The sequence below is a fragment of the Centrocercus urophasianus genome, unplaced genomic scaffold (assembly GCF_019232065.1).
Source record: "Centrocercus urophasianus isolate 14NV4802_14NV808 unplaced genomic scaffold, USGS_Curo_1.0 seq_13, whole genome shotgun sequence".
NCBI lineage: Eukaryota > Metazoa > Chordata > Aves > Galliformes > Phasianidae > Centrocercus > Centrocercus urophasianus.
The window spans coordinates 45,828,116-45,949,705 of record NW_024884475.1 but is presented as its reverse complement, the minus strand read 5'-3'; the positions used below and the strand labels follow the sequence as shown (position 1 = coordinate 45,949,705).

Sequence of the window (121,590 nt, the reverse complement as noted above, 5' to 3'; positions counted from 1 at the left end):
AATGCTTCTTCAGTGGTTTCTTTAGAATATATACATTTTAAAAAGCCTCAATACTTGAACATGGAGATGAAAGTGTAAACTTCATCTAGCACAAATTGTCAAAATGAGTTATCCTTATAAGGTAGTATTTTATCCTTAAATTTGCATAAATGCACAAGGAAACTGCCTCACTTTTTTAAATTGTTGGAGATATCCTAGCTGATCAGCAGCAGTTTTTAAGATAGCTAAAGGCAGTGCCTGAGGTGTAACTCAATAGGTAAAATTAAATCAGGGAAAACTGTTCAGTCTCAGCTTCAGAGTTACTCTTTAAAAAGCTACACAGTTACACATGCCCCTGCCTCACACAGTAGTTGCAAGTGAGAGAATCATTCCTCCTTACCCGTTGGGCAGCCCTTGGAGGTTCTGTCCAAGTGTCAAAACACAAAGCTGCAAGGAACTGCAGCGATTAAGATTTGGAAAAAGAAACAGAAAATAAATTCTCTGTTTTGAACGCTGAATCAGATCATTTAAAAATATAGTAAATTCACAGATTCGGTAGTTTAGTGTTCTGTTCTGCCTGGAGGATTTTGAAATTGAGTCCTTTACCTCGGAGTACTCTGACTACATAGATACTGAATGGCTGTCTTAAGTAATCCTAACTACTTAACTGTCCAGCTTGTGGAAAATGCAGGGGAGAAAAAAAAAAAAAAAAAAAAAAAAAAAAAAGCTGACATCAAGACATGTTAAACGTGAAAGAAAAGGGTGCCTGTCTTTGGGCATTGGGCCATTCACTATTGAAATAGGATACATTGTCTCTCATTTCAGTGCAGCGTTTAGTTAATATGGGGTGCAAGTAATGGTTGTACTTTCCACTGCTAAAGATATTCACTTACAAGGTGGGAAATAAGAACAGCCTGTTAGTTGTGAAGTCATTTTCTGCAATTTTAATCTGAGGCAGCCTTTTCTACATGGGCTGGTTTGTAGACAAAACAAAAAATATTTCTTTTCGTGCTTATATGTATGTTATGGAAGCATTAAGAATTAAGTTCACTGTATTCAGTATTTTGATGCTCAACAAAAGCCCCACCAAATTTTACCAGAAGAAGTCTAGCCATTGTGAATATTTGTTTTTGTTTCTCTGCATTTGGATGCTGTGGAGTATTGTGGCTGTTTTTTTTTTTTTTTTTTTTTTTTTTTTTTTTTTTTTTCTTTTTTTTTTTTTTTTTTTTTTCCCCTGTCTCACTCTAAATTATTGCATGAACAAGCCTTACACTTAATCCTATTGTGGTTAAATGAGAAGATTTAGCAATTTCACTCCACGCTGTCATCATTAATCGCTCTACCCATGCATGCATGTCTCTTGCTACTGCTTGATCTATTCAAAGGAGATTTTGTTGAGAACATCATCAGTATGTAGCTTTATTTTTAGCAAGATATGATTTGGGGTCCAATAACAAAAATGGTTTGTAAATTTGCATCTTCTCAGTGGGAAATATTTAAAAAATACAAGGTATTATTGTACAATCACAGCATACCTATGAATTGCCATGGAATCTTGTGAAAATCAAATGTAGCTTTGAAAAATTCTTCACCAGAACAGTTTCAGGAGGACAGTTGAGGAGTAGGCGGATGGCGCTAGGCCTTGGTGTGGAGTCATCTGGAACAGTCACAGCTCTGGTCAAATACATGCAGAGAACCTGACAAATGAGATGTGGAAGGGTGTGACATGTTTAACTTTGTGAAAGGAAGGCTGAGAGGGGATAAGATTTCTCTCCTAAGGGAACAGAACTGTTTAAGTGAAAGAACAATGTTGGCACAAGAACAAATAGATATAGGTTGACCCTGAACAATCTTGTGTTGGATGTTAAAAGAAAATTTCTGACTATTAAAAAAGTTTTCTTCAAGTTGTCACAGCCACTCACCAAGGATGACCAGCATAGACCTGAAATAAAGAGGTTTGAAATGGACAAGGGAAGAACTACTGATGTCATCTATCCGGACTTTAGTAAGGCTTGTGAAAATGTCCCTCACAACTTCCTTCTCTCCAAATTGGAAAGATATGGATTTGATGGGTGGACTGTTTGATTGATAAAGAAATGTTTGTGAGACTGCACCCAGAGAGTGGTGATCAATGGCTCAATGTCTAGTTATGAGTGCTGTCCCTCAGGGATCAGTACCGGGACCAATGTTCTTCAGTATATCCATCAGTGACACTGGCAGTGGGATCAAGTTCATCCTCAACAAGTTTGTGGATGACACCATGCTCTGTGGTGTAGTTAATTCTTCTGAGGGAGAGATTAGACACTCTGAGCAGTGGGTCCAGAGGAACTTCATGAGGATCAACAAATCAAAGTGCAAGGTTTTGTACCTGTATCATGGCAACCACTGCTGTCAGTACAAGCTGGGGAAAAAACTGATTGAGCACAGCCCTGCAGAAACTAACCTGGGAGTACTGGTGGATGGTGAACTGGACATAAGCCATTTGTGTGCCTTTGCAGCACAGAAAGCCAACAAAATATGCATGGCCAGCAGGTTGAGGAAGGTGGTCCTACCCCTCTACTCTGTGCTGGTGAGACCTCACTTGGAGTACTGTGTCCAGATGTGGAATCCTCAGTCCGGGAGATTCATAGACCTGTTGGAGCACATCCAGAGGAGGCCCACCAAAAAATGATCCAAGAGATGGAACTCTTTTACAAGGACAGGCTGTGAAAGCTGAGACTGTTTAGCGTGGAGAAGATTTCAGGGGGACTTGATAGCAGCCTTCTGGCATCCAAAAGGATTTACAAGAAAGAAGGAGATGGACTCTTTAGCAGGGTCTGTTATGGTAGGACAAGAGGAAATGGTTTTGTAATAACAGGGAAGATTTAGACTGGACACACACAAAAAAGTTTTTTATAATAAGTGAAGTGAAGCACTGGCACAGGTTGCTCAGAGAAGTTGTCCTCAGAGACATTCAAAGTCAGGCTGGACCAGGCTCTGAGCAACCTGATCTAGCTGTAGATGTCTCTGTATATTGCTAGACTAAATGACTTTGAGTGTCATTTCCAACTGAAATGACTCTATGATTCTATGATGTCTGACTGAGAATGTATACCTCAAAAGTAGCAGAAAATTGAACCATGCACGTGTACTTCTCTAGCACCAGCTTTTTTTCTTTAAATGTGGTTTATGGAATCAGAGTAATGCTGTGTGATATTTATTAGCGAGCAGCAAGAGTCCAGACATAATGAGCCTCTTCCAAGCTCTCTTCCCAGAAGGAATTCCCATCAAATTTCCATTAAGCTCTTACAACATATCTAATAGAATGGTATCTGTATTGACATTAAGGTTTGTTTTTAACTGGCATAATCCAATTCAAGAGTAATTTGCTGACTTCAGGCAACATTTTCTTGCCAATCTGTTACTGCTCTAACATGTGTGTCAACTCATACCAAATGATTTTAATAATCCCTCCTAGTCTTAAAGTCCATTAAAATGTGAATGATCTGACCCGAAGTCCACTGGAACCCAAGGGGATCTTCCCATGGTTTCATCGGTACGTATAGATAGAAAGCACTATTTTAACACACAGTAAATTAATTTTTCCAACTGGGATTTTCTGAGGTGTCAGTCATGAAATCTGCCATCAAGCATTTCTGTGATATCCACAAAGACAAAGTAAAGCAGCCTTGAAAATTACATCATTTACAAAAGATTATTTACTTTTGGCAGTCACTGACTCTACGTTAGTTGTTTTGCAGAACATTAGGGGTTATGAACTTAAAACCTCTAGTTTTATCTAGAAGGCTAATAACAGATGTACTGTCATGTGCTGTACATTTTCCTTGATGGTACAGCCTCTGTGTTGCTGATAGCTTTATGCTGAGAAAAAATAAATCCAGCTTCTGAAGACTTTTTCTATGATATCTTTGCCTTTACAGGGAATACAGAGGAAAACACTAGGCATAAAAAACACAAAGTTCTATTGAGAACAGCATAGATATCCCTAGACAGAAGAAAATCAAACTTTATTCCAGAAGAAAATAAGTTAAAGATATTTAATTACAAGCACTTCCAAAATTAGATAAGTTGCTCCAAAAATAATGCTTTCTACTTATTTCCATGGCAACTACAACAGCTACAAAGAGAAAAATAACAGTTTGATAGAACAGATTCTCAGCAACAAAACACAATGTTTCAATGCAATTGCCACCATTAGCTATGCATTTTCACTGAGATGATTAAGAGCCTGCATGCTGCCATTGCTGAAACAGCACCTGCTGCCTCACTGTGCTCACATCTACTCTTAGATCTCCATAAATGTTCAGCAAGCATCACTGAATTTCAATGGGTGCATTTTTTTTCTGCATAGGGGAATTAAATTAAAAAAAAACCTGTCAGAAAAAAAAAAAAAAAAAAAAAAAAAAAAAGTGGTAGATATTTTAACTTCTACTTTCTTTAAAATATTTTGCAGTTTCTTGAGCCAGGTAGATTTCTGATCACAAGGACTAGACTATTTTGTTAGAAACGTGGGCCTCACTTGTTTTGGTTTCTAGAAATGACAACATTTCCTATGGCAGAAGTATTTGTAAGATGTCTCTGCCATAAAGATTTGTAAGTGTTTAATAATGTACAATCTTGCTCTGCATCTTTTCTCAAAGTTAAAAAAAAATGCAAGGTCATTATTTTCTGTCTGACTATTCTTCTAAGAAATTTCTTTAGTTTCTGCCAAGCTCTTCACAAGTTACTAGGAGAAACAAGACAGAAGAAAGGTACACTGACAACACATTCACAAAAATTTTGTTTCCATGGAAAATTGTATTAAAACTTAATGTGAACACATTGAAATTATGCTCTGTTGTCCTGCTTTCTTCTGGCAGCTCATCCTGATAGTGGTTTTATACCAATTTTTTTTCATCGTTAGCCAGCATCATTTAATGTAGAACTGAAGATAGTATTCACAGAACTTCTTTCCCTCTTCATTTAAGCCCTTGAAGACACAAATGTTTCTAAAAAGTTTATTTTATTATTTTTCTTTATCATTATGATTATAATTATTGTTATCATCATTATTATTTTAATGCAGATGTTTACTCGCGCATGTTCGTCCAGTTAGCTGTAGTACACTGAGCATTTATCAGACATCAGAAAGTAAGGAAGCATTCCCATGGGCCTCAATGGAGATATTATTTTAGAAAATTTGGAATTTTAACCATGACATTTTGACATTGTTCTTAGAGTGTGACCAGAAGGGATATTCAAGGCAGAAATGAAAGGAAGTGAAACTTGAGAGACACATAGTCTAAAACAGAAAACAAGACTAGTTCAGAATGACTCCTTTGCTGCATTGGTTGTATGGGAAATATTCAACAAATCTGTAGTGCTCGTTGTGTTATATTCCTGACTTACATATAAGCAGAGCATGAACTATGTTTCTGGTAATCATTTATGAGGCTCCAGAATTAATTTCTTATTGTATTGAAATGTTTTGTTGTACAATTATGAATCATAGAATGGCTTTGGTTGAAAGGGACATAAGGGATAATTGAGCTTCAAACCCTTGTCATGGGCAGAGTTGACATCCAAAAGATCAGGCTGCCCAGGACACCATTCATCCTGCCTTTGGGCACCACTAAGGAAGGGGTATCCAAATCTTCTCTGGGCAACCCATTCCCTTGTCTTGCTACCCTCCAAGTAAAAAATTTTCTCCTGAAATCTAACCTGAATTTGCCCTCTTTTAGTTTAAATTCATTCTCCCTTGTCCTATAACTATCAGACAGTCTAAGTAGTCAGTCCCCATGCTGCTTATAATCCATTTAACACTGAAAAAATATAATGAAACTGTTTTCCCCCTGCCCCCCCCTGCCCTTCTTCTTCTTCTTTTTTTTTTTTTTTTTCATGTGAGTATGTGTGTGTATGTGTGTGTCATTGAAAAGAAAAAGATTAGGAAGAGAACTTGTGATTTTGATGCAGTACATGGCAATGTTTTTGGGTGTGAGAACCTTAAAAAATAGAAAGAGACCAGAAGTCTTCTTAGCCTGAAGTTCCTCTTGCCTGTGCCTTTATACATCCTTGTGTGAGAAGTGAGAAGCTTTGTAGGGGAACTAAATTACAGAACTTAAGCTGGAAAGCATCAGGTCTGAATTTTGGCATGCAGATATTGCTCTGGGTTATGTTGACAATATGGGGTGAATATTATCTTCATGTGAGTCAGTGAAATGCATCCCAAGCACTTTGAATCAAAGGATGATTTGTCACTAGGAGTTGTGCTAAAAGATGTTTACTGACAGAGCCAAATACTAAACAGACACAGAACAAGCATGCTAGTATGGGAATATAAGAAAGAGAAACTTTCGGAACTTCCTGTGCTCTGAGATCTGGAAGAACAAGCTGTAACTCTGACACCTGCCTTGTGCTCTGTGTGTCATCTCAGCATACTTTCCCTCTGTTAGACCCTAAAGCAGAATAAATGTTTTCAGTCTTGCAACAACACTTACAGGGCTACATTGCAGTTTCATACTTCCAATATTTTTAGAAGGCACTTTAATTCTGATTGCACTGTTCAGATACGTATGCAAAATCTCTCAAACATTCCTCAGTACCTTAAACAAACATGCTTAGCCAAATAAATTAAATCAGCCTTAATATTACAAAGGTCTACAATAGTGCAAATGTTAAAGTAGGTAATTTTTATTTTTATTTATTTATTTCAGTTTCAGATAGGTTAGGAGGATTAATAGCTCTATTTGGAGTAGAAACACCCAACACAGTAAGTAGTCACCACCAAGTGAGCCAGCTGCTGTTAGAACTTATGATGAGACTGCCCAAAGCAGGTGTCCACACTGATATTATATCCCACTCACTGAATGCCATGGGAAGAAAAATAAATAAGCCTAAAAGGGAAAATCTCCTCTAAAAAACTGATTTGCTTTCAAGGCAGAAGCCATTTTTCATACCTACTTTGTTTTCATATACCTCTGGGATCTGTTGATTCTTTTCTGATGCTGTTTTTGTGTCAACAGACTGTGTTTTTAAGACCTCAAAGGCAGTGAAGAGCATCCTTTATGGCCCCAGGCAGTCACCTGCATGTGAAGGCAGCCACCCCAGCTCTCAGAGCTTTCCTTCCGAGGTCTGGTTGCAGGACCCAGACCTGATGTGTGACCTGCACCATTGAGATGATCTTGTATTGCTGGGGCCATAGAGGAGGGGAGACCTCAAAGATCTCTAGGGGAGGCCATGACAGGACTTGGTGCTTGGGAGTCACTGTGGGCCAGAGCCTCCCTCAGGAGCTGGTCTGAGTGACAACTGCTGCCAGATCAGACTCATCAATGGGCCTGGGATCCTGACCCTGGAAACATACAGGCACTGGATTTAAGTGGGTAAGCTGGAAGTTACAGATGGGCAAAAATATTAACTGCTTATGTGTGATTTAACCATCACTGAATAGTAGTAGATTCTTGGAATCACTTGGCAGCCTGGGGGTTAGGAAGCTGGAAAATGTTTGTTGTGAAAACAGAATCCTTTTTTTGAATTTCTTAAGGACTTTCAGATTTTTTGCATATTTTCTACGGATTTTCCTATAGCTCATCAAGATTTCTTGTGATTTCCTGTCGACTATTTGTTTGATTTCGTTTCAATGCTCCTGTTACCAAACATCTGTAGAGAATTCTACTCTATTAGCATACCCACTTAATTTTGCTGGGAACAGACTTGTTCACAGATAAAAACATCCAGGTTCCTCCCTCTACCACCCCCACTAAAAAATGTAACAGATATTGTCAAGGTAAAGAGTATTTCTTTCATTTGCAACCACACCCAGTATATCATAACTGTGACTCAGACTTGTGTTCGTCCAACGTGATGAAGTTATCAGCCTAATTTTGCAAAGTTAAGAATAAATGACCATTCTTTTCCCAGGTGACAGTGTGACAGCAGTCAGCCATAAATACTTGTTTCCAAAGGAAAATGATATGAAAATAAAGCAGAGAGTATTCTCTTCTGAAGAACTGTGACTAGTTTGCCTCAGAAAAAAAATCTTGGGGAACTTCTTAATATATTTTTGATATACGAAACTCTGAAATCTTCTAAAGATCAAACCTTCCAAACATGTAAGCATATGCTTTAAGTTTAGTAGATAAGCAGTTTCCAATTGGTTCAATGGAATATCTTCTGCATAATGTTTACTTGTAAGTCCTTTGGGAATATATTACTTCTCTTTTTGTCTCTTCATACCGTTATTTGCAAAGTGTCTGAATTAATACTGTTGTCATACGTGTGTTAGTCTGTAACTAACACAGCCTTATGAATAATGAAAATACAGCAGCATGATCTAAACATCTGAGGAATAAACAATAAGGAAAAATTAGTATGAAGTTACAACAATTCTCTGCAAGATTTTGTGTTATGCGGACAGAAAAGATGTGAGAGAGAGAAAGAAAATCTATGAACTGTAGTAGAACCGTCCTACGTTACTTAATATCAAGTAATTCTTTGTGTGTGCAGTTGTTCATTTATGAGGTAAATTTTCCTGAGTATGCTATATGTGACACTATTCTGTATGGACTTGCCATTTTGTTTATATTCTCTCTAGCTGTATCAGAAATAGTTTACAAGATCTTTTAATGATTCTGGTTCTTCCAAGAAGAGTGACACAATCATCACTGAGGAGGAAGGGAGAAAACTTGATATGTTTCCCCTTTTCTGTGAATTCAGGGTTATACAACTGCCAGAAATTTAAAAAGAAAAACTAACCAATGCACTTCATGTTTGGATCTACAGAGCAGATATTCTGACCCGTTGAGTATATAATTTACAAGAGTGGAATTTTATTCTCTTTACTTTTTTAGAACAACATATGGCATAAATTAACTATCTTCACTCATATAAAATAAAAATGCCAGAGCACTGTTCTTATTTGTATAAGAAGGAGACATGACACCTTTGTTGTGTCCCTCTTCAGACGTGTGGAAGATAAACAGATAATATCTTAAGATCTTTTTATACCAGAAGAAATGAGCTAGTATACATTTGTAATAATTCATAATGATTTGAGCTCTAGCCTAGATAGTCAGAATTCTGGATTCTAGTCTCCACTTCAAAGCATTTTCATTAGTTTAATCAGAAGATTTTTTAACATAAAAACTTTTTTTTTTTGCAAATGCCTCTGCCTCTGCCCTTTGTGCTGTGGTACATTTTCAACAACAGGTGTGGACAATTGCCTTACTTGAAAAAGAAGTGATAGGTAATGAGGGTTTGAAATCCATCAGAGTGAGAAAAAAGTAGATCATATCTGTGAGAGGGAGATATAGCAATGTACGCATTGTTAGCTGTGTCTTTGTATAAAGTGAAAACAGACTTTGGGATTTACAACAATCTTATTTCTTTTTAATATTTGCCTGCTTTGATCTAATTGCTGGTCTTTAAAATAAATCTTTTTTGACCCCTCTAGCTTTTATTTATCAGCTCATTTCCAGCAGATACAGGATGGAAATGAGCCTTTTCAGGGAACTAAAAAACAGGAAATTCAATATGCAGAGCTGTTTTCAAAACATGATGAACTCAACCATTTTCCTCTCTCAGTAGCAATATCATAAAGATTTCATATGTTTCTAGCACTATCTTAGAATTCATCTAAACGATATGTGCACACAAGACATGCTGTAGAAAGATGAATGATGTTCATATGAAACATCTAAACATCAACAAAAAATTTCAATTAATCACCTTTCACCATGGTCCATACTAGCTATCCTGAACCCGTTCCTTAAGTATTCACTAAAGCTAAGATGGAATTTAGGAATGGTACTTTCAAAGTGTGCTTTCTATTTACTTCAGTGGTTAAAAAGTATACTTATTTCTGATGTTATGATTTATAAAATTTGCGTCACAAAAGAGAATATATAGGTGTGTAAATAGTATGCACGTATTTCTTAAGAATAATATGTGGAAATAGAAATGAAATAAAACAATATGTAGGTCAGTAAAATAATAGAGATATTTATTATTTTAAATAGTTAAAATCTTTATCCTGTATGAGTGTGTAAATAAATATACAGCAAAACTATTCCTCTAACCTGTTTTTATTTAGATTATATATATTTATCTTCTATTACTTTTTTTTTTTTTTTTTTTTTTTTGTATTTTTAATTGGGTTCCTTGAAAGCAAATATTCTAACGGCTCTGTTAATTTTTAAAATAAATTTTCTAAGTCTCTTCAAAATAGATCAGTTTTATTTAAACAGAGTAATGACAATATGAAAAAAAACACATTGAAACAATAATCTCAATATTCTTATTGTCTTGCTTGTGTAAAGCTTTCAGAAAAGTGATTAGTATTTGTTAGGAGCATAGTCCTCTGATGTAAAAATGCATATATCTCAGGAGTGCTCTGACATGTGAATTACCATTGTCAAAATGGTCAATCAAAATATTTAATTCCCCATCACTTTGCAAATTCATCTATTTGAATGTGAGCTACAGGTTATTTTTCAGTGCACAGACTCATAGAATTGTAGAATCATTAAGTTTGGAAAACACCTCCAAGATAGTCTAATCCAACCATTTACCTACCAACAATATTGCCCAGTTGCTTACTACTACAACTCCAAGTTTCTAGAACATCTCCAGGATGGTAACTCAATCAGTTCCCTGGGCAGCCCACTTCAGCACCTGACCACCCTTATGGAGAATAAATTTTTCCTAATATCCAATCTGAACAAGCCTGGATACCATTGGCTTTCTTGGCCATCTGGGCACACTGTTGCTTTGTATTCAGCTGAGTGTTGACCAGCGTCCTCAGGTCTTTAGTCTGCGCAGTCATTCAGCCACTCTGCCCTAAGCCTGTAGAACTGCATGGGGTTGTTGTGACCAAAGCACAAGACCCAGCACGTCTTGTTGAGCTTCATCCCACTTGCCTCATCCCATCAAACTACAGTGTTTTACCATGGTTTTCCCTATCTGTGAAGGGTGTCTCAGTGTGAGCCTCTGCTATTCCTTGTCTTTTAAATACATTTTACAATAATGATAGGATATATTCAATTGTGCAAGATAAAATGAACTCAGAAAAACGTGGAATGGATTTTCAGGCTTCACAAAAGACAACCATATATGTTGTTATTGTTAGAAAAGTGTACTGCTTTATTTAGTTGCTAATTGTAAATTTCATCATTACATAATAGACTTTTGATAAAGTACCCTCTACTTTGTTGGATAATAAATTGATTTACTTGTTGAGTTATAATTAATACATTATCTACTCAGTATAAATTCCTGTGTTTTGAAAGCCTTATGTAAGAAAATTTAGCATTTGCTACCTACAACTGGTATTGTAAAAGAATAGCATTTTTCACAGGCCATTTGTAATTTCTGCATCTCTATAGTCTGGCCTCAGTTTTCTTTAAGGTTAACATTGCAGGATTTTTATATGCAGGCCTTTTTGCATATTCTGATGATTTGTACTTGCATGTAGAGAGGAAGTTAACAGAGTTCTTACCATTCTGTAAAGTACTCCATTAGATGCAGTTAATGATAATGCAACAGCAAAGCATTACGCCTGCCTTATTTCCTGCTATTGAAGTACTGAGTGTTATTGTTCCTATTGGCAAACATGACAACCAGTTTTCTTAGTTTCAAGAAAGATTTGTTGTATTTAATGAGGCTCATAATGTTTAGTTCTTATGTTCAAGAAGCTCTCAAGCTGTCTTCACATGTCCAATTGCATGATAACAGTGCCAGGGAGTTGTGTATAGAGCACACCATAATTTATATGATGACAGGAAAATCAGAAATTAAAAGTGTTAAAGTTATGGGCTTATGCCTATTTTTTTTTAGCAGGGAGTCCCTGGAGCAATCCCACTGTTTCTGGTAGCTGTAGAACTCTGTAATATTTCCATTACTACTGCTACTATCCTTTAATCAACTGTTGTCTTAGCAGAACATTCTTCCCTTGGGTAACCTCTGTAGCTAGTCTTTTTGTACTACAAAATCTTCTTATTTACTACTCCTAAAGTCTTCATCTGGTCTGTCATCTAGCTAGACTCATTTTTATTTGATATTTAAACCTTCATTTGAATTAAATTAATATTTTTTAATTGGATCTTTGCCTTATTTTTCCTCTGTTTCTGATCATGTGTATGAGAATTGCTGAGTCAAGGCCTGAACGAATAATTGAGCACCTGGTGAAGGGACACAGGCAGCCCTGGGAGCAGGTGAAAGCAATTCACCTCTGTGACTGGATGGATGGAACGTGGTTCCACCCCTCCCTAAGCCTCATTTAAGGGCTGGCTGTCACAAAGGAAGGTTCTCTACCTGAAGATTCTTTCTCTTGGGTTATCCCTTGCACAAGTAAGCAAATTTTTCTTTCTTTCACTGTGTTGTGAGTGTCACCTTTTGTGGGGTAATTTAGAAATGATTATTTGCATTGCCTTTCTCCAAGCACAGTAATAATGGTGTCCCCAGTTGGATATCTGTAGCAGCTCCACTGTTGCTTTTTTGAAACAATTTTCCCATTGCTCTTATTCCAAAAACTAGATATTATAGATCTTGTAGCTGCTTTGGGAGCTCCATAATCTAGGTAGTCCCTCATATAAACAGGCTTGCCACTGTAAATATTTCACTTTTTCTTTAATCTGAAAGAGTAAACATTTTCATCGAGTAGTCTGTGCTGAATATCTGCTAGCAAGCAAATGGAGTACTTCAAGCATTTTAAGACCTGTTACATAATCTGGGGTTAAGATAAATGACAACTTTTTTTTTTATTAGTTATGACTAAATAGTAAGACTTTGTGGATATGTTTATTCTGGCTTTGACCTTCGTTTACTAGATGTCTGGGTACAGACTGGAGTCTCCCTCCTGCAAATAGGCTATTCTTCTGATCAAGCTTGTTAAGAGTGGCTGAATGATATATGCGCTCTGCTAGCATATTTACAGGCTTTCAAAGGCCTTCTGAATCGTAAGATCAGATTTCTTGTGTATGTACTGGCTGCATTAATACTCAACACATCTATTAAATAGATTAGGTTTCAAGGCATTGTAGTTTTTTGTTCCGATAGTTGTAATGTTGATACACGAGAGATAAAGAGCTGACAACTTAAACCTAAACTAGTGTTGAAGGGACTTAGCTTGGAATTGCTGTCTGTTACATGTGAAACATCAAAGTAGATAGGATGCAGCATCTGATTCTGTAGGTGAACTGTGGAAAAAGTTTACTTTAGGCCCACTATCAGTCTTGATTCACAAAATATGAGAAACAGATTTGCTGGACATAACGAAAATATTTTTCTGCTGAGCATTACTCTAAGTATAGATTTAATCAAGTTTGATGTCATCCATGAGTTCTAAGTATTACCATATATATAATCCTAATTCTATGCTGGTAGAACTGTAAATATTCAATTTTATGATTTCTGTATGCTACTTTTAAGGCTGAGCCAAACTTGTCACTTAAACACAGTAACATATACATAAACTTTTATATGATATAGTAATAACTCCACTTAAGAAATCTATAATAAAAGGCCACTGAATTTGTCAGGCATGACTTGCCCTTGGTGCAGCAACAGTGGTTACCACCAATCACCTTGTCTTTACTTGTATTTGTCTTAGAGCCTTCAGGAGAAGCTTCTCCATGAACTTGTCAGGCACAGAAATGATATTGACTGACCTGTAGTTGCCTGGATGGTTACATTTTTTTCAGCTTCTTGAAACTGAGGGTTCTGCTTCCCCTTTTCTAGTCAGTGCGAACTTCACCAGACTGACATATCTTTCAAGTATGATGGATAGTGGCTTGGCAACTTCATTCACTAGCTCTTTCAGGACCTGTAGATTAATCATGTCCTGTGGACTTGTGCACCTTCAGTTGGTCTTGAACCTGATCTTCACTTACAGTAGGCTGATCTGCCTTCTGCTATTTGTTACTTTTGCTTTCTGCAGCTTGCATGGTCTGGCTAGTGAAAACTGAGGAAAAGAAGTAATTGAGTCATTTTTCCATATCCCTTGTGACCAGGTCTTCTCTTTCCTTCTGGAGAGGGTCTGTGTCTTCCCAGGCCGCCTTTTTATCACTGAAATGCCTGTAGAATTCCAGGGCTTTATCTCATGTTGCTCTGCCAAGCAGTTTCCTGAAGAGTTCAAGGTCTGTTCTCCTGAAGTGCAGAGGTATGCTTGCTGCATAACCTCTTTGATGCCCTAAGGTTCAAGAACCCCACCATTTTGTGGTCAGCGCAAAGCTGCCCTTTACTCCCCCATTACTCACCAGCTCCTCCTTGCTTGTCAGGACAAAGTTCAACATAGCATTTCTTGTGGGTTCCTGTACTACTTGGGAGAAGAAGTTATCATCAGTGCTTTCCAGGAACCTCTTTGATTTCTGGTGCCCTGCTGTACTGTTCCTCCAGCAGATGGCTGAGTGGTTGAAGTCCCTCATGAGGACCATGTTATGTGAATGTGAAGCTGCTACTATGTGTTTATAAGTGTTCATCCACTTGATCTTCCTGGTTGGTGGCCTTTGGCAGACTCTCACTATGCTGTCTCTTTCCCCTGCCTTCCCTTAACCCTCATCTGTAAGTGCTATCATCAGTCTTAGCTTATCATCAATCCCCAGATGGAGCTCTATGGTCTCCAACTGGTGGCTGATGTAGAGGACAACACTCCCTTCCCTTCTCCTACACTTGTCTTTCATAAAGAGCACATACATGTCTATTCCTACATTCCAGATGTGAGAGCCATCTCACCACGTATCAGTCATACCAATGATATCATAGCACAGTAGGTACACCTGCAACTCTCCTTGCTTGTTCCCCATGCTCCATGCAATAATGTACTGACGTTTGAGTTGGGCTCCTATTGAAGCTGATTACCAATTGGAGTTCCTTTACCCTCCACCTTAGGTAATGTCTTACAGGCCTGTGATCTAAATCCAGGCCCAGGGCATCTATTACCATCACCTGTCTCAAAGTGGGGTAGTTTGAGCATCACCTCCATGGCTGCTCTAGTTTAAATTATAAATTATGTAGAAGTGCATTAAATGTTGACCTGCACTGCAATTCAATTTCATTTAAAAAGAAAACCAGTGTATGCACTCCGAGAGATTCCTGCAATGCAAACCAGTGTGTAGTAACTGGATACACATGCAGCATTTGTTTCACAAGTTCAATTGTGAGCTGAAGTAGAAAGCTACTGTAGATTTAATCTCTGACTCTCAAATGCTGTGTTGGGATGCTTTGAACTAGTAAGAATTGTATGAATTGAATAAGATTTTTGTTCTTTTGCCTGTGGCTTGTAAGGTATAGCTAATGAGTATTGTTGCTTTTTTTTCTATTCCACACCAGCACTGTGATAGTATTCGTAAAGGCCCCTACATAGTTTTTGATATTTCCAAAAGTATTACATACACAAGTTACACAAATTTTCCTATATGTAAAAACTGATAGTTTGTAATTACGTTGAAGACTTCATACAAATCAAAGCGAATTTATGACCGTCACATGTAATGTTAGGCTGTTATGAGCACTGAGAAACTGCTTCTGTGGGCAGTAAAAAAGAACTTTTAAATCCTTTTCTACTGTATCATTTCCTGAAACATTAAACTGTTCCAATCACCTCACTTCTTTGTAAAACCAAGGAAAAATTAAGCTGGAAATGGCTTACAGTTCTCTTGTCGCGTGTGTTGTTTTTGGTGGTAGTTGTTTGCCTTTTTTTTTTTGACATTGTCTGTTTATTTGCATTAGGGTTTTTTTTTTTGTGCGTCTGTAGATGCAGACAAAAATAACGTTCTCTTGTTTAAGCCAGATGTCACTTCTGACACTTTTTTCCCTTCACATAAATCATTAATCCAGAGTGAAATAAAAGGATGCTGAGAACATCTCTTGCCAAATACTAGCTACTCTACCTGCAGCCCCAAGGCTGAGTATCTGTTTTGAATAAAAGTTCATCCAACTTCTTACTCTAACAAAAGTATGCTAATGATAAATGACTCACAATAAAGCATCAGTACAGTGTAGTACATTGTGTTATCAAATACGTAGTTAAGAATGATCTGGCTGGTAACTTACCTATGTTTATGCAAAGACTTATAAGGTAACTAAGAAGTCATGGACTAAGAGGGAAAGTCTTAAATTGATAAATATATATTACATTGATAAATATCTGTGTAAAAAATACATAAGTAAAAACAAGGTGGTTTCACTGTTTTCTCTCAGAAGAGAAAGAGGTTACAATTGTAGTTCCGTTGAAGCTGTACTCATACATTTATAAATGATGTAGAAAAGGATATTGTTAGTGGGTGAAACTGCTGTCAGATGGTATTTGCCATTATATTTGCAGAATTCTTTAAGGACATTAGAAAACTTCGTGACTATGTAATGAATGAGAAGTTAGTATTCATTGTAGATATATACAACATGAGGACAAAATTTCTAACTTTACAAGTGAAGTGACAGTCTTTTACTTTGCCATTACAAGTGATCTACTGGTGCTATGATGATTAGTTCTGTCAACACATTGACTCCACATTCAACAGTGGACAAATAGGAATGATAATTATTACAAATGGAAGAAATCATAAAAACTGAGTAAATATTCGTACCCCTGTGTAAATAAGTGGTTCATGTTCAAAAAGACTGTAAATGCTCTAATAGCAGAATATAGGCCTATAGTAGCAGTTGTAAATCAACAGAAACAAACAACAAAATTATCGAAGATATGGAATAGCCACAACATTAGTAGTGATTAAACTAAATGATTTTAGACTGTAAAAGCTAGGCTTGTGGTAAAGAAGTCTGACTATCTTGGAAAATCTGGGTGGGTAACCTATAAACTGTCCTTTGCAGGATAAGAACTAGGAAATAATGAATGAGGTCAGTATGAATCAAGTTCAAAAAACAGAAGGAGATGATCAATCATGCAGTGGGATTTTATTTCTACTGAACATTCTGCAAGGCATGTTTTATATGCGAAAATTAGTATGAGGTCAAGAAGACAGCTAAAAAGATATTTAGAAATGTGATGCAATTACTTGATGTAGTTTATTTAATAAATTTTCTCAAGCACGAGAAATTCCATAAACAGAAAATAGTTGAGGCCAGGAAAGTATTAAATTAAATCAAAGTACTTGTTTTCCCTGACACTCAGGATAAGGATTGCTCTGAACCCATGCTATTCAAGTTTTCTGCACTTCGGTCCTTGTTTGTTACTTACATACATTGTTTGTCGCTTAAATACATTAAATACAAAAAACAAATTTTGTTCTTAGGCACAAGCAGGCTACCAGCCTCTCCAATGAACTTTTGAAAGGCAAAAAGTGTCAAAGAACATTTATGTGACTACAGATGGAAAACAAAACAAAAAAAACCCCTGTGTTTACATGCTGGAGATTACTGCCATTACACTAGGCTGGTTAAATTTACTCACAAAAAAAGTCATGCATGAATTCCTATGTGTCGATTTTTTTTCTTGTAGGTTTGCCAACTCAGCTCAAGAGCTATGGTAGAAGTGGGGTTCTGTGGGATATAGTACAAAGTTGCTTTAAACTTTTAGGAAAAATGTACCTGAAGACATGATCTGAGAAGATTTTTTTGTTATCTGTAAGTCACATAGAAGTTAACATGGTTTCATGTCAAATCTTCTTGCAAAGGAAAAGAGGACTTAGAATTTACTAAACAGTGTAATTTCAGACTACCACTAGAACAGGCATCAGGATTTATCCTCTTAAAAATTTTGTGCAACCACCGCACCACAGAACATAATTATAAAAACATTAGGCTGGCTTTCATTAAGTAAGCTTTTACCTCAGGATAATTACTACAAGCAAAATGCATGCAGTAACAACTAACTTCAGCTTTTCAGAGAGAAACTGAAGACCTAATTTATTTTACCTAGAGGCAAAACTGAATAACCTTGCCTCCACTGAACCTTTTCATTTCAGACTAGGTCTGTATTGCTAGATGTAAAATAGAAGAAAAACAACAGAAAAACCTAAACCATCTGAAGTTTTTGTCTTATTAAAAAAAAAAAAAAAAAAAAAAAAAAAAAAAAACAAAATTATTTTTTTTTTTTTTTTAAAAAAAAAAAAAAAAAAAAAAAAAAAGGAATTAACCTAAAACAAAAGCAAGCCCATAAGAAACAACCATCAACAACAAATACCTACCCAAAACCACACAAAGTAAAAGAAACAAAACCTAAGAGCCACAGCAAACTAGGACAGGATTCTAGGAACATTACATGTACGTATTTCTTTTTGGGAAGTAGGCATATCATTAGCATTCTGGCTTAACTTTTTAAAAGAATATAAACTTGCAGACAACATTATTTTCCTTTAAAAAATCCTACAGAATTTAACCAAGAATAATCATGGGATCATAGAAGGATCTTGGTTGAAAAGGACCACAATAATCAGCTAGTTTCAACCCCCTTACTATGTGCAGGGTCGCAAGCCGTTAAACCAGACTGCACAGAGCCGAATCCAGCCTTGCTTTGAATCCCCCCCAGGGATGGGGTATCCACAGACTATGGGTGAAATCCTGACAAGTCATTGAGAAAGTACAGTTATCTACATACTTGCTTAACCAAACAACTCTCTAAGTGTCATCATAAATAATTTGTATCCTAACAGTTGGAAAAAATTCCTTATTTTGTGACAAAAATCACCTGGGTATTCTCAATATATTTATTAGTAGACTTCTTTCCTGATAAGTTTTTTATTTAGACTTTGGGTAAATAGATGTGCTATCTCATATATCATGTTTTTTCTGAAAAGCTAGTATATGATAACTGAAATCACCAGTAAAGTCCTAATGAAGGTAAGTTGATCTTCAAATTAATTTTTAAATTACAGACTAAGCTGAACCTTGCTCCAATGAAATCTATTATGTCCAATTACTAATGTGTGAAACTTGCAAATTGCCTGCCTTCATAAGGAAGTTACTAGGCACTTGTTACCACTGGTGAAAGCATACCTAGTTACCTGGAGAAGACATGTCTGCACTAAAAATGGCTTCTGTACTTAGGAAAGGTTTTGCTTGCTGCAGGAAGGATCAGGCACTCAGAGTTTACACAGTATTGCGAAGTACTGCACTGCAAAGAGTATTTGTACTCTTTGCTTCAAATTAAGCAGCTGCTAAATGCTTTTGACTCCCAGCCTGCACTTTCGAATTTGCGGGACTCTCCTTCCCCATTGGTTTGAAAGACCATGCCATCAAAACCTTTATGAATCTGCATGGTGTCACATCTGTTAAACTTTTGCTTAGAAATCTTAATAGGGTAAGGCTTTCTTGAACTTAGATAGATAATGCTTTTATTTTTTTGCTTCTTTGCTTTTTTGCTTGTTTCAGACTTGTATTTGTTCATTTACTTGAGAATATGTTCATGCTGTGCTGCCAAGTTTATGTGGAAACTTAAGCAAGTACTAATAATACTACAGGGCAGATAGCAGCCTCAGGTGTTTTTTAAGGAAAGTGAAAGAAACATCTAAACAACAAGCAGTGGATTTCTTATTTTCCAGGGGTGTAACTTGAAACAAATTTCATAAATGGCAAACTTCCAAATGCTGTAGCTAGAACATGTAATTAATTTTGTAGTTTTTGTCTGATGTTTGACAGACGATGTTACATTTTGCAATAACTATTTAATATAGTGAATGATTTCAATCTTTCTCTTTTGTTATGAAAAACAATAACTGAGGGAAACTTTGTCTTGCTATCCCTGTTATGAAACTGAGAAAGAACGGGATGCAGAAAATGGATAAGGTTGTGGAATACTTCTACTTTGTTTAGGGCAGAGAGAAAAGGTGTAGTTGAATTGACATCTTCTGTGATGACTGTGTCAATCATGTAGTGGTAACTTGCCCATAGCTCAACCACACCACATGTTTCCAGTCTCTAATAATACAAAGTTAAATTCTTGGCTTCTGACTAAATAAGTTTCCCACGGGCTCACTGGAATAACAAAGATTTCAAGTAGTTAACATATACATTACTGTTTATATGCATGCGTATATGCAATTAGCAATAAGGAGCTTTTTTTTATAGATGTGAAGTTATAAAGCTTTTTCCTTTACATACTCAAAGAAAGTTTGTTTCTTGAGTAGAAAGTGTTTTTGTCGTTGTGCATATAGTTTGACAACTGATATATAAACATTTTTCTTACACAGAAATGCCTGCTAATGTATGTGAGGAATATATGTTCTCATGTTTAACTGATCAACCTACTGATCCTAGCCAAAAGGAAATGAGAAACTTGGGTGTGAAATCTCCAACAGTAATTTTCAGAGGTGCAGTTTTGCTGATAACTGTACTAGTATCTACCATAATATGGTGACACAAATGTTTTGCAGGAGGATGATGAGTATATCCAAAGTTAGAATTAATTTGATGCTTTATCCAGCCTACACACTTCAGTTGTGTATCACGCCTTACTATATGACTACAGAATTTAAAATTAACCTCACTGAAAAGTGAGGTTAGGTAACTTTCTCACTCTTTCCCCTTTTTTGTATCTCTCTCTCTCCCCCACTTTGAGGGTTTAGAAAGGTTTTGTTTTTTTTTTTTTTTTTAAACAACAAACAAACAAAGGAAACAAAACAGAAAACAGCACACAAGTTCCTTCTAGCATAGAAGTTTCTTTACGGACAGTTCAGTACAGTTATGTAAGAGAAAGTTAAGGTAAACATAAATGAAATATTTTAAAATTATTTACCTATCCTCATCAAGAATCAGAGCACTTTATTGTTGCTGTTATTTCAGTTGCTGAGTTACAGGAAAATGAGGTTGCTCTCCCTATTTTGGGTTTAACTTCATGTTAAGGATTTAAAATTTATGCACAAATTTAAATTATTTTGAGTCTGAATTTCTCTTGAATTTCTTTTAAACTGCAAGACTGCTATTTTTATAGTTTGAGAATAGAAGTGTTTGTTTAAAATACCAAGCTTTTCTACAATTTTAGGTTAAATTTCTTTTTGAAAAATATCTGAACATACCTTTTTCCTGGGTCAAACTGTTCAGTAAACAGGGCTGTTCTGTGCAAGAGTCTGTTTGTGTTCATGTTGTCTTTCCAGGTTGAAAAATGCAGAATAATTTTCTTGCTAAGTGTTATTACATATGATTTCTGTAGTGGAGCCAATGTACTAAATTAAAGACAAACTTCAAAAATATAGGTCTCATGATTCTTAGTAATTTCATTTAGAGACATGATTCATGAAAAGCATGGAGTCTCTGGAAAGTGAAGGAGCTGAATTAAATAAAAACTTACATGCAGGGTGTAGCCTCATCCCTGCTAATCATCCAACAAGTTAAAAAGGTGAGTTTACAGGGTATGGGGTCTGATGTGGTTATGATTTGATTTCTTTGTTTGGTGTTCTGTAGATGCCTCTTTTTTTTGTTTGTTTGTTTGTTTGTTTTGTTTGTTTTACTTTCAGGAAAGACTCATGAGGCTTTTCTTAGTCGCTTTGTGATAATATAAGCCAATGTAAGAAAATATGTATGTGAAACTCAGATTTTTATTATGTTGTAGAGACAATATCTAAGACCTCATGCAACTTCCACCACATTCTGTGTAACAGCGACATTACTTAAGAAAATCTGAGGATTAATGGTGACGGAGCTATATAAGTTTTTGGAAGTTTCACAGAAAATAATTTTATGATCTGTAGCATGACTAGTTAATTCAGTCAGTAGTAACTGTCACAATGAAAGGGAAGGGTTTTTTTTGTGTTCTGTTCTTAAATGCTCTTTATTGATACACAGTGATAAAGAGTAGGTGTTGGTTTGAGAGGTTAAATTGGATTGAAGAACTGATCATAAAAGAATGAGGTGGTAGAACAAACAAGTGGTTTTCAATAGCACTGTTTTACTTAACTCTGCCTTACAGAATAAGAGAGATGCCCTAATGGCAAGGCAATCTTTAGAAATGCGAAGTCACAATAGGCAAATGGGCTCTATGTAGTACCTTTTATGATGACGAACAGCATCTCCCCATATTGTCTTTTTTAAATGCAGAAAAGCACACACACAAAATCAAGGTGTAACTTCAGTGGTAGCAAACTGCCATTATTGTTTTTTGAAGATAATAAATCACTGGTGTGAGCTGAAGATATTAGTAAGAATGTGCAGTCATGTAAGCTTTTTATATACCTATGTGCTTTTCATTGCTACAGGTATTTTTAGATAGAATCCTTTGATATTTTACACCATCTGAAGAGTGTGTTGTGTTTGCAGTTTGCTCATGCAGGACAGATCTGTTACAGGTATACAAAGAAATATGACAATTATGCTCAGAGTCAGATTTTAATGTAGTTTAGAACTCCTGACATTTAGGAGTGTTTATGAAATAAGTGACACTTAAAGAATGTATGCTAGATTTTTTGCATGTATGAATGCTGAGCAACAAAATCAAAAAAGAATCCACATTAGCTATGGATTGTTTTCATGGTACAAGAAATTCCTTGTCTCATAATCATTCATAATTCCTGAATCTAAATCACACAATGCTTAATTAAAATGAATCATACAATGCTAAATTAAATTATGTTGTACAGCTCTTGAAGATATTTTTTTTGTCCTGTTCAAGGGAAACTTGAAAAAGTTCACAGGTTAAAACCGTACTAGGGACTTCTAAACACCAAAAAAAATTCTCTACATCTTGTAGATAACTGCAGATAATTGGCAATCAAGAAAATTCAGAGAATGCATGTTGTATGTTTTCCTGTTCTTATATTTCAAGGAAGTATATACTATTAGCTCTTTTCGCAAGCAGATTGTTGGAGCTTGTATACATTTGGTCTAAGCTAGCATAACTCTAGCACATTTATATCCTTCTTCTCAGTATATATAAAATTTTAGTTCTGCATTTGTCAGTAATTATCTGCAACAAAACAAACATAATTTCAGCTCAATTATATATAATATTAAAAGTAGAGTACTTTCAAGCTACTGCAACAATTCTTTCATTCTTATTGTTGGAAACATAGTTATTATAATTTAGGCAAAAAGTTTAAAAAACTCTTGCTATGTCTGAAAGTTTAAATGAAGCAGGATATCATCCATGACTAACATCAGCCTGTTTTTTTTTTTTTTTTTAAAGGGGATGATACCCATTTTGGAGTTGTTATGATATGTTCAAATAAAACTGTTGAATATGAAAATAGCAAAAATTCCATTATTTTTCTACTTCAATTATTATTATCATTGAGGTTGTAAAGCCTGACTTAACCTTACCTTATGCAGTGCCCAAGCAGACAAGCCTGTAGAACGTGAAAATAAAAATCATACTAAGATTTTATAAAGCATTTTCAATAGAACTGATTAATTTCTTTATCTAGTAATGCAAAACACTTATGGAAAACAAGAATGCTGAACCCCAAAATGGCAAAAACAGAGCATAAAAAAAATCTTGGAGCTGATGACATGTTAAAGCAAGGAGTTAAAGCAAAGTTTATTTGTGGACTATCAGGCAAGATCTGCCCTTGGTGAAGCTGTGCTGGCTGTCTCGGTTCACTTCTTCATCTCATATGGGTCTTAACATCTCCTACAGGAAGATGTTCTTATACTTTTTATTTCACACTATACATTAAATTTTTTTTTTTTTTTTTTTTTTTTTTTTTTTTTTAGCAAACTCCTAAATTTAACTATAAGATCACTTTAGGCTTGAGATTTGCTTGATTTAACTGAGCAGAAGTCCACATGAAGCAAATCTGTTTTGTAAAGCATATTCTATACTATTTCTATTCTTCATCACAGGAATTCTCAGTGAGAAAGTGTCCCTGAGTCTTTTTTCTTAGACATTATGAAGTGAGTTATTTATCACAGGAAGGAAGGCTCTTAGGTGGCATTGAGAACTGCCTCTTACAAGCTTTTGAGGCTACAAGAGTAAGAAAGAATCAGTAGTGCATCTGATACAAAGCTGATAAGTACTTCAAATAAACAGACCAAGCTAATAAGAAAATGATAAAATAAAAACACTCAGGTCAAGACAGACCTGTCTCTAATTTATATGGGTTATATTTCATTTATCTAGAAAAAAATCTCTGAATAGATGAATTCAAATTCTTATATACAAATAGATCATTCATAGTTTTCCATGGTTAAATTTAGAAGACAACAAAGTCAAAAAGGGAAACTGCTGATAAATGAAAGCATTCTCATGCTCAAGTAAAAATTAGGCATTGCCCAAGGAGAATAGTTTGTCACTTCTCAAGATCTCCAAGTACCATGACTTACTCAGCTGTAAGTCTGGTCTCCAGTTTTTTTGCCTATCGCAGAAATCCCCTTTCTATCACTATATTCAGAAGACTAATTGCCAGAGGTGTGAGAAAGCAAGCTATAAAGAACTATACAATACTGAAAAATGCTTTTCAAAATCATACATATACCTGTATTCTGCCATTTAGAGAAATGAATTTTCTAGTTCCTTGCTGTTGTTATTTTTGCTGTAGAAACACTCCAAAACGTCATCTTTCATACAGATCTGAAAATAGGATTTGTTTTGAAATAATAAAACACAAGTTCATATTTGAGTGTTGGAAGTTCAGAGAGGCATCAGCAATCTCAGAACATTGCTAAAGATGCTAGGAAAGAGAACATAGGTCGCTGGCTTTGATTATATTGAGAGGGAAGCTGGTATCTATAGCTTACTTATTGTGCTTTGTTTACTGTGGTGTGAGATAAGGCTTCTTGATGTCATATGTAGTCAATAAGAGTACCTCTGACTATATATGAAAGAAGATCTAAATGAAGAAGCTGCTCTGATAGTAGACAGCATAATTTTACACAGAAATCTGTTTGTGGTTTTTTTTTTTTTTTTTTTTTTTTTTTTTTTTTTCTTGAATGCTGCCATAGGCTCCCTAGGGCAGTGGTCATAGCAGCAAGTCTGCTGGAGCTCAAGAAGCATTTAGACTGATCTGAGACACAAGGTGTTTTTTTTTGTGGAGCTGGGAGTTGGACTCAAAGATCCTTGTTGATTCCTTGTAACTTTGGATATTTTATGTTTATATGATAAAATTAATAAATTTAAAGCTTAGACTATATCCAAAACAAAGAATGATAGTGTATAATTATTTGTAATTGTATGATAGAAGGATGTCGCTCTAGATGTTATTAACTCTATAAAAGCTGATGTATTCTTGGGATTACCAATGTTGTTTTAGCCAGAATTTCCTAAGTTATGAATTTTGACTGCATCCAGTGTGACTCATGACAAACCACAAAAATATTTCCACAACACACCTTCAGAACTTGTACTTTTCGTGTAATTATCTTCACAGTGAGAAGTCATAGCACAAAAATAACTATGAAATTAGAAACTAAGGGATTTAACGGAAATGAAAGTGTGAAGGCTGATATGAAATTAATGCTTCCTATTTTACACTGGTGCACATTGTTGGAGACAGATGTTGGTGGTATGGCAGTAGAGGCTGAACCTTTCCAACCACATTCCATCTTAGTGCTGTGTGACAGTCTGATGAAATATCATCTGAGATGGAATTGTGTACAAAACAAAGGTGTATCATTGAATTCCACCATGAAGGAAAAAATAACACACACTGACATGCATCAATGCTTGCTGAACATTTCTGGAGATCAAGCAGTGTGTGTGAACACAGTGAAAGCTGTATGGGCAATGTTTTCCTAGCAGTGGTGTCTCATAGTAGCTGTAAAATGTGGGTCAACCTCTACTGGTGCAGATTCTTATGAGTGGGGCAAGTAGGCTCCTTTTCATTGCTGGTGAAAATGCATAGCTATTAGTGGTGATTATGCTGAAAAATTGTGTATTGTAGCTGTGCACTTGCTATGTATCTGTTGTAGTTTCCATGGTAATAAATTACTTTCAGCTCAATCTGTTTGCTGAGACACAAAGGACAGGTTAACTGGGAGACTCCTGGGTCTGATGACAACTAGTCAGTTTAAAATTCCAGAAAAAGAGAGCATTTCATTCTTTGGCAAGGAACACCCATCAGTACAAGTAACAAAAGACTAATAAATGGTGAACTACAGCAGAAAAACAGTGAATTTGCTTTTTAGTAAAGTCATGCAGTGTTACAACATGGTCTGCTGTGCTAAGATGTACTCAGTCAACTGACTGAGGTAGGACAAAAATGTAAATAAATCAACATGAAGATGCCTTTTGTTATTAAAAGATGTTATATAAATATGAGAATTGTCTTGACCAGTTATGAAAATAAGTTTTATCCAATTTCCTACTTTTTACTGGGTTTTGCACCAAATTAGCTATCGGAAGCGATTGAAAGTACACTGTTCTTGCTGATACTAATGACAAAAGCATGAGGTAAAACATCAAATAAAAACAGTGCTTCTAGTGTTATAACGTTACTTAAGAACTTTGGAATGCTAAGATTTTCCTAATCTTTAATTTTATATTGGTCTCTTTATACATTTCTCTGTCTTCAAATATGTACGTTTCTGAAGAGCATTTGGTATGCAGTTCACTTCCCATTGCAAGGTATGCTGCACTGTTGACTTGTACAACTGTCTTGTCTCCTTTCTGCCACTAAGATAGGGATCTCATGTTTTCATTCCTAACCTGCTGTTTTCTAATTCTTGTTAAGTCTGTCTTTTACCCATTATTTTTTTTTTTTTAGATATTTGTGGGAATTGTTTTACATATTTCTAAATTACTGTGTCTAAACAGCTGTGACGTTGTGAAACAGAATTTTAACCCACACTTTAATGGAAAAAGTTGCAGAAGTTGCTGTAATGGAACGTGTATACTGGTAATGCTGATCTGGCACTGTGCTCTGAACTTTAAAGTAGTCAAAAGATTGGCTGGGTTCTGGTAGTTAAATGAAATTTAATCAACTACGTGTACTTAGAACGAATTCTTCACTGAAAAATAAATACTTCACTGCAATCCCTCTCAATTTTAAAATCAATATCATTTTGCATACATATTTTGCACACATATTTTGCACAACAACTAAATTAGAGTTAAAGGCAATTAGAATCAGGTCTCTCTTCACTGATATAAGAGGAACCCTTTTTCAGATGTTTGAAATTATATCAAAATGTCGAAATTATCAAAAAATCAAATTATAAAAATTATATCAAAATTATATCAAAAAATATTATCTTTCTTTAAGACTAGGACCTGAATGTGTAAGTGCTTTTTATTTACCTCCAAAACAGTGTTGCAATTATGGCGCTGAAATACTTTGGGGAATTCCACCTTAAAATATTCCTTCTGATTCTATCACAAACATTTTCCATTCAGCAACAGAAAGTCCCATTCTCCAGGAAGCTGTGATATACTGAAGTATTCTAACAGCTCTTTTGCAAGGTCAAAATCCACTATATATTTTGTGCCAGTGAACATACATGAATGGATAGGAAAGGATGAAAAAATCTGTTCTGTATTTTCAGAAAGAAACACAGCATCAAATAAATATTTAGTCAAAATGTTTTCATCTTTATACTTTCTTCCTTAAAAGCCTTGTTTTTTATAGCATACAAATAATATGTAACTTGGCTGTGGCATGGATGTTTCATTACTATTGCGTGATGGGAGGAACTCTACCAACACAGTCATAGAGCATTTTGAAAAGTCTTTTGAAGCTGAGGAAAGAATTTTACAAGGGCCTCTCATTCCTTGGAATATATTCAAACTGCATTGCTTTCATGTCACTTCACAGTAGTAGAAGTAAACGTTTTGCTCAAGTAAGCAAAACAACTGTTTTAACTAGTGTTTGCAGAAAAGAGAATACGGATTAGTATGGCTTACAGGCTGAACAAGAATTAACAGAGGCATATTGCCATAAAAGGGGAAACATAAGAACTCCACATAAGCAGAAATCCAAAATATGTGAAGTAATCCCACTGCTCAGCTCAGAAATAATAAAGCTTCAGATAGTATGCTTTGCTCAGTTCTGTGTTTTGATCTTCAAGGTAGGTAGAGTACTGGCTGAAAAGCACGTAGAGGAGAATTGTGATAGTGGTTTGAAATCTGGAAACCTTTAACTGTGAGAAAAGAAGAAATACATTCCAAAATACTTCAACTTTTTGTCCTAAAGAGGAGAAACTAAAGGAAGATAGTGTGGAAAAGAAATGTGGTAAATAATATACTAGCAGAGAGGAAGAGGATAATGCAGATGGAATGAGAAATAATGTTCTTAAATTGCAAAAAGGAATTCTGTTAGATATTTGGAAAAACTTGCAGGAGCAGAAGGAAAAAAGAAATCCTGGAACAAGCTCCTAACAAACCGTGGAGTTGCAATTATTTAAGTTGTCTAAAAACAGGTTTAACAAGTATGTATTTAGTCTTACATGGCTGGTTCTATCTTAAAGTAGAGCCCCCTCTGATTCTGTATTCACTCAATGAAAATTTTTGACAGTGAATGTGTCAATTTGCTTCAGATATATTGAATTATAATTGAATATTAAATTGATTATTTAAACTCAAACTTTTAATTTAGGAACGTTTTAATGCACAAAGTTAAATTTTAATTAAGAATTTTACTCAATTTAATTGAAAAAAATATTTGAGAGAAAGCTATTCATTTGATATGAAAAATAAGTTTTAATTTGATTAAAAACAACCATCAGGATGATTTTTCCAACACGTTAGGCAGATCTGTTTCATATAGAGTAATAACCTTTCAAATATTCTGTAATTTAGCAGGTGACTAAACCATCTGGTCTCTGTATGTGTGCATATAGAGACTGCATGTGTGCATGGTATGTTACATGCATGCACTTAACGCATTGCGACCTCAAGACAATGGTCAGACGATTCGGGTGGGAGAAATGGAAGGATAATTTATTGCCTCCTCTTGGCAAACTGAAGGAGTGGAAAGACAGACTGGTTGCTATTCACTGTACTGACTGGAGCATTTTGATGAAAATCCATATATTTTTTAGATCCTGAGCAAAATGAATCATTATCAAATTTTAGCAATTTCAATCACTGTTGTACTTATGTCACAGTAGCATTCCACCTTTATATGTACTCATTATTTTTCTTCTACCTGTTCTGAAATCAACTGTCTTATGAAAGAAGAACAGCAGAAGTCTGACTTCTTCCCATAATCTGGCTATGTAGTGGTAAATCTACCAGATTCATCTTTTTGCCTGTCTAGATAACGTTTGGGATATTATAGTGATGCAGTTAAATGGCTTTCCTACGTTTCCAAGTAGAATCCACACATTTCACGAATTTCATACATTCCAAGCAGAAACAGAGCGGAAGAGTTAATTGAAGATCTCCTGGTTTGGCACTTTTTCCTAAAAAGCTCAACAACATTGGAGTGATTCTTCAGCCGATAGGATGCAGGTAAAACCTGTATAATTACTTCTGCAAATTTTAGGAGAAACTGTTTTTCCATGTGCTTGAGAAATCTGATCAAAGATGTTTCTACCAACACAGAAATTCTAGGGAGGCAGCTTATCTACTGATCTGAGAGCTCTCTTCCTTGGTATGTCTGTTTGCAGACAATATCCACATTCTGAAAGAGTCAACTTCCTTCCACATTTAGCGGAAATTACTCTCCAGGGATCTATTCCTGCAAGTATCCATGAAAAGAAATGAACTGCTATCCTCTTCCAGATAAAAAATGCCTGTGGAAAAAAATTCAGACTTTCAAACAGGAATGGAATAATAATCCTAAACTGTTCAGTGTAGTTACAGGACTTTTCTAAAAACAGGATGAACAAAAAGAAATTAAGCAATCTTTTTCTAGACCACTTAGGTAATGTCATAAGTTATCTAAAGCTAGGACACTTAACAACTATTTCTGTGTTCCAGCTCCTGTGATATTTATTTTCTGTCTGGATGAAAAAAATATAAACAAAAGTATACAGACTGTTTCCATGTTTACCCTCAGATTTTTTTTTTTTAAAAAGGAAATGGGGAGTAGAATAAGGATGTGAAGAGCTGTAGAATGGAAAGGAATTGTTTAATATTTCTGGATGTTGCATAACTATAATCTTACAATCTCTAGGAGTTATTTTATAGACTTGCTCTAATATATTAAGTATTATAGTATAATTAAAACTATTGAAATTACACATGTAGGAATCTTTAGATCTCTCCAGTCATTGCTAGGATCAGTAGAAATACTCAAACTTCGAACAGAGCAAGACTGGATTGCAGCAGAATTAAAAGATTCAAGATGGCAAGAATATTTTACAGATGTTCAAGTTGGGTTCAGATGTTCAAATTAGATTTAGATTTTGTTGCATATTATTTTTATGAACAGAATATTTTTTAAACATCTGACTAACTTGCAGGCGCACAGCATTTAAACACCACAGAAGACTCATAACTTGCTTAACACATTGAGTTCAAAATATTTGTTAAAGGTTTGAAGCAAACTGAAAACTTCGAATGAGGATGACAAAGGTTGTGATTCAATTTCCTTTAGTAAAGTAATAATTAAACTTCCACCTACAATGAGATGTACAACCACTGTCTATGACAAGCAGGTATGTCAGTCTAATTCAATTTCCTTAGACATTTTTCCATTTACTTCAGACCCATAGAACAGGGCTATTTGGAACTACCCAAACAGGCTTGACAGCATATTCTTATTCAAACCAGACTCATAGAAACTTCAGCTACTAAAACAGTATCAAGCATAGTATGTTTGGAATGTTGCAATATCAGTATTAATACTGTCACTCACTGACCTTAAGCTATTGACTAGACAATTAGGAAAATGATTTATATCTTTCTTTTCAGGCTTATGGAAGTTAAGATGGAATGCATATTCTGAAAAATTTTAGGGTTTTTATATTCTTTGTGACTTTTTTCCTTAGAGGTGATCTTAGGAAGATAGCTCAGAGTACTCCCATAGCCACGCTGTGCTGGGAAACGAGCAGGGTTCAGAAACATTACTGAGATTAAAAGAGTAAAATATGCCAAACTAAATGGCCTGAAATCTTGTTTTCTTCTCAGATACCTTGGAAGTGTTTCACACAGTAATAACTTATCTGTCTTTTCTGCTCTGGTAGGTTAAACATCAGGAGAAAATCTACTTTTTTAATGATACATTTTTGTACGTTTCAATGGGAGCTAAAAGCAAGCCTACCAGCATTTTCCTCTAGCAGAACTTATTTTAAAAACATTTGCGATTATTTGCTGCTTTTTGGAAAGAAAAATGGTAGAACCATGATTTGTGGCGCATTTTCACATATTTCTTTTAAAAATATTCAGTGGACAAATCAGTGGGAATCTTGTAGAAAATCTGTATTCTGGTGCGCTTATGAGCAGCCAAAGTACCAAATGAATGCTTTGCTGGGAATGTAAAAATAAGCAAACCATTTTCAGCACTTCAATAATGTTGACATCTTACAGCACATTTCTCAAAGTTTGTCCTCATTCCTGCTATAAGCTCATGGTACATCTGGGTGAGCATGTGCAAGGTACAAAGAGAGGTAAGAAAGATGCAAATAAATCTTCTGAGAATCATTTTCCTTTGGCTGAGTGAGAATATTACCACTTGCTTTCATAATAATTAGATCATACTGTGGTAAGAGATTCTTGCACGAAAATCAGTGATAGAATAGCATTGTACCCTATTTTGTTCAAGACAAGTATGTAAACACAGCTTGTGAATTTATGTGCTCAATTCAATTTTGTGAACAAGTCATCTACTTTATCTGGAGCTGCAAAACAAATGCATATGATAATTGTTACTAAAGTATGTAGAATCTCACAGGAGCAAACAAACTTACAGCAGGTTGGACTTACATGCTTAGTGGGCTTGAATTAGGCACTGAATCAAAAAACTACTATGAATGGAACAAATAATGGAAAACATTCTTTCTATTATAATGAAAAAAATATTTTTGTTTTGGATGGTTTTGTACATGCCAGAAGAAACAGACAGGAGAATGTTGCATTCATTGCTACATGTGAAATATTCTGCTTTAATTTTAAAGAAGGTTTAGTATAGCCACTATTTGTTAATTGTATGGCAGAGCCACTATCTGTTTAATCTATACTTGTCTTTTAAGCATTAGAATGTGATAGGATTCTATGAGAGCTAGTTCAAGTTCAGTAGAAATTGTGAGCAGCATCAGAAAAAGATAGCATATATGATTCTTTCTGTGCTTATCAAGTGCGTGCAGCAATTGTTTTGGCAGCAATGCAACTGTGCCCCTCAGAAGAAAATAGGACTGAGTAAATTCTGTAAATTATGATAGGATTTTGACAGAGCCTTGATACTTATCAAACGTTGTGAGGATGGTGCTTTTAAATAATTAGGTTTTCCAGTCATCTCAGATATGTTAAAATTAATAAGTTTGTATTTTTTCCAGAATTAGGTTGTAAAGGAAGGAAAGGAAATGAAGCACTGAAATTTTCTTGTAGCTCTTAGTGCAAGTGGTTGCTGGTCTCCTCACAGAAGAGATTTGAATTTCATGTCAAGCCATGTCCATAGTGTCCTCTACAGGGGGAGCCACAGTGTGAACTTGAACATGAGTACTTGTAGAAGCATTAGAGATTTTATAGTCTGAAAGATAATGTAACTGCACTGCAAGTGGCACAGCTGTGTAAGATGGTGATCTGATGGGATAAACAATTAGAAGGGGAACACACCACTTTAATACACTTAAATCTATGTCAGAAAGTGGTGTTGGAATGTACTATCACTCAAATCATGACATCTCAGGATGTCATTAAGAAATAAAGGTATCAGTGTAAAGGTGAAATTAACTTAGGTCATTAAATAAGAATAAATAACAATAAATAAGAAGCTCTCGGAGTCTGTTTTATATCAACAGGACTTTAACATGCATTAACATGTTAACATTTAAGCTATCCAAAGAGCTTTCAACTATGATGGTTTTGGGTGAATCACGTAAATTATGGCTATCCTCTTTAGTTTTTTAAAGACAGCTTTAAAAACAGATTAGCCATTCATTTCCTGTGTAACAAAATTATCTTTAGCAATAAACATTTGAAAATCAACAGGCAGTTTAAAAAAGCAGGCTATTTTCTGTTCTAAAGTACTATTTAAATATAATGTACAGGTACACAAAGAATTACATTTTTGTAGAAGTCTTTAGACATGAATACTTGGTTTCTGGACCTAAGAAATTAACATTAGCTATTTTTCATTCTAAGATAGCATCACCTCAAAAAAAATTTGTATTACTTTCAAACTGAAGTGTAATTTGCAACAGAAATGCTAATTACCTTGTATATTTTACTTTTTATAATGAATGTCAGTGGAGTCCTTGCATGAAGTATTAATTCTGCTAAAGTTCATCCCCTTGAAAAAAATGCACTCGTGTAATCCCTTAATTCGTATCAGAGGGAGCCATCTTGTGGTTTCACCGATTTTTCTGATGCTCTCCTTAAATAAGTTCAGCCTGGTTACAGACCTGTGTGGACTTACTCTGTTCTAATATACTTACATAAGTTATTTATTCTTACTTCTGTACCTACTGTACATGCCTAATGAGAGCTTTATATAGAGCTAAACATAAATGTAGTAACTCTGATTTTCAAATAGGTGAGGTATTCTATTTGGCCTGTTAATAAAAGAATTGCAGTGTGACATAAGCATGTTTTAGGATGAGCTCATTTTGTCAGTAGAGATTTTAAATGACTATTACCTAAATAGGGGCTGAGATTACAAGATTTTTTTGTTTGTTTCCCAGTATTATGAAGGGAATTTCAAAACCCCCCACCTGGGCAAGAACTACCCCATACATCAGCATGTGCTTGAGCCACCCAGAAGCTTTGCAGAAAAGGACTTAAAAATCCTGCTGGGCAACAAACTGAACATAAGCCAGCATTCCCCCAGCAGTTGTGGGAATGACAATTAATGCTACCATGTATTTAGGAAGAGTGCTGCCAGGAGGCTGAGAAAGGTGAATCTGCTTAGCAGTGATGAGGCTACACCTGTAGTTCTGGCTCCAGTTCTAAGCCCTTCAGTACGGGAGTTTCTAAAGTGAGTCCAGCAAAGGACCACTAAGATGACTAAGGGACTGGAACACCTCTTTTATAAGAAAAGATTGTGTCAGCCTGTTTACCCTAGAAAACAGAACACTCAAGGTCAATCTCAGCAATGTGTGCAAATATCTGATGGGAAGGTATAAAGTAGACAGACCATTTTCAGATGGTGCCCAGCGCCCAGATAAGAGGCAATATGCACAGTCTCACATACAAGGGGTTTCCTCTGAACATCAGGAAATGTGACTAAGTGCTAGCCCAGGCTGCCCAGAGACACAGACTGTGGAGTCTCCTCTTCGAAGATCTTCCAAAGCAAACTGGGCATGGGCCTAACACACTGCTCTGGGTGGCCCTGCTGGAGGAGAATTTGGAGCAGAGGGACCCAGAGGTCTCTTCAACCTCCATCAGTCTGTAATTCTGTGAAGTAAATATTGAAATGCTTGTTTTTTAAAAATGGCAATATATCTATGTATTGTGTATCTATACATGTATTTGTTTATACTTTGACCTTCCACTGCATTATCTGGCTAATATATTCTTGTTCAACTGCTTGTTTCTTACCTGATATTATGTTTTTGTAGTTTTCATGCTCTGAGAACTATGCATCTCAACATGAAAGCAGCTGCTTCTGTAGTTTTAGAAGATTGTGTGTGAACACATCCTAACAACAGTGTCAAGCTGATGTTGTGCTTTGTCATATAAGGGTGACATGACTAAGCATCTGCACTGAGGCTGCTAAGAACTTTTAGTCTAGGTGGCATCACAGTGACGTGTGGCTGTTACTGAGACATCGATTTCTATGCTATTTATATGTATATAAACACTGTTATAATCATAGATATATGTATAAACACTATTATAATAATAGATTAGCAGAACTCAAGCTGTTCTCAAAAGACCAATGTGTTAATTTTCCAGAAACCATTTTCTATGAAGAAATAGATAGCAGATCCCATAGATCTGTCTGTTAGCCCATCAGGCAGCAAAATACTTTCCATTTCTAAAAATGTCAGCAGGACTATTTTGATATGGCTGGACTTATCTCAGTAGGCATTTACCAATGTAACTTTCTTTAAGTTTTCACAATGGGCTTTTTTTTTCTCTTCATTCATTCCTGCCATGCCTTTTCTTTCATGTTTTCAATCCTGGAATACTTAAGTGGTAATGCAGCTTAACTACTGCCAAGGCCTTCAATTTATTTTTCAAATGGTATTGATAGTCTCTCCTGTGGTTTTAAACACATTGCCTAAAATGTCATAAAAATAATTGCAGTTTCTGAAAAAATGTTCTTTATTTTTGAACAAAATATCTACATTGACATGGGTAACGCCATAAATTTCACATATTTTAAGACTTCTGTCTGCAGAGAATGTCAGTTTAAGTGCAATATGATACTATAATACAATAAAAAGAACTTTAATCAAATCCATGCATAACACATTAATAGTTTTACCAAAAAGGAAGTATTTGAGATGAAATTGCCATTGGATATTACTAGGCAGAATTCACAGGAGAATATGTTTAAAACTCACAGACAAGTTATTAATACACTATGTATATTTTTCCCTTTATTTTTTTCTGTATCCTTTAAAATTTTGGGATCACTAGCACACAAAATATGTATATAATGTTAAAACTTTATGACAAAAGCTTATGGCACAATTTTTTTTTTTTTTTTTTTGAATACAGCTCACAATTACACATTTCTGGAACATCAGTAACTTTTTCAGTCCATTTTATCCATTAACTTCACTCTGTTATGCAATGAAATATAAACATAATAAATGTTTATTGCATATTTCACAAAGATAAAAGTGAAGAAGTGCAGTAATATTCAAGAATGTCAAGAATACAGTATGAGCCAACAATTTTCTGGCATTTAACCCACTGCTTCTAGCAATCTAACCTGCTTCCACAAGCCTTCCAAACTGATAATATTTCAGTAACTACTGTAGGTGATGCATGTTGCCTGAAGGCACGTTTTCCATAACCACTTACAAATAAAACACCCATTTTATTATTAACAAGTAGCTTAGTTTGTGATTTATATCTTTTTCTTATTAGTTTTCTCAAAAAGGAAAAAATTATGATGATTTGATAGTTCTGATTGTACAGTAAGATGTGGAAAAAGTTATTTCATAACCTTCCAGGGGGTACTTTGAAAATTAATAGCTCACTCAGCAGTTTCACAGTATAAGGCCAAATTCTGCTCTGTTGGATTGCATTAATTCCTATGAAAGCTCAAAGGAGAGCAGAAATTACACGTAAAATATATCAACTTTTTGCAACCAAACATCTCAGCTTGGGCTGGGTACTGTATAGATAAGTCCATTTCCATCTAATATAAAATTATTGCTAAAAATAATAAATGTAATCTTTTTTAAGGATAAAGGAAGACTTTCCCTCCTATCAAAAATATAAGTTTTTGTACAATTTATCTTATCTACATTAGCAACCTACAGTTCTCTAACGGGTTATAGTACAAAGTGGAAGAAATACCTAATTTCTTTAATGTAAAGTGCACAGCTAAATCACCTAAATATAATACTTTCTAGTGGTTAAAGAGAATCATCTCTCACAGATCACAGCAGATTTGTTATAGAGAAGTCTATAAAAAGTTTATGGAACCAACTCTAATAAAGAGAATGGAAAGAAAAGTAATATATTATTAAACTGAAAATGATCATTAAATCCTGTATTCTTCCTGCATTCCTCTAACCTAATTAAGTAGTAGTACTTGCTGTCAAAATTCTTTAAAAAGAATACGTACTTCATTTAAAAATTGCTAAATTCCAAATAGTATAACACTATTATTTCTTCTTTCCTTTCTCCCTCAATGCCCCTCTAATTTATCAACATTACTGAGAAAAAAAGACAACCCTCTAACTCTATTTCTCTGATATTTGCATATGGTCTTAAAAATAAGATGCATTTTCCTATGTGGAATTTAAGCAGGAATTTGGTAGTCGAATATATCCACTGCACCTCTGAGCGACATTTCTTATCCTTTTGAGGACCTGAAGCTTTTGGCTTTACTGAGACAAGCATGGTTTTGGTCACATATCTCTAGTCAGTGGTGAGTAACAGACATTCTTGCCTTGAATTGTCTTATAATCTCAACTGGTATTTCTGTCTTTCTCTACTAAGTGACTTCATCCTAAGTCATTTAGGAATAATCTAAATGAAGTTTAAATCTATTTTGGTATACCCAGTATTCAGTATATCACAGAGGCTTCCATTCTGTTGGCAAATGTTATGTTTTCTGTTAAAAAAATTAGAGGAGAGTTCTTGGTTACGTTACATCAAAATTGAAAATCTGTATTTAACTGAGGGCAGCAGATTACATGCCAAATGTATTTACATTTGAAAGCATCATTACGGAACCATTTTTCAGTTCTCCCCTATTTGAAATACTTTCTTACTAATATATTACTTAAAATAAAGTTCAGTAATGCTGTAGAGCTTTTATGCTATAAAAGTATTTAAATCTCTTTACTTTCGATATGCCTTCTTAGAAAACTGAACACTATGTGTAAGTTTTCTGCTTTGCTTCCCAATGTAATGGCTAGAAAGCAGAATAACTAGGAGCTAGAAAACAGAATTGCTAGCAGTTGTTCTGATCTGGTCTTATGCATTTACCACTTCAATTAAGAATTCTTTATTGAAGAGAAGCCAGCTGTTTTGCAGGGAAAGAACTGAGATCAGCCAATTTTTAATATGGTTGCTTATGGATTATGAGTCCAGTCCAGTACTTCAAACAGTCCTTAAAAAGATACTTTGACTTGACTGCTGACAAGGATAAATTAATATCCCTTTTCACGTGACACATTTTATGACAATTTTAAGGGAAAAAAGATATAATCCATCTAGTTATGTAAGCTCATGATACATGGATGAGCACCTGCGCTCATAAATGAATGGGATTTTTTATAAATAAATTTATAAATTTATAAATATGAAGAAGTAACATAAAAAATATTACTTGAAGTGAATTGAGTTTATGTCAGATCATAAAAGAAGAAAAACTATTAAAAATGCTGTTTTAGAATATTATTTTTAAAATAATAGCATTTAAAATGTTGGAGGATTATACATTTTCTGACACAGCTGAATAAAATCTGAGAGCAACTATTTTAACTCTCTAACTAATCCTTGGAGGAAAACAACAACAAATTCAACCAAACCCAAGGTTGCTATGTTATAATCCTCAGTGCAGAGTTACACTGCTTCCATTACTTCATATGCAACATGCCTTTGGCAGTGCACCAGATGTTTGCCTCCAGCTGTATTTTGCTTTTGTATACACATTCTGAGCAATAATGAAGCAAAAATTCAAAACATGTTCAAAACAAAAATATTTTGCAATGAGAAACAGCCTCGTTTACTGGACTTTTACGTAATGAATAATTCTAAATATTAGATTTATATCTTAGCATACTGTTGTTTTTCAGTGGACAAAAATGGAAAGACTAAACATCTGTCTACAAGCTAAGTCATAAATATGACCTGCTGTCTTATAACTTACAGAAGAAACCATTGACTGATTTAGTCCCAAAGAAGGAAAATGTCTCTAAGTATTAATAGGTTTTCTATTTATTATACAAAACATAAATAATGCAAAAAACCATTCAGATCCCTTTTCATGTTTTAGAAGAGCTACATGCTTTTTTTTCCAAAATTGTGAAGTGTTAACTAATCAATGCCTCAATCATATAAATACACTTAAAGAATACTACAGAAAGCTACTATATGATCTATTCCTACATTGATCTTCCTGTGATACATGTAACATGTAGGAAATGCATGTAAATAAACGCAGCTGTACTCATCCTCATAATATTTCAGTGAAGCAGTTGATTATTTGCCTTTAGTTTTGGTCCAATATCTCTATGCACTGAATTAAAATGAAGCATTGCAAAATTTTGATTAGTTTGTCTATCTCAAATACTGCATGAGTTTGTCAATTAAGAAAAAATTCTGAACTTTTTAAAAGGATTTATAAATATTTTAAGTTGCCAAAGCATAGGTAATTAAAAGAAAAAAAAAGTATTTTGCAGGAATCAATACTTTATAAATGTTGATGTATCTTCCAGGTGATACATAGACTATTTAGCTGTAAATATTTTGGGCTAGCTAAGATTATTTCAACTCATACCACCCAGGAGATTGATAAAAAGCATACTGAATAAATTACATTAATTAAATGTGTCAACTGTGCTCACTGCAAAACCACAGGTCCTGTCCTTAGGACAAGAAAGAGTCTTTAAAAATCTAAACTCAAGTAATTTATCGTTATCTTGTAAAACTGAAATAAAAGTAGCAAATACTAGTATATTCTCTAGTAATATGGGATTTACATAGACTATTCTGGATTTGGGATCGTTAAAATACATGAGAGTTTAAAAAAACATTAAGGAACATCAAATAATACTGTACAATTATACTACTATGTAACAGTATGTATAAACACTTGGCAGTAAAGCTTGAGTAGAGAGTGATTTACGATGAGTTGCTAACATTTGATCCAGAAAGTTTGCAGTTGCAGAGTGTCTTCCCTTGTGTCATTCTTCCATTGCACTGTAAATGGGCATTTCAAACTAGGCAGGATCTGTTTACCCTCCTTAGTGCTTTTTGCTTTCCCAGTCACTCCTCACTCACTTGTTTCCCTCAGAAAGCCTCCTGTTGATCATGGCAGACAGATCTCTAGGGCTGCAAGCCTCAATCTTGTTATTGGTGAATGTCTTCGTGCCTTATGATTTTGTAAATTACCCAGTAAAAAATGTTGAAAATTAGAAAGGCTAAAGGGAAACAAGCTCTGGAAATTGTGTCTATCTTCTTGGCTCGGTCAATGAATACTTTTCTCATCTCATCAGGGCTTTTAGGTGCAGCTTGAGCAGGATTATTTGGCCCCTTCTGTGCCACTCCATCTTTTGCTTGCAGACATGGCCCCACTCCATACGCTGTAAAACTGAACTGACTTTCCTGTGCATCGTCATCCTGTTGCATGAAAAAACAAACAAACAAACAAGATTTTACAGAAATTTTACCAGTTACTAAATATCATTTACTACATCTTTAGCTCAGTGAGATTTTTGAATCCACTGTTTAAGTGGTTGAAATTTCAGCCGAAAGTTCATGTCAAAATATTGTAGCAGCTCCAATGAGTTTTTCTACTTGTTTCACTTTGTAATCTATTTAGAGAAAAAAGAAAGATTAGTAAATGAATTTACTGGCTTAGGAAACTAGTGATAATCAGGCACACATCTGATTTATTTTCTACATTTATGGTAAATGCCTGCAATCTTCAACTGGGAAAACTTCAGGGTTCTTTCAGACAGCAGCCCTTAACTCTATGTTGCTTAAAAGGGTGGGATGGCTTCTTGTGATACCTATCACACAAGCAGTAACAGTGTTCATTAGTGAGAATTCTGCCTATTTTATATTTGTGTTTTGTTATTGCTGCTGTTCCCTGTATGTCAGATAAAGTGAATAGTATGTAAAGTATCTTAGTTTGACATAGAAATAATATAAAATATTTAAAATAAAGTTAGTATCTTAAAAATATATAAAAATAAATTTTAAAATAAAATAAATGAAAGCTGAAGGCCAGAATTTTGATTTGACAATTAAGGTGAAAACTGTCAAAAATATTCTGAATTCAGGAGCTGTGAGTGAAAGAGGTTTAAAATCACAAGATACAAACCAAATGTAAATGATCTTGAAGACATATATATTTTCACAGCATAAATATCTGGTATGTAGCTTCTGTCTGGAAACACATTTTGTACATCTCTTTACCCTGTTATAAATATTCTCTATGAAGCAGGCACAAATACGGACTGGCAAACAATACCTGGACTGCAAAGCTATTTCAAATCTATTTCAACATAGATTTCTAGTGTGTATGCTACTCAAAGATACTTCTATGATTTTGATGGCATTTCAATTAAAAAAAATATTTTCCTATTTTTTATGTCTAATTATCCTACTTGTTTTAACATTCTAGAATTCTGTAAATCATGACAAAATATAACACATCATTTCTTAAAAGAATTCTTTAAAAATATTTTTAACATTTTATTTCTTTTTTGGAAATCCACTTCTGTAACTATTCAAATAAGGGGCAGAAGCAGTCAGTTTTTTCTGATGAGAAAGAAATTTTGATATTTTGAAACTCTGCTTAAAAGAAAATGATATAAACTTTACGTTTACCACAGTAAATAAAGTAATTAGTGTTCTGGTTTAATAGTTCTGAAGCCTTTCTGTTTCATGTAAACCTCTTTGTTTTTTTTTTGAGCTAACTTCCCACTTATCATTGTTTAAATCTCAACTTCAGAATTCTCAATTTTGAAAATGTCAATGCATTTGAAAGTGTTTTTGAATCAATGATTGATTCTGAACATACTAAAGTTTTGATTATACAGTACTTGTTAAGGAAAAGATTTCTTCATTTAAGAAACTATCAATTAACTTTGTTAGCAATATTAGTTGAATCAGTTATCAGCAAGTGAATGTATATAAATTAGTATTATAAATTAGTAAATAGAAGTGAACTAGCTGGTCAACAGCATGAACATTCAGCATGGCTGAATCACCCAACTGTTGTAGTTGTAATCTAATTACATTACTTTTTCATATATGTAAACTGAATAAACTGATAGACTACTACAATTCACTGAAACTGCTATGCTTTGAATCTCTATCATATTTCTTATATAAAAACACTAACAACAAAAATAAAGGAAAATTAACATGAAAGCAAAGGATGAAGAAAAAAAATCGTTGATTTACTTTCATATGGAGATGAATAACAGAAATACAAAATGTTAGGATGAATTTTGATGACGTGATAAAACAAACTACATCAGTGTTCCTCTCCTGTCAGAAAAGGTGTCATGGTTTTGTTGTGTAGGGCTCCACACAGCAGACTTCTATCTGCAGTGCTTGCCCACAGTATGACATGATCCATCTGTGAACAGGGCAAATTTCATTTTCTGGTAGTTCACGATACTAGTGCTTCCAAAATTTTTACCTTCAGGCCACTTCGTCATCACTTTAGGATTCCTGGGCAGCTGAGATTCCCCTTTCAATCACCTGGCTTGTCTCTGTTGCAGGTGCCATCTCATCACAGTGTTAGAGTAAGGCCTTCGGCTTTCAGAAGCTCACTCTCATTTCATTTATTAGCTCCAATTCTAATTTTATTGTATTATAGTGCGTTATCTTGCATTCCAATATCTTATTTAGTAGGTAAGTTTGTTTCTGCTCAGATCATTAACCACTGTTTTGATTTTAGACCCATTTCCCATTTTTCCCCTTTTCCCTTTCCTGGGTTTGGATCCAGGGGTTCCCCTGCCTCGCTAGTTGCGGAATCGGGCAAAACCAGTCCCTAAACCACTGACAATAGGAAATAATATTTTAAGAGTAGTTGTATTCCAGAAGTGTTGTACTTATGTATTCCAGTTAACAGGAGTTACAAATATGGTAGATGTGAGAATTTATACTGTGCTTGCTATTTCAGCAACTTTGCACATACGAAAATCTGTAAATCGGGGTTTAAATCTTCTCATGGTTCTCCAGAAGATAACGTTTATGATTGCATCAGCTCAAAATGATTATAAAGTAATACTGCTGTGTAGCAGCTTTCAGTTGGTTGTGTTTTCTGGATGAGGGGCTCTGCTATGACTCTACTGTCTCTGTTCTATGTCTACCTGAGTTGAGCAATCTTCCCAAAATAGTTTTAAAGGCCAAGCTCCTGCTTATTTTTTACTTGCAGACATTCTTAATCTACAAGCAGGATGATCAGTAGCGCTCTTTTCTGTTGAGCAGTTGATGTGAATATCCTTCTAGAGGTCTAGTCCAGTGATGCTGGATGGATAGAGTCTCCACAATGGCAGGTGGAGTGGTTGGAGCCTGCCAAGTCAGACTCAAGTGCTAGGGATATAATGCATACACAGGAAAGGGCACTTTCCAGAACACTGGGTATCACCATAATTATTTTCTGGGGTACCAGATGCAATATTTGTAGTTCTGGAAGTTTTGTAGCAGGGTCATTGTGTATAAAAAGCATTAATTTGGCAACACATTCATATCTAAGGGTGCTCCTGTAAAGCAGGAAAGATGCAGTTGCTATTATTGTTGATAATAACATTTGAGTGCTTTTTTTGAGGGCATTAATATAAAATGACAGCAGAACTCCATGTGCTTTTATAAATTGACTTGGCTACAGTCCTTCTTTTTGACTAGAAATATTTCTGATAATCCATGTGTTGGTCACAGCTGTCACAGCTGTTAAAGTCGTCTAATGGATACCCTGTACATTTTAGTGGAATATCTGGACAGGGGATCTTCTTGGAGGAGTCCATTGCATACGGGGTGATTTTTTCTTTCAAAACGTATTAATGAAGCTCGTGTGTGTGTGTGCATGTATTCATTTTAGGGCATCACTGTTTAAAAAAAAAAAAAAGGTTTCCTTTCTTATTTTAGATAAAACTTCTAAATTTTTAATGCAAATGAACTTCATTAAAGCTTTGGTATGAATGTGCTTTTCACAAATACTCCTTTGGTACTATTAGTTCAAAAGTTATTCTGTGTATGGCTACATGTAAATATGTTATTAACTCTATTAAAATTGCTGTAATCAAAGAATGATAATTTCAGATAACATTTTTTATTTAAAAAGTAGAATTTTTTCAAGGCCCAAGGAAATCCTAATTATTATGCTCAGCTATAAAGTATTAGAAAGCTTTCTGTTTCTGTGGCCATGTGTGATTATGCTCTTTCTCTTCGTGTATTTAATAATACACATCTCTTGAGGAATATTATGTATAAATCCTAAAAATATCTGTGTGGCCTTTTGACTGTAAGTTTTGGTAAGAGTTTGAGGATTTATTTGAAGCTGTGGCTTTGGTTATTTGAACACTATTGTTTACCACTATACTGTTCTGAACTGCAAACAGCTTGATTTTAAACACTAATCTGGTACCAGTTGATTTCCTCTTGAACTGATGTCACTGTTTCTTTGAAATTGCAGAAAACAAAATTTTAATATCATGTTTTAATCCTGATTTAAACAGATCAAAATAGATTACAAAATTGATGAGATAGATACCTTTCTTAACATTTCACGTCATCACATACAGGTAGCAATGAATGGAATCCACATGGAAAGACATTATTTCAGACAAAAGGACAGGGCCTCTGTTAATGATTGGATATCACATTTTGACAAATGGGACATCTTCTTCATAGTTTACCCTTAAATTTGTACTGTAGATTTGAGGCAAAGTCCCGTCTATGGGTCCTGCACATCTCAAGCCATTGCTATGCTGTAATGATTCATTGATTTCATTTCCATCAAGAACTCCCTCAAAATACTTTCATCAAAATGGATGGGTTGACCAAAAAGAAAACAAAAGAAAAGAGGTGTGATTACCATTAAAGACAACCTAGTTTGCATGTCTATTTTCCTCACTAAAGATACTTGTGATCTTTAGATTTTGGAAAATAGAATTCAAAGATTGATTGCTCTTGAAAACTAAATACCTTTTTTTGAAAGCTAATCTAAAATCAGTGGTATTCAGCATAGGAACACAGTTCATGCTATTTTTCCCCATACAGAAAAACACAACTAAGAAAAAGTGCTGATCATAGGTATGTTTTGGTTGTCCTATATCATTCTTCTAATTCTGACATATTTCTTTTGTTTCTGAAGACCTAAAGGAGAGTATATTTAAATAAATAATTCATATTCATTCATTCTGAAGGTGTTTCCATCACATCAGCAATATAATATTTGTTAAACTTACATTCATTGACTAGATTTACTTCCCGAACAGAAATAAAGCACAGTAGATCAGATGCTAACAAATGAAGTTTTAAATTGGAAGCAAAAATTTACATATTCATAAGATTTTGCCATTTCAGTAATTATAAAGAAACAAGAAAATAATCTCTTATTGTGATGCTTACTGAGAAAAAAAGCAATGGATAGATTGCATATCATGCTCCAATAACCATTGGTTTTTTGTTTTGTTTTGTTTTTTGTTTTTTTTTTTTGTGAGTGTATTTATAACAAAATCCCAGATTTCTTTAAACTACCTACAAATTTTTGTCACTTCTGTAGGAATTGTATTGGGCTTCTAAAAAGCAATATGCCTTTCAGTTATTTGGAATCATTAAGTGAGGTCCATAGCTACAACAATGAAAGTGGTAGCCAGAGGGTGCAGTTATACCTAAGAATCATCTTTGATGTTGCAGCTACTGCTGCCCAGGAAGAGAGGCAGCAAATATTGTATGAAGATAGGTAAGAAGGAAGCAGTGACTTTCGGTAAGAAAAATAAAATATCATGATGGCAAAGACAGATGAACTTTAGATACAGCTCTGTACCTTGTACTTTGTACAATTTTATAATTTTTTTTAAAAAATTCAATTATTTTTCTCTGAGCTTGATCATTTAGTTTTTAGCAGTATTTATACGTCCTATGTTTTTAATCAGTATTGACAAAGAATAACCAATTATTTTGATTAGATTTATGAAAGATATCAAGCTTGGAGAATAAAGCAAATCTATTTGAGGATATGTTTGGAACAAAGATTTAATCCAACAATTTGAACAAAGAGTCCAAAAAATATGTAGGGGGATAATCAGTAGGAGAACGCACAAGGTACTACATTTAGCACAGAATAATCAACTTCATGAAAGAAAATGGTTCTGCAGTAGTTCTGGAAAAAGTCCTGAAGTTTATGAAAGATCACAATCTTGATATGGATGAATCTTATGCGGTTGTTAAAAATGCAAATAGCAAACTGTTTTAGATAATCATGTGTATATAACTTGCAGGATTTGGTCCTTTGGCTGTTGGCAGCTCTTACTGGCTTCTCCTAATGTTGAAAATATGATTTTTAGGAACTATGCGGCTTACAGAATTTCCAGGGAAGGAGAATGACAATAAGCAAAAGTGTGGGAAACGTGCCCTGAGGGAAAAGATTGTACAAACTAGTCCAGCAAAACACTTAATTCCATTAAAAACAGACTAAAAGTACAGTCACATTAAATATCACTCAACAAAGTTGTTTATATTTGACATGGGTCGCATTTGTCATGGCCCACCTGCCCCCTCTTGGGGGGCCTCCAAAAAACTTGGAAAGGAACCTCTTGCAATGTAAGGAGTAAATTGAGATTAGTCTGCAGAAATTAAAAATGCCTGAACTTGTCATGTTGCTACAGTCAGACTTTCATCCACACTACAGGTATTCACTGAACGCCAGTGAAAAGCTCTGCGTGACACCAGTGGTGGGTTCTCACTGAATGAGAAGTTGATAGAGGTATTTTCTCTTTGAAAAATCAGTAGGCATTTTTGCATGCTGTTGTAAAACACTTTGATTATCACAAATTTAAACTTGTAACATTAGCTGCTTGACTTTACACGTTACCAGTGACTTCCCTTAACAGCAGTTTAGATAGCTTCTGCCATCAAATAAATATAAGTAGCCACTACTCTATTAAAGCTCTTTGCTAACTGTACGAACAATTTACACTAAATTGACATATGTGAAAACACTCTTCTCAGCCCCTTAAAAAATGTATATCCCACAAATAAAATCAATTCAAAAATTAATGTTCATGTTTAAAATACATGAAATACAGCTGTTAAATCTGGAGTGAAATAAGGAACAATATTTTTTGAATCTTAATGCTGTACAAAGTGCTGCAAGTAACAGTCATGTTGATCCACTGAAGTATAATCTGACTCTTCTAACAGAGAGAAATTCATGTCTGTGCAGATGGCTCCCACATGGCCCATGCCTCATTTAAAGCCCTCTTAATCCTCCTTTTGAGAATTCAAGTTGGATTTATGCAGCACGTAGTCCTTGTAGTGACCCTCAGCCTAGAGTGGATTTTGTTCTGTGCTGCCATTTTATTTATATTGCCACTTTAAGCAGCAGTGTGTTTACCAAACTGAGCCCATCTTCCAGCATAATCAGTCCATTAGACTCCCTTCCAAGCTGTGAGTACTATTAGCTTTACCTTGTTCTTCTTCCTCTTCCGTCGGAATCGTAGGAGTTCTTTATGCTGCCTTGACACAAAATTTACAGCTGCATATTCCAAAAGTGCAGAAAATACAAAGAGCAGACACACAGCCATCCAGATGTCAATTGCTTTGACATATGACACCTAAGAAGAAAATAGAGCAGAAGACTGAATGTTTTCAAAGCACAGATGTAAAGTTTAGCATTTCATGTCAGGAAGAAGCTCGTTAATATCTCCAAACCTAGCACTCGTTTGTGAAACAAATTTTCACATGGAAATTCGATAATAAGAGAGAAAACAGTGGAATACTTATATTTTAACGATTATTTTTTAAGTGTCATCTTTCACAGATGTTTACTATTTTTCACCCTAACAATTTCTCTTAATGTACTGTATATTTTATCATAAACAAAATAATCCACAAGGATCACATGTTCTTCCTCCATTTCTCCCAATGAGATCTGTGAATGATGCTAAGAATTGCTCTGTTATACTTATTTAAAGTTCCCAGACTAGAAATTAGGTGAAGTGAGATGCAAAATTCTGATATGTTCATTTTATGTTAATTTTTTCTGCTAATTACAGGCAGAGTAAATTAAAGATATAGATTTAAATTCAGTATAAGTACTGAAAATGAGTTACAGAACTGATGAACTCACTGCAGTCCTTCATTGCCAAGCTCAGCTGCAGGACATAATCTGAACTGGGAATATGGAACACTCTGTGTAGAGATTTACAAGAGTTTTATCATTTAAGACAGCAGAGCTAGCATCAGGCCTCAAGAATGTGACAAATACATCTGCATCTCCCTTTGGTAACCCCTTACGTTCTTGCTTTTCAGGGTTTTTAATGTGTTTCAGTTTCTCATCTGTTAATGCTACACTCAGGCATATTGTGATCCATATACACAATGTACAAGGCACATTCACCTCTGTTAGGGTTTTTTACTTTACCTAGAAAAAATGTAATCAGCAAACTTAAAAAATCCATGTTAAAACTCATACAGAAGTGGAATTTGTTTTTACTGCATACATTTTTTCCCACTAACTGCAATGAAGACGGTCAAGGAATAACAACTGAAAGGAAAAACAGTCTTTAAAGCAATTTCCTTAAGAAATTCAGTCATATTTGATAGCACGTTATTAGATATTGGGATCCAGAAAAGGACGAGCTTTTGATATCAATTGATATAAAGCAGCACACATTTGGTACAGAAAAACATTGTTTTCATCGCTTGTTGGGATATGTTGTTTAGCATGCTGTGGGATTAATATTTCAAAGCTATTTATTTCCTTCAAAATAATAAGTGATGTTAATTAAAACATGTAAGATTGACTTAAGGACTTTATTTGCCACATAATGTTTTTATTTTGTATTAATGCAGTACACACAGAAGAAATTCCACCTACCTTTGGAAGTGATGCTCGTGAGCCTGAGCTTTGTGTCGTCATGGTCAGTACAGTTGTTATGCCTAAAGCCACTCTGGCTGGAGCTGCATCCATATTGATCCAAAATGACACCCAAGAGAGAATCACGATCAAGAGACTTGGTATGTACATCTGGATGAGATAGTAACCCATCTGTCTCTCGAGGTGAAATCGGACTTCAATACACGTAAACTTTCCTTTTTATAACAAAGAATAAATATTCAATAGAAATATATTGTTACCTAAAGAGTGTATACTGCATCAAATACATTTCTTCTTTAATGAATGGTGAGTGTTTTAATTTCCCTTCTGTGACTTTTAATATGTGCATTATGCCATTTCAAAAGGATTAACTGCTGGAAAGAAAGTGGTCTGAATAACTGCAATTTTAAAATTCAATAAGCTCTGGAACACTTATTTCCTTATATATGCAAAGAATTCCATTATGTTTTGGTCCAATTTTATGCTTAAACAATTTTTTCTTTATTCCAATGAATTGGAAGAAAATGTAGTGACAACAGTGAAGGTGCTAGGTCATCAACAAGAGATCCCGTAAAGTACTTCCCTTCACCTCCATTCAAATTGTTTTGACTTAAATCAGAAATAGAAGACTTGCAAATGGGCTACTCCAGGAAACTGATTGAGTGGCCTCATTTTTCTGAATACTGAGCATCAAGCAACTTCTACTGATGTAACTGAGCTAGAACAAAAAAATCTACTGTCTGCTCATAGCAGTGCCAAAACATGCATAAGCAGAGTTTTCTCTGATCAAGATATTTTACTCTGTAAATTGAATATTTTTTTCAGTGATCTTGACCTAATCTCATTATATTTTCTAATTCTACTCAATGTTTACATTAATCAGACATAAATACTGTTGAAGGCAATGCTCTTACAATAAATACTGTATATATGTCAGTTTATCATAGCAAGAAATATATATTTGACAGATTTCTTATCTATTTCAATAAGAGCATTTCGTAATTCCAAGTTTAACATGGAAAGACATTTAGTTATTTATTTCTTAATTGATAGGAGGATTTTCTTTTTTGCTATGCTTTCGACTAGTTTTTGATAGCACTTTCCTAATCCAGCTTTATCTGTTTTATAAGAAATGGTTCCATTAACAGTGCTTTAATATTTATCATACTAATGACATTTATGCATCAGATTTATGAATGATTCAGAGAATAAGCTTATTCTTTACTCGGTATACTATATGTTATGCTCTAACATTAGGCATTCGGAAATGAATACTTGATAAAGTCAAACTGAAATGTTTTAATTCCAAGCGTAATTAGTGCTTGGAATTATATCCTGAACTTTGTTGTTTTCACAGTACTTCTAACATGCCCTTAGTTATTTCTACAGTGCTATACTAAATTCCACTGGATGAAACCTTTATTCTGCCAAAGAAAGAAAAAAGAAAATTAACAACCCACCATATTTACAAAGGCAGTAGTTATAAAATGTTAAATGCACAAGTTGTAAATCTAACTCCACTGAATGTGTCGATTAATATTCCTGCCTTCCTCTGAGGCCCAGTGATTTTCTGCACCTGCCAGTCCATGTTAGGAGCTGATGGAATTACATTGACTATGGGATTTCCCCCTCAGCTGTAGTGTGCTTCCCAGCCAAGACTTCTGTGTTCCTCCTCTCCTCTGTTCCTATGTAGTGCTGAAGAATTAACTTAATAGGAGGCAACTTCCCAGGAAGATGGGTGACTACCCAAATAGAAACCCTTCTGTTTCTGCACAGATTACTGGGCTTTCTCATCCATGAGAGACATCAGAGGACAAATGCAGCAGACAGAAGTCAGCAGAGACCATCTCAGCAGAGACCATTTGCAGCAGTTCTTGGTCTAAGCTTGGAAAGGGTATTGTTAGTTTTTGCCCTTCTTGGCTGAGATCAGAACCACCTGCATAAACTTGGCTGATGAAGCAGAATGGAAATACAGCATTTGCACTAGCAGATGTGAGCTTCAGCTAGGAAGCAGCCAGCAGAGGCTGTGCTGTTTTTTATAGCTGAAGCCATCATCTAGCTGTGAGATCCTGTTCTTTTCTTGTCCCTCGTCCCTTTGCCTCCTGCACCTGAAATATTTACAGACATTGATCAGATCCCCTCTCAATTCAGGTTCTCACTAAAGCAACCTGTTCAGCATGCTGTCATTCTGCCAGTAAAGTATTAGTAATACTAATACTTGTATTAGTATGAAACTTCTTATGTTCCAGTTTCAACCCCAAAAGGTTGCAGATCCATGGGTTATAAATCACTACTACAATCTCAGAAACAGTGTCTTAGGTGATTCTCAAAGAACATGAGGGTTTGAGTTCTTGTTGACAGAGGAAAGCATCAAAGCTTGTTTCTCCTTCTTTAGGCACTGTCATGTTAGTAGCAAAACGGCCCAATGTAAGACATTGTCAGTAGTAGCTGGGACCTAGAAGAAGCACAGTTTGCAGGTTGTTAAGCGATTTATTTGGCTTTAAGAGGAAAGAAAGAAGACCATGGGAAAAATTGTGTATGGACTACATACATTAAGAAGTTGAATACGTTGAATGGGGAAGATGAAGTTAAAGAATTGGGCAGGTCACCAAGATTGCAGATTTACCAAATTACAGATACAGAGACATCGGAAATGGTCCCTTACAGAATCTATCAGTTCTGCTGGTGAGCAATAGCCATGTCTGCGCAGTTTCCAGGATTGCTACAAACAACACTTAGAGTGAAAAAAAACCCCAAACCATTCTATTGACAACACAGCTCTGAATATTTTTAATCAGGATTATGGTTAGTATAGTACCCGTGGTAATGGAATTATTCGAATTTCTTTTGTGCTTGCTAATCAATGTTTATTATGTATGAATCTGCCTATGTATGTTGGTCTGTGCAGCTACCAGTAGTTGCAGTTGAAAACTGGGTGTTCCATGAAAGCCCAGCATGCATGTGACACAGTCAGGGTAAAGCAGGACTATTCTCATAATGTGAGAAGTCACATATGACTTTTCTGGTTACTAGGATTTCACTTCATTTTCTAAATTTGTCACTGTAGACATGCCAGAGGATGTAAAAACAGATAAAAATGATCATAAATATCATTGCATCAATTTAAACACAAGACATCATGAGCCATTATGCTGTGCTGTTGCTGAAACACTTCCATCCCTATATTTGAAGAACTTTACATATGTTATTTTTAAGCTACAGTTACAGCAATCCATTCTCAATTGGACATGAAACTCTAATGAGTGCATGCACTGATTAGCTCTTACATACTGTCCTGAAACTTCAAGTTAATTTGTTTCACAGGAAGATTTTTAAAAATTTATTTCTGTTCTACAGAATGTCTCTCAAAAGCTTTCCATCCTGTGATGCACCTAAACTTAATCAAGAAACTGATATTTGGTCACTTGAAATGAATTATATGGGAGTTTCTTCTGGAGTATTCTGAAAGGGTATCTGTCTACAGGATATGTGTTCAGCCTTCTAACTTTTTGTTGTTGTTGCTATCTTTCACTTATGTGTTAGTAAACAACAGTAAAAAAAAATAAAAGATGTTTTGCTACATATACACATTAATTATATCATATATTTTATCCGTGGCTCAAGCCACAAGGTTAGAGACTCATGGTCATGGCTCATAGGTTATGAAGAAAAAGGTGTAAGCTCAAAAATGCTGAAAAAATAAAGTTTCTGTCAAAGTCAAAGGTTTAAACTATGACAATTTTAATGAGAGTTCTCAGGCAAACTATTTAAAATATGATTCTACTTTGGATGAGAAATTTAGAGAGAAATCACTGGAAAATCTAGCATTTTAAAATAAGTTTCCATTCAATATCAGATTAAGTCTGACAGTAATGTTATAATTCCTGAGTTAGAGATTTTTTCATGAAATGTTCTAATGAATTTTGGAGAAATGTGGAAAATACTTTCCACCATAGATTCTTCTTTGATAATGTCATCATATGGTTTATGGAAGCACAGATATTGGCACATGTAAAAAGCACAAGATCAAGAGGGCTCTAAAAATGAAGCAGTGGTTGCCTTTATCTCTAGAAGACAGAGATGAATCACATAAGTTGTGTTGTCCGTCTTAAGGATCATACTAAAAGGAATAAAGGAATAATGTTAATTTAAGCATCATTAACAAACATATGTTTGAGTGAAAGAATTACCTTCCTGTAGGACATGTATCTCCACTTTCGGAAGCTCATCAAGGATCAGACAGACATTACTATTTGTACAGTAAAGGTGCACGTTACTTTGTTTCAGAGAACACGTTGAATGTTGGTATTTCTATCCATTCTAAATAGAAACCATTAGAGAACCTTCAGTTCTCTATCCCTAGGGTATCAACGCAGCTGTGATACATTCAGTGTTGAAAATCACTTTTATTTTATTTTCACTGCAACAGGACATTCTTTATGAATGCTGCCCGTTGAATTTTCCCTCCTCTGTCAATTCAGCAGAATCCAAATAAAGTAGTTTGAAACTTAAATTTCAAGTTATGTTTAACGTATCGATAATCACACCGGAGAGCAGACTTTAAGAGAGAATGGATAAATGAAAGAATCTTAATTGCGTGCTTTGTTTGTTTTTAACTTGAGAAGATGGAAGCTGTGCACTCTTAGCATTTGCTATACATATTTTTGGAGGATTATTATGCTTGTGATTATTCAATTTTCAAGGCAGTTTTGTTTACAATTAGAAACAAAATGACTGAATTAGTATTGATAAAACTTTGTTTTTCCCAGTACCCTAGAGACATAAGTTAAACATAACATCACGGTTCTACAAAGACCTCAACTCAGGAAGGCCGTATCTAGTTTGGACACTCATCTATTGTACAATAAGTATACTTTCAGCTGGTCTGCATTTTTCCATTGCTATTAAGAAATAGGGCAGGGATAGCTGGCTTGGAAGAAGTAACAGGCTTTTCCTGATGTAGCCAGGCAGAGCTTAGTGCACAGCATATGGACTTCTTGGTCTTGGCAGTGCTTCATATCCTGAAGTGTATATGTAGTCATGGCATTCACTAAAAAAAAGAAACTCCTGACTAAATTGCTTCTTTATTATTTCAAATGAGTATTTTCTTAAGCTTACTGAAATAGAAGTTTTCTCAGCTGCGAGGTGCTTTTCATTGTGTCAATTATTTAAGACAATCTTGTCCTGAAAAATGCATCTGTATGTTTCAATCATCTTGTGAGTTCACTGAGAATATTAAACAAATAAATAAATCTCTCCAAAATAACAATAAATGTAAAATGATGGCTTTTTGGTTTTAATCACTAATATGCTTTCCTACCTGTATTGTAATGCTTGGTGCAGTAACACAAATCCTTTTCTTCTTTCAACAGAAACTGTGGCAGAGTGAGTCCTTCTGCTACTTGAACTGCTCCTTTTTCTTGCCATTCAAAAATGAGATCATTCATTGTGTATCCAACTAAAAAAATATATAAAGTTTAAGTCAGTGGTAAACTTTGAAAAGCGGGGACATACCAAATAGTGATGACTTCAGCAAATGCCATTAAAGTAGAAAATTCACCAGATCTCTTTGGGCTAGTTAACAAAAAAAAAACATTATTTACCATTCTAAGCCACACTGAGGTAGGAAAAAAAGAAAGATTTCTTTTTTGAAATCTTAATAGTTATGTAGCATCAAAATCAGCTATGTTTGGCTCATTTTTATGAATTTATCCTCTCTTGCACCATCATATCTCCCTCTCATTCTATATGGAGTGAAATGTTAGATGTCAAAGTTATATTTATGTGCTTATGTCAATTTATATCAATTTAGATACAAATTCTTGAAAGGAAGTAAGAAAATTTATCCAGCAGTGAGGTATTAGTTGAACCGAAAAAAATACTTTTCTCTGAATCTGGTGGAAAACGTGGAAAAGCAATTGATCATAATCTCATGTGAGCTGACTGTGAAGAACGAACTGGCACTCCATATTCAGACTCCGGTATTTACTCTTACCTCATTGTGTATGATTAAATAAAACCTTAACATTTGTAGCTGAAGTGCTAATCAAGGGGAAGACGTTGTAAAGAGCAAATAGTTTTTCCTTGTATTTCTATCTCTCAGCTGAACATGTGCGTGAACTCTCAATGGGGAAAAGCTGTTCTATATCCTCTGTATATATGTCAGAAAATATATCTTTGGAATTCTATTCCAAAGTTTTTCTGGATAAATTGTCTGTTTGAACAACAGAAAAAAAAAAAAAAAATTGCTTCCTATTCACATTAAGGTTTCATTTAGACTTTCTCAGGACATAAATAATTCAGGCAATGTGAGATTTTAAGACTGAAATCTAAAACTATTGTTGAAATAGTTTGACCCACAAGGGTACACTTGACTCATATATAATAGATTGAAGCATGAGGAAAAGAATGGAGTAATTTTTACATCTAAATTATAAAGTTTTCATCCATTTAGCTTCTTCGCAATGTTTCTTTTCTGCTTTACTCCAAAGCCAATTAGCTGTTAAGAATAATCTGCAAATAACTGGAAATATCTTTTAACATTTCAGTAACAATTTAGTGTTTAAATATCGTGTTCAGAAAATACGGAAATTTTGAGTTCTAGTGAGGGAAATAAACTCTGTTATGCAGACGTCAGTCTTTCCCCCGTTATGTTCAGTGACTTCATTACTCTTTGAATACATCTACAAATACTATTCAGACATACTGTTTTGATATACTGGCCTCAAACCTGAAACATACTTCATCCTTTCTAATCTGTCTTTGTTGAATGTATCTGCACATTAAGAATCAGTGACCTTCAGATTTGTTCTGTTTCTTTTGGAGAGTACCCTTAATATTAAGGTTTTTGCAAGCACTTAGGATGATACTGGTTTATCTTTCTTGGTATTTTGTTGGGACTAGATGAAAATAATAAAAACAAACCCATATCCTTTTAAATAAATGCTTCAGTAAGATCAGATATTACGCAAGACATTACATGCTTGTATTAAATGTACTTTTTTTCATCTATACTTGCATGCACAACAGTATAAACACAGATTTAAAGTTTCATATCAAATGTCATAAAGTAGAAAAATTCAAAAATATAGCTCTTACCAAACTTTGCATGTATTCAGACAAAAAGTAGTTGTGTGTAAAGATTAGCATTTGAACCATGTAGATTATGGCCAGAAGTGATATCCCCTGAGTAAAACTCATTGAACTGACAAGAAACAACTGCTGCATCAAAATCTATTTCACTAAATCAAATTCATTCATCTCTAATGCATTTTTAACTTTGAATATCTACTCTGTCCACTAATTCTTCAATAGTGTAATATATGAACAACAGTAACTATATACAAAGTACTGATATAACAGTTTATTTTTACTGTCTACATTTTAAATACCCAAATAGAGCTTTAACATTCAATACAGTAATTCTAGTTTTCTAAGACCATACTGGTGCAGTAAATGCGTCCTAAAACACAGAAGAGCTTAATGGAGAAACAGTTTTATGTTATTCCAAATAAAATAAAATAAAGTGTATAATGTATACCTTACTTCTATTAGATATATCAACTTAGTCTCTATTAAATTTGTGTCCCTTTATTCAATGTGAAATACAGATAAACCAAACAAATGTGCCCAATGAATTAGTGAAATCTACAGTCAAATTAATTTTGAATATTGAACTACTTGATAACACCAATTTGTCTCCGGATTTTCTTTACCGAGCAGTGTTATCTATCCTTGATTTTCTAAATGAAAATACATTATTGTTTGATGCAGTTCCAAACAATTTGATGAATACATTCTCTTTTCCACCTACCACATCATTCTTTCATCTCTGCATGAAAGAAAGCAAGAAAAACTACAGTGGAAAATATCTTGTTATTTGTAGATATGAAACAAAATCAGAGAATTTTTAAGAAAGAAGTGCAAGAACAAACTGCAACTCCCCGAAATTCCGTGCAAAAAAGAGTTAATTCCCATGTTATTCTGCATTAGAGTATTTTTTTTCAAGAGTAACCGGAATGCTCATAGAGCTAAATGAGCTTCTTTGGTATCTCAAAACAGAAAAATATTTTTGTTTCTTAACTGCTTTCATGAAGAAGATCAGCTGCATAGCACAGTAGTTAACACTTAGTGCTGGTGGGTATAGCTGTGCGCATGGGGCATGATGGGGAATAGAAGAACATCTATAAAAGTGTTTTTTAAAATGCAGACTAGTAGTTTTTATACTGTGCTTAAAATACAATAAGAATTTAAGTGCATGACATTATATAAATAAGAAGCCCAAAGATCAGATATGGAGCATGTTAGTTTTGGGAACTCTTTTGAATATGTAATTTATGTTTCTTATTGAAGTGGCGCAGCACCATGAAGACATCATGGCATATTTTGAAGTTACCATGAGGTTCAATCTCAGCAACAATGCCAAGTAGAGACTTACGGTCTTGATATGAATAAGGCACTAAAGTATTTAGTAACATCAAATGCAGTGGGTTGTGTGCACAGCAAGTCACAGAAACATAGGGAGCTTTGGTAAAGAAAATTTTGGAGTCTCAAGGTCAAAATGTTATTTTTTTTAGATACAGGATCCTAGAATTGCCAGTCATAAATGTTTACAATATTGAAATTATGTGGATAAATTTAAAATCCTGAAGCCACCATTTGAGTTCAGTGGGGCTATATATATCATTCATGCATATGTATGTGGCAAACTGAGGCCTACATTTGCAAAATGGAAATTTGATTAGATACTGTAACAAAGCAGGTCTGCATTTACTTTACTCAGCTGCGGAATAAAATGTACACTCAGCCATCTGCTGCTGAAATAACTCATACAGGAATAAAAATGAAGGTGAATAAAGTAGTTCACTGCCTGTATAAGATCAGCTACTCCTAGTTGAGCAAAAGTGCATGGCTGAAGTGAGTAATGAGCTCTCCTTGTGCTAGGTTTATACAGCACCATCTACACTGATCAAGCTTGTAATTAGAGCTGAGTGTTTCTGAAGCACAACTGCAATTAAAAATAATTGATCTGAATGCAGCTGTATTCAATAGTATAATTCAACAAGACAGATATCTTCTCTGTGTGGTTTTACATTCTGGCTGATACTCTTGCTAGGAGAGGAAAGGGTCCATTAGTTATGCTTTTTGTCTGTGTCTTTTACATGTTCTAAGAGCGAAAAAGTAGGGCACTGTTAGAAGAAGCTCTGTTAGTTTCTACACTTGACATCACTGATGTACAGCTTGTTTCACTTCCTCTCAGTGAGTCTTCTTTCTAGTCTGTAGGATTCTTTTACAAATAGAAGAAAGAGCATGTTCAAAAAGTAGGAAACTGCTATAGTGACTGACCTACAATGTTGATTGAGGCTCTGAATAAGCAGAGTGCATTCATTTGGCAGAATGAAAGTTTGTGAAAGAGAATCAGGTGCTGTGAGCGTAGGTAAGATTTTATTTTCAGGTGCGCCAGTTTGGATACAAGGGAAAGGAGGAGAAAATAGACAAGGAAGCCTCTAATGGCAAGTTAATCATAGAATGAACCAGAAATCAACAAACCTATAGAAGTACCTTATTAGTTTCCATGTAAAAAGGCTATGATGTAGCCTTCTATAATTAGAAGCAGTCTGATATAACTGGCACCAGTTTCTTCCTAGATTAACTGCATGTTATCTCCCTTCCCCCTGAAATTAGAATAAACTACTTTGTTTTAATTTGGTAATGCAATCTTCTGTGATGCTAGATGACATAGAACGGCAATAAGGACTATCATACGAGATTAAGGAGGATCATTATGATTTTTAGTCTCCTACTGACATAAGACTTCACTGGCATGTTAGTAGCATTGCAAATACTGTAACCTCCTCACCCAGCAAATGGAAAGAGGGGCTTTAGAGTTTTTGTTGTTTATGAACATAGCTTGGCAGAAAAAAATCAAAGGTAGTTGTTGATATATATATCAGACACTAACTTTGAAGATATCACTTATAGGTTAGGAAGTCTCAAGTTGCTAAAAGTTTATCAGTGTTGGAAAAGGAAGAAAAAAACCGCATTTCTTTGTTGAATAGCAATTCAACAGGACTGGTTAGATTGCGTTAATACTGACTATGTTAACCCAAAGTCTGAAGTCTTGCACATCTGTAATGAAAAAGCAGATGGTAAATTGTTGGTAATTATATGATGTATGCGAACTGCTGAATCACAGCCTGAACCTCTGATTGACCACCTGAGCTGAGCAATGAGTCAGCCCTGGGAGCACAGGTGAAGACAATTCTGTGCTATCGGAAGGGTTGGAGCCTGGCTCCGCTTCTCCTAGACCCCATTTAAAAGCTGACTATTAGTAGAGAAGAATCTCTTTTGGACATTGCTCCTCTTGAATTTTTTTCAGCAAGCCTATGATAAGGGTAAGCTTTCTGTCTATTCTTCCATAGTGGATAACCTATTTAGCCTAACTTTCCTGTATATTTCTTAATTATAGTATCTGTGTGTTCCTTGATTGTACTTATGACAAGACTATAATCCTAGAAGGAGGGGCTGCTAGATGGAGAAGTTCTCAGGAGCAGTCAAGAGCTTTGTGTATGTGTAGCACTGTGGCCTTTCAGAAAAACAGCTTTTTAAAGAGGTAACTCATTTTATGAATCCCTATGTGGTTTTAGTAGCTATTAAAGAGTGTACTGGCAGACTGAGACTTCTGTCTGAGATGAGTATTAAGAACTGGCAAACTGAGTAAAATTAGTTTTTGGTGTAAAGGCTCTGAAACAATTAGTAAAGTTGGATTTGGTCTGCAGAAGTTTTTCTTTAAATCTTGAGATCTATTAGAGACCTTGTGGAAAACGTGCAGAAATGAAACCAAAACTCTGTATGGTGGGAGGAAGGGGAGAATATAAGAAAATACAAGACAGGAGATGAAAAGTGGTTATCAGGACTTCTGCTTGCTACATTTGGTGTAGCTATTTGAATAACCTAGGTATCAAATAAAATAAACTGTAGTGACAGTTTATTTAATTTATCTACATAATCTACATAGAACTCTTCAGCAGAAGATAGACAAGACTAATAAAATCTGATCTTTAGCCCACAGTGAAAATTTTCTAGTTAAATTGGAAACTTTCAGTGTGTGCAGTTATGTGCTTCAAGAAAGATCCGTGGGAAGAAGATTGTAATCTTACTGAAATATTTCAAAGTAGCAAGGGCAATCACAGTGCCTACAAGAGAGAAAACTAGACTGTTCTCTTGGGCTTGGTCATCTTTCCCAGAAAACTTTATTTTTTGAAAAACGTATTGACAAATTATTACCAACACTTATAAAGACAAATGAAATCCTTGGAGGAAAGTATCATTTGAATCTGTTTTCTTCCTTTCTTCTTCACTGTTATCATTTTTAGTAATACATATAACTTCTGCATTCATCCAATTCTGAAAGAGGATCCAAACCAACCTTAAGTAAGATTCAATTCAATCTTCGTGAATGGATCTATAGAGTTACACAGAATGCGTTATAATAGAGTTAAGCAATTTATGACAGCTGCAAAGAGTTTGAGAGTTTGAAGATTTTAATTTTGTTAATTCAATATTATCTTTGGGTAATAAAAGCCTATCGTTTCATAAGCAAAACAGCAGACACCCAACAAGTTTGTCTTGAAGAATTATAAATAAAGTGTCTTCAAAGTATGGACTTCTCTTCTCCAAGCTGTTTAAGGACTACTCCAGAGAAAAACAAAGCTTGGTATTCAAGAGAAGTAATTCCCACAAGTCTTCTGTAGTCCACACATACTTTGAATGAAATCTCTTGACAAATTTTAATACCAGACAACTGTCTTACTTGTGAATTTCTTTCTTTCTAACCATTTTTAAAGTACCATTCCAAATCATGAAGATAATATTTTTGAGCTAACTTCTGATCTACCTATATATCAGTATATCTTGTAAATTTTCTGCTAATTCTGTTCTATTCTTGAAAGTATTTGCTTCTCATACATCTTTTTAAAATACATATATACACATTAAAACCTCTTCTTCAATAAGCAATCATGTGAATAACATTAAAAAAAAACAACCAACCCTAAATATCTAGCATTTCTGTGCTAGAGAGTTTGTTTTGACTAGAGGTTTTATTTTGTTTCTTTTAAACCCAGTGATTAGCCTAAAATCCATACTTTTTTTTTTTTTTTTTTTTCCTAAGTGTTTTGAAAAATAGAAGTGCAAGAGTAACATTGGACTCATTCAGCAAACTGAGCTGTTCTGTAGGCATCCAGCTGAGGAAAGAACAGCAGTCATGTTGACTAATTTCACTGCTTTTCCATTAGGTATCCCAGCAGAATAGGACAGGCTGCCTACAGATTACTGCTGCAAAGAACATGGGAGAGTTTTGGACTGCACCCTAAATTTCAAGCAACTAGGCAACAGAGAGGACTTCGCAGATCTAACTGATCTGTCTTCAGCTTGGGGTAAGTATAAATTCTTATATTATAAGTTACCCACTTAAAATATTAGCTCTGAAAATCAACTGTATTGTGACTGTAGGTTAAACTTATTCTGGATTACCAAGAAAGCACTAAGCCACATTTCAAGGGGATTGTCCTCTGATGGAATCTCACTGTTACAGTTTTATCCTTATTAGATTTTTAGAAAAGAGCAGCATTTCAGGCACAGACCTCTCCCACCTCCCTCAAATCTAACATGTGCTGAAGACTAAGTTTTCAGGTGTCACTTTTACATTAGTTCTTGTAGGTTCAGCAGCAATTGCAAAGTTGCTCCTGCCCTTTCATCCTGTGTTAGCTGGGAACTGAAGAGTGTGGATATCTATTTTTTGGTAGCTGTGTATGAGGGCATACTTTAGGTACACGGAGTGGGTTGAGTCACCCTGCTACAGAATAGAAGCCGTGTACTCATTCAAGTGCATATCCTAGGATCACTGGTAGGTAAGAAATCTAGCCCTGGTCTTTCCCATGTCATCTGTGTTTTTATGAGAGAGGAATAATATGCACATAATTTCCCATGATGCTGACTATCTATTTGCCTGCCTAAAGATCTTTCTATTTCAACAATCTCTATCCCTCCAATTTTGAGGCTGGGAAGAAAGAAATTGTACTGCTCAGGTAATAGCATTTTGCAATATAGAGTCAATTTTCTCTGAAATCTGCCAAAATGGGAGATGATGGGAAGGTGATTTTTTTTTTTTAAGGGAGCCAAAACATCAAAATAAAATGATTTTTATCCCTTACATATAGTGCTTTTCATGGCATGTTTCTTCTTTTGTGACTGGTGTAGTGTTTTAATGGTACTACTGATTGAAGATTTAAGAATATTGAATTTCAGACAAAGTTATAATACAACGTGTATATATAATTGTAATATATGAATAAAGGAATGCTGTGAGATAAATACAATCTAAGACAAAGACAAGGAGATCTAGTATATGAAAGAAAGAAAAAAATCTTTCCTGTGAAATAAGCCTTGGAAATAAATACCTTGCTGACATTTCTTTGTGTCTTATTCAAGCAGAATAAAACTAAAATAATCTAACATGCCTGTAGGCTGCCCCAGCGTGAACCGTAGAAATGTGGAAGGGATTATGTCCTAACTGTGTTTTCTTTTGCTTCTTTTCAAAGATACAAAAGCAGCTCATTCTAGTTTTTGATAAGTCTTTTGGTAAAATAAATACTTTTGAAGTAGAATGCACTTTCTCTTAAATACTTTTTATGTGATTCAAGATATGAGTGAAGGGGCAAACACAGCTGCAAATACTGACCTTGGAAAAACCATTTGATGAGCCACGTAAAAATACAACTATCATTTGTGGGGAAAAAAGCTATACATGAGTTTCCCTCTTAGGGCATTCTGTGCTGGAGCAATGGTATCAATATTGATGGAAAATATCTATTACTGAATAAAATTAGTTTTTTTTCATAGCAGAGGAAAAATTTACTATTTGTCCTTTATAAGTAAATGTCAGTCTTTCTTTGTGAATGGTGGCAAGATGAGAAAATGAGCAACTCATTACAAATTGTCCAGTTTGCTTAGTGTTATATGGAGGTTTGCAAGGTCAGGAAGTTTAAAGAAATTCTGGAATTACTGAACATTGCAAATTCATAGTTGTACCAAATCCTAACTAACTTGACACTGGAAATTGTGTTGCTATGCCTGCATTCTGTGAAATGTCCCACAGACGTTTCTCTCAGTTTCAGGGAGTTGTTGATCATGAAAACCTAACATGTTGATCTTCTAGCAGATAGCTAAGTATAGCCAAAGCTGACATACTGCAAGATTTTGTGCTCCAGACCAGGTAATTTGGCCATAGTCCCTATTTTTCAATGTCTGAAGTTAGAGGTAACATAGAGGTAGACGAACTCTTCCTTGTAAAAACAGGTTTGATCTTTCTTTGTAATTAAAAGATTTTGAACATCTCAAAATGAAGCAGCCATCTGTATTCTGTTCAGCAGTTCTTTTATGAGCATTATACTATTCTTTGTACTACCTGGTATACAGCAGGGAATTCATACTTGCTGCTAAACAATTAAAAACGAGACATTAGTGAAAAATGTTCTGCTGGAAAACACAGCAAGACATCCAAAGTGGTATTCAACTAACAAGTGTTCCTTATAGTACAGTCTATGGAAACTCAGGGCTCCTGCAAGGTATCTGTAGAGTAAAACAAATGCCCGTTTTCTCAAGAATGCTCAGTTATTGTACAGCCTCTCCTCACATGGGCTGGAAGAGACAAGTACAGATGAGTTTCATGAAGTTGTTAAAGCAACAGTTTTTAAAATAGTGTGTGTGTATCTATATAAATATATATATGTATCTCTTTCTTCAGTACTTAAATACTATGATACCTTCTGTCTGAAGCATAGTGATACATACTGAATATATCCCCAAACAGTATGTATTCTGATACATCTGCCTCATCTTAATCTCTTATTCAGTGGTATTGATCATAAAGATTATGTAAGTTATTAGTAGAATTATTCACTCAAGTGAATGTGGAATTTTGCTTGAATGCTGAATATGTAATATTGCCCTAAGTTCTTTGACATTTGCAGTGAATAACCATCTCTCGTTTTTTGTCACAGCAATTTCTGCTGTCAGATTTAGCCATTGTCCTCATATGAAAGCCTCATTTGGCTGTTATGGCTGTTAGTAATGCTCTGCTCAAATTTTGCTTCCTTGCTGGATGATACTTTGTGTGGTCTTCCTCTTTGTACCCTAGAAGGTTCACAGCCCTTTCCAAGATTTTTCTAAGGGATATTTCAGTGATTTAAGGTCCTGCACCAGTAGAGAGGCTGAGGACTGTGTAGGTGGCATACCCTATACAGGATCATGAACATACATATATATACATACACACACACAATATATGTAGTGTAACCTTTTACATTTCCTCCTTACAGTAAGCCTTTTCTCTAGTCATTTCTGGGATAATTAAGTAAAAACTACAGATACATAGCTCTAACATGTAGGTAAGTTGAAGAGCTAATGCAGGAATCTGAAGAGCATGGATTCAGTACAAATTATCTTGTTCCCATTGTTTTAGTATGCCAAATTACTTTTAATTTCAAGATCTGCACATAAATCACTTAATTTATTCTCGTATTTTCCTTATGTTCTCCCATATAACTGTGTTTCTGTGTGTGTGAACACAGAAGACTTCACAGTGAACCACAATACACTTAAGCATCATGTAAAGGCAAACTCTGTACTGAATGGGTCAGTTTAGCAATAAATTTTGATTTACATGAAACTTTTTTTGTCTCCAAAAGAATGAAAAAATCTTTTCCCTTGAAAATTAGCAATGTTTTACAAATTAAAATAGGTAATTCATTTCTGAAAGGTTGTTCTCCTTATGTCGTTAGAAAGGAGTATTTCTACTCCATGCTGAATTGCTGTAATCTCTTGTAAAGTATTTATAAGATGATACATTGCACAAACTTACAGCTTTCCAACTGCATTATACATGTTTGCACATCCATTGGAAAATTTTTGAGATCCATTGGGCAGGACAGTATTAAAGTCAATCTGAAAGAACACAAAAATATATTAAAAATATATCACAAAAACACTGTATAATTGTACAGGTGGAGTGCATAAAAGCAGAGGGAATCATTAGAAAAAGAAAATGTAGTTTTTCATTAGAAAGCTCTTAGAAGGGAGAGTCCCAGTAGAGATGTTTAACTTACATCTAAAAGAATGCAACAACAGCCTGCTTTTTCATGCTACAGTAGAATTATTACTATTATATTGTTACAGTGTTTCAAATCATTGACATTGACCCATAAAATTTACTCAGAATTGCAGGAATTTCATTTCAGATGTCAGTTGCAAATTGTGCTGCCAAAATAATTTGTGTTATTGCTCTAAAATAAGGTGCTTAAATTGTCAACACGAAGATTTAAAATAACATTTCATGATATTAGTGGTAGACTACATATTCCCATAAATTTGAAAGGTGGTTGTGTTTTGCATTAGCCATTATATCTCCTCTGAAATGCTTTGCAACCTATAGGAAAAAAGTATTTTTACATATCAACACAATAACTGAGGTGTTAACTGAATAATTTTAAATGTTTCAGAAGTTGTAATAGTTCTTAATGAAATCATGGGAGTTTAAGCATTCTAGTATCACAAGAATATGGTATCCACAAGCATCATGGTCAACATTTGCTCTTACACCTTTAGTGTGGTGTTTTTTTTCACCCCCATTTCATGAGACTGTGAACTTGGTCAGAAGTCTATTAAAGTTGGTATCTGAGTTTGCTTCAGCAGAGTGCTTGTGTTTATAGTCTGTGTTGTATGTATTTGGAGAGAGTAGGGCAAGGAGGAAGGGTTATTCATTCAATCTGCCTGTGTCTCTCAGATTGACTGAATCTGGAGATAATTGATTTAGCTTTATATTTTGCTTTGGTTGAGGGAAGGAAAACTTTTTGCTTTCTTTCAATATTTCTAGTGACAGAATACATGTTGTGACACTGAAGAATGGTTATGTACTTGGACTGGCATACTAAGCTCCTTTTGGATATGAAATGTGTAAGAGCTTTAACCAAACTCTTTGTTCCAACGTAAGCTTGACAGTGTGATGCTCACTTGCACTGGTATATTCATACAAGTCACAAACACTGTATTTTTTTTGTCCTGGTATACAGAGTATTCTTTAGAGTCCTGATGTCTCTTCAAAATGTTTCAATTACCCTTTGACGCAGTATGATGTAAAACCAAATGCTAAGTGGAAAAGAGATGTTATATTTTTCAAAATGAATATTTTTTTTTCAAGTAGGCCAAATCTATACCATGACTATAACATTAGTATACTTATATAAAATTAATTTCCCATTTGATTACATTTTTGAAGGTAACTGTAAGAATGATTTTACTGCTGTTATAGTCTAATGATGTCTGTATTAATAGAAGTGGGGAGAAAAGAACTGGAACAATTGCATCTTGTCAATGCTTAGGTGTGATTGCTGCTTACAGCTTCTTAGAACTTTTCAAAAATTTACTTTCCACTTTTCTTCCCACCTCCTGCAGTAAATGAGCTATTCTTAAAACCTCACACTTCAAGTGGCTCATGTTTACGTGTTGGACTGTGACTGCAATATCCAAAAACAGTGAAAGAGAAATTACATTGGATTGTTATGACATTGGAGGCTACAGTATGTAAAGCTCATACATAGATCTGTTCAGACTGTAGCATTCCAAGCATATATATATATACCATGTACCAGTCTGAGTTCTTCTAGGGCTCAGTATCTGTGATTTAAATTGGGAATGATGCTTTTCTTATTATTTTTACTAAAACTACTTCAAATTAGAGATCTCTTTCTATTTTTGCATTAAAAATGAACAGTAATTATGATAAAATTCAATATTCAGAGTTCATGTTTACTTTAGTAATTGAACTGCATGACTAGAAACTGAAAATAGCTGTTAACTTAGATATACTTATGAACTTCTCTATGAAAAAAAATCATGTGATTAGAGACTCACCTGATGGAATAAAGTACATTTCCATTTTTGAAAATTCTTAACAACTTATTATCCGTTGTAACTTCATGAAAGTTGGCACCTTTTTCATTAGCAAAGAACAAATCTGGTTTCCAAATTGAATCCAGCATGGATGGATCTAAGTCTAAAGAGTCATCTGGATATTCACTGTATGCAAGACGTGGATCATTCCAATTCTGACGGAGAAAGATGTTCACTCGGTAATCCTGAATGAAAGAGAAAACAAGCAAATTTTATCAAGCATAGGGATTTAGCTTTTATTTCATTTCTTAGCCATGTAATCCCCTGTCCATCTGTGGATGACAAAAGAATTACTTAGCTGATTGTCAGAATGATACCTATTTGTATCAGTGAGGTCACAGTGGATAAGCATAATTTCAAGATAATTGAAAAAATCCAAAGATAAGGAAATCTGACTTCTATGTAGTCTGTATCATTCCACATAACTTTAAGCCTTCCACAGCGTTTTCTTGAAATGGAAATGACAGAAGCATGCAGAAAGTTTAATGGCATAATCTTTTCCTGTTCAACTTCCCTCTCCTAGATAGTGAGTCAGTCTGTTCAGCTGTAAGGGAACCTCAGTTCACACCTTCTCGCTCTCATCCTTACATATTTTAGACATACCACTTAAGTGTTTCTGTGCCTCAGCTCCCTTCTGAACAATTCTGTGAGAGCAGTACGTTTCTTTGTCTGAGGAGGATGTATTTGTTTCTCTTCTGTTCAGATGTGGTAGAGAGTTTACAAAGGCTACTCCAAAAGCTATACTTCCTATTTCTTCAAGTTGGCCCATCACATCAGAGGCAGATGTTGTTAGAGGGTGGCAGTAGGGATTGAACCTTCCCACCAGTATTCCATGACTTGTTGCTGTGTGACAGATGGCAGCAGAGCAGCTCTCTGACAGAACGGCAACTGAATGGAAGTGTGCATGAAGCAAAGGTGTGTCACTGAATTCCTCCATGTAGAAAAAATGGCACCACAGACATTCACTGCTTGCTGAATGTTTATGGAGACCAAACAGTGAATGTGAGAACAGTGAGGTGCTGGGTGGTGCATTTCAGCAGTTGTGATAGCAACAGTGGAATGAATGGATTTCTTATACAACTAGGGGCTGCTTATTAGGTGTGAAACAGAATAAATGAATATATAGCAAGAAAAGGAAAATAGAGGAAGATAAATGGAGGAATCTATTCCATGTTATGTAACATTGTCAATTTGCCCAAACTGAGTCAAAGTAAATTGTTTTAAATTGTTTCCAGACATTAAGGTGAAAAAAATCCAATTTAAGTTGTACCGAAGCGATTTTTCTTTCCTTCTTCCCTGAAAAGTCTGTCTTAAATTGCCTCTCATTACCAAAAAAAAAAAAAAAAAAAAAGGAAAACCAAGAAAAACCCTTAATCTATTAAAAAGATATACACTTGAATACTACCACATGAAAAAAAAGCATTCATTGATTTAACTTGTAATTATACCTTGTGAACACAGTAGTAACTTGCTTTAAACAAGTAGGGTTGTTTGATGCCAACACAGTGAACAGAATTAAACTGCCCAAATTGATTTGCTTTCCTGCAAGAGGATTACTACATCTGTGTGCTACTTGTACAGAGGGGTAACTCCTAACTCAAATTATTCTGTTCTGAGAAGGTTCTTTTGTGGGGGGAGAGAAGCCATCATTTAAGCTGTGTGATTTCCTTATGACCTCAAGGCTGCCATTATCAAACAGCTGCTGTGACCTGGTTGTGCAGAATGAGGCTGATTTCTGGGTCTGCGCTTGCTCCACTGTCTGTCAAAACTCACATTCACAGAATGAACTTTCTTATATGGTAGGATATTGGTCATCTGCTTCACAGGCACAATAAAATTTACACATGGACATCAAGTAGCTGCTCTTTGCTATTTATACTGAGACCAAGACTGTTATTGGCTCCAGTACAAGTGTTTGATTAGCAATTTACAGCACACAGTGAAATCTAAAATATTTACAGAATATTTTTATTTCTTCTTCTTTATACTGATACACGTAGACTTACATTTCCCTAGTACATGGAATGTGGGATACTTCTAGATTCCAGAGACAGATATATTTAAAAAAATTTCCAAAATATGCACTTTATCTGAGTAATTCAGATTACCTGCTCTTGTAATTTTTGAATACTGTCATTTGGTCCAGCACATTTTCACGTTGTGTAAAATCTAAATTTGTCTTTTGCATAATGAAGTCAATTGATACTTGCTTTATTTGTTCTAGGTCACTATGGAATTTTAACATGAAAATCTGTACTTTCCAAGAAAGTTGCTAGGAGTAAATACAGTGCCCTTATGAGAAATGCCATTCTTTTGAAGAATATTTAAATTTCGACTCATTATGAATTTCAGTTCTTGTTGGTGAAAGTTCTGCCTTGAAAAATACATAAGCTTCTTGTGAAATCATAAAAATCACATACAAAACTGATGTATTTGCTAATGGATGAAATATAAAATGTAAAGACTCATTGGAAAATGTTTTTATAAATTAATTAACTATATGTATTGCAAGCACTTGAAAATCAGGCCCCATCTTTCTAAGTTATACGTGTGCATAGGGCAATAGGTTACAACGGTTATATTTCTGCCTTCCTAGGTTTCTACATCTGTTGCTAACAGCTCAGTTTTACATAATGCTGGAAGAGCTTTTTGCACGTGATGGAGTGGATTAGAATTTACTTTATTACAATAGATGCTGAATTTGATCCTTAGTACCGAAGAATTTATCACAGATCTAAATAGAGCTGTTCCCATTAAAGCTGAAGTCAGGGACAAACTGTAGCAGTGTGAACTGCAGTGAGAGGGCAGATCAAGAGGGAACTGGCAAAGGCATGGTGAAGCAGGGAATGAGATAACTGATTAAAAAATATGTTACAAGAGATTGGAATCAATATCAGGGAAAATAAGACCCAAGCAAATATGAATTGAACAAATGAACATTGTTTTGAATGTTTTCAATGTTTTGAAGCATCTCATAGTAAGCTTAAATTTGTAAGCATAGTGAGGTAATGGTTTTACTGAACTTGTGGATCACCGTATGGGGAATGAGACTTCAAACAGTTGTGTGCGTTTGCAACAGGTTAATTACCAGCTTTCAGCATATTTTCCATTTGTTATTCTAATTCTGATGTAATATTATGGTGAAAAAAGAAATACCGGACTAAGTCCACCACTGGCATATAAAAAGGAAAATGTTTATTTTTGGAACCAGAGGAATGCTGCACACTCCACTACAATACTGACCTTGTTACCATGAGAGGAGAGTAAAAACCTTTTTCCCTTTTTTTTTTTTATTTTTCACTTTCTCATATGAGCTTTCCCCAAAATATGCTCTGGCCATAAACACTGTGGCTAAGCTTTAGGTAGCCAAATTACTTTGACTAAATTGATTGAGTTTCCTTAATTCTCCTTTGCATATCTGAAAATTTCAGACTGGTCCAAAAGCTTATTTAGCTAATGATTTCAATATTTCTTTGATGATATTTCTCAGGTACAGAAATTCAAGTATTTAAATTTAAGTAAGTCCCTCATATCAGTAGGTCATTTTTCTTGCAGGTAACCAATATCATTGCAAAATCAAAAGAGAAGAACCTTTGCATTGACATCTAAGAAATGTAAATATCAGTTGTATTAAAGAACCTGAAGAATTCCCTTGTCTTTTCTCCTTCTTAGTAGTTGAAATTCCATGATTGCTGAGATTATTTCTGGTAAGGCCTCGTCTGTAACCATGCATGTTGAAAGAATAGAATAAGTAGAACATTCACAAAAGAATGCTATAGGACCAGAAAGGATAGCCAGTACAGTGAGGGGGAAAAAAGAAAACTTGATTTCTCTAAAGTGGTAATGCAAAGCTGAACAGAAGACTCACTTGCCCTCCAAAATATGTTGAGAAGGAGATACCAGAGGGGGAAATCAGTTTAAATTAGGGACAAAAATATTTATGACAACAAATTTAGAATAGACGGAAATGGCTCATAATTCAACTTATTCTGCTAATAAACATCAGTGATCTTTTCACTGGTATGATCTATTATTGAAAAAAATGGGACTCCTCCCTAGTTTTAATAGGTCTTTCCAGTATTACAGGTCTGAATTGCAGCAAGGCTAGTAGCAATCTATGGATGTAGGACAGTTCAACTAATGAGTGATAAAAAAACTGCAGTAGACTCCGTGCTCCAGCACTAACTGCAACCCATTAATCTGTCAGAGATTTACAATAGCAGCTAAAGAGAAATTAACCATGATCGCTGAGTACTTAACTTTAATTGACACGTCAAATCTGTGTCAGAGTAACAAGATCTGACTAATGTCAAACATCCCTAAGAACATGCTTTTCTGTACTGAATAGCTACAGGGCATTCATTACAAGAAGCAGTGTAGATACACTGTTGCATATGATAGTTTGTCTGACTCACTGAATCTTTTTGACTATCAGTCTTGTAATAATTCTATGATGGAAATGTTATTTCCAGAATGGATTTGGGGAATGAATAAAACTAAGGATAATTTTCCTGCTCCTGGCATACAGAAACCTGAGTCTGGGAGAAACTGGCATATTTTTTCCTCTCCCTCTTAGTAAGAACTCTGAATTTTCCAGCACTGGAGGATTCTTCCCTCGTTAAGAAGAGTCTTCATATTCCTTAGGAGGAAGACACTTTCCTACTGTTTGCCTTGCCAAGACTGTGACTCTTAGGCCTTTGCCTTTACGATTTGCTGTATGAGGTCAAGTATGCAGTTCCCTATGCAGAGATGGAGAGCTTTCCTGTCTGGTCCTGCCTTGAGTTATGCGGCTAAGCACTTTGTTGGCAATTCACCTCTTTAGATCTGAGCCCTCACAGGCTGAGGATGAGCAGTAACACCAGTCTGTTCTTGGATAAAAGCTGTAATCCTACAGTAATTTGAAAATGATGGTTGCCCTTACCCTCTCCATTAAATAGGACAGGCCAGATGGTTTGAGGATTTGGGTGAAGGCTTCTCAGGAAGCTTTAGCTATTCAGAGCTATTCAGAAAAGATTATTGATGGATTTTGGATCACGATCTCTCTCTTTCTCCATCCATAGGTGTATAAAACCACATTTTAAGCTATTTAATGTTTCAATTTTTCTGAGTTTTTTTTTTTTTTTCTTTTCTTTACTATCAAAACTGCCAAGTGTCCAGGTATCCCATTAATAATTTAGTAAATATTTTAAATTTTATCTAATTCTTTGCAGAATTTGACTCCAATACCTGGCCCGCAATATTTGTATTGAAGTCAATAGAACTAGAACTCACTTGTTGAAGAACTAGATGAAACTAGGACTTTGAAATTGCTGCTTGTAGTATCAGAACTCTTAGATTCCTTTTCAAAATTGAAATTCAGAGTTCAGTGCACTAATCATGCACCAGATATTCTTTCTAAGTTTGTTGCCTACTTTCACATCCATGGATTCTGAAGTAATAAGGATACTATTAATGTTCTTCCTGGAACAAATAAATGTAGCTTGCTTGCTTACCTGTTGGATTGGAATCACTTTCACCATCACTACTAATGGTTTGGAGTGTGTGAACAGTCCTGTCACTACTCTTGTTCAGTCTTCTCCTTACTAAAAGCATGGGTAATTTAGAGGATGCTCATTAGTACAGAGCTTTGAGTCTTTGTAATTCAACCCATAGATAAAAAATAAAAGTATATACAGTAGTTTCTCTGAGGAATCTTTGATTTTTAGATTCTGACTTTCTTGTCTTTATTGTAAAACAGTCAATATTCACTGAATTCAACAGTGCTCTGCAAAATCTACCTGTTTTCCATAGGTTTTGGGCAAATGCATCGGTTTAGTTAATTTTATTTTTATTATTATTAATTTTGTTACTGTTATTATTTCTGATTTATTATGAGTAGTAATGTCCAGATTTAAGTTTCTGTGTCACAAATAATTGTAATATCACAAGTCAAAACACCTGGGTTGTTTACTCTACAAATTACATGCAGTATTGACATATTATATGTTAACCTTTGTCACAGCTCTTACTGTGTTGTAGAATAAATATTAATTGCAGGCTGAATATAATTCTTAAATTCTTAATGGAAGTTGTGTGTTCCCAACTCCTAACATATTACACTAAAATCGCATTTGCGTCTTGTTCAATATAATTGAGTTGTTAAGCTTCAGCTGAGGGGCTTTTAAAATGTTTGCACTTTAAAAGAGCTGTACTAGGGATTAGATGGAAATGGATATGACAATTACATGAACAAACATCATGCTCTAAAACTGCCATGTTTTCAGTTAACAAAATCATTTTCTTCCTTCTCCAGAGAAATTATGTGTCCCTGAAGATGCTTTTGTTATAACACCAGAAGGTATATTTGCTAAATGAGATGATTCACTTGTCCAGATTACCTTTCAGTGCTACATCTTCCGTGTTCTTATCAGTGTATTTTATACATTAGCACTTACAATATCAGTGGTTTCAGTGACTGACTGAATAACAGTTGAAATCTTCACTGAAAATGCGTATTTGAAATCAACTTCTGTTTAATCTCCTCAAGGAAATACAAAGGATCAAAGAGGAATTCCATACTGACTTTCTTCTCAGTAATCCATCTGTTCAGAGCTAAACATGATATTGTCTAGAGTAGGGTATATAGGGTAAAATAAAAAGAACCAACACTGAAGTAGCTTATATCCCAAAGCAGTGTCTGCTAACTCCAGAATGTTAACTAGGATTAAAATTAGCTGCATGAAGGGATCTAACTCTAATTAAAAATAAACTTTTATTTGATATGTGCCATCTTTAAATTTGTTAGTGAGCATGAAGTATGCCAAGAAGTCTGTACAGAAATTCAAGATGTTTTATAGATTCTACACTGACATTATAGTAACACTTAAAAGTTAATTTAAGGTTGAACTGTATTACAGTTGTGGAGAATAGATACAATTTGGTTTGTGCACACAGAGACATGGAATTTGGAAAGTCCTAAGATATTTTCCCTTTCATCTGCTGGTTCAGAAAAAGGCACATCTGCAGTAATTCTATATGTCTATCAGCCTAGATATCCTAGGGTCTTTGGGAAATTAATTCGGCTGTCTGAAAAAAATCCACTTAGTTAAGTGTTGTCTGGTTAAGTCTGGTTAAGTAAGACTAAGGTCTCACCAGATGTGATCATAGATACTGTCCAAGTGTTCTCAGTTACCATGACACTGAAGCAGTTGCAGGAGTTTTGGGGTATATTAAGATACTGGTGATCCTTTATACTCCACATAGTGCAACTGTTAAAACCTCTGTATCAGCTAAAAAATAAAAGGCAAAGTATGTGATTGGGGTAGAACAGAACAAGAAGCCTTTCAACAGGTAAAAATAAGCATTAAACAGGCCCATTTGATACAACCCTTCCAAACTAGATGTGCATGTAACTTAAGAAGGATTTGGCTGGGTGTTACCAAAACAGCAGGAGCTTACCTGCTCAATCATTGGTTCATTCTGTGAAGGAGTAGAGCGCAATGGAATTGCCAGGTCACAGTCTGAACTAATGGTTGAGCACAAAGTGAGAAGGAGTGGCTAACCCAGAGAGCTCAGGTGCAAGCAATACAGCAGAGTGAGCCCTCGTTTAAAGGTTAGCCTCTCTTTGGATAGAGATTGCATTCTTCTCAAGTTATCACTGGTTGTTGGAAGGGGTGAGCCAATTTTCCTTTTTTATTATTGTTGTTATTATTTTTTTAAACCTCCTATTGTTCCATAGGGCTTGTGTATATTTGCATTCTGTTTTTAATTCATTTTCTATATTTTTATGGTTGGTTTGGTTTAAATATTTACACCAAAGAAGCCAAAGGGGTGAGTTTTACTGCTGCGTAAATTGGCAATGGTATCTAGGAGGATTAACAAAAAAAAAAAAAAATCTAGCTGCCAACATAGGCAGGGTCATGTTAATATAAAAAGTATATCTGCTCGCTTCGTGATCTGATTACACTGACATTTAAAGAAAATTAAAGCCTGAATCATGTTGTTATAGTCTTTTGTTCTGCTAGCAGTTCATGATGGCATGTGACAGTGTTGTGTATTCTATTTAGAAAAAAAAGGCATAGACCTTTTTCTTACAAGTTCTTTTAATACATTGTATCATTTTACTGTTTAATTTTAAAGTATCATAAAATAATTAGATTTTTTTCATAATAAACTTTTAGGATATATCTTTGTAGTGTGTGTATGATGTATACAAATAATCAGGGTATGCAGCTTTTCCATGTTGGGCAATTACTTTAGCTATCATAATCAAAAGCTCACACCTACAGTGCGTTATGTACCAAGTATTAAAAATAGGATGAAGATATGAGAACAGAACTGACTTTTTTAGAGATACCAAGATAAGTCAAAATTATTCGTGTGAAGAATTAAAAAACAAAAACAAAAACAACAACAACAAAAAAACACGTTTCATGTAAAAGCATATTGCAGATAAGATACTTCCCAGTACACTTGTACTAGACTCAAGAACAGAAATTAGGAAGAAAATAACAAATTGTAATTCCTTTATTTCCTTAATTCAGGTGCTTTTTACAGTTGCTCTCAAGTCTCTTATCTTTTGGTTCTGTAAAAAAAAAAAAAAAAAAAAAAATAATGTAATACAAATTTTATGTAAATTTATTGTGTTTTTATAATTTATAAATTATGTATTTAAGTATAGCAATAGGAGTTTATAGATTTATCTTCTGTTAGATTTAATGGAAGGTAATGGCAAAATCTACCTGTATCATGGTGAGATTAATTGTGTTAATACACATCTTGAGGTTGTTCAGTGAAGATATTTGCAAAATGGTTTATTTTGGCTTCCCTTGCTATCTTTTTTTCCTTTTACATTAGTATCTGCACCCTTATGCATTAAGAAGATGTGAGAGTTACACAATCATAACTGTAGCTGTAGCCCTGATCCTCATTTGCTATTGCAAAAAAAAAAAAAAAAAAATAGTAACTTTATAAACAGCCTGCCTCATAGAGTGTGAGCAGATCTTTGTAGTGATGCCTCAGTCGTATTTTTCACAGTGTTGACTGAGTAGATATCAGCTTGGAAAGTGGTTATCTTCATAGCTTTATCTGGTTAATGTTGGAGTTCTTATTTACAGGGTACAGTCTTTTAGCAGTAGCTAACCTAACAGCTGCTATTCAAACAATTTAGATATATAAAGTAAAAATATAAAAATAATGAAGGAAATGTTGGAAGGGATAAAGTAATGTCAGATTTTTCACAGTGCGCAGCACAGTGCTGCTGAAGTTGGGTTTTTCATTCCAGTGAAAAGAAAGCAAGAGAAAGGAGCATCAAATGAAACAAGAGATAAGAGATAATAGGAACTTTGAGCTTTTCTGCAACATTTCTAGAGCAAGATCAGATAGGTGCAGGCAAACACAGAATACAGAGAAATAAGCTAAAGGTTAAGTAAAGTTTACATGAGCATAAGGAACCCTCTCTGAGGGCTGTCATATGAAGGAACCCTTAGGCAACACCTGAACAACTGATGAGTGGGATTATAAAGTTAAATCAGCCTGCACTGATGATACAAAAGGGCCTCTCCAGTCCTTTTCTTACTGATAATTACAGTGTGTGGTTGTGGGAAAAAGAAATTGTGATCTATTTCATTTAAGGTGTTCAGTTTTCTGTATAATACAAGTGATTTGACAAATCTGCAAGAATGTTTGTTATAATGGATCAGAGAGAATGAGCAACAGTATTCTCTGCAGTATTCATGGAGGATCTGATTGTGACACCTATCTTGGTAAATATATATATTTTTAGTAAAAAACCAAAGCGGTTTGTGTGAGTGATATGTAGAGGCTGAATTTTCTTATGCTTAGGGTACTAGGGCTGCTGTAGACCCGGATTCATTTTCTCTGCAAATAAGGTAAAAAAAAAAATGTTTGGAACTAGTTTCCCTCATAATTAAGAACTTAAGAAAAACATGAGTTGGTATGTAAGTGCAAGGCTAGCACTGCTGCCTATTCCAGGAGTGAGTGAAACAAACTCTGGCTGAATTGTTCTAACACACTTACAGATTTGGGGCATGAAGTTGGTATGGATAGATATTTCTTCCAGGCCAAGGAAGTCAAAGCAGCAGATACTGTATGAATCCAGCAGTAGATGAAAAGAGAGATGGATTTTGTGAATGCTGAGTTCAGCCTTAAGCACTAGCTGGAGGTAGTGGAGTATTAGTATTTTCCTGGTTATATATGACAGCTAGGACTGTAAACTGTAAACTACTGGTTGCTTTTAATGAAAAATCTCAATTTTTCATTGTGGAAACCACGTGGTACATTACACTCCTGAATTATCTTTTTAAGGCGTCTTTCAGCAAAAAGAAGTATGCTTTTATTCTCCTTGTGCCAATTATATTGCTGCTGTCAGTGCAAATACTTGTTTGAACTTAAGATCTCTTCACATCTATGAATTGTTCATGCAAAGAATATAATTGTTTTCACTTGTTGCATTGCATTCATTAGTATAAGATGCACACTGCAACTAAGTTGAATCATCTAAAGCTATCAAAAATATTCAGAGTATTTTCAAGCAGAGTTTTATCATTGCGGTATCATTTACTCTAGACTGTAACTTCACAGTCAGTCTAGAGATGCTGACTTCATGCAATAATGAAAAAATCATAATCCACTTCCTCATGAATTGGATTATTTAGGGCAAGTTTTGAGACCTCAAAACAGGCCTTGTAGTTTTCCCAGTATTTTCTAAAAGAGATGCTCTCCATTAGAAGGTATAATTGCAATTTATTGCCAGAGTATTCAGCAGAATTTGGCCTCAGGATGCTGTCTAAAATAAACCTGGCACCTGGTCTTCAGTTTGCTTGTTGCTGGTTTATGGTGACAAACAAGAAAAATTAACTGAATGCTGTTCTTTAAGGCAAAATTATCTACTCAGATTTTACCTCTATTCATAGTTTATATTTCTGCTTTTCTTTACATCCATATCAAATATACTGCCTTTCAAAAACACAAAATACATTGATATAATCCCTGTAACTAAAACTTTCTTTCAGATAGCTATTTCATACTCTACTATCCAATGGTTAAGCACTACTACTGCCTAATAATTCCATGGAGTGTTGCATTTGGAAACAGATTAAAAGCCACTGTTTTGAAGGACTAGGGAAAGAAGCCTGCCATAAGCTTCTGCAAAGGCATCCATTCTAGCAAAAGGAAAGCTTCTGACCCTTTTTAAAAATCAATTTAATTAGCTGTTTTTACTGTTACATTTAAACCAAATAAGTAACAGTCAAGGTTGTTTTCATTGACGCAAAGCCCATTTGCTGTTCAAATTTCTGGAATTTAATTCTGGAATGGTCCAACCCAGTTGTCTTGATATTTTCATACTGAATCATTCATCAGTCTTAAAAGGAAGCAAAGAGTGAAAATAGACGTTTTCTTTTTCAGAATCATAAGATGAGCTGAAGAAAGCTGGAGTCATCTTCTGAGGAAAAACCCCAGTTATAGTTGCTTACAAAAAATATGAGAGCATGGTTATTTCATAACACAGCAAGAAAAGGTTAGGGAAAGTGATCAAATAATAAAGTCATATTCGTAACCTTTCCAGAGGACAGGAGATGAACACGGTGAAACTATTTTCCTCATCTCCAAATGTTTGAGTAAGAATGATTTCTGATGATAGAAAGGAACTGAATTTTTCCAGATTTAGTAATTCAGCTGCTGATACCTGACAACCAGTGTGTGCGGTATCAGCTGTACAGGTCCCTTATCCAACCCATTCTACTGCTGCATCATCTACTCTATGTTACAATTTCTCTCAGTAAATAAGATACTTCAGCCTCATGTTTCTGTGCAGTGCTCCAACTGGTCTTGTTCTTGATATACTGGTCCATACCATTGCATACTATTTTTCATGCAACTTTGATATCCTAATCAAATAGATAACCCTAAACATGATCTTTTGCCTTAAGCCAAGAGTTAGGAAAAACATCTAATGTTGCAAAATATGCCATATTCTTATTTTTACTGGACTTTAAAATATGTAGTAGTCAAGAAACCTGGGGGATAAACAGTAAATTCCATTCTCTTTACAGGCGCATTTTTGTTACGTTTTATAAACTTTCCATACGTTATGGAAAACATGCTGCAGCCAGGAATGGTTATACGATACTGTCTGTTTAGATAGTTGCAAATCCAGCAGAACTTAAAAGATGCCATGTTCTCCTGACCCCATGAACATAGGTTACAGAGGCACACTGACTACAAGACAAAGGATGTCAAATAACTTGCCTTCAACCCATATGTGAACGATCTCTTAATTTGGCAGAATCAAGTCCACAACCAGTAGACTTGACAGAGGGGAGTTAACTATCAAATATGAGGGAAAATAGGTTTTTGGTATTGATGCTGTTGTAAATTATGGAACTCTAAGGTAGCTTTTTTGTTCACTTATTGGATCAGGCCCTGGACAAGATGATTGAATTGTGCATGTCCCCTCGTCATTGCAAGGGAGCTGGACTAGATGACCTTTAAAGTTCCCTTCCAAATCTAAGAATTCTGTGATTCTATGATAAAATAAGAATTGTGCAGAGTAGATCTTTCTGCCATTCACTTTAGTATTAACACACTGCTATTTCCGTTACACAGAAATTTACAGCATATTTTCACCAAAGAAAAGCAAACATTTCATCATATTTTAGGTAATAAGCTAAATGATTCATTTAAGAAAAAAATTAGTTGGTGGAACTCATCTGCCTTGAACTTTACAACACACCCAAGTGAACACTCCTTTCAAATACTCTATTTAAAGACAACCTAAAACAGGTAGAATAGAACATAAAGAGAAATGCTTACTTGAAGATGAAACCAATAAAATTAGAAGAATAATTGAAAGAGCTTAAAAATGGGTTAATATAAGTTGAAAGCACATTTTATTTGTAAATGCAAGATAATCTTGTTATATCTGAGAGCACAGGAATATATGCCACCTGCTTCTTAACAATGTTCGGCACAACACGTCTTTTCAGGCTGAGTCAAGAAATATCCTTTGGCAGAATGTGGCATGTGGCAGGAAAAAATAACAAACATGCTTTTTAACTTGTTAATTATCTGCATTGATGTCATTTGCTATTACTTTTCTCAGCAAGTGTCCTTTTCAATCAATATGCATTAATCTAAGCATAATAATACATAGTAAATATAGCTGTACTATTGTATCAAGATTGAGTGCTAATGACCTTTAAGACTTATAAATTTTGAGGAATTTGGTCAATCTTACTGGAATGAAAGCAGTAGTTTTGTTTAGTTGGCCCCACAACTTAAGCAAGTGTTCTATAACCACTGCTTTAGTGGTAGCTGCCAGCAATACGTATTAACACTGCTCTTAGAAACAACAGAATTTCTATGCACTGCAAAGTGAAACATAACTCAAGCTACACAGAGAAACTGTAAGCCGCTATAAGTATGTTGTGATAGAAGTTGAAACTTAAATTACAGTGCAACAATAAATAAATTTCTGCAGGATTTAGTTTCCATGTTGCCAATCAATATTTAAATCTACATGGACAAGCAATCTGATAGGTTTCTCAGCTTTTTGAAGTTGTGTGTGCAGATACTTTCCTTTCATCTTAAATAAAAAATTTCTGCTGATAATATTGTGCAATTATATTTAAAAAAAATTGTCTTCCATGTTTTGTTAACATCCTGCTGTTGCTTAGATTTCTAAATCTATAAGTAGAAAAAAAAAAAAAAAAAGAATAGTAACAACAAGTAAGAAGTGAAGGATTGGACCTAGTCACTTACATCAGTAAATGCAGATCAGTAAGAGTTTATTTGGCAAGAGAATGAATGTGAATGCCCAGAGAGGTTGTGGATGCCCATCTCTGGAGGTGTTAAAGGCCAGATTGGATGGGGTCCTGAGCAACCTGGTCTAGTATTAAATGGGGAGGTTGGTGGCCCTGCATGTGGCAGGGGGATTGGAGATTCATGATTCTTGAGGTCCCTTCCAACCCTGGCCATTCTGTCAATATCACTGAGACATATTCAGCTCTGGTGCTACTATTCAGCTCTGTAACACAGATTGTTAAGGCTGGACCCTTGTAGCACTGGTGAGACTGCACATCAAATACTGTGTTCAGTTCACTATAAGATTACTGTGTTGTTCAAGCATGTATGGAAAGATCAACAAAGCTGGTGAAGGGACTAGAATGCAAGTGTTACGAGGAGTGGCTGAGGGAACTGGGATTATTTTCCCTGGAGGAGGTTGAGAGGAGACCTCATCGTTCTCCTTAACTACCTGAAAGAAGGTTACAGTGAGAAAGTTGTCAGTCTCTTTTCTTAGGTGATGATAGGATGTGAAGGAATGGCTTCAAGTTTCATCAGGGGCAGTTTACATTTAGATATAAGGAAACCAGTTTTCATGGAGAGGATGGAAAACACTGGAATGCACTTCCCAGGGAAGCGGTGGAGGTATTTAAGAGACATTTGGATGTTGTACTAAAAGGCATGACAGGACTTGGGTGATGAGTGGACTTAGTGATCCTCAAAGTCTTTTTCAACTTAGATGATTCTATGATTCAAGATATATCAATTATGAAAGTTTGTTTAAAGAGAATTTAAAATTATATTTATTTTTCATTGCCTCAGAGAATTCCTAACATAAATTAAGCTCCTCATATGATGAATTAAAATTAGATTTAATTTGAATCACAGCTTCCTAGTAAGAAGTGGCATACCATTTTTCGTGCTAAAAAGCACTTGATTTGTCTTCTGAGATAGAGAAAAGAAATAACTATAGCCTGTGCTTTAAAGAACTGTGGAAAAAATGGAAAGGCAAAAAGTACCAATTTCAACCATTAACAAAGTGCAAGTCAAATTAAGCTGCTTTTTTTTTTTTTTTTGGACTAGTTGTCTCTCCTGAACTATTAGACCTCACTGCAGAAGAGTAGATGGAGGTGGATGAGTTCAAGACAACCTCTGACAGAAATTTGAGCCCTGCTGTGCACTGTAAGATCCCACTGCACACTGACAAACTTCTTTGTTTCCTTCCATTTTCTTTTTTCTTTTTTTTTCCTGTTTTTTTAATCCATTCTCTTTCTGTAATTGTTTATTGTGTTATTTGTAACCAAGGCAGCAGAGGGAGCTCAAAGATTTTGGTCATCAATAAGAGAAACAGAATCAGAAAGTTAGTACCAAGATCAACTAGAATGGCAGTGAAGAATAGGAACTAATATACAGGCTTCTGTAAGATAATGCACTGTATGCATATCCCATTACTCAGCTGCTCCTTTTACATTCCAGAGAAACTTCCAGATACCACATGACAGGTCCTATTTTGTACCTTTTGCTTCTAAGCTCTTTTGTTTTGTTTTAGATTGGAAAAAGGAGTATTTATCGAGAATGTGTAAGATTTACAAAGATGTCTGAATTATAAGGATTATAGTAAATAACAATTGGTAAAGTAGTGAGAATAGATAAAATTGGTAAAACTGTGGTGAATTTATTTTCCTTCAGTAAGGCAGTACTTCAGGTTTAAAATGATTCAAGATATTTTTAACTGTAATTTTAAGATAAAGGTGCTAACATCTTTTCAGAAGATATTCCTTTTCAGTTCAGCAGAGAAGTAGCTAATAATACATACAATCAAAAGTCCTATCTGCATAAAGGCACTTGTTCTAAAATGTGAGATTTGAGTCTCTAAGAGTTCAACAGCTGCTGACCATAAGCAAAAGTTCTGCACTTAGCAGTCAGTGAATATTACGATCAGAATATCAGCATTATGATGCAACACTTCCCCTAAGACCAAGGTTGTGCTTAATTGTCCACTTTTGGCACACACATTCCCAATAGAGTGAGAAGGTCTCTGGTTCTGAACAACTTTGGTATTTTCTATAATGTACTAACTGGAAATGTTTGTAATGGATCGGGTTGTGCAGCAGTATCTCTCAACTATTTTAATCAATTTGCTTTCAAGGCAAATTGGAAAAAAAATATAATTCCTTTATAAATGTGTAACTATTTCCTAATGTAAATTATTAATATGGTTTTGTATAATGCACAGGTTCCAACTGACAGCTGAAATTAGGAAACGTTTTTAGCTTATAGTTTTGGGTGGTTTTTTTTTTTTTTTTTTTTTTTAGGATTAAATGTGAATTGGTCTCCAATTTCAAAGTACTGTTGTGTGTAGTTAAATGAGATGAACAATATACTAAAGGATGTAAGTAGCCCACAAGCATGCTGCTGCACAATACTGAAGAGAGCCTGGCCTCACTCATTTGATTCTTGAACTTTAGATATTTTTGTAATATTACATGTAAATATATTAAAAAAAAAAAAAAAAAAAAAAAAGTGCTGTAGCTTTTACAAAGAAAAGGCACAGGTATCTGGTGTTACTCTGCCTGGAGAAGAGAGGAGACCTCATTGCAGCCTTTCAGTATTTAAAGGGATCTAAGAAATGAGATGTAGACTGACATTTTACACTGCATGCTAGTGATAGGGCAAGGAGGAAAGGTTTTCCAAACAAATAAATAAAGGAGATTTAGATTAGAGATAAGGAAGAAACTATTTGGTGAGGCACTGGCACAGATTGTCCAGAGAAACTGTGGATGCTCATCCCTGGAGGTGTTCAAGGCCAGGCTGGATGGGGCCCTTGGCAGCCTGATGTAGTAGAAAGCAACCCTACTCATGACAGGGCGGTTGGAACCAGACAATCCATCATTTTCCTTTCAGCTCAAGCCATTCTATGACTCTACTCTCTCTGCACCGTGTCTATTTAAAAACAAAAAAACAAAACAAACAAACAAACAAAAAAAAAATTTTAAACGAAGTATATATCCTCATATGCACTATACGGAGTGAAATTTAAAATATAATTCATTTAACAATTCAAAAATTTAAAAAAAAAAAATTCAATTGCTAAATTAAATGCTCTGTTTTCAGAAGAGGGTTTATTTCACTTAGTTCTGTATTAATAGAAGTTCTATCTTGATTTTTAAATATCTTTAACTTGAACTTTAAACATTTTTTGAGATAGGATATCTCACCATGGTTGTCTCTGCAATGGATCCAAAGCTGTTTATAAATATGTTGCATGTGACATTAACTGGAGGACCTGCAAAAGAGGGAAAGCAAACAAAAAAAAAAATCAGTGTCTATTTCAGAATCAATGCATATTGAGTGATTGTAAAGCAAATTGATGCGATAAACTATTATGAAACAATATTTGTTGATTTAAGAGGGAATAATGTTACATTCAAAACTCATTTAATACAAAATTTGAATAATTTCTGGTATGTAATAGATTATTCCTTTCAATTTTGCTCACAATTACCGTACCAGACTGGCCAGTTTGAGGATTATATACAAAAGAGGAAAAAAAAAAAAAAAAAGACAGCAAAAAATCAACTAAATTTGAAATGTGTATTTTTAATGTGGTTTTTTTTTTTTTTTTTCAAGTGAAAAATGCTTGCTACTTTTTACAACAGTTAGGGGGAAAAGTGACATTCTTCTGTTAAGGCAGTTTTTGACATTATCTGTCATCACTGGTAACTGAAATACATTATTGTTGCTCTTATCTCTGCTACTGACAGGAACAAAAGTGAATAAGGAAGAATGACTTAGATTCTACTCTCATTTCTCTTAAATTCAAAAAATAGTTAAGAATCCATTTAAGCTGAATTTTTCTGTTACCGTGGGTCTTTAGCCTACTGCTGTTCTGCTTTATCTTGCATTTGTGAAGCATCAGTACTGGTAGAGCAGTCATTACAATAACTAAACAATAAGCCATCTCTTCATGGTAAAGATTTTAAATTACTTCTCTGCAAATCTCTGTAAAAATGGCATTGTGACATAGCATCCTAACTTCTCCATTATTTCTTATCAATCTCTGCTTATGTGCAATGGAAACAAGGTTTTTCCATCTTAAGGCTCTTCTGTCACTCTCCTGCACCTTTGTATTCATATATCAACTATCCATTTCAGAACTGGAAATGCTTGTGTTTTTTTTTTTTCCAGTAGTAAACAACCATTAATAATGAAAGATCTATACCTGGTCTTGCAAATAATTATGTAATATTTATTTGTTAAGAGTCACTGAAGTAATAGACTATTATGCCACTGGTGCTTTAGAACTAGTAAAATTTAGTGTGACCAATGAAGTTAACATTACATATTTTAGCAATCAGAATATTCATTGAAAATTCTGCCAACAGGACCATCTTGGAACATCTAGCTTTTATAACAAAACATCGTAACTACTACATGTACGTCAATCATTCTAATGCACAAAGCTACATGTGCGATGCAGAATTTTCAGGTAAAGAGGTATTACTCTACAGTCACTTTGACACTCCAGTCATTTTGCAACTTAGTTAATTGTTTAGAGCAGGTGAGCGTATTTAATAGAGCTTACAATTCAGTAAAGGCATTTATCCATATGCATTGATAACATATAGAATGAACTCCTGAAGATGATGAAGGAAAATAGAAAAACAACAGGGCAGGTGAACAAAGGCAGAGTCACTAGAAATTACTAACAACTGTCAGACAAAATTGTATTTCCTTGCTGTGTAAGATTATTGGATAATTTGATTCCAAGGCAGCTTTCCTTTCTCAAATATCTATGTTGTAATACTTGTCATAATTTCAAATTTGGCATGATATTATCTTGCTTAAAATAGCACTGTTTTGAATTGTAATTTTTCTTTATAAATAATTGCTTTTATAAAGGAAATAAACCCTGATGTATAATTTTAAAAGCAGCATTACAAGAAGACAGTTAATAGCTAGTTTAAAATAGCATAAATAGAAACCAAAAGCAAATCAGAAATGGTTTAGAAACTCAAACAATAAAGTGTTTGAAGACATTCAGTGTTAATCAAATGCAAAACCATCCTTGTTACACGCTTATACTAATGGGCTCTAAATTAATGATTTCTGAGCAGAAAGGAGTAGATGCATTATCAATGGTTCACTGGAAGCATGTTCTGTAGACATTGGGATAGATGGATAGCCATAGAAGTAGATCATGAACTTCCATCCTGAATACTTGAAAATTTCTGTCCACCTTAAAATGATATATTAGGGAGAAAAAAACGTCAAGAAGAAAGTCAAGGTTGACAAACTCTCTAAACTACTGCTGAAAAAAAAAAAAAAACAAACCAGCATAAGTAGATAGCTGGTTTTAACTTTGGGGGAAAAAAGAAAAAGGAATATAGTAAGGAGCAATATATAAACACAAAGTCTGTAAATGTCAAAAGGAATTTTCTCCATTTTTTTTTTAATAAGGCATGTGGCAATAAAGTAGTGACCATATTTAACTGAACAAAAAAATAATACTTTGCACAAGTGCAAAACATCACAATTTTATTGCCATAAAACACTGAGTCAAAAGTAAGTCAGGACCTACGTGAACTTAAGAAGTTCCTAAATCAATGATTTCTGAGTGTTGTTTGTCAATATCAAGGCAAAGAACAAATTACATTTTCCTATATGAAACTGAATGTTAATTTAAAATCTTGTCCATGCAGAAATGTTATTGAAAGGAAAAAAAAAAAAAAAAAAGCAACATAAAATGATTATCTGAAATCTCTTATGTCTGTTCCTTTAAAACTGCTACCAAATTAAAAACTCATAAAGACAAAACTACAGTATTTGTTCTAGGACAAACACAGCTAACGAGAAAGTGGCAAAGTCACTTGAGGAGACACTTATTCTTAGTGATAGATCTGAATCATTCTGGGCAGATTTGTTCAAACTGCATAGCTGTCTAGAAGATTTAGAATGTGCACTTTCTGAAAAAGAACAATGTCAAATTAGGTTTTGTCTCTTTAAATTCCAATAGTTACAAAACAAGGCTCTGAGTCTTCTGAATTATATATTCAAGAAGTACTACACTGAATTCACTAATCTCTAAACATCTGTCTGCTCTTCAGTGTAGTCCCATCAGAAGACTGCATTGTGTCTGTGACAAACTCCAAAATCCAATCCCCAAATCAATCAATCCCTAAACTGCAATCTCCAAATTTTTAGCCCTTATTTGCAGGGCTTCAGGAGACCCAAAAAATGAAGAAAAACTGCTGTGCTTAGATTTTTCTTGAGGTCTTTCATTGCCTCTCAAAGCATTAGCTTAGGTTGAACCTGTAGTTTACATGCTAAGGGGAATAGTATGGAAACAAGGCACAATAATTTTAATAAGGTTGTGATATAACCTGGCAAGTGGCTGAGTATCACATATTGTTCACTCAGCCCCTTTCTCAGTGGGATGTGGGAACTGGGGGAGAGGGGAAAAAGTAGAACTTGTGGATTGAGATAAAACTATTTACTAAAATAGCAAAAAAGATAATAATTATGCATTATAAATATATGCATATAAAAGAATATATAGAAAAAGTGATGCATAAGCAATTGTTTACCATCCCCTGAGCAGCAGAAGAAGGTGATATGAACTCCTATGCCCTTCAAAAATCCTTCTATGTAATGTCATGTGGTATGGGATATCCCTTTGGACAGTGTAAGACAGGTATCCTAATTCTGCTCCCTCTCAGCTCCTTGAGCCCTACACTGTGAATGGCCTTGGCTATGTACAATATTTCTTAGCAGCAGCTATAAACATCAGTGTGCTATCAACATTGTTTTTATCCTAGAATAAAAAAATAGCATAACACCAAACACTCAGGCAAAAATCCATTCCAGCTGAAACTATGACAAGATCAAAAATAAATTAAAAGCTTCTGTTCATATAAGAAAGCAGTTTTAGACGTGGAGTGTTTTGCATTGCTTTGCAAGTATTGTTTGATACACTGACCCTCTGGAAAGCACATCACTGGAATATTCCTCAATTCCCTCAGGTGCTTCAAACAAGCATAGCCTGAGGGACTCATACTGTATAGACGTGAAGGATATTGGTCATTGTTGTAAATCCTTCAGTGAAGTGTTTGAATTCCCAATGCGTGTTTATCTTACTTGAAAAAGATCAGCGGTGGTAATTAACTAAAAATGAAGTATTTCCGGATGTGGTAAATCCTTGATAATGAGTTTATACGTGCAGTACTGACTGTTTATGGCTTACTGGTGAGGAAGTAAGTTGACAAACTACTTACCTTGTACTTTTGAATTATTCTGGGCAAATTTGGCAAAAGTAGCAAATGACAGTGCTTAAGAGTCATTATTACTGAAGTTACTGAGGTGTTGTGATCTCAAACTATAAAGACCAGTGCCAGTCAAAAATTAAGTTGTAAAGGTAGCAACAGATGATTCAGAGGGGGAAGGCTTGTCTGCTCAAAGGGAAAGTTTTGTAGTAAACATAATAAAAAGCTGGAGCTAAGAGAACTCATTGCAATCAAAGCAAAGGGAGAGGCAACTAAGGCAAAATAAGAGTAATATTTTAAATCACAACGGGCTTATTCTTTCTATAAAAGTGTTCATATTTTGGAGAATTTTAAAGACTAGTAGCTTGATATAGATTCAGAATTAGGGCTAAGCATAGTTCCACTACATTACTGGAATTCTGCATTCTGAAAAAAGGTGTCAAATCTACCTGAAATTCCCAGACTGCAAAAGTCAGGAAGTGTAGCGTTTTTGTATTTTTGTTTGTGTAATTGCATGATAACATATCAGGTATGTATGTATTATCTTTCTATGAAATATGCCTGCATTTGAGTAGTATGATTTGTGCTAAAGAACATGCAATATTTGCATTTGCAAACTTTGTACTTCTTACGTGAATCTTCTTTATGATCAATGTCAACAAGGCATATAACAACAGTAATAATTCTAGTTGTCAAGAACTTGAAGTTTCAGAGGAGAACTGAGAAAAGGGTAAAGAACAAGAAGAAATACAGTCCTTCTTGAGGCACAAGAGGAATCTAAAGTTACAGGAGAGTTTCATTATAGACTTGATGACTAAGACAAACTCTTGAGTTTGATTCCGATGTTATGTGCATAATATACTCCTTATATCCAGCATCAGGCAAGTGTTTCATGCAACTTCCTTTCTAGGTTACTTCAGACTACTGTTGTGCTAGTTGGGAATTCAAATCCATTAACAAATATTTCAGGAAAGAGAAAAAAGAAAACTATTAGACAGTCCAAAAATAGTTATAAGACTAAAAATCTGCATTAGTTCAGCTGTGAAAATGATAGGTATAGAGTGTAATACTACTGAAACCGTAATAGAAAAGGGAATTCACTTTAAAAAAGAAGCATATTTCTAGGTTTACATATTCTTTCTATCTTTTTTGTAAGAAGAAATACTGAATTATTTGGAAGTTTACGTTTGAAATTACCTTTGAAATTTGGTCTGATCCTTGCATCGTATCCCGACATCCTACCCATTAGTTTATCCAAGAAATCAGAAGGTGACATTGGCATGCTACGGGATCTTGCACTGTCTGTTTCCTTTGTAGCTACCAAGCTAAGAACAGGTGGGGGGAAGAAAAAAACAACAGAAACAAAACATTTTGTTAGATATTTTGTTAGGAAAACTGATTTTGCAGAGTCAATCACTTTATTCATTTGTGTATGAACAGGAAAACAGCAAAGTTGATACTGCGTTTCATGATATTCAACCTTCAAAAAATAGTAATAGCGAAGAACTAGAAACCAGTGGGTTTTTTATTTGTTATTTTATATGCAAATGTTATTTTTTAGGCTACCTACTCTGTTACTTCTTCCTCAGGACTACTTGAGATTAATTACACTTCTAGTCAACATTTTTTTTTTGAACTATTACCACAGAATTAAAAAAAATATATTAGAGTTATGCATGTGGGATATCATAGTTTGGAATCTGCTCTAAGATTGGTCAGTCTGACTGGGTATGATGTTGATCAGAAGTAAAACCTGTGAGGATCATTCATGGAAAAATACTACCATCGCTAGTTTTTCATCAGTGAATGTTTCATGTTGATATTTAAACATAAACCTACATATCAAACAGTCCCTTGGCAAATGGTATTCCTTTACATTGTCTTAAAGGTTCATTTTCTATTAAAGCAAAAGTGACTGCTGCAGTCGGGAAAAAAACTTACTGAATGAACTATCTTAGGGCAAAATTTTCATCTCAGGGCCACATGGAAAATGTCATCTCCTGTAGCCTCCTCTCCATGTGTGTGCAGAATTCCCACTGACATTCTAAAGTGTGTTCTGCACATGTCAGGAGAGAAGAATATCAGCATTGTGATCAGCCATGTGGACCTGAAGAAAAGGTATTTATTATCATGGAAATCTTACTTAACAGCTGGCAATCATTATAAAAACAACACAGCTAAATATATATGAATAAAATTGTGAGTTGCATTACATAACTAAAGCCACTCCTGGACTTTGGATCCTGCACTTTGGCTGCAACAGCTCTAGATAGCGTTACAGGCATGGGGCAGAGTGGCTGGACGACTGTAGAAGAAATGGAGCTGGAGCTATTGGTCAGTCCTTGGCTAAACATGAGTCAGGAGTGTGCTCAGTTGGCTGAGAACGTTAATGGCGTCCTGGCTTGTATCAGAAATAGGGTTGCCAACAGGAGCTGGGAGGTGGTCTTCTCGTGTGCTTATCACTAGAGAGGCCACACCTCAAGTGCTGTGTTCAGTTTTGAGCCCTTTGTTACAAGAAATGCACTGAGGCAATGGAGTGTGTCCAGAGAGGACAAAGAAGCTGTGGAGGGACTGCAGTACAAATTTTATGAGAAGTGGCTGAGGGATCTTTAGGCTGGAGAAGAGGAGGCTCAGGAGAGACATTATTATACACTATAACTACCTGAAAGGAGGTTGTGGTGAGGTGAGATTTGGCCTCTTCTCTTGCATAGTTCGCAATAGGATGAGAGGGAAATGACTTCAAGTTGTGCCACTGGAGGTTCAGGTAGGACATTAGGCAAATTTCTTCTCTGAAAGAATGATCAGGTACTGGAATGATCTGCCCAGGGTGGTAATGGAGTCACCATCCCTGGAGCTGTTCAAGGAATCTTTAGATGTTGTACTAAGTGATGTTGTTTAGTGAAGAAATATTGGTGATAGGTGCTAGGTGGATAATCTTGGAGGTCTTTTCCATCCTTTATGATTCTTTGATTTTGAATTCTGAAGAAAACAATAAATAGGTTCTGCTGTTTGTGCTGACTTCTGGTAAAAACTGTGTTGCATATGAATCTCTTCTCTACTTCTTTCATTGCATCCTAACAATACCAATTCACTCTTTTAGAAGAACTTAAAGAACTCTTTAGTATTAAGTATTGCAAATTTGGATACTCACAGTATACGTACATAGAAATCTCTAGACTACTGTCATTTGCTCACATTTTAATTGAAAAATGGTTATTACATCTTTTATTTGTAATAGTAAAAGTGAAGAGAATTAAAAATTTCTAGTAAACTTGATCTGGTATTTATGTGAAAGTTGATTTGCATATTTCTACTTTATAAATCTCTAATTTGTTTTCTCTTTCTAAATCTTATTATCACCTTCAGTATTATGCTTCTGTAAATGCTTCTACAGTCTCCTTTAGTAGCTAACCTCATTCATTTCTTCCTGTAGCTTGAGAACACATACTCTTTCTAATCCAGTAAATATCCAACTCTTCTCATTTTAGTGCAGTTTGAAATTATTGCTTCTCATCCTGTTCTTATTGACCTCAGACATTATTTTCACTACCAAATATTCTTAGTTGATCTGCTTTATAATAGCATCATAACTTCATGGAAAAATTATCAAAAATTTGTTTAAAATATTTTTGAGTTGCTGAATTTAGACCATCAAAAGTTAGAGTGGGAATATTTGTTTCAAATAAACTGCTCTACAAAAACAGGCATAAACAGAAAATTAGAACCATCAGGGCTACAATTACATATCTTTCATCTGTTTTGTCCATTCAATCAGTGTTCACCTACCATTTGAAGAGAGAAGTAAGCTTTACATCATATCTTTCAGATAGTCAGGTTGGAAATTCATGGGCAGAAACAAGGAAACATCCAGAATTCACAGGTCTGTGACAATTGCATGAGTCATATTTGAGCCAGAAACTGTTAGGTTAGATTAAGTGGGGTGAAAATGTTACTTAGAGTTAGCTGCAATCTGCCACAGCCAAGACACAGCTTCTCTGTCCACACCTCCATCCTAAATACTAGACAAAAGCTACACAGTGAATTGTGGTAAGAATGATGGCCAGTACTGCCATCTATGATGTAGAGTTAAAATCAAAAAGCATCACAACATCACGAAAAAAAAACCCATTGAGTTACATTCTGATGAGGGCAGGGAGGTAACCTGACTTCTTAAATGCAATCCATTTAAGTAAAATAAGTACTGTGAAAGGTAGGATACTACTGTGAAGGAAGGATATTAGCTGTGTGTTGATCAGAACTGTGGATAGAGTTGGAGAAAGTAGTGATTCAGAAGACAATTCAGAATTCAAATTGAACAATTCAATTGCTGTGATAAAGTTTTATCTGTGCTACTGTATTATCCATTGTTGTGGAAAGGTTAAAAGAGTAGGAATAAGAAGGTCAGTTATTTCATATGATATTAATGAGGCCAGTCCTGGGACATTGCATCAGATCCTGTGTTTTGCAGGGACATCAGAGCATTAGGAAAGGTAGTGAACAAGACTAGTAAATCATAATCTGAGAGGAAGGGAAAATTCCTTACAGTAAAATGTTAAAAGTTTAATCTGCTTAGCTTATCAGAAAGAAGATTGAAAACGAATGTGACTGAAGTGCTTGAGTACCTCAGAGGGGCAGAAAGCAGTGGACATTTATTCTAAGGAGAAAATGCAGAATAATTAATGAGAGAGAGAGGTAGAAAAATTCAAATTGGAATTTAGATGCACAGTTTGGATTATAAAGTTAACTTAAGAGTATGTGAAACTGTCACGTTCAAGGTTTTCTGAAAGAAAAAAATATTAACATGTAATATACTGCTTTTCACGTATGCATAGTTTCTTGAGATAGAATGAAAAGAAATATGTAGAAGAGAGGGCTTATTTCAGAGTACACGTTTCAAGTCTCACACAGAAAACTTCAGATTGCCAAAAGACACACTATAGACTTGAGGAGCTTAAGGAAGGGAAGCAGTGAGAGTAGTTCGAAGTAGAAAATGATGCCTTCTAATGTTTTTTCTATCCTGATGCTGGGTAATAGGCTTGCAGCTGTTGGTCCTATAGCCTGTAATCTGGGGTGTAGGTTAAATGGGGTAATGATGGCCTATTTTACTAATTTACTTTCACAGCTGGATATTTGACTTAACCAGCAATTGTATGACACCACCTTCCTGCTTAGTACAAAGTTAAGCTCCAGAAAGGAAAATGCACTTGAGCTGCTCATAAACTACATCCAGCTTAAAAATCAGAGATTGACCACAGCTAGAAAAAAAGAAGAGCTATTAGTCTATCTGAGACATGCACCTGCACCGAGGAAAGAATTTTAAGCTAGATGATAACATTGTCATGAAAGCAAATATGAAGTGGCCAGGGATAAATTTAGATTGTAAATCAAAAGTCTTTCAAACACTGAAACACTTTAGAAATAGTCCAGCAGTTTAAGCAGGGATACAAAAACCCTTTTCTTTTTTGAGATGAAGCTTGATAAGAATATGGAATGCTCTGACATGTATGACATGCAGGTGATGGGACTCAGCTCTTTTCTAACCCCTCTACTGAGGATATGTAATTATTGATTGTTTTAATTTACTAAAATGATAACTAACTTAGTTAACATAGTTGCACAAGAGCACTGACATCTACAGAATTTAAATAGGAGAATCCATCTAGAAGCTGACAATTTGGCAAGCAGAAGAAATGTGGGTCATGAATTTGTGCTCCTGAAACTATTTAAAGTAGACGTTTTTGTTAGAGAAAACCTTACCATCTCTTCCATTCCTCCAAAGCAAAATGGTTGAGAAAAACTCTGCAAAGAGAATTTCACAATCTCAAAAATGTCTCCTCCTCTAAAGCTGTAAATATCAGACTGCTTTTCCCTTTTTTTTTTTTTTTTTTTTTTTTTATAAGAATCACAGTATTTCTACTTCTGATTTGTCACTTTCCTATCTGTCACAAACTTGTGCATGTTTTTACATAAGCACAATGAAGGAAAGGAATTTTACAAATGGAATTGCTTTACAAACACGCTTTATTTTAAGAGGTAAATATTCTCTTTCCTGTTGGTGCTACAGGTGGATATTAGAGATGAATGGATCATGTAGTGTGCTATAATTAGAATGTCCATTAGAAACTTCTCAAAGAATAGTTACTAAGTCCAAGTTAGAGCAGTCCACAAATTTACCTAATTCTGAAAGCTGTCTTGAGTTTTACTATCCTCATGTTGAATTCAACATATCTATTTCTTCCATCCCTAACTAAACATCCTATGTAGTTTATCTTGAAGATCCCATCTTAATGCCAAGTTACAGTCAGTTTTGACTTGCTGATTTTCCAATCTGACAATAAATCTTTTCTTTCATCTCAAATACTGACCATCTTAGCCTTCCAGTAAGGTAGAAATTTTGCACTTCATCTAGCAACATGTACTACAGAACTTTTAACAGAGCAGTGTATGATGCTTTGGATGTATTATAGTGGTCTAGTAGCAATTTTGTTTCATTGTTTAGCTTGTTTAACTCTCTGAGACAGCAGATGCGGCCAAACCCCTGAAGCAATCCAATTTGTGTGTATGGTCCATTCTTTTCAGGCATTATTTAAATGTTTTTATTGCACTTTTCATTAAATCTGCAGACAAGTTCAAGGAAATTTAATTGAATACTCATAACTACAACCAGCCATTTTGTACTCAAACGAATATCACAAACAGCAACACACAAAAGTATTTCAGTAAATTAATCTGAGTCAGTACTTATGCAGAGGTTTGACAGTAATAAATTAAGTTAGATTAATTAATCTCAAGAGTATGTCCTTTAATTCTTTGCCGGTAAGTAAGTTCCGGTGCCTGAATTGATTAATTTTCAAACGAAAAGTATTCACTTCAACCGTTTAATAAACAAGGTCTGCTAAAATAAAGTTATCCACAAATAGGTAGCACCAATTATCTTCATACTGCATATTGAAAAGTAGTAAGTGGTAGTAAGTTTTCCTAATAAGAAAACAATTAAGTCCTCTTCTGTGTATTAGGGGTATTGAATAAGATTAATGAGAAAAGTGAACGTTCTTAGAAAAAGTCAGAAGATTAAGGTTTTTATTTTTTCAAAAAGGGAGTCTCTCCAATTATCTGATCTGTTCATGAAAGTTGTTAAAGAACCAAAGCAATCACAGTTTATAGTATGTAGCATTTGCTCGTTATTTCAAGAGTGAACATGAACCTGATTTAAAAAAAAAAAAAAAAAAAAAAAGACATTTCTGAGAGGAAAAAGTTTCAAAATGTGATAGCTTTACACAAAATAAATAAATAAATGAAACAAAACCCAAAATTCTGATGGCCTGAAATCCTTCAAAATTAAAGCTTATTTTGGTTCAAAAATAAATAAGTAAAGAAATAAATAAAAAATCCCACTCTTTCAGAAAGATTAAAAACTATTTTCAATTTTAGAGAATTATATAGATGTAAAGGAGAAAATTTGTTTGATTTCTGTGGATAAAACTGTTTCTAAAATTTTTCCTTTTTTTCTGCATAGCTTTTCATTAAAATATATTTGTAGCATAATAGACATGTTCTTCTGTAGTGTGATGTGTTTAAATTTGCTACTTGAAGTAACTGAATCAGAAGATAAATGATTTTCAGTGTTTGGGATTTTGACAGCACATTTAAACTTCCAAAAGCTTTGGAGATGGGACAAATATTGCAGAATGGGTGCTGAGAAGGAGGTTAAATATGTTTAAAGCAAAAACTTTATTGCAGTTTTAAGAAGTTTTTAAGCAATCTTCTCATTCTTCTGGCAATTGTAATCCCTAAATAAAAAAGATGATAAACTTCTATTACTTGAGGCCATTCATCAACAATATTGGTTCACAAAAAGCTATGGCCATTTGAAAGCTATGAGAAAGAATCACCAAGATTGGAAAGACTTTCAAGATCATCCAGTCCAACCATCTACCTGTCGCCTCACTAAATCATGTCCCTTAGTACAGCATCTACATGTTTCTTGAACACCTCCAGGGATGGTGGCTCCAGCCCCTCCCTGGGCAACCTATTCCAGTACCTGACCACTCTTTCAGAGAATAAATGCTTCCTAATGTCCTGAATTGCCATGATGCAAATTGAGTCTATTCCCACTATTCTACTGCTAGTTACACAAGAGAAGAGGCCAACTCTCACTTTGCCATAATCTCCTTTCAGGGAGTTATGGAGAGCAATAAGATCTCCCCTGAGCTTCCTCTTCTCCAGACTGAACAATCCCAGTTCCCTCAGCCACTCTCCTTAAGACTTGTGCTCTTGAGAAGTGTCAGAGGATCATGGCTGCATAGATCTAGTTCTGAAAGAATCTGTAGTCACTGTTGTACCCTTCCAGCCAACACAGCTTCTTCTGAGGAGAAAAGTAAGACTCAAAATTAGACTCCTGATGTAAATTATATTTTGGAAGTCTCAGTCTCTTTACATTACTTGTACTTTGAGCCCAGGGTAATTTGGATACATGAATTAGATAACATTATGTTCCTGCTGTTTAAGGCTTGTGCAAGGAATTCTTCCTCTTCCTACTCCTTACTATTTTAGCAATAAAAAAGAATTCTACTTGAGCTTTATTCATGAATGAATGAATTTAATCCCGAGGGACCAAGAAAAAAGAAAAGCAAGTTTCCACTAGTGAAAGAGTATGTGGAGGAAGAGCATGACATATACTAAACCCAAAGATAGGAAATGAAGGAGAAAATTAAATTTGACATGATTCAAAAAGAGTGAGATTCTAGCTGTCTTTCTGTTCTGTTAAAACTGAAAATAAAGGATCTATAATACTAGCAATAGCAGTAAAGTATTGCTAATTAAAAATGACAGTTCTTTCATTTGTTGTAGGTCATGAAGTCATCAACTTCTGATGCAATATAAACACAGATTTTCATGTCCTGCACTGTTTAAAGATGTTATTAGCTCAGATTGGAACACAGAACTCTTAAATTCTGTGTACAGAGAAAGGACTGTCAGTTCCAATAACAGGAGCAGAAGCAGTATCTCACCAAGATTTTAAAGAGGTGATTTCTAACAAAAATTCTCAGGAAAAGTTCGAATATTTTCTGTGACAGGTTAGATTCTCCTACAGATTTTTCACTCTTTTAGATTTTTTTTTTTTTTTTGGTTACCTTTTTGTCCTCTTTGAGTAAGTTCAAAAGATCAGATTAATTTTTTTTTTATATAACACTGCAGAGATAATTAGAGTCACAGCAGAAATCATTGGACATATTTTCAGAAAAAGTAATACTTATGTGCTGCAAAGAATGAATTTTCATTTTTTTAAGAATGCTAATGATCCATTATTTATTATGATAGTGCCTTGAAAAGAAAAATAAATGAAAAATAAATAGGATTGCATCTCTATTATTCAAAATGTCTTTTCTTTCAAATTTGGAACGTATTCATTTTTCTTGTTCAGTGTCTGAAGCAATGTTGCATTTTAATGCTCTTTATTGTCTAGGCAACATTTACTTTTTGTTATGAAGTTTCTGATACCTTTACAGTGTTGTATCTCTTCCTATTTTGCAGCTGACCCCATTGCTCTGGTAATGCAGTCTTCCTCCAACACTATTTATCATAGAAGTGAGCTGGCTGTATATATTATAGCTTTTTTACAATATGTTTTAAAAAGATTTGGATTGCTGTAGTGTTTTTTAGCTTAAACTCTAAGGAGTTTCTAAGTTTAGGTCACTGAGACTCAATCTTCATTCTCCAGGTTAAAGGGCTCTGCAGTCTAGATGAGGCTCAATTTGGATACGCTTGTTTGTTGTTGGTTTTTTTCTTTTGTGACTCTATACATGTTTAAGCATAGTGATTGCTCCTGGCTCTGTCCTTCCCTACTCCACTCCCCACCTTTGGAAAAACGTGTATTTCTTTGAGTAAAGGAGGAAAACTGTTTTTTTTTTCTTTTTTCAGCACTCTTTATAATCCGCTGGATATGGTTCTCCAACTTAATTAAGAAATGGATTTGATAAATGTTGTCTCTCTAATTTTGCTCTCTAAGTCAAGTTCATTGTTGTCAACTGCAGTCATGCAGCATGTGGTTTTGCTTAACATATTTTATGAATTCTGGCTATATATTAAATATTTATTCCTAACTTTCCCAGAAGCATTCTTTTCCTTAGTAATCTCATATATGTTGTTCAACTTATTTTCATCAGTGATATAAATTTGGGTCCTAGTTTCTTAATTATTTTTAATCTCCTTTTTTGGGAATAAGAAGCTCATCAAGTATTTGCACAGAAAGCTGAAAAATATTCCAAATTCTGATATTTATAACTCTTCCACAGACCTACTATCTAGGCATTTCTGACAGCGCTAACTCCAAATTAAAGATAGATCCTTCCAAAATAAAATTACCTTTTGTTTTTCTTTGGTTAATTTTTGTTTGAATTGATGGAATATATCTGAATATAGACATTGTTAATCCTCAGTCTACAGTAGTCTGAGCTTGCATTACTATCTCATTATAAAGACTAATTTGTCTATTAACTGAAAAATGGAAAAAAGTTATTGGTGTAATGGACAGCTTTCAAAAGTGCCAAGCAAAATAATTTCAGAATTTTATCTTTCGTAGCACTAGATATCCTTCTATAAATGCATGTCAGAGCTGAACAATTGCATTAATTTTTGTGATTAATGAATGATTCCTCTAGCTAACTGAACACGTGCAAGAAATGATTGGTGTCTTTCATCTAATGAATAGTAATTTAATTGATGTCAGTGAGGAAACAATAGATTAAAAGGTGAGTTAAGTAAAAATAAATTTTTCCCTGGCTAAATACTCTAGACTATTCTTTCCTAAAGCAAACTTTGCACAAATCTAGGACCAATCCAGGAATACTGAAAGCAGAATACAGGTGTTTCTTTTATGTTTCTTCTCACATAATTATTTTTGTTTTTTTTACTCTTCACAAAAAAAAAATTCAAAGTTCTTAAAATATAATGAAATGTGAAAAATATCAAAACTAGATAAAAATTTTATTTTGAATGAAATCCCCAGGATTCTTGGAGACTGAATCACAATTAAATTAAACGCTTTTCCATTTGCCTTAGTGAAACTCTGCTTACAACAGCACAATAGTATTGTCCTGTATCTACAGCATATATCATTTGGCTCTTTTGAAGATGAGACTTTTTGTCCAAAATAAGTTTGATAAGACATGAGTTGTTACGGGGATGTAGAGTATAGCTTAAAGAGTGACTCACGTTAGCACAAAGTGTTTCAACAGGCATGATAACTACAGACAAGAAAAAAATTAGCAATAAATACAACTTAGATCTGTGCAAAATTCATTCCTGAAACAGTTCTTATGAAATTATTTATTTTGCTTAGTCAGCGAATTATGGTGTAGATACTGTTGTTACTATTGATTAAGGATTTACAAGTAAGATAAATATTACAGATGGGAAAATATGGTTTTATTATCCAAGTGTTTTACAGAAACATGTCTGTTTTAATGCTGTTGTAATGAAAAGCTGGCAGGCTTGCATGGAATCTGGTTAGGTCTCTTGCTTATTTTCTCAGCAACAATCAGTTTCCTAAAGATGACAGCAACTGAAGTAGGGATCTCAGATTCTAATGTTCAAAAATCTCTCTCAACATGACCCCCTTGGAATTGACAGAGACTTTTTTCCTTATGCAGGAAACTAAAAACAGGCTTTTTCCCTGACTTCCTTTCTTGCATAGAAAAAGTAATAAAATTATTTCAGATATTTGGAAATTTCCATGAGACAGGAATTATAATGTTCAATGAGCATAGTTAATTTACATGAGATAAATTAAGTATATTTTTTCTTTTCATTAGTTCTATCTAGATCTACACTATAATTCAATATAAGACTTTCTTTAAGGCAGCAACAGAGTTGAGCTTCAGGGTGATGTGGAGAATGACAGGATTCATGCTGCGTAATGACAGCACCCAGTGTTTGTAATACATGTACTGAAGCATATTGCTTACTGAATGAATCAGGGAAAATAATGTGAAGGTTAAAAAACAGTGCTGCTAGCCTTTCATATTTTTACCATAATTATCCTGAGTCACTACACTTACACATATTCTCTTACATACAGAATTCTCTTATGTATGCAGAATTACCCTTACATAAATGGTTTGTATTTGTATTTGCTACGCTAGTCTTGTTTATGCTCCATATGCAGTATCTGCTTGATTGTCATCTCAATCTCCTGCAAACAAATGGGAAAGTACCAGGTGAATGAAAAAAAATACCAAATGCAGTCTGATCTTATAGGAATAGCCACTTTTAAAAAGAATGAAAAAGACCATTCTGCTGACTGTTACTTAGAGGAGTTATATTTTAGGGAATCTAATCAAATATATACACTGTGATTGCAGAAAAAAAATTGATTACTTTTACATCCATCTGTGTACAGGAATAATAAGAACAATTTAAAACTTAAGTATGTTCTTAGAGTTCACTTGCAGTGTTAAAATTTTGAGATGTTTTAGAGATAACAATTTAACATGTATATTGAGAAACTGGACGCAAGTATCTGTTTTAATTCCTGTTCTCTTCTGTATTGTACTTTCTGTAATCATATATAACTGTCTCAGATGGGTGTATCCCATATTCATGTTCATTTTATACAGTAGTAGTCTCAATATTGTGTTCAAAACAGTTGATAATCCTATCTTCAGTGTGCAAGAGAATGCTCTCCTATCTTCAAGAACAGAAAATAGTATATTTCACTTAAACTCCTGCAATTTTTTCACTATAAACTATCTGATCTCATAGCATGAGATAGCGGAGAAATCATCATTCAGAAACATATCCCTTCATGGAGGCATTTTATAGGTACTTAGGCACAGAATTAGTATCTACCATAGAATACAGTGTTTAGTTATGTTTCAGCTATGTGAAGCCAGTGCTCAGAATGCATGACTAGAGTTGAGGTACACTGCTGTCCCATCTAGGGACCACTGCCCCTAGTCAGTGTCCCACCCTAAGTTACTCTTTGGAGTTTAGAAGGTTGGAGATAACTTTCAGATTGACTTCCCAGCTTTAAAGGATGCATTTTAACCCAGAGACTCATGTAATACTGGTGGATTAGGATGCAATTTTCTTATGGCCATTCTTTCTACAATCTGATATTGTAAAGCTGTTATGTGTTGCATATGTATGTTATATGTTATGTATATTTTATATAACATATAGGTTTATGTAGTGTATAGAGTGATTTTCTCTATATCAATATCTCTTCGTACACCTAGAAAACAATATCTCACAGAGCAAAAGACTTTTTTCCTAAAAAGCAATTAAAACAATTTTCTTTCAGCCAAGCACAGTAAATCACTATTGATTACATAACTTTTACTTTTGACCTCAAAAATGAAAAAGAATTACACTACCATTTTCAGAAAGTTACCACTCTGTGACATTTATTTTATTTATCTAGTAGGGCACCCTTAGCCAGCAGATATGTTGCTAACTAAACTGGAAGTTTAGATGGTCACTGCAGCTGAATACATTTTAGCCTATATATGCCCAGAGCATGGACCTCTTTGTGTGTTACTGAATTTAACAAATGATGGTGCATTTTTAAACTTCATGAAATTAAAAGCCTTTCAGGAACTAGATAGAAGTTGTTTTTTTTGTTGTTTTGTTTTGTTTTTTAATCAAAGGCCACAGTATCACATTACAAAGAAACTTTTCACAAAAAAAAAAAAAAAAAAAAAATCAACCCACTAAATCCGTAGGCTCTGCAATCACCCATTAAGATGTAATAATAATTATTTTTAAAAAACAACTTTTTAAAGAATCATGCTGACATAACTATATTTACTCAGTGGTTAGTCATGAAAATTAAAGTTATTTGAAGGTGATCATATTAAAAATTGTGTAGACTTCTAAAGAGCCAATCTAATAGAAAAATACTTGGAAACAATTAGTTCTGGTACCTCCAGAGCCTTGGATAGTTACAGATGATATTTTGGTTCTCATTAGGTTCATTTTTTACCTTTCAAGATTCTGTAAGAGAATGCATATTCTGTATGAAACTAGAGATAGTTCTATGCAGGGTAGGGATTTATGCAAGCTGCACATAGTTGTAAAGCTTTGAACAACAGTGAAGTCTGTAGCACCTTCTAATATATTAATAAAATATGGAGTGCAACAAAGGATAAAATCCTAAAACAATAGGTTATATAGTTAAACTCCATCTTGAATTTTTAATCAGGCAGAGGGAAAAAACCTATCCTGCTCTTTTAAATGACATATCTATGCTCATTTTGCTTATGAAACTCTTCATAAATTAGTTTTATCTCCAAGAGTGACATAAAGATTAATAGCAACTCACAGCCCCACAGTTTAGAAAAATTTAGTACTCCTGTGTTTGCTTTCTGCTTACTTTATTGTTTCACAAAATTAATTTTACAGTTTAGTCAATTAGCTCTGGGGGGTCTTCAGCTTTTTTACATTCTCTCAAAATGGCTTCCCTTGGAAAATGCATTTAGCTAGTTCTTGTCACCAAATACAAACTTCAGTAAAGACAATATTGAAAAGAACTGATCTTCTTAAGGGAAAAGGGAAGCTCCTACTTGGAAATTACCCCAATTCTCTCTGTCCTTTTTCATTTTGTACATCCACTATAGAGCTAGAGGGACAACAGGATAATCTCTAGTGCAGGAAAATTATATAGGAAGTGTACATCATGTTAAAAAATCTATTGAAGTGAGGACCAAGCATTACCCTGCTTGCTGCTGAATAATGTTGGAACAACTCACTAGACAGGTGGTCGGGAGAGTAATAGCAAAATATATTCTTTTATTACTTCATGTCATGCCATACCTACTTCATGTCATGCCTACTTTTGTACACTTTCCTTCCATTCTTTCTATTATTACTTGTTAGCATTTATATTAACACATCACCTAAAGACACTAGTTGGGAAGGATTTTACTGCTTCAGAAGTCAGAACAAATAATGAATTGTAATTCCTGCTAGAAGAAAAAAAATACAATTTCAAAGACTTCTCCCTTCTTTTCTCTCTACGTTATTGTGCAGACTCTTCATCTTCTTGATGCTGCTCTTAGTCTCATGCCTTAGTCCTGCATTCTTGTTACATACAGTTTCTGGCTATGTTTTTCCTGCCCTCTGAGATATTCTCTTTCTTCTGGTAACTAATATTTGTCCTCAAGAGGGTGCCTTTTATTTGGTATGTTCACAATGCTCATGTATCAGTGACAGTAAAACTTCCTTATAGTTTCTGTCTGCCTCTACTGATTCTTCCAATGTACATCATAAAGATCCCTAGGAAAAGCAATAAAAAGAAGATGCAGCATCACATAGAAGGGTTCTTCATTGCTCACTATTAGAGAAAAGCTGATTTACTGGAATCATTTCCTATAGGTATTATTATATAATACTCAGTAAGGTCATTTGAAGCTTGTATTATAAATCTGTTAAAATAAGAAGCTCTAATCTTATAAAAATTTTCATTTTCTGTAATTGTCACAGTAGGATAGCTGGACAAGACTAATCTGATGGAGGAGCTATTACATTTTTCATCACACTGAAGCACAGCACAGCACTCATCACAAAATATTACTAGCTTTCAGTTGTTGTTAGCATCATTTGGCTTGTAATGAGTTAGGAGAGGCTGGAAAGTAAGAAAATGTCAGTAGCACAGTAAGAATTGAAAGTCTCCTGTTCTTAATTGAAATTGTTTTGTTATTCAATTATATATTCTTACAGCTAATTGTGTTATACGTCAAAACTCTGCATGCATTTCTTTCTTAATGTTATAAACATAGTAATCGTTTAGGAAAATAATTGTTTTCTTATAGAAATTAAGAATAGGTAGTAAAAGTGCTGACTGAATTCATACTAGTGTCAAAACTCATATTCAGTTCAAAGGGGCTTCAGTGTTTTCACCTACATATTTGAAATACCCAGAATTTGAATTCCGAATGCTTGCTCACAGATAAAACCCTTCTTCATCCAAGTTTTGAAAAGTACAGTACCTCCCTGTGGGTTTATCCTGCAAGGGAATACCAGAGCTCTCCTCCTGACATTTTATAAGGGCCATGAACACATTGCCTTCCTACCAAGGATCTGGCTACATGGGCTTAGTGCCAGCTCTGATAATGCAGAAGCCCTTTTTTATCAGAACTATTTGATAAAAGGTGTGAGAAACCTCAGGAGCTGTTTGTCTTTTTTTTGTTCTTTCTGGTTTTTTGTTTGTTTGTTTTCTGTTTGGTTTGTTTGTTTGTTTGTTTGTTTTTGGTTTCTTTTTTTTTTCCTATCAAGGTTGCTGGGGAATAGCTCTTGGTCTCTGCTCAGGCCAACTGGCTGCACCTGCACTGAGCCTTGTACCTTCCTAGTTCTCATTTGCTGACCTGACTTTTTGGCTTGACCTTGAACCTACATCACCATTGTGGACATAGCTTAGTAATCCAAAGTGTTGTGTAGACAGGATCTGCTCTGTTCTAGTGCTGGTTCTGTGGAACTGCAAACTTTACTGACAGGAGTCGGCTCCTGTCTGACTTGCTGTGATTCTGAACTCACTCTTCACCTTCCCTTCTCTTGCTGCTTTCTGGCATGCATCAGGTCTTTTTCATTAGGATATGGAGTCTGATCTGTTCCACAGAAACTTTTCAAATTGAGTCAGGACTGCTATGGGAAGGTCCTGTGACTCAGTGCTCTCATTATTTTTTTCCACACACTATTTTATTCACATCCTGATTTTATTTCTTGAATACTATGGTAGATACAACACTTAACATCTTAATAAACTATTGAAATCTCATTAAAGCATCAGGTAAACTATTTTCTAAGATGTTAATGATGCTAACTCAGATTTAATAATTCTTCGGTGTTGTGTCTCTTTCATTATTTGTATAAGAGACAAACGATGGTAGCTTAAAAGACATTGACTTCTGCTTCTTAAAGCTACTCATCTGAAATCAATTTGCAATGCAATGCAAGAATAATTTCAAAATCATTTAACTATGAGCTCAGACATGCCCCAGAGTTAGGATCCATGGAGATTTTTTAAAACAAGAATCTGGCTTCAAAGTACAATTAGCTGTCTCTATGATACTGTTTCTTCCAACAAAAGGCCAATGGGGCAGTGAGAAGAACAAGAAAAGAGGCAGTAACTTAACCAAGCATGATTCCTAGTCTCTGCTAATATGGTTATCTAAAAAAACATAGAGGCAATCTATTTTGCATTTCTGCACCTTCTTATTGATACCATTTTCCCCTTTCACAGGTCTATATACAAAATGCATATACTGTATTCTTAAAGTAGAAAACTTAAAGAAAAAATTCCTGGCAAGTCCATGATGGTGTCGTTCTAAGCCCATGCAAGTTGGAGAACTGTTGTAAGCCTCCTTGGCTCACAAATATGATCTTTGTGTGACTCTACAACCGCCTTGCTTTCAGCGTGACCCCTTGGAATCCAGGCAGGTAAAGGAATCTGTGTTTACCATATTTCTTTAATGAAAACTCAGAGGAATATTCAGTCTTAGATATAACTATGGTGTCAAACTCTGCCTTAGAAATGTTTACTTTCCTTGTGTGGTAGTGAATTACAGTTATTGCTTAGGCTCCATTATTCTTTTTTCTCTTAATTTCTCACCCTAATTTTTTACCTCTCTACCCACATTTTAATGTAGCACTGCACTTGGCCTGGCATTAATTAATAATTTTTCGTTTGTTTGTTTGTAGTCTGATGATAGCTTTTCTCCCAGTCCTCATAAGTAACAGTGAAAATATAATCAAGTGTTATCTGCTTAAATTCTTGTTTTCCTTATATATAATATATTGTTGTATTATTGATAAGTATGTTATTAATCTAAAACTATTATGAATTACAATTAATGATTTTTTATCTTTCTGCTATGTCTTTCAGAAATCAAATTAATAATTGAAAAGGCCAATATACATTTTGTTTTGGTCACTCCAATCTGAAAAACTTATAAATATGAAATGAAAAATGAATTATTGCAAAAAAGAAAAATCTGTTTCCTCTTGTAAAGTGAGCAAATCCAGAGTCCTTTTTCATTAAAGCAGAATGCCCATACTTAGAAAATCCTTTTTTGCTTTCACCTCTACTGAACATAAAACTGAACAACTAGCTTCGTAGGCATAGTATTTAAACAGTCACTTTACTCAGCTTCACATCTATTGGGCAAGAATTGAAAGTTTTTTCTCATAGGTTTCCATTAGAGTTCTCTCTCATACAGCTTTTAATGCTCATTAACAAAGGGCAGAAATGTTTCAGTGCTGTACAGTGTAAGAAAAGATATGTTATTTTTCCCATAGTGTTTGAAGAAGTCAAAAACTTAAGACTCGGTTGTTCATAGCAATTCCTGGCAGATCCATGTAGGCAGTAAGGCTGGGCGTTCTGTGCCTTAGAGTGGAATCGGTGTCCTAGTGTTCCCCGTTCTCTTTGCTCTGATGTACATCATCAGCTCATAGGGCTGAAATTGGAAGAGAACTGGAATTAAAAGCTTGGGAATGCTGTAGTCTTTAATGTTTTAAACTTTGTGTGTGTGCATGTGCATGCGCGTATACACTTTTGCAATTGTAAAGCAATCTGTCTTGGGCATGGAGGAGACTCCTGTGGATCCTAAAGAACTGACTTGGGGTTCTCAGGTCCTATTGCGTGTCCAGCAATCCCTGTATTGAGAGACTGAGAAGTTTTCTGAAGTCTTTCTCACACACTACATGAAAGAATCCGTATGCACAGCAACATTGTCATTATGAGAAAACTTAAGAGCATGAGGTTATTTTAATACATAGGATTTCTGGACACTGAAGAAGATAATCTGAATTTATGCATAATAAGTTGCATGTATGCATTTTGAAACAAGTCACTGTTAGTCCAAGATTATATGATGAAAAATACCTGTATGCTTTCCAAAACTTACTTATTCACATTCATAAAGAGAGTTTTTATTATTAATAATTTTAAAAAATATTAAGGATTGGTATGATTAAGGACTAATCATTCTACAGTAGAATGGTATTTAAATAATATAATGAGAAAAAATATTCATTATGACCATGTTGAAACAAAATTATGATAACAGTATTGTTTGCTTTGCCTACACAGGGGCTTAGTTATCTACTTTGAACATTAAATTTTCAGTGCAGCTGGAAAAGTTAAACTATCATATACATGTATTTACTGTTTCCTCCCAATGTCAATTAATCCCATCCCATGTGACCCAATTTCTTAAAATCTCTTGCTCTATGCAAAATCTCACTCGCACGCACACACACACACACACACACACACAAACATATAAGAAACTGTTTATATTATGCATGTTCACATAAAACAGATAATTGAGAATCCGTGAGGCACTACACACTACATTTAAATTTTTAGTTATAAACCCCTTAAATCTATAATTCACAAATTCTCTTTGGACAACCCCTTTTCAAATGTAAGTTTCACTATTTATTTTTGTAAAATAACAACATGGTATGTAAAAACAATCTATCAGTGTTGTAAGATATGCCATGATTCTATTTATTTTTATCCAGCACTACAGCTGTTTGTTGATAACAAGCACAGTTAACTCATCATCAGCACTAAGTCTGTGATAACACAGATGTCCGCTTCTTTGTATGCAGGATTTTGCTAAGATTCCCTTCACTTTTTGAGTCAATGGAGGACTCAAATTTATTGTAGCCTGCTATCACCACACTTCCAGAACTATGTATCAAAAGAAAATGTCCACTGATATCATAACATTAGTTTAGCGAGTGAAAGTGTGCTGGGCAGAAAGTAAATCTAAAACCTAAATCTTTGACATGGCTTGTAACTAATGGATAGATCATTATCATTTGTAATACACATCCAAGATTGTCAGTGTAGTAGAGCAAGTGCCTTCCTTCTTGAGTGAAATCCCATAGATCACGTTCTCTGCTTTCACTTCTATTTCTGGATAGGACTTTTTTTGACCTAGAGCAGACCCCGAAATTCTTCTTACTAAAAAAGAACTGGTAGCAATAAATCGCATCTATATGTTTACATCCCTGATCACCTGTAACTTCTATGCATGGACAATTTGCACGTGTAGAATTTTCAGAATCAATAGCGCTACAGTTCCTGCTAAACATAGTGATAAAATTCCTGGGTGAAACAGAGAGACTCTACCTGTGAACAGGCAACGGAAATACGGAGCCCTTGTTTTCCCCAACGCTAATCAAATTCAATGCAGTGCAATACTATTCGCGAGACACAGACCCCATGCACGTAGTTCCGTGCCCAGAGTGCAGCTGTTGCTGCTAATAGTGGTGAAGAGAGACACCGACAAGCATTCCGCCGCGAGAGAAAAGCGACCCAGAGAAAGACGCTCACCTGAGCAGCACTGCAGCTTCCCACAAATAGAAGCCCGAGACGGCGGCGCGGAGGTACCTCAGCCGTGTCATGCTGCTCGGAGCCGCCGAGGAGCCCTGGAGCGCCCGTGTCCGCGGCATCGACGCGACGAGCTCGGCCGCGGCGGGCGGCGCTCCGGGACCCTGGAGAGCTCCGGCGGCTCAGCGCCCGCCGCCCGTCTAGCGCCCAGCGGCGCCCCGCGCCCTCCCGCTGTGCCCCGCCGCTCCGTCCCCGCCGCTCCGCATGGCAGCCGAGCAGGAGCCTAATCCCAGGAGCGGCGGTGGCGCCGAACCGCGGCGGCGGGAGCCCACCTCCCCGTCCGCCTGCCCCCAGCGCCTGCCGACAGCCGGCGCCCCGCCGCCGGCCGCATCCCGGGTGCGTGGGGCTCCGCGGACCCGGCGGCGGTGGGGCGGGCGGGAGCTGGGTGAGGGCCGGCCCTCGTCTTCCCCCCCCCTCCGAGCGCGCCGCCTCCGCGGAAGCCAAATGGGAAGGAGCGGGCACGGCGGCGGGGAGGGAACCCCGCGGGGTCTGGCTGGAAGGGGAGACGGTCTCGCCGTAGGGTACAGACTGTGCTCGGAACAGCCCCTGCCTCACTGCGCTCCCTCCTGTGGGTTGTGGGGTGCCTTCTGCACGCGGGTGCTGAGGGTATTCACAGTCTTGGGTCCGTGAAAGGGCTGGGGAATGGCGTGTGTGTGGTGGATACTCTGCTTTGCCTGCTGAGCTGTTGGCATGCTTGTTCTTATGAAATTCATGGGGGAAAGCCTTTCGTATTTCAGACTCATTTATTTTGCAACTGCAGTGCCGATGGAGTTTGGAAAAGTATTATTCTATTCCAATCGTTAGTGAAAAGAGATCTAGTAACGTATAGCAGTCTAATAGTCAAATCCTAACAAATTCAGTTTTTAAAGCCAGGAGCTGCTTGCGTTAAAAACGAATAAAGATTTATAAGCTCATGCTGATAAATATTGAGAAAATCTGTATGGTTTGTCCATGAGGGAAGATAAAAATGTATGAGGAAGGCTGTACCTTTAGGGGGACAGATAAGGAAAGTAAGCTTGAGAGCGTAGATTGGGAATACTCTGAGAGGTTTTTTAATAAGGAGCCTTTGAAGACCTACACATAACATTGAAGAACCAGTGGAAGAAGAAATCTGGGAGCAGAGGGACAGCTCTCTGCACATGTATAATGTACAAATGTATATGGCTGGACATAATCTCTGTCTGCTTAAATGTAATCCACTGGCTTGCTTTTTCCTGTAGTCACTGATTAATAACTGGACAGCAGCCCAACTACTTGTGCAGCTCTACTACCTACACAGATTCATTGGCAACCACATGATGGTCTTAGGCCAGAGTTTTACTTACACCATGAGAAAGCCACAGGAAGCTCAAGTGCTGAAGAAGGGAGGTGATGTAGAAAAAAAAGCAAAGGTTCAGCAAGATTAGACACAAGAAGTAGGGTAGAAGAAACTGAAATTTGATGGAAATATAATAAACTCATTACAGAAGATGAAAATAAATACAAAGTGAAATATAGAGGAATATTTTTACATAGAATAGGAAAAAAACCATAAAAAGATGGACTAAAGGTCGTGAAGTGAAATAAGAAACGAATAGGTATTTTGTTTGCTTGGGTGGGGGATTTGCATTCCTTTTATCTAAGGTTAGAGTGTCTGCTAGATACAGATATTTCTCATTGGAAATCTTTAAAGAGGAATATTGTCTATTGTCTATTCTGCTTCAGAAAGAAATCCTTGAAGTAGTTTTCAATCCAGATCTCAATTTAGGTTTTCTATTTTCCCTATATCTTTAGTTTTCCTTCTTCAAAGCTATTCAAACAGACATCACTAAATTATGGCTCTTATTTCCTTTTTAGATTTAGTTTGGCTTTCTTTGTTGATACCAATCAAGTGCATCTAAGGAAGATAATAGAATTTCTCCTATCAATTTTCTTTGTTTTCAGAGTTTTTTTTTTTTTTTTTTTTTTTTTTTTTTTTTTTTTTAAAGTAGTGGTTACATACTCTTTGTATTCAGTACTCTAAGTTTCTAGATCTACTTTGCAAAAAGTTTTTCTTTTTGTTCCTGGTTTTACTCTGGCATTGATGACAATAGTCCTGAAAAGAAGCTGTTCAAACCTTTAACAGTGGCGATCAAAATAAAGAATGCCTCTACTTGCTCAAACACATTCTTGTCAAAGTATGCATTCTACAGAATCAGTGTACTTTGTGTGTTCAGAACAGTTGACTCTTTTTCTTTCCCTTTTGATAGATATTTAGCGAGGTTGTTCCTTAAGGCTGTTTGTGCATTGTGTACTTCAACAGTGAATTGATTTTACATTTCAGTCATTTGCACTGAGGCAAGAGGCCTTTACTGGTGATGCAAGTAGTTCTATGTTACCCACATGAATTCTCCTGTTCTCCAACAGGAGCAGTTCTATGAATTATAAATACAGGCCATCCTTCAGATATGTCAAGTTCAAACTTCTTGAAATCTCTGTGGGAAAAACACATGCTTGTGCTGTAAGTAGCAACTTTTCTGTTGCATCATTTTGTTCTACAAAATTCAAATATGGTCTTCAAACTTTAGAAAATTACCATGTAAGTAGTGCTGGATAATAAAATTCTCACTTCTTTGTGTATTGAAACACTCCTCCAATAACTTATTAAATGTTCCAGTTCAACAAACACTCAAGTGCATACCATTGACTTCAGTGAGATTAGTGAGTCTAGTAGCATATTCTGTATTTAATCATAAGCTTTGATAAAATATTACCTGATTATTTTAAGTGTTTTAACTCACTGTTGTTTTAAAGACCATCTTTTTATTTCTTCCATATTACTACTGGAAAATTTGACTACCATTATACAAAGCAGAATACATGGCTGTGTCCAATCTAGAAGATAGTAATGGTATTTCTAGATACTTCTGCTAGATATTGCATACTGAAAGATTTGAACACTCATTTAAAAATAATGTGACCGTGATATTACCCTATCTCCAATGCTAATATTATTTATTTCTAGCTGCCTCATATATCTGGATAACAACATCATAAAATATTGTTCTTCATTCACAACAATTTATCTGGTGCATATGTGCCATATATTTATAAAACTGAGCTCTGTAATTCACTTTTAGTAGCACTGGAAGTTAATTAAGTACGTTCTTTATAAATGGAAAACACTAGTATGTCAAAATGAAAAATTATCACCGAAATATGTTAGTTCACATCAAGCTGTGATTCTCGTCACAATCGGCAATGTGTATAGTGTATGTGTTTAAAAGAGAAACATTTGTATTTATGAGCTTGAGATTTCTTCAGAAATGGTAGCCTAGAAGTCAATGATGGTTTAATGTTGCTGGATGTAAACAAACCTGATGTGTATTATTACCGCAGATCATTTGGTGGTGGTGGTGGTTTTTTTTTGTTTTGTTTTGGTTTTTTTTTTTTTTTTTTTTCAAGAAAATGGGGGTATATGAAAAAATTTATGTATTTGTATCTAACAAGACATAATTATTGGTCAATTTTGTAGAATAACTTGCTTTAATAACATGCAGTTTATACAACTGAATGCAAGATCATGCAGCTATTCAACAATAATCATACTGAGAAGCTAATGTGCAGATTTGGATTGAGGGATTACTCAATGTACTTTTTTTGGTGTGACAAAGTCATTGTAGAAAATAGGATAAGACAAATTAGTTGTAGCAGTATTCATCTGAAATTGTTATTATCATTGGATTATGTTGATTCCTGGAATATGTTATAGTTCATAATGTTTAAATAATCATTCTGTAAGAAGGATGCTAATGAACTCAAAAGGATTCTGAAAAGAGCTAAAAGAATACTACAATTTGGAATAGATTTCTTATGTAAAATTAAAGCAGTTCAGCCTGTTTAAATCAGAAAGTTTGAGATGCACTTTATACACCTGTATGAAAGATTGTGAGGTTAAGGTAATTCTTTAAGCAAGTAGAGATGACAAATTAGCCAGACTTGAAACTGACAATATGAATTCAGAATAATAATTTAAGAAATATTACTTTGGAGAAAATAAAAGCTTGAAACAGCTAAAGAGGGAGCAGAGCTGATCACTAAGGTCTTTAAATCCAGGTCAACTGTAAGTTCTGGATTTGATCCAGAAGCCACTGGGTAAAATTTGATGAGTCTTGTGATTCAGTAGCTCAAACCACATGATGTTTGCAGTGTTAAAACATGACTATAAAACCACAATGTTTTGTCATGATATATTCAGCTAAAAAGTTAAAGGTACTTATGTTCTTAGAAAAGTGATAAATCAACCTTTGAACATTGAATTGCTTCTGAAGTGGCAACACTGGAAGAGAAATACATCATAATGGTAAAGTATACAGTTCTTGTGTGCAGTCTTTACCACACTTGTATTGCCAGTTTGTACATTCCAACATTTTAAGAAGGTGTTATGATGGGATATGACATCACTGTTGTTTTAGATCCTGGTTTTACAGAGACATGTTTGATTATGTTAATTAATCTGGCTTCCTCAGTACACAGGATTCCCCAGGATGTAACTCATTCAACTGTGAAACCCCAGAGGCTTTAACCTATTATTAAACATAAAACTACAAATAGAGCAGTGTTTGTTGTTGTTGTGTTTCTGAGAATCACAACCTTAAAATAGAAAGGACAGCCTTAAACTACTGTAGTAATTGTCACTAAAAAGAAAAATGTTTATTTGCTCTACCTCAGTAAGTATCTAAATACTTAGCAACACATTCTACTCTCTGAAAATAAAGTGAAGAGTCAATATAGGAGTAATTCCCAGTTTTCTCTGTTAGAAATATAGGTGCTCACCACAAAAATGAAACATAACATTCTTCAAGATGTCTTAGCTCAAGAGTCAGTCTTGGGCTAACAAAAATGAGCAAAATTTTTGTCTGTTTTGCTTAACTGTTGGCTGCTGCATTTATATTCTTCATACGTGCAAAGAAATTGTTATTTAATAGTTAATTGAATCATTATATTAATTAATTTAAATAATCAAAGATAAGTTCAGATAAGTTTTCCTCTCAAACACTTATGCACATATTAAGCATTAATTCTCTTGTGCAAATGGAATTGCCCAGATCCATTGACAACTGATGTTCCTCTGTCCATGATGTTCTTTAGATCTGTGCTAAACGATACAAGAATCAAATATCTGATGGGATAACAATAGTAACAGAAATTAAAATGCTAATAAATGATCTATATTTTACTTTCACTATTAGAGCTCATCCTCTGTTAATGAGTGGTATATTTTAGGGTAATAATGTATAATATATAAATATCAAATATATATACAGCAGAATGTGGAAAATCAGCACATGGAGAACAGATAGGAAACTGCAAGCAAAAAAACCACATTCTTGTAATTAGCATTTATATATGTAAAAATAGTACTCTGAAATTGTCTGATATCTAAATACAGCATTATTATCAAATATTAGTCACTGTGATTAGAACACTGTCAGAACACTGTCACTGTATATGCATACGACTAAGCAAGGTTTTATGTAGAATGCAAAATTTGTACTCCACAGGCACCACTGAAAAGTGGAATAGGTGAAATGTTTATATTCAGCATAGTGTGTTAGAGCAGAATCTGATCTCTTCTTTGTTTGCTTTTAAACAAAAAATTTGTGTTAGATAACAATCAATGGAAAATGAGCGTTTTCTTTCTGTATTCCAAAAAGAATAGAACGGATAGTGATCTCAAAGATGCAGAAATGTCTGAATCATTATACAAAGAGTCCTGTCAAAACCGAAAAGATTTTCAAATTAATTTCATACTTTGTTATTAGCTCAATTTATCAATCAAGGCCTCAATCCCTCAAATACTGTGTTTAGCTCAAAGCAAGTAAGCTGTTCTGCTGGAGTCAGCAGCCTTATTAGTATTTTGGTGATAAGAGCCTCAGGGGAGACAGTGCCTACTAGGTAGTGAGTGCTTCTTTTTTTTTCCTAGGTAATTGCTCATTGTGATCATAGCACAACAATGCTTAAATACCCAGAGTGGCCTGCCATTTTCCCAACATGAAAATGTAAGTTTCTTCTATCTTTTGAGTGTTTTGTTTTTTTCTCACTTGTGGGATAGAGTTATGTACGAGTAATTGCCTTTGTGAAGAAAATCACACATAAATTAAATCACTTAGATTTTTATGCTAAATATATATTTGTTTGCATGTATTTTAACAATACAGTTGAAAACATCTGTGGGCTTTTCTATTATAATGATACCTCAGAGTTTTGTAGTTTAGGCTGCATCAATATTTGTGCTTGAAAGCATAGGTTAGGTATGACATTTTCAAAATCCGCTAGTATTGAACTACCTTTGTTCCTATTGGAATATTTTAAATTGAAGTTTAAAAAAATCTCTCCAAATAAGCATGTTCTGCCCAGAAACACAAACAGCAAAGTCATGGTTATAGCAGGCATACAGGAAAAAACAAGAACCAAACCTGAGACCCCAGATTTTCTCAACCTGACACATTTTATCCAAGTTTTCTCATTCTCTTTTAGAGAGAATGCAGATTTTGCAGCATGTTTTGGAAACCAACAGACATGGGTAGGAACTTAGGAAGAGCGTGATTTCTAAAGACATGCCCCAAATAGGGGTAGCTTAGTTTGGTAACACACTGTTACTTTATAAACTCTTCTATTCAAAACTGATATTCAGAGCTGCTATTGAAAACAAAACTATTTACATCTACTTTTTCCTGAATAGCTCTTCCCAAACTAATTTTAACATCTAACAGGTATTTCAGCTGATTAATTTGCTGGGAAATATTTTTTCATTGTGATAAGTGATTACATAATATTATTCTTATGAATAGTATTTTTTTTTTTTTTGTATGGAATTGGTGGTTAGCAACATGTTTTGACTTGTCTATAACGTCTTGGCCCCCTGGATCATTTGCGCTGAAATGTAATTGTCCATTTCTCTGACCTCACCTCTTCACCAAAGTACCCAAGAATCCTGCACTTGGAACCTTTTTCAAGAATTGCAATAAACATTATTTCGAAATTTGAAAAACAGAACAAGGTGGAATCATACTTTATTTAATGTATAATAACTGATCTATTAGCCATTTCCATTTTGGACAAAATATGATTTACAATAATTTAAGAACAGGGACTTAGTATGAAAAATGGTACAGGCAGTGTATTGCTATAATACATCCTTACTAACGCTCCTTCTACCATTAAGACACTGTCTTAATACCTTAGGATTTTGGAAAATGTATTAGTGTGAGTAATCCTGTTTGGGTAAAATGTGAACTGAATCTTCATTAAACTTGCTGAAGTGTTTCCACAAAGGAACTTTGGAGTACCAGTGAAAATTTCTCAAAAGAAAGATGCATACCCCTCAGATTTGCTACAGAGTGAGTCTGGAAAGAAGAATCTAAAAGAAAACTGGACTTAAGAACCAGTTTCATTTTTAATGTTCGTCAATCCTTGTAAACCCAGCATTTAATCACATAATACATTAGATTGCCATAAACCATAAGATCCCTTATAGCTCACAAGATTTTGAATCTGTTCATGTTCTAAGTCAGAGATAATTACTTCCAGTTTAGTGATCCCAGATAATTTCTTCCATTTCTTTTTTTTTTTTTTTCTAAAAGTAAAAAGTAAAGTACACATCAGGGGAAAGTTTTTCACTGAGAGGGTGGTGAGGTGTTGGCACAGGCTTGACAGAGAGTCTGTGGATGCCCTTCACACCCTGGAGGTGTTCAAGACCAGATTGAATGGGGCCCTGGGCAGCCCGATCTATTGTTTGATATAATGGCTGGCAACCCTGCCCATGGCAGGAGGGCTGGAACTTGATGGTTCCCTTTTCACCCAAACCATTCTACGATTCTATGATTCTAAACTCTCAAATGGACCTTAAAATTTGTAACCTCAATTATTGTACAAATATTTGTATTTCCAGTGTTACTCACTGTCATAAAACCAGTAAGAAATTTAATTTATTTTATTAAAAAATATTATATTTCCTTGTGGTGGGACAAGTTCCAGCTGGCTGACTCAGAGATGAATGTGCGTCTCAGCAAGGTTCAGAGGAAAAGGTGCAGCTCAAAAGGAACAAAATCAATATAGATTCTACTTTTGTATCTACTTTTTATGGAAAGACAACAGTTGTTCTTAATGTGAATCTGTGGTTGTCAGGGAAAAGGATTTGAAGCATCAAAGTCAATTGTGCATGCTCTTTCAAAATTATACATGTAATAGCAAGCAGCTTCTCATAAATCATTCTAACCTCTGGCATCAGGCCTTTAAGATAAAGGATTGCAATAGTATTAGCAAAAGATTCAAAATTTTCCTTTGTAACCTGCATATTTTACAATTAACAATGTTTCTTGTAGCAGTGGTTTTAGTGTAGCCATACAGTGGCATAATTCACAGGTGGAATTAATTACCACATGTTATTATTATTTATTAATTTTACAATTGATTCGTAAATCAATAATGCATTAAAAGCTGGAAAAATAACACAGCATTGAAATGTGAATGACGAGCCATGTCCATAGTTCTTTTATCTTATCTTATTTTTATCCTATCTTCGATTCAATTATTTTCAGAGTGCTTTCAGTAATCTTGACTGTGAATGGAAAAACACTGTCTGGGACAAAGAGGAGGAATGCCCTTTGAAGTTCACAGACAAAATGGTCCAAGGACCAATAAAATGAAAGGAATACTACTTATGATTCTACATATTTCATTTTAGATACTTGAGCCAAGGTTAAATAAATTGGCAACCATAACGTGCTATTGCAGTGCTTTGCCTTGGCCTAATTAGTCAGGTGGGAAGGTACTGGGAAGGGAATGGGATATACATCTGTTTGCACAATGCTAATTCCTCTACTTAATGAGGTCCTGTGAGTACCGTGAAGCTGAACACAGGTCTGAAAATTAACTTCTGAGACATTAGGCTCAGTCCACAGCTACTTCAGACAATCACAGTGTGGAAAGTGATCTACAGTTTGATGACCATAAGTTCTGCAGTGAAATTATCCAACCTTTCTTCTGTCGTTGGTCTGAGAAGGCTACTATCTCCTCTTAGAGATGTACTATCATATAGCTTTGAAAACAATAAACTTTTTTTCTAGTTCCCAACCCTGCTTTACTCTTGCTAAGTTTAAATTCACATAAAGTTTTCCGGTTGATTGGTTTGTTTTTGTTCTTTCCTAACAAATTTATTCTTTTACTTTGTGTTTACCTCAGGAAATGCATTTACAAGGCGAACTGAGCTCTCTCAGTTTCTTGAGTAGCTTTTCTCACCTTTTTTTTTTTTTTTCCAGTTTGAATTTATCTTTCTCAAAACTAAATGATGAGAATATAATAGTTTTCTGAATAAGGTCAGTTTAAGACTTTATACCATGGTACTAATATTTTTCCTTAAGAAAGAAAAAAAGGAATATTTCCCAACATATGAGGGAAAAACAAAAAAAACCAACAACAACAACAACAAAAAACCGAAAAAACACAAGATATGTTCTGGACAAATACAGATACATTTGGAATGAAATAAAAGAACATAAACAGAAATATCTCTGTTCTTAGGCTTTGGATCATATTTGGATTTTACTGTAGGTGCCATGCTTGTCTTGGTCCTTCATCTTTGTTCTTCAGAGCTCATGAAAGCTTCAACAAGGTTCAATGGCTTTTAAATGTACTGTATGAAGGTTCTGGTCTACTTATATAGATTTCTAGCTATTCTGTTTAATGTCAGTTTTAGTGTCAGTATAACTCTTCTAACAAGTTTCTGAATGCAAGCAGAATGCAAGCTTTTCTAAAGCAAGACAGCCAAGACTCCTTTGCCTGTTACTGATCTGCCTGCACTTGATCCAGGAAGATCATGCTTAACATAGAACTGGGAGATACTCTTACACTGCTTTAAATGTTGATGTTCTGGTCTACTAAAAACAGCTCAAATGTGAGAACATATATTGATGCTGCTACAGTTTAGTGAGATTGTCAGCAGAGGAAAATGGAGTAGGCATGCAAAAAAGGCTGCTACAGTTTTTCAGGGCCTTTTCCAAGTTAAAGTGAAGGCAGTTCAGCCACATAACAACTTTCTCTACCTTTAGCATTTGAATTACTTTAAGATTCATTAATTAATTTTAATTTATTTGTCATATTTCAAATGATTTTGAACTCTGAGTAGGCAAGGAGTAAAATGTCAGGCCTCTCAACAACTGCCACAAATGGCGTGTCTCTGTAGACACTTTTCAGGACTGTAACTCCATCAGTGGGTTTTAATGCTCCTGATGCAGCCTTATCTCAGGGCTCTATCCACACTCCGCATCAGAAGGGATGTAAGATTGCTATCATCTTTTCTCATATTTCTATCTTTTACAATTAAATTTGTAAGCCAACTCAGATTGTTGATGCCTTTCTTACTGACCCACCAAGTTTAGCAATGATGCTTTTACATTAGAGAAGCTCAATGTTTCTTTCTAGCATACATCTCTGGAAAAATCCAGAAGTGTCTTGAAATTTACAAAATCTCATTCAAAATTTGGATTCTAGGGAGCTGGTTCCGCTGCTTTGTAGGTGCACTGGTGTTCTACTTGTGTAAGAAGGGTTTGGAGGAAGACTCTGCTTTCCTGGTATCAGAATACAGGCACTCTATCGATGACCAGACATAAAATGGTCTGAAATATATTGACTAAAATAGTGGCTGTGTGTGTACCTCTTCCTTACAACAGCTTGACAGTGGGAGAAGTTTATTTCAGTATTTGACCCCAGGATATCTTTTTTAAGTTCTACTTTTGACTTTCTGTTTAGCTTCTGCTCATCTGTAGTAAATTATGTTATAAGGAGAGGGGACTAAGGAAAGCCTCAAGAGAGGCAGTACTGCACAGTCTTTTTTTGGCTTAATTGACACATTTAATGCAACTATTTGGTAGTCTTTCTAATTAAGCTTTTCTTATGGTTTTAAAACAAATGCTTAATTCTGAGTTAATGATTGGTCATATCCATAACATATTTTCAGACAATTTTCTACCAATCCAGAATGTACCCTCAACAAATTTGCTGATCTGCTGGAGAGGAGCTCTGTGGAGAAAAACCTGGATGTCCTTATGGACAACAAGTTGTCTATGGGTCAGCTATGTCACTGTGGCCAAGAAAGCCAATGGGGTTCATTATAGAGCATCACTAGCAGGTTGAAGGAAGTGACCATCTCCCTCTACACTGTCCTGTGTGCACATCTGGAGTACTGTGACCAATTCTGGGCTCCTCAGCTTAAACAGACTGTGAACTTCTAGTGAGAGTTCAGAGGAAGGCCACAAAGATGATGAGGGGCCTGGAGCATATCGCTGGTGAGACCTGAGACTGCTCGGCCTGGAGAAGAGAATGCTGGGGGGATGTTACCAGTGCTTATAAGTATCTAACAGGCAGGTGTCAAGTGGGTGGGATCAAGATCTTTTCCATGGTGTCCAGTGGCAGGGCACTGGGCACTAAGTGGAACATAAGAAGTTCCATATGTACATGAGAAGGAAAATCATCTTTATTGTGAGAGTGACAAAACACTGGAACAGGCTGCCTATATACATTGTGTATTCTCCTCTGGAGATATTCAAAATCCACCTGCATGCTTTTCTGTGTAACCTACTTCAGGGAACCTGCTTTAGCAAGAGGTTGGACTAGATGGTCTCCAGTGGTCCCTTCCTACCCCTGCAGTTTTGTGATTCTGTGAAATAGACATGTAGTTCTCCTGGGCTTGGAACAGGAAGATCTTGGAACAGGTGGATCAAGTTCAGATCTGTCATTAATTGGTCTATATGCAAAACTGATGTTAAGAGTGATTCATACTGTCAGTCTGGAGATGTGACTATGCAGAGCACAAGCTGCCTGGGAACTGTTCTTTGGAATAAGCAAAGTCGGATGAAAAATTGTAATAGCAATGTCAGTAACCCTGCACTACAAATGTAGCATGTCAGTTCACCAATTAGAATAACTAAGAGTATGAGGCCTATTACCAAGGGAACAGAAAGGTAGTAATGGCAAAAAGTAAATTAAGCTGCTGTGCATTTCCTGGGCCTCAGTAGAGTTGGAATACAGTCTTCATGAATACAAATTGAAACCATTTCTGTCAGCAGTTCTTTTCTTGTCTCAATCTCTATGGCACTGATTCCTGCCCCTTTTAAGGAAATGGCTGAAATACTAAAATCAGCAAAGGAGCTGGATTTTACTCCTTGAAAGAAAACGTCTGCAAATCCTTTGGATATCACAGTACTCTCTAATGTATGTAAGATATAGATAGAGCTTTTCAGAATCTATCCTATAGTAAAAGTACTTTTTTTTTTTATTCTTTTCAAGCTCTAATGTGGGAGTAGAATGATTCCTTTCTCTTATCTGCTTCTTGACATAGTTGAATGGCTGGATATAAGTTAGATCAGTCCAGTTTGCTGACAACCCCAGTAATGGATGTAAAGATGAGATCACGTTTGTGAGATATTTGTAATGTACAGGTTTTTAAACTGAATTTCATAAGCTGAAAATACGACTAGTTTTTCTTGAATGTCAGGATCCATCTTCTAAAGAAATATAAAATAATTTTGTTGTATTAAAATATTTTAGTAGCATTATACATTTTTGCAAAAGCTATTAAGAACTCCTTGTTGGAAGATAAATTAATAAAATTCATTTAAGGAAAAAATGACTGCTACCTCAGCTTAATCTGAGCAGAATTCAGTAGCAATAGTAACAGATGAATTGTCAGGAGCATGGCTTGAACAACTATAGAAAATCAGAATTAAGTGCTGTGTTCATGAAGAAGTGGCAATATATCTATTATATATATCCCAAACTACTTCTGCTAACTTCTTAAAAACAGCTCAATCTTACATTTCCTCAGGTACAGTAAATTATTTACTTGTTTTACAATCTAATTCTGAATCTTACAAGAATCATCAGTGAATTAGAGCAATGTAACTCCAATGTTACTAAAATGTGTATATCTCAAACTTTGCTTAAAAATCAGATGTAAGCACTTCCCACATTCTGAATATCTGAATAAATCTATCAACAATACAGACTTCAACTACAATGATTATTTTTCCTTCAGTGCTAAAACACCAGGCAAAAATTTTTCTGTAGTTTTGTTTCTGGTGCAGAGAAAGGATAAAATCTTCAGAAATGCATTTGGGCTTATCCTGTCACTTGTGATTTCACTGTTATGTAGTACTTAATTATTGTATTTAAAATTGGTGAAAGGTGAGATCAAGCAGTATTCTTTGAAGAGTATTTCAGTTCAATATAATCAGTATTCACAGTGTTCTTTCTTAAAGATAGCACATGTTGGCTTATTCCTGCAGAAAAATGTTTCCTAATTATTATGCATTTCTGTACACCTGCAGGAGCTTGCCTTGAATAAGTGAAGTATATATTCAAGTATATATATGTCAACAAATATAAGATGGAAAAAGTTTTGAGTTATCAGAGTCGATAACAACGCTTCTTAATGGCTGTAGGCAATGGCTAGCCACAAAATCCTTTATGGAAATGGTGCATATACAAATAACGTCTGAAGTTAAATACAGTGCAGACATCTGGCAAAGTCCAGGGAGGGGAAATAAGCTCCCCTTGGAAACCTTGAGACATTTGGAGCCTGGCAAAACCTGTTAGTGCTGAGCAATAAACAAATTTCTTTAGATTCATGACAGTGAACTGAATTTTTCCAGCAGTAAGAAAGGTGAAAGTCATATATTTGAAACATTTCTCTGAAAGTAAGTTATTCTCATGGAGCATTGATGAGCAAGAGTGCAGTCAGTAAGATGCCTCAGTGTCTCCCAGGTTTTTTCAGCGCGTTGTTCACATTTTTATCAAGATTTGGCTATTAGAAGCAAATGAATCAAGC

At 35.0% G+C, this 121,590-nt stretch overlaps 1 protein-coding gene across 1 annotated transcript; it reads right to left on the bottom strand.

Annotated features, from left to right (window-relative positions):
* Positions 1-39,577: 39,577 nt before the first annotated feature.
* GLRA3 (glycine receptor alpha 3) lies at positions 39,578-88,625 on the bottom strand. The gene is made up of 9 exons (XM_042812372.1): positions 88,541-88,625; positions 83,300-83,367; positions 66,261-66,484; positions 64,213-64,295; positions 53,611-53,748; positions 48,291-48,505; positions 46,867-47,025; positions 44,104-44,214; positions 39,578-39,847 (listed from the first exon to the last, which is right to left on the bottom strand). The coding sequence occupies exons 1-9, from the start codon at positions 88,623-88,625 to the stop codon at positions 39,578-39,580; spliced, it is 1,353 nt and encodes a 450-aa protein (XP_042668306.1).
* Positions 88,626-121,590: the final 32,965 nt, after the last annotated feature.

Bases quoted from the DNA above. Each gene is read 5' to 3' on its own strand.
- GLRA3 (XM_042812372.1), bottom strand. From the start codon at position 88,625: ATGCCAATGTCACCTTCTGATTTCTTGGATAAACTAATGGGTAGGATG. The intron at 44,215-46,866 runs GTACTCACAGCT...AAGTATTTTGAG, and splicing joins AGAACAAGGTAAAGCTAATA to GGAGTTCTTGATGGAAATGA. The intron at 39,848-44,103 runs GTAAACTATGAA...TTCATGCAACAG, and splicing joins TCTACAGTACAAATTTAAGG to GATGACGATGCACAGGAAAG.